The sequence below is a fragment of the Raphanus sativus genome, chromosome 7 (assembly GCF_000801105.2).
Source record: "Raphanus sativus cultivar WK10039 chromosome 7, ASM80110v3, whole genome shotgun sequence".
In the NCBI taxonomy this organism is placed as follows: Eukaryota; Viridiplantae; Streptophyta; class Magnoliopsida; order Brassicales; family Brassicaceae; genus Raphanus; species Raphanus sativus.
Window position 1 is genome coordinate 18,765,261 of NC_079517.1, and position 127,704 is coordinate 18,892,964.

The 127,704-nt window shown below is 34.2% G+C and overlaps 14 protein-coding genes, 2 long non-coding RNA genes and 1 other non-coding gene across 23 annotated transcripts; 11 read left to right on the top strand and 6 right to left on the bottom strand.

Moving 5' to 3' along the window:
• The first annotated feature begins 6,870 nt into the window (after positions 1 to 6,870).
• LOC108814353 (cation/H(+) antiporter 20-like) lies at positions 6,871 to 14,526 on the top strand. The gene is made up of 5 exons (XM_018586906.2): positions 6,871 to 7,094; positions 7,420 to 8,454; positions 10,139 to 10,375; positions 12,857 to 13,564; positions 13,793 to 14,526. The coding sequence occupies exons 1-5, from the start codon at positions 6,915 to 6,917 to the stop codon at positions 14,153 to 14,155; spliced, it is 2,523 nt and encodes an 840-aa protein (XP_018442408.1). The 5' UTR covers positions 6,871 to 6,914; the 3' UTR covers positions 14,156 to 14,526.
• Positions 14,527 to 15,247: 721 nt separating this feature from the next.
• LOC108814354 (uncharacterized) lies at positions 15,248 to 16,940 on the bottom strand. Its single transcript, XM_018586907.2, has 3 exons — positions 16,419 to 16,940; positions 16,043 to 16,328; positions 15,248 to 15,723 (listed from the first exon to the last, which is right to left on the bottom strand). Exons 2-3 carry the CDS (start codon positions 16,304 to 16,306, stop codon positions 15,391 to 15,393), a joined length of 597 nt encoding a protein of 198 aa, XP_018442409.1. The 5' UTR covers positions 16,307 to 16,328; positions 16,419 to 16,940; the 3' UTR covers positions 15,248 to 15,390.
• An 18,563-nt stretch (positions 16,941 to 35,503) lies between these two features.
• LOC108814937 (diaminopimelate epimerase, chloroplastic) lies at positions 35,504 to 38,113 on the bottom strand. The gene is made up of 9 exons (XM_018587593.2): positions 37,812 to 38,113; positions 37,566 to 37,733; positions 37,412 to 37,482; positions 37,057 to 37,114; positions 36,805 to 36,984; positions 36,617 to 36,701; positions 36,468 to 36,527; positions 36,314 to 36,387; positions 35,504 to 35,802 (listed from the first exon to the last, which is right to left on the bottom strand). Exons 1-9 carry the CDS (start codon positions 38,082 to 38,084, stop codon positions 35,686 to 35,688), a joined length of 1,086 nt encoding a protein of 361 aa, XP_018443095.1. The 5' UTR covers positions 38,085 to 38,113; the 3' UTR covers positions 35,504 to 35,685.
• A 181-nt stretch (positions 38,114 to 38,294) lies between these two features.
• On the top strand, positions 38,295 to 41,585 carry LOC108818218 (serine/threonine-protein kinase AFC1). Of its 3 annotated transcripts, XM_056990862.1 has the most exons (14): positions 38,295 to 38,489; positions 38,616 to 38,805; positions 38,928 to 39,105; positions 39,177 to 39,203; positions 39,294 to 39,447; positions 39,527 to 39,575; positions 39,677 to 39,791; positions 40,002 to 40,093; positions 40,223 to 40,379; positions 40,470 to 40,534; positions 40,603 to 40,700; positions 40,786 to 40,891; positions 40,983 to 41,124; positions 41,445 to 41,585. In XM_056990862.1, exons 2-14 carry the CDS (start codon positions 38,647 to 38,649, stop codon positions 41,450 to 41,452), a joined length of 1,350 nt encoding a protein of 449 aa, XP_056846842.1. In that variant the 5' UTR covers positions 38,295 to 38,489; positions 38,616 to 38,646; the 3' UTR covers positions 41,453 to 41,585. The 3 variants fall into 3 exon arrangements, with proteins under 3 accessions (XP_056846842.1, XP_018446620.1, XP_018446621.1); XM_018591118.2 differs by lacking the exon at positions 41,445 to 41,585 and having other exon boundaries at positions 40,983 to 41,427; XM_018591119.1 differs by lacking the exons at positions 38,295 to 38,489; positions 38,616 to 38,805; positions 38,928 to 39,105; ... (2 more) ...; positions 39,677 to 39,791; positions 41,445 to 41,585 and having other exon boundaries at positions 39,295 to 39,447; positions 40,983 to 41,427.
• A 32-nt stretch (positions 41,586 to 41,617) lies between these two features.
• LOC108818219 (protein SLOW GREEN 1, chloroplastic) lies at positions 41,618 to 42,829 on the top strand. The gene has a single exon (XM_018591120.2). The coding sequence runs from the start codon at positions 41,648 to 41,650 to the stop codon at positions 42,665 to 42,667; it is 1,020 nt and encodes a 339-aa protein (XP_018446622.1). The 5' UTR covers positions 41,618 to 41,647; the 3' UTR covers positions 42,668 to 42,829.
• Positions 42,830 to 60,451: 17,622 nt separating this feature from the next.
• LOC130498271 (small nucleolar RNA U3) lies at positions 60,452 to 60,556 on the top strand. The gene has a single exon (XR_008937187.1). It is a non-coding gene; the product is annotated as a small nucleolar RNA U3 (small nucleolar RNA).
• Positions 60,557 to 65,070: 4,514 nt separating this feature from the next.
• On the bottom strand, positions 65,071 to 65,667 carry LOC108818186 (uncharacterized). The gene is made up of 2 exons (XR_001944123.2): positions 65,530 to 65,667; positions 65,071 to 65,422 (listed from the first exon to the last, which is right to left on the bottom strand). It is a non-coding gene; the product is annotated as an uncharacterized LOC108818186 (long non-coding RNA).
• LOC108818184 (uncharacterized) lies at positions 65,416 to 69,338 on the top strand. Of its 2 annotated transcripts, none has more exons than XM_018591077.2 (5): positions 65,416 to 65,578; positions 66,248 to 66,330; positions 66,429 to 68,174; positions 68,291 to 68,468; positions 68,609 to 69,338. In XM_018591077.2, exons 3-5 carry the CDS (start codon positions 66,471 to 66,473, stop codon positions 69,199 to 69,201), a joined length of 2,475 nt encoding a protein of 824 aa, XP_018446579.2. In that variant the 5' UTR covers positions 65,416 to 65,578; positions 66,248 to 66,330; positions 66,429 to 66,470; the 3' UTR covers positions 69,202 to 69,338. The 2 variants fall into 2 exon arrangements, with proteins under 2 accessions (XP_018446579.2, XP_056846866.1); XM_056990886.1 differs by lacking the exon at positions 65,416 to 65,578 and adding an exon at positions 65,605 to 65,732.
• LOC108818185 (protein SODIUM POTASSIUM ROOT DEFECTIVE 3) lies at positions 69,320 to 70,870 on the bottom strand. 2 transcript variants are annotated; one of them, XM_018591079.2, is made up of 3 exons: positions 70,170 to 70,870; positions 69,992 to 70,073; positions 69,320 to 69,624 (listed from the first exon to the last, which is right to left on the bottom strand). In XM_018591079.2, the coding sequence occupies exons 1-3, from the start codon at positions 70,659 to 70,661 to the stop codon at positions 69,458 to 69,460; spliced, it is 741 nt and encodes a 246-aa protein (XP_018446581.2). In that variant the 5' UTR covers positions 70,662 to 70,870; the 3' UTR covers positions 69,320 to 69,457. The 2 variants fall into 2 exon arrangements, with proteins under 2 accessions (XP_018446581.2, XP_018446580.2); XM_018591078.2 differs by having other exon boundaries at positions 69,369 to 69,624; positions 70,161 to 70,870.
• A 5,953-nt stretch (positions 70,871 to 76,823) lies between these two features.
• On the top strand, positions 76,824 to 77,531 carry LOC130498065 (putative F-box protein At1g67623). The gene has a single exon (XM_056991409.1). It carries the CDS (start codon positions 76,824 to 76,826, stop codon positions 77,529 to 77,531), a length of 708 nt encoding a protein of 235 aa, XP_056847389.1.
• A 5,025-nt stretch (positions 77,532 to 82,556) lies between these two features.
• Positions 82,557 to 84,011, top strand: LOC108816072 (uncharacterized). The gene is made up of 2 exons (XM_018588641.2): positions 82,557 to 83,307; positions 83,704 to 84,011. The coding sequence occupies exons 1-2, from the start codon at positions 82,602 to 82,604 to the stop codon at positions 83,874 to 83,876; spliced, it is 879 nt and encodes a 292-aa protein (XP_018444143.2). The 5' UTR covers positions 82,557 to 82,601; the 3' UTR covers positions 83,877 to 84,011.
• Positions 84,012 to 88,342: 4,331 nt separating this feature from the next.
• On the top strand, positions 88,343 to 90,420 carry LOC108818072 (serine/arginine-rich splicing factor RS2Z32). 3 transcript variants are annotated; one of them, XM_018590930.2, is made up of 6 exons: positions 88,343 to 88,460; positions 88,622 to 88,736; positions 89,137 to 89,176; positions 89,279 to 89,374; positions 89,450 to 89,757; positions 89,845 to 90,420. In XM_018590930.2, the coding sequence occupies exons 2-6, from the start codon at positions 88,630 to 88,632 to the stop codon at positions 90,173 to 90,175; spliced, it is 882 nt and encodes a 293-aa protein (XP_018446432.1). In that variant the 5' UTR covers positions 88,343 to 88,460; positions 88,622 to 88,629; the 3' UTR covers positions 90,176 to 90,420. The 3 variants fall into 3 exon arrangements, with proteins under 3 accessions (XP_018446432.1, XP_056846928.1, XP_018446431.1); XM_056990948.1 differs by having other exon boundaries at positions 88,448 to 88,460; positions 89,040 to 89,176; XM_018590929.2 differs by lacking the exon at positions 88,343 to 88,460 and having other exon boundaries at positions 88,616 to 88,736; positions 88,930 to 89,176.
• A 42-nt stretch (positions 90,421 to 90,462) lies between these two features.
• On the bottom strand, positions 90,463 to 91,747 carry LOC108818073 (uncharacterized). The gene is made up of 4 exons (XM_018590931.2): positions 91,506 to 91,747; positions 91,245 to 91,420; positions 90,952 to 91,144; positions 90,463 to 90,859 (listed from the first exon to the last, which is right to left on the bottom strand). The coding sequence occupies exons 1-4, from the start codon at positions 91,588 to 91,590 to the stop codon at positions 90,630 to 90,632; spliced, it is 684 nt and encodes a 227-aa protein (XP_018446433.1). The 5' UTR covers positions 91,591 to 91,747; the 3' UTR covers positions 90,463 to 90,629.
• A 1,650-nt stretch (positions 91,748 to 93,397) lies between these two features.
• On the bottom strand, positions 93,398 to 99,823 carry LOC108818228 (ABC transporter G family member 37). Its single transcript, XM_018591128.2, has 23 exons — positions 99,432 to 99,823; positions 99,238 to 99,361; positions 99,061 to 99,146; positions 98,895 to 98,979; positions 98,647 to 98,806; positions 98,492 to 98,568; positions 98,364 to 98,417; positions 98,194 to 98,284; positions 97,816 to 98,117; positions 97,449 to 97,730; positions 97,060 to 97,373; positions 96,815 to 96,975; positions 96,629 to 96,732; positions 96,383 to 96,539; positions 96,176 to 96,298; positions 96,018 to 96,091; positions 95,605 to 95,937; positions 95,220 to 95,510; positions 95,035 to 95,118; positions 94,816 to 94,949; positions 94,498 to 94,725; positions 93,858 to 94,284; positions 93,398 to 93,770 (listed from the first exon to the last, which is right to left on the bottom strand). The coding sequence occupies exons 1-23, from the start codon at positions 99,821 to 99,823 to the stop codon at positions 93,504 to 93,506; spliced, it is 4,350 nt and encodes a 1,449-aa protein (XP_018446630.2). The 3' UTR covers positions 93,398 to 93,503.
• LOC108818229 (uncharacterized) lies at positions 98,112 to 100,011 on the top strand. Its single transcript, XR_001944125.2, has 5 exons — positions 98,112 to 98,497; positions 98,581 to 98,826; positions 98,957 to 99,040; positions 99,131 to 99,415; positions 99,512 to 100,011. It is a non-coding gene; the product is annotated as an uncharacterized LOC108818229 (long non-coding RNA).
• Positions 100,012 to 104,005: 3,994 nt separating this feature from the next.
• Positions 104,006 to 105,667, top strand: LOC108818106 (29 kDa ribonucleoprotein, chloroplastic). The gene is made up of 4 exons (XM_018590972.2): positions 104,006 to 104,463; positions 104,544 to 104,645; positions 104,932 to 105,318; positions 105,405 to 105,667. Exons 1-4 carry the CDS (start codon positions 104,095 to 104,097, stop codon positions 105,468 to 105,470), a joined length of 924 nt encoding a protein of 307 aa, XP_018446474.2. The 5' UTR covers positions 104,006 to 104,094; the 3' UTR covers positions 105,471 to 105,667.
• Positions 105,668 to 122,762: 17,095 nt separating this feature from the next.
• Positions 122,763 to 126,440, top strand: LOC130498066 (uncharacterized). The gene is made up of 8 exons (XM_056991410.1): positions 122,763 to 123,891; positions 124,086 to 124,255; positions 124,317 to 124,638; positions 125,042 to 125,078; positions 125,184 to 125,363; positions 125,449 to 125,548; positions 125,661 to 126,051; positions 126,127 to 126,440. The coding sequence occupies exons 1-8, from the start codon at positions 122,763 to 122,765 to the stop codon at positions 126,438 to 126,440; spliced, it is 2,643 nt and encodes an 880-aa protein (XP_056847390.1).
• Positions 126,441 to 127,704: the final 1,264 nt, after the last annotated feature.

A 127,704-nucleotide genomic window follows, 5' to 3' on the forward strand; every position in this document is an offset into this window, starting at 1 on the left:
TGGTGTGAGAGGTGAGCTATTGGTTGGCATGTGTTATTCTCGTGTAATAGTAAATTGACTATTTTAGAGGTATGATCAGTTTGTAAACTCGTGGGGATCGCTTTTGGATTGGGGGTGCGGCATCTTGCGTTTTGCATATACTAGAGTTATGCTTGTTCTGGTTGCCAGATTTTGGTGGTGTTGACCGTTTCAGATTGTGTTTAAGCTATTAAGATTCAGACAGTCGGAACACAGAGATTAGGGACCACTGGCGTTCATCGAGATGTATCAGTTCTACTTGGAGGGGTCGATTTCATCGGAGACTTAGGAGAGATGGAGCTGGATTTCTATGATGTTATAGTTTGGATGGATTGGCTGTCACGTCATCAAGTGGTACTAGATTGCCTCAGAGCAAGAGTTCATATCCCTAGAGGAGATCGGAAGATCACATTCCAGTGTATTCAGGCTTACAGAGAAATTTCATTCATTTCCATGTTGCACGCTGAGGATCTATTGGAGAGAGGAGCAGAGGGATTTATGGCGACTATTTCGATGGATAAGGATGATGGACATCATGAGTTACAGGATATTCCAGTGGTTGCAGAGTTTGAGGATGCATTCGAGGCCTTAAAGGGGCCACCACCAGCCAGAGTAGACGCTCTTATGATTGGGTTGGAACCAGGGACATAACCGGTTTCACAAGCACAGTACCGTTTAGTACCAGCAGATATAACTGAGTTAAAAAAAACAGCCGGATAAACTCTCGGATAAGGTTTTCATCAGGTCGAGTACTTAACCATTGGGAGCATGTACATAGGACGGTATTTTATATATGTTATGGACATTATGAGCTTGTGGTGATGCTGATTAGGTTTTCGAAATGCACCGGTAGCATCGAGAAACTTACGAACGATGTCTTTCGTCAGCACTTGGATAAGTGCACGATTGCATTCATCGACGATATCATGATTTATTCTTAGAGCAGAGAGGGGCATGCGGAGCATTTACATATTGTGTTGGTTAAGCTGGAGAGCATCAATTAGTTGCTAGCTTGGTAAGTTTTTCTTTTGGAAGGAGAAGGAAAAAAAATTGGATTTTGGGTTATGTGGTTCCGGAAGCAGGAGTTACTCAAGATTTGGAAAATATCACTACGATTTCAGCGTGGCCGACATCTAAGAGTTGTAGAGATAAGAAGTTATATTTTTATTGGCCTGGAATGAAGAATAATGTTGCTATATCTGTATCGCAGTGTTAGACATGTCAGATGGTTAAGGTTGAGAATCTGGTGCTTATCGGGTTATTGCATGATCTGTCATTACCATAGTGGAAATGGTACTTGGTGACTATGGATTTGTGATTGCGTTACACAAAAAAAAAAGATTCATGTGGAAAGAATGCTATTTGGGGTTATTGTGGATAGGCTCACCAAGGTTGCTCTTTTCATAGCGATTACAAAAAAAAATGGAGCTGATCAGTTGGGTTGGTGCAGATGTACATTAAAAAGATTGTGAGGTTGCATGAAGTTCCTGTTAGCATTGTATCAGATTGGGATACTAAGTTCACATATGCTTTTTGGGGAGTCTTTCAGAAGGCGTTTGGGACAAAGGTCCATATGAGTACAACCTACCACCCACAGACAGATGGGCAGTCAGGGAGGACTATTCAGACATTGGAGGATATGCTCAGAGATTGCGTATTATATCGGAAAGGAAACATGGGGAAGTATCTACATCTAGCAGAGTTTTCCTACAACAACACCTATCATTCGAGTATGAGATGACACCATATGAGGCACTTTATGGTAGGCCTTGTCGTACACCACTTTGTTGGACAGAAGTGGGGGAGAGACGGGACATAGAACCAGCAATGGTTCAGGAGACAGTAGAGCAAGTTGAGATGCTCAAGGTTCAGTTTAAGGAAGCCCATAACTGTCAAAAGAGTATGCAAATCAGCACCATAAGGATTTGGATTTTCAGGTGGGAGACTTAGTATATATGGAAGTGAGGACATCTCAGGAAGGATCTAAGATTCGAAAGCTAAAGAAGTTTAAACCAAGATATATGAGACCATACCCATTGGAGAACGGATTGGAGCAGTGAATTATAGTTTAAAGTTATCAGCAGAGTTGTCAGGGTTTCAAGACATAATCAATGTATCAGTTTTGAGGAAGGCCGGGAAAAAGCCAAAGCTCATTTTGTAGTAGCCGCCAAATGACCATGGTAAAAAAAAAAAAAAATTGTTTACACCTTACCAACCAGTAGATATTATAAAAAGATAAGAAAAAGAGGTTCAAGGAATGATGATCATGTTGGGCCAAAATTTGTTGAGAAAGACGAGATTCAAGAGGAGACATGGGAACTCAGATAAGGATTTGATTATCCATTTCACGAGCGCAATTCGGGGTCGAATTCTCTATTAGTGGGGGAGAATTGTAACGACCCGAATTCTTTAAACCGAAATTGATATTCGGTTTGATTTAAAATTTGGACCAAGACAATAAACCAATTGCTTATATATTAAATTGTTAAGTATAAGTCTCCTAAAAAACTAAAGCTATGTGCCGTCAGTGGAGATTCAACCTTCTCTAAGCCATCTTCTTCTCCATCTCCAGCCACCATGAAAGAGGAGCCATCACACCATTTGAGAAGAGAGATTAAAGCTCATCAGACACGTTTATGGAGAACTGAAGAATGATCGATCAAAACTAAGTATTTCGAGCCTTGGAAAATTAACGACCGTCGGATGGGATGGGGCCCACGGGCCGAGAGAGCGGGCGTGGGTGGCCCATTAGCCATGGGCGGGTCGGGGCGTTACACATCCAGTACCGAAAATAAGTTGTTATGAACAAAAGGTACAGAAGTCGGAGAAGTGAAAGTATTGTCAACCACATTATCAACTTCCTCTAGAGGAGAATCTGAAATCTGTGGCAGAGAGAGCGTTGAGGAGTCAACAGGTTTTGAGACATCAACCTGTTCAAAGATTTCTTCACTAGAAGAGGCAGCCATTACAGTATATGTTGGGATTTCTTTTTCATCAGATACATCAGTGTCAAGAGCAATAACAAGATCAGTCTCCTTTGGCGTACTAGCCACAGGAACATCTTCAGTGGGAGAGTTTTCTGGAGTGTTCACAGCCACAACTGAGACAGAGGAGACTGTTGTATATTTGTTTATATTTTAAATATTTGTTTGATACTTTGTAGTAAAGGTATCTGTTTCATCAGTTTGTTAGGGTTTTTACATTAACCTGTTTAATTCTGTTTAGCTCATTTTGGGTTAATCTTAATTGCGTCTAATTCTAAAGTAATGTAAGCTCTCGAGCAAGCCCATCTCAAACTTCGATTCACAGAAAGTTTAATAAAAAACGTATGGTGAGAGCAAACTTATGCTTTGAACAAACTGTTCCTCAATATTTGGAGGATCACTTGTTTGGCACTTTTGGCCTTTCCCCTCATGAAAAGTCCAAATCTATTTCATGGATAAACGATCGCCACGTGATTTGATTTTTTATTGTTTGTTTATTTTGTCATGAGTATTATCGTCAATAAGTTTTACATTTTCTTAGAAATATAATAATTTAAGTGTTTACTTTACACTTCCAAAGATATGGCCACTATGGCAGATAACAAGTAATATTAAATTGATTATCTTTGCTCGTATAACTTTTTGATAGTTTTTAGTTTATGCTATATCCATTTACTTTTTTCGAGTTTGAAGTTGTCACAGAAAGAAAACCTGGAGTCATATATATTCTGTCAGCAAATCACAGCCCTTCAATCCTCAGGAAACTGGCGACGACTGTCTTTCATCTCTAGAACCAGAGGAACAATGCATACCATAACAGTTGTGCACTTGTGCTGTGATCTCAAAGCTTATCTATAGGGATGTGAACAACACAATTTTGACGAGGAGGAATAGAAAGCAATTTCTTATCTCTTTTTTTGCTGAACCTTGTTTTTATTTGTTTTTGCCATGGTAATAGTATTTTTAGATTATATTTTATAAATCTGAACATCATTAACATGATATTAGCATTCTTAGCAAAAAAAAAGCAATAAATTTAACGTAAAAGTTTATTTTTATAGTAGCACTAATATAAAACTGATATTACAAAAAGGAATCTTCATTCAGCAGTTTCGTCATTTTGTTTGCCAATCATATTTATAATTTGAATGGATAATTGTCTAATAAAAACATTGCCGACTTATACAGTATATTATCTGAAATTGTTTGTGGTTTATGAGTGGGAAAAAAGGATCTACTCCACGACAAAACATAAACAAATTAAAAGATGAAAATGGGTTGAACTAAAGTGTGATTAGTTAGTTTATCGCATCTTTGAGACAGTCCACTACTTTTACATCATATTCTTTTCTAGTTGTGTGACAAAAAAAAAAATTCTTTTCTAGTTGTTCAAAACTGGTTTTGCCACCATTAGGTTCATGAAACTCTACATCCGGTTTCTACATACTACAGTCTAACACAACTGTGCTTATTTCAAACTTGACTATCAGTTGAAAACCATGACTTTATAAACTAATTAAAGTTAGGAAAGTCGTAAAAACGCAGCATAATAGAGATGCCAATTCTTGGACAGATCAACAGAGCTCTCTATTTAATGAAAATAATGCCAAACTGTATATAAAAGGATGGTAATTGACAAAAAAAGTATATAATAACCAAGCTCTGATACCATGTTAGATTCAGGTTTATTATGGGCTTCCAACTTAAAACCAATTGGCAATTATTGGATTGGTCATAACCCTTTATATAGTACGTAGTAGAATAATTCTTATATTTCCGATGTGGGATGTTTCTCATCAATACCCTCCATCACGCTCAGACATCTAGATCTGAAGCGTGGACAATTGTGGGAATAACATCCACAGAGGGCCCAACACCGGTGTAGTAGTAGTTGTAGTAAATTAGGTCAAAGGATCTTATCGCTCTGATACCATGTTAGAATCGGTTAATTATGGGCTTCCAACTTAAAATCAATTGGTAATGAGTGGATTGGCCCTAACCCTTTATATAGTAGTAGAATAATTCTTATATTTCCGATGTGGGATGTTTCTCATCAATAATGGTAAATCTGAGAAGTGTATATACGTGTTACCTGGTTGCACTAGCTACGACGTAGCATGTGTCAACGCCGATGTTTCGGGACGCACGTGCGACTCACATGAGATGAGCTTCGTTCGATGTTGTAACATGTTAACAATTACTTTTCAAAAAAAAAAACATGTTAACAATTCATTAATTAGGTATAAATAGAGTATAAGATACCTATATATTTGTAAATAATCAACAATTCGTTAATTAGGTATAAATAGAGTTTAAGATACCTATATATTTGTAAATAATAATATTAATGTCGTGGCAGGCAGCAAAAAAAAAACTAAACGTTTTTAGCGCAAGAAATAACATGTATCAGACAAAATATTATTTTCTTTGAGAAAAAAATATTTCACACTAATCAACGTTTTCAGTAAAATTTAACATGTATATGTTGTATAACGTTTTTGTATTCTGCATAGGGGTGTTCAATCCGAATATCGGTTCGGTTTCGGTTCAGTTTTTTCGGTTTTTCGGTATTTCGGTTAGTAAAATACAATTACCATTCTAAATCCATATTTACTTCGGTTCGGCTCGGTTTATATACTGTCGGTTTTCGGTTTATTCGGTTTTATACCAAAAAACATAATTCTTTATTTTGTGATCATATTATATGAATTTTAGAGTCATGTTGTCAACACAGTCATTTATTAAAAAATATTATATGTTTAAATAAAAGAACAAAAAAAATAAAAAACGCTTAAACCATCTAATAAAATAATCAAATTCATTAAAATCAAAGCTCAAAATTTTGAATAAAAGTTAAAAACTAAAAACAAAACCGAAGCACGAAGCACTAAAGAAAGTTTTTCTATTCTTCCATATTTATCGTTCATCAAATTCATGTTTCTTCGATTGAACACGAATCTCTGTTCATTTATAGATTAAAAAAAATTGTGAAGAATTTCTACTAATTGTTGTCTATCAAATTTATAATCTTTATTTCAATTTAGTCAATGCTAAAATAAAGCAAAAAGATCAAAAAAAACTAAAAAATAAGAAGCATCAGTTGCAATAATTGTTATTTAATTATAATTCAAATGTTTTACAAATCATGACTTTTTTATTACTGTAAAAAATATGGTAATAGTTATTAGCAAACAAATTTACTTATGATTTCCATACGTCGTTATAAAATATATACATATTTACATGTTTCTATTTTTGATCGCTTTTATTCGGTTTTATCGGTTATATACCAAACCATATCCAAATCCTACGATTTTTAGAAAATTACATCCATTCAGTTTGTATGGTATATACCAAATCCAAACCATATTGTCTATTTCGGTTCGGTTCGGTTCGGTTTTACCATATTGAAGAGCCCTAATTCTGCAGATAAAATGATGAAACAATCGTGATTATTATCATGCATTACTTTAATATTTTTTTTGTAAACTATGCATTACTTTAATATTGTATCATCAATACACAATACTTGTATATGTGTAAACAAATGACTAGATATCTAGTGCATACGTACATAGAGGTTAGTTTAGTTGAGCCATTACCAATTCTATTACTTGCCGACTTAAAAAGAGAAACTTGAAAGTCACTAAAAAGAAATAAGATGAACTTGAATTATATCAACCACAGTATGTTGGATGAGTACATATATATTGTTTATACGTTACTGTACACCTGAATAATTTAGTCACAAGTGAGGTGCAGATTGACGCACTTACAAGCAGCAAAAATCATTACCTTTTTGAATCTTCAAACCAAAAGAATTTATAATCGACTGCCTATAAATTTCGTCAGGAAACCTTCATGTCACTTAAACTATATCACATGTTCCAGAAATAGCCTTTCTGAATACATATGGCCTTTAACATAACCTCCGTGAAAACCTCCTCTAACGGGGCATGGCAAGGCGACAATCCCTTGAACTTTGCCTTTCCGTTACTCATCGTCCAAACGGCGTTAATAGTCGCCGTCAGTCGCTCCCTCGCTGTCCTCTTCAAACCTCTCCGCCAACCAAAAGTCATCGCCGAGATTGTCGTACGTAAAAACTATACTAACAAACACTATATACAATCTTGTCAATGTTTTAGAATCGAATTTAGACACAGACACAGTTTTTTTCAAAAAGAAAAAAAAAAGAATTTAGACACAGCCAGATAAAACATTAGTTTTGGCTCCCAAATTATACATATATTAATTATGCCTTCAAATTGTCGACTGAAAATTAACCTAAAAATGTTTATGGTCTTGTAAATCTCATATTCGGCAGTCCTGCATCTTTCTCTAGTTACGACTTTGTCATTTTACCGTTATCTACGAACTTAACACAACCTTCTTGCACTGTTTCTTTTTTTTTTGGAAGGGAGGGATCTTGTTAGGACCGTCTGCTCTAGGTAGAGACCCGGCGTATATGGACCGTATATTCCCGGAATGGAGCATGCCGATACTCGAGTCCGTGGCGAGCATAGGGCTCCTCTTCTTCCTCTTCCTCGTCGGTCTGGAGCTCGACTTATCATCCATACGTCGAAGTGGAAAACGTGCTTTCGGAATCGCAGCTGCAGGAATCACACTCCCGTTTCTCGCCGGCGTCGGAGTCTCCTTCGTGATCCGCAACACTCTCTACACCGCCGCCGATAGACCTGGATTCGTGGAGTTTATCGTTTTCATGGGAGTCGCTCTCTCCATCACAGCTTTCCCCGTGCTCGCGCGTATCTTAGCAGAGCTCAAGCTTTTGACTACGCAGATAGGAGAAACCGCGATGGCTGCAGCCGCTTTCAACGATGTTGCGGCTTGGATTTTGCTCGCTTTAGCGGTTGCGTTGGCGGGAAACGGCGGTGAGGGCGGTGGGGAGAAGAAGAGTCCGTTGGTGTCGCTGTGGGTTTTGTTGTCTGGTGTAGGGTTTGTGGCTTTTATGTTGGTTGTGATCCGACCCGTAATGAAATGGATCGCTAAACGCGGATCTCCTGAAAACGGCGCCGTAAGGGAGTCTTACGTGTGCTTGACCTTAGCTGGAGTTATGGTTTCCGGTTTAGCGACAGATTTAATCGGTATTCACTCGATTTTCGGAGCATTTGTGTTCGGTTTGACTATACCGAAAGATGGAGAGTTTGGTCAGCGATTGATTGAACGGATTGAGGATTTTGTCTCCGGTTTACTCTTACCGCTTTATTTCGCGACGAGTGGACTGAAAACTGACGTGGCAAAGATCAGAGGAGCTGTGTCGTGGGGGATGTTGGGTCTTGTCGTGGTTACGGCTTGCGTCGGGAAAATCGTCGGAACTTTTGCTGTGGCGGTGATGGTTAAAATTCCGGCAAGAGAGGCTTTGACATTAGGTTTCTTGATGAACACGAAAGGTTTGGTGGAGCTCATTGTACTCAATATAGGCAAGGAGAAAAAGGTTAGAACTACAAAACTATAACCTAGTAAGTTAGTAACATCATTTGGACATTTGGGTCCTCCTCGACTCATCGTTAACTATTGAAATGCGATCATGCTTTTTATGGGGGACAGGACAGCATAACTGCATATAAAACAAAACACGATTAGTATTTTCAGTTTTTCTTGTCTAGACATTTATATTAACTGTGTAGATATATTAATTTAGGCTATAGTTTTAGTTCATGTCTGAAACGGGTTCGGTCTTGATCCGACGTTTATCTTGTTGACTGATTTGTTGGGGATCGTTCGGGATACTAAATCAGAAATGGCTACTATTTTATTTTTGAAAAATACCCTAGAATATCTATAGAAAAAATTGTTGTCACAAATATACACTAAGGATTAAAATGACCAAAATGTTTTATTTAAGAGCTAAATATACACTTATATAATCTAGATCTTAGAGTTTAAAGTTAAAAGTTGGACATTTGGAACTGAGTTTTAAAATTTTATAAATTAAAAATAAATATTAAAATTTTGAAATGAAAATTTTAAAAATGGTTTTCAAAAAGTATTTTTGAATTTCGAAAACAAAAAAAATCGAGAAAAAAAGAAATTATAAAAAGTTTGAATTTGAAAAAGATTGAAACTATAAAATTTTATTTTATTTTATTTTATTTTTCTCATATTAAATAAAATATTTTTTTTCATTTTCTTCCGTATGGTTTCTTTTGTGACAAAAATTTTAAAATATCTATTTTAGAAAATTTTCCTTTACTTTTTCTTTTGTGTCGGCAGATTATTGGATTAATTAACCATTAATCCATTCGTGTAAACAAAAATTAGAATGTACCAACTGGTTTATATATCATTTTCAAGTGAACATATTGAGTGTCCATCATTTCCATTTGTAACTAAAGATAAAACTAGGGCCGGTCGGGAGCAAACGCAAAAGAACACCGCTTGGGACATCACAGTTTTAAGTAAACATTTTAGCTGTATATAGGGCATGCAAAAAGTTTACATGAATAACATGGACACAAAATTTTAAGTGAGCGTAGGACATCAAGAAAAAATTAAAATGTTGGACCGGCACTACACTAGTGTAGTTAATTAAATTATACAAGTAAACATATAATAAAAATAACACGTGTACGTGTTCAATTCCAAAAAAAAATTCCACGTACGTGTTAATACATATTTTATCTAGTCACTCTGACTACGTTTCAACATTTTCTTCTTGAATTCGAGTAGCTTTAGACTTTAGTAAATGATTTTATCTAGTCACTCTGACAACGTTTCAACATATTTTATCTAGTCACTCTGACTACGTTTCAACAAATCCACGGAACCACAGAACCACAGCCGAGTAATACCATTGGTTGTTTCGTTTCTCATTTTAGTGGGTGATTAATTAGAATGTGAAAACTGTAAAATTAAGAGCTGAGCTAATGCATGAAATTAGCTTTTCGATTGTGCCTATGATGCTACGTAATCAGTCAACTTTTCGATTGGGACAATGTTTACGTAATCAATCACCTCGTACAGTTCCACTTTTGGCACCACAAATTATATTATCTTCTTCAGATTTGAACCACAAAATAAATAAAAAAGCGACAGAATGGAACAATAATGATTACCCATTAATATGACTATTATGTGGTTAATGATTAACCGTACGTGCGTGGGGTTGGGTTTAACAGGTGCTAAACGACGAGACGTTTGCGATACTAGTGCTAATGGCACTCTTCACCACGTTCATTACGACGCCGAGTGCAATGGCTATTCACAGACCAGCGCGTGGAATCCACCGAAAACTAAAGGACTTGTCGGCGAGCGAACACTCCTCCAAGGAAGAGCTTCGCATCCTTGCCTGCCTCCATGGTCCAGCCAATGTCTCATCCCTAATCTCTCTCATCGTGTCCATCCGAACCACCAAGGTTATTTATCTTTCTTTATGTCTCTTCGTGTTTACAATCTACATACAAATCTATGGATGATCATCTAATGCATTTACAACTATAATGATATGTTCTACGTAAAATGTTTGCTTTAGAGTTGCACAAAATATCCGAGATATATTCTAGGTGACTTGCATGATACATGGACCCTAAGTTTTACTTAGGATTTGGATACCCTAAGAGATGTACGTATACGATGCATGACATATATAGGTTTCCTTTACTATACCAAGACAAAATGAGGCTTTATCCATATTTATCATTTATATTATGTGGTTTGAAACAATTATCTATTATATTAAAAGAGAAATTACAACCTTGATTCATGTGTGATTTTTTAGAAAATAGATCCTTAACTAGATATCACTTACTATTCATTAGTTATTAAACATATGATTCAATAATATATCATTCCTAATAAATTATTTCTAAAAATCAAGATTGGTTAACAAACACATATTTGAATACTTAATAAATAATTCATATTGATGTAATTCATATTCCTAATAAATTTTAATTATGTTTATGTTTACTATTATAATTTAAACTGATATAATAGTTCCTTAAATAAATGAAATATGAAAATTTAAAGTTTAAAAAGAAATATAAAACAAAAAATATACCCGTTCTTGAGAGGGCGGGTCATGCTCAATCTTTATATATATTGGTAAGTTAAATACGGAAATAATAATCCAAAAATATATATTATATAGAAGAAGATACAAATACATGTGAAAATTTGAAACAATTCAACAAAAAAAAATAAACGGCAAAATTATTATGTTTTAAAAAATGATAGACACACCTCATATATATTATAATATATACTAATTTAGAATTAAAAGTAAAATGTTTATATAAAAATAAATGAAAATAAATGAAAACAAACACCCGTACGGTTGTACGAGTCGAGATCTAGTTAAACATTATTTTTAAGAACAAGGCTTGGGTTCACCCCCTATGGTGAACTCTCAAATTCACCTCAAGTCTTAGCACCAATTAAAATGTCATGTAGGATTAGTTAAAAAAGGAAATAAAATTAAAAAGAAAAAAAGGGAAAGAGGTAAAAAAAATGTCAGACTAATTTTTTTTAACGCCATCCATGACTTTTTCTTCATCAACCACACATAAAATTGAAAACTTATTCATTACCCACACAGAATATTGAAAGTTTTATTTGTCAAATTGGTATCTACAATCTTCTGTCCTTATACCCTAAATCTAAACCCAAAACACTAAACCCTATACCCAACGCACTAAACCCTAAACCATTGGATAAACCCTAAACCCTTGGGTAAAGAGATATTACAAAGGTTTAGAGTTTACCCAAGGGTTTAGAGTTTATTCAAGGGTTTAGGGTTTAATGTTTAGTGTTTATGATCTATCCAATGATTTAAGGTTTAGTGTTTTGGGTTTACTAATTTGACAAACAAAGCTTTCAATATTCTGTGTGGTGATGAAGAAGAAGCCATGGATGGAGGTTAAAAAAACTAATCGACGTTTTTCCACCTCTACCTCTTTTTTTAAAAAAAATTATTTCATTTTTACATGTCACTTTGATTGACTTGAGGTGAATTTGAGAGTTCACAGCAGGGGTGAACCCAAGTTTTGTTCTATTTTTAATCGACTTATTCTTGGGTTCACCCCCTAGGGTGAACCCTTAGGTTCACCAACCAATAGGATTGTGTCATTTAAAATTTAATATCTTTTAAAAAAGGAAACAAAATATTATCGAATTATATTATACTTTCAAAATAAAAATTAAATAAAAAATTATACTAATCACAAAAACAAAACTTTTTAATCTAAAACAAATATTTTCAAAAAATATTTTTAACGCTTCCAACAAACATTAAATCTTATACTTTTGGATAAATCTTAAATTTTAAGATTTATCCAAGAATTTCGGATTTACCCAAGGGTTTAGGGTTTACCCAAAGGTTTAGGGTTTAGGATTAGGATTTAGGGTATAGTTTTTTGTTGATTGTGTTATAAATAGTTTTCTTTTAAATCAAAGTTTTATAATTTATCCAAAGGTTTACTAAAATATTTAGGGTTTAACATTTAGAGATTAGTGTTTTTTTTGTGGTATTAATTTTTTTTTGAAAATACTTATTTTTTTGCATTTAGTATTATTTTATTTATTTTTACTTTATTTTTTTATTTTTAAAACGTAATATAATTTGACAATATTTTGTTTTCTTTTTCAAAAGATGTCAAATTTGAAATAACTAAATCCTATTGGTTGGTGAACCTAGAGGTTCACCCTAGGGAGTGAACCCAAGAATTACTCTTTTTAATCATTCGAAGCCAAATGTTATATGCATATTAACTACTAATATCTTTAGTACTGTAGTCAAATGTTTCATCATATCGATATGTCCATGATTGGGCTCTACACATAGTATATAGTTTCCTATTGGGAGGGGTACTAATCTAATATGGTACTTGTTTTGGCAGATACTGAAGCTAAAACTGTTCGTCATGCACCTCATGGAACTAACGGAACGATCCTCGTCAATCATAATGGTGCGAAGAGTCCAGAAAAATGGTTTTCCTTTCGTCAACCGCTACCGTCACGACGAGTGCCACAGCAGCGTTATACGAGGCTTCCAAGCCTATCGTCAACTGGGTAGAGTCGCGGTCCGACCTATTACCGCAGTTTCTCCTTTACCTACAATGCACGAAGACATTTGCCTCATGGCAGAGACCAAGAGGGTCACAATGATCATTTTACCTTTCCACAGACGATGGAACGTTGATCATGGTCATGGACACCACCAAGACGGAGGAGATGGAAACGTGCCGGAAAACGTTGGTCATGGTTGGAGATTAGTTAACCAGAGGGTTTTGAAGAATGCACCGTGTTCGGTGGCGGTTCTTGTTGACCGCGGGCTTGGGTCTATTGAGTCCCAAAGTTCGAGTCTTGATGGGTCGAATGTTGTTGAAAGAGTTTGTGTGATTTTCTTTGGTGGACCTGATGATCGTGAGGCTTTAGAGCTCGGCGGAAGGATGGCGGAGCATCCGGCCGTTAAAGTTACCATTATGAGGTTTTTGGTCGGAGAACAGTTGAGGAGTAACACCATCACGTTACATCCGGCGCCGTCTAAATGCAAGGAAAAGAATTATGCCTTCTTGACAACCAACGTGGATCCAGAGAAAGAAAAGGTATAACTCTTGTTTTGCTTATAATGCAAATTTAGATATTTTTAAACCCACTTTTTTATTTTGGGGTATAGAATTTTTCTATTTTAGAGAAAATAAAAAAAAGGTGGGGAATGATCTTAGTATAATTAATCCGACTTGTCTGCAAAAAGAAAGAAACGAAACCGGTTTTATAGATCAATGAAGTCGACAATTTTTAATCGGTTTTATATTATTTTATTGTCAAATTAGGTATTAGACGAAGGAGCATTGGAAGACTTCATGAGCAAATGGAAAGATATGGTGATATACAAAGAAAAGGAACCAACCAACATAATTGAAGAGATACTGTCAATAGGACAAAGTCAAGACTTCGACCTTATAGTGGTTGGAAGAGGGAGGTTACCGTCCGTGGGGGTGGCTGCCTTAGCTGAGCGTCAGGCCGAACATCCAGAGTTAGGTCCTATTGGGGACGTGCTTGCCTCTTCGAACAACCACATCATCCCATCAGTTCTTGTGATTCAACAACACAACAAAGCTCATATAGAGGAGACTACAGTTACCAAAGTTGTTAATGAGTCTTCTCTAAGTACTGAAGGAGATGCAAATGTATGATGTAGCTACTTGAACTTTACCTTAATGTTTAAAGTGGTAAGCATTGTAGAAAGATCGTTCTACATATAAATAACAGTGATTATGCCCTTAAGAGAGCGTTTTCATGATTTCTTTGCATCTGCATATTAATTTACATATATGCAATTAAAAGACTCCTGAAAAGTCAAAACCACTAAGATTTATGGTTTGGCTTTACATGCAAGTGACAAGGAAAAAAATGATGCAAGTAACAATCTACTAGGACCCGGGTCAGCATATTCAACCTTTTCTCAAACTATATACAGTCATTTATCCATAAACTTAACAGAAACCGGTTCTCAAGGTTACATAGGAAAAATATCTGGTTCGCACCCGTTTGGGGTCATGGCTTGCACGATATCCGTAGCTTCTTTATGTCACTTGCTCTGCAGAGATGTTTTAGAAGTGAATTGGATATGAACTTGTCAGGTCTCTGTCCATGAGCTGAGCCGCGTCTTCTACTCGCCTGCTTTTACAAAGCCCATCGATGAGTGTGTTGTAATTCAATAGAGTTTCTTGAAATACCATGTACTTCCTTCTCTCGCCTGCTTTAACAAAGCCCATCGATGGGTGTGTTGTATGTCATAGAGTTTCATGAAATGCCATGTACTTCCATGTCCGCTTCTCTAACCTTGCTGGCTTTGCAAAACCCATCAACCAAAGTATTGTAAGTTATCACAATTGACTCCATTTGTTTAATCATGTTCAGAGCTTCATCTAGCTTCCCTCTAGAACATAAGGTATCAATCAACATGTTGTATATGATAACTTGTCACTTAGTTCAGTATTGACATCATATTTAATACATCATTTCTGAAAACTAAAACCAGATTTTATCAAACGGTTAAAACACTTGTAACATACTATTTGCTTTAGGTATATATAAAATCAAAACGAAACTAAAAGTCTAAAACCGGTGCATACATGACAATATCTATAAATAAACTTAAATATTATATTGCTAATGATTACGATAATTGTTCAACTTGAAATCCAACATCAAAAGGTTACACAAAAATAGTGGTAATTCTTGTAACAAGAGAATCAATTCCGCACGTTCTGTAACACAATAAAAGTTTTCACACCATAGCTTTTATTATATATCTAATTATAAACAAGAGAGAAAGAGAACAAGGAGTGTTGACCAAAAAGAAAGAAAAAAGGAGAGAACAAGGAGTAAGGAAGACGCACGTGCGTTGTTCATGCCACAAGACAATTCAAGAAGATGCGGCTACAATAGACGTTTGTGTGGCCCATCCGAACTTATTATCACGACTGTGTTTGCTGCGAGAAGAAGAAGATTTCTTGTCTTTGCTGCCACGGGATGATGAAGAATTGCTGCTTCCCTTGTGTCCTCTCTTTCCACTCTTTTGCATGCTATCTCTGCTCTTTGATTTATGAGGTTGCTGTTTCTTGCTCCTCGTGTGAGATACAAGGGAAGGTGGAGGATCATACACATCTTCAGCCCATGACACACTCAGCTTCTCCAAAGACTTGCCATGCTTCTCTCGGCTGCCTTTAATGGCTGGAATGACGGTAACAGAGGCCATCTGTTGTTGGTGTACCAGAAACACAAGTCAGAAGCAACCAACATAACAGAGAGAACATGACAACAATATTATATAAGTTAACTGATTATATCCAACCACCAGCCAACAGTCCAAGAAATGAAACGTCTGAAATATTGAATTTTCGTCGTTTATTGACGAATTAACTAACCATATTTGTTTTATGCATCAACGAATAACTATATTAGTCTCTATATGATTTCTTATAAACTTAGTTTTGTGAATTCTCCAATAGAACAGAACCAAAAGAATGTTAAAAATGGCAACCAGTTTCGTTAGTAGAATAAGGTGGTTAACTTACACTCTCAGCGGTGGCAAGGTTCTTGTCTTCACCATCATCATCAGCATCCGAAGACTTGGGAATGGGTTTGATGATGTCTTTGGACTCTTCATTCACATGTTGGTGTATATAACCACCACTATCATCCCCATCAGACTCTTGAGCATCCTCAGATCCAATACCAGAGATATGATTCGAGCCATTATTACAACATTTATTGGAACCTGAAGCAGTAAGGTGGGAATCTGCATCTTTGTAATCCAACCCACCATAGACAGAGCTCATATCCAATTGTAGCAAACAGTAACTGTGTGACCAACACAATCAAACTTACATCAGTGATTAACCTAATTTACATCACTGTATCCAATAAAGATTCATATACATAAATATATACCTGGTGCGTGCAAATCAAGAAACACCGAAAGAACGATCACTGCCTAACAAAGAGAGATCACAAGCTTCTTCTTCAAATTAGCTTTTAAACCGAGCTTAGGAAGACCGTTAGTACCAGAAGACGAAGGCGGAGATGGAACAAAGGGATCTAAGAGATCGAAGAGAGAAAGAAAAAACGAGAAGGGAGGGAAAGATCAACTAAGATTACCACGCCAATCACTCTTTTCGAGAGGTTTCAAACGATTAGAAGAATGATATAAAGTCAACGACGGAACCAAAGAGAGGAGTAGATCGGAGCTCAGCCGCATTATATCTTATTTATTTAGGCTCTTCGAAACCCTATCACCGAAGAGCTAACCGGATAAATAGAAATTCCAAAATCTAATCGTTAGAATCGCAGAGCTAATCAGTGGTACAATCGGAGGTACAACTACAGATACACTAAAGCCGGATCATCGAAACCACCATCAGATCCAAAAAGAAAGAGCTAATCTGCGAGACAAGGATGAGGATGTAACGACAATTTTTATAGCAAAAGAAAGGTCAACAAACAAATATCCAAGGCGAAAGACGTGGCCGCCTTTTTAGTGACGAATCATAACTATACACGTGTATTTTCATTGCTGCTCATTATAATTAGCCTAAAATAGCCCACTTGCATGATTGATATGTGTCCTTTTTACCAGCAACATCATCAACATCCTTTTGGATTAGCAAATTATTACTTCTTTTGTTTAAAATTTAAATCTATACTTTCTCTGTTTTTTTTTATTTGTAGGTAGTTTAACATAAAAACACGCATATTAAAACTTCTTTAACTTTTTAGAAATCAGCAAGCAACACACGTTGCTTTATATATAACACATTCATTTTTTTGGAACATTTAATTAGAGAGTGAGGTTATTACTATTTTTAAGAAGAACATTTAATTCGAAAGTAACACTCTTTAGATAAATGTTTTTTTAATTATATTAGTTCATTGCTTTGAAATCTGTAACATCTTATATTGTGAAACAAATCTATTTTGCCAAAACTATCTACAAATAAAAATCAGAGAGAGTATTATATTAGGAGAGTTTTTGTTCTGTCCTAAGTCTATCCACGTCAGCATGTTGTTATAGGATGCTTAATTCTTCTAAAAAAAATGGAATGGACTCGGTTTCTTTATCCGGATCTTTGGGTAAGGATAAAATTTTAGCGGAGAAAGATGAACCTTCTAAGGCAAGAAGAAGCTCTAATGCTGCTGTAGAGGAGAAAAAGAAGTTTTCTTCTGGTTTAGACCACCAGGCAAGCAAAGTAAAGTAGAGCTTGCCGTTTATCATATAATGAGTGGCATGAATGTTAAACAAAAGGCGATTTGAGGGTTGATTATGATGTATGTGTTTTTTTTTTGGAAAAACAGGTGGTTGTTCTTAAATTGTCTGTATACTATCACTGCAGAGGCTTCTGTAAAAGCAAAGTGAAGAAACATCTATCTAGAATTTAAGGTCAATCTCTTCTTATCAACAACTCTTTTTTTTTTTTGCTTTTTCTTATCAACATGTTGTCCCTAATATGCATATCACTGTGAATGAGTTTAAGGTAATTATAATTATATTTGGCAAACACTTACCTAGGATATCCTTAAAAATAGATTTTGCTTCAAAGGTGTCTTCTCAATGATATCAAAGACACCAAAACATTTTTTATATTGAAAGGGTCATTTTCATGTGCAGGAGCTGCATAACGGAATGGTGCAATTAGAAGCAAAAATGCCCACTTTGTCGAACACCCAACACCCACTCAAATTTAGTTTTTTGCACAACTCTGTTTTTTAGCTCAAATGGATCAACAAAGGCACAACAGTGCAAAAATGCATGGATCAACCCTGGTTTTCGACAGTGATAGACTCAAATAGTCCAAAATTCTTTAGTGACAACTTGGGACAATAACATATTCTAAAAAAATTAATATGTTTTGTCTTAAGACATTAAAGTAAGATCATCAAGTAATGAGAAGACACCAAAAGAGATCCGAGGGTTGATAATGCTATGAATCAAAACGTTGTTCACGACCCCGCACAAGCACGGAGGCTCTACCACTAGTATACTAGATATTTTAGAATTTTTTTTATTTCATAATATATGATATTTGTACAAATCTATATAACTTTAACTATATCAAAAAGTGCGTAATCAATTCAATTTTCATTATTTCTATTTATAACTAAATAAATTAATTTTAAACTCTAAATTAGTCATACTTTTGAGAAAAATAGTTTTCTTTAATATTTATGCATTTGAATAAAACACCAAAAAGAGTATTTGACTGTATGTTTTTATCTTTGAGTCTGATTGTTTAGTATCATCAGCGAGAAAGTATAGGCGAAAAAATGTTTTCACTCAGTTCAGCTTGTATTTTACCAATCAGGTAAAAACAGTTTTAATTTTATTTTATTTATATTGCGCTCATTACTGTGCAACTAAAGGTATGTTGTTTACTTTTTTCCTTCTCAGTTTTCGAAGATGTACATACTGTTTTTCTCTTTTTCCTATTTTTATTATATATTACTCATACTTTTTTCCCTCTTAATTACTCTGTACTTTTCCTCCTATTTACTCTATCAAAATTACTTTCAGTTAGGAAATCTCCAACCCCACTCTATTTTTCACTCTAAAATAGAGTTTAGAGTAAAAAATGCTCCAATGGTACTCTATTTCTCACTCTATAATAGAGTGAAAAATAGGTTTACTCCAAATATAGAGTAAGTTGTTTTTTTTTGTTCATCACTCTATTTTTTACTCTAAAATAGAGTACCATTGGAGCAAACTCCATCTCTATTATAGAGTCACTCTATTTTAGAGTAAAAAATAGAGTGAACCCTTGGAGATGCTCTTATTCTGAGCTAACCAATCACACTCTTTATGTATCAAAGGTGGTACCAATAAACAACATATACAAACTAATATCCTTTTATTTGTCAAAAAACTATTATCTTCTCATTTCTTTTTAGAGCAATGTCACTTGATAACTATGATTCAAACATTATTTAGCTAAATGGACAATGTACTGTTGACAAAATCATAATCCCGACTTTTACCCTATCTCTAGCACTACACTATTTCTAACAGTTTCATTTGCACGTCGTATTTTCTTTTAAAATTATTTAATTTTTCTCCTTTTTCTTTTTCTCCTGTGGATTAAAGAGAGAAAAAATCAAAAACAAAAATTTAAGAGAAAGTTAATAAAAGCTTTCGATGAAAAGAATTAAGATCTTGATATTTGTTATAGGATGCTAAATCTTCTAAAAAGCTTAAGGTAGAGAAAAGTGACATCCCAACATCTATAAAACAAGTATGATTCATCTTATTTAGTTTATTATACTTTGATCTTCTTTTATTTTCCTTCTATGCACTTCCATTTTATTCTCTCTGAGTTTTCTTTAGGATTATTCCCAAGATCTGTTTATTCGCAATTACAGAAAAATTTCTTGCTCCGCCACGCCGCATCTTCTCACGTCCTTTCTCCGCCATGTCGCACCTCCTTATTCTGCCACCGAGGCATCTCCTTGTCCCCCCCCTCAAACACCAACTTTCTCTGTCTCACTTTCGTCTACCTACTCACACGTCGACCACTGCAACTCCTTGCACCTCCACCGCCGCAATTCCTCACACCACTCTGACTTTGTCGTTCATTCATCTTTCAGCATCGAAGCACCATCACAGATCACCCCACACCTGCCCATTCAGCATCGAAACACCGTCACAGATCACCCTACACCTGCCCGAAATATTTTCTAATTCTTCTTAGCTTTTGTTTGCCATATCCATATGTTACATAAACTAGAAAGAGAAAATGTATTGAAATCAAATTCGAAAAAATTGTAAAAATTTTGTTTTCAATGTAGTTGTTAGTTGTACCAATTCGACGTGTGCTGTAGCAACTAGTGAAAAAGTCTTAGTGTGTAGAATTTTGGATTTAGGGTTTAAAATTCAGTTTTTAGTTTTTAAGGTTTAGGGTTAAGAGTTTAATATTTAAGGTTTAGGGTTTAGTGTTGAGGGTTACGGTTTTAGGGTTACAGTTTTAGGGTTTAGTTTTTAATGTTTAAGGTTTAGTATTTAGTATTTAGAGTTTAGTATTTATGATTTAAAGTTTAGGGTTTAGAATTTAGAATTTGGGTTTAATATTTAAAATTTGGGTTTAGTTTTTAGAGTTTAAGTTATTTATTTACTATCTGTTTATAATAATTATTTATAAATATTACTGCAGTTAATGTGATAAAAAATGACTCAATCGGAGATATCAGTGTAATTGTTCTTAATTGAGTTAATTAGTAATATCTTAATTATTCGTATAAAACCCATAAGTTAAACCTTAAAATCCTATACATATACTCTAATTTAGATGACAATAACATCATAACGTGTCTGTTTCTTTTTTTTTTCTTTTGATCAACCACACATATGTTCCTCAAGCGTCATTTTATGATGTCTTATTTAACTACAAGTGGAAATATTGTTAACCCCAAAACGTCTCTTTCGTCTGACACACCCTGACACATATCTACTATAATCTAAATCCATCTCTACAGACCTATTAACATCAATTACACATCAGTAGAGGACAACTCAGTAATTTCGATTATCTTGGCTTATCCATATAGCTAATTTATATATTTTTGCATGAATTCATAATTATCTTTCTATTAGTGTATTTCTACGTAAATAGCCCTTATTTTATGTTATTTTAATTAAAATGACTATTTTTCTTAATTACTCTTTTATTTTATATTTCTTAACTTTTTTTACTTTAATGATTATCCCACCTCGTAGGTCTTTTCCTCTTCTTATGTCTTTCATATTTCCAGAACATCTCCTCAAGTTCTTTCCATAGTCGTTTTAGAGTCATGTAAATCATCTCATCATTATCACCAATACTATCTTCATTTGGATCTTTCTCCTCCACATCCAAAGCTTTTGGCACCTGAATAATTATTATTACAACAGCGATAAGAACGATTAATATGTTGAGATGTTTATGGAGATGTAGTTGTTAGTTTGTTACCTCCAACATAATGGTGTGTATAATTAATTGATGTATCTTTTACTGAAAAGTCTGCCAATGATAAATCCATGATTTATGTCTCTTTAGTTGTCAATAAAATGTCATTATAACAAGTATGTATACGTAATGTACAACATACTTTTCTTTTCTGGTAGGAAGTTTAATTTATCATTGCATCACCACTATCTTTGGATTGTCTTCTTCCAAAAAAAATTAAAATTATTATTAAAGTCTAATACATAAGAATACTACAAAAGAACAAAATTAACATATTTATCTCCATCCAAAGTTACAGTTTCTACAATGATTACCGTCTCAATAGCATAACACAATTATATTTTTTCTCCATTACGTTTATTATTGATGATTAGAGATACAAATCTTACCTTTAGACTTTGGTAAATTAGTTGACATTTTTCAGAATCGTCCATGTTCGGACGATCAATTATATGAAAATCATAAAACATAATAGTGAATAAATAAAGCGTTGATTGTGATAAGGAGTGTAGGTGTTTAGAATATTTTCATATAAAAATTTCTGAAGATTTTATGGTACACTTAAATACTTTATTATTGTAAAAAATATAACATATAGAAACTAAACATTTACCATAAAAATTGTTGATTGGAAACAATCTACGAAACATTAATAGTTAAATTAAGGGTATAAGAAGAAATATATATATTTAATTTTAATTACCATTTGTTACAAATGAATTGAAACTTCAAACAATAAAAGAAATTAAGATAAGAAAACATAGTCATTATTAAGTCTTAGAAGTAAGAAATACCAAATGTTTTAAACAAGAAAGCCTTAAAATAAAAGTTACAGAATCATAAAATTCGACAACATCAAAAATAAAAAAAAACAAATTTTTGTTTCTCTCCCCACTTTGATCCGTTTTGAAACTGATTGTTGATCTTTAACATCAATCGACTTTGTTGTATGTGTGTCCACCAGAGATGATTCAGAACAATTTTGAGCATTTATAAGCTGTAAAGACTGCATAAATAATTTATCTAAATCAGAAATAATCAAACCATAATACGAATATTTAGATGTATAAAGAGATACACAAATAGTAATACTTGAGAGGCATTTCAAGCCACTCATCGATAATGTCTTCATCATCTAAATAACAGTCTACAACATAAGATGAATTTCCAAATTTATTATTGTTTCCTTTGAGTGGGACCTTAAAAAAAATTATCTTCCCAAAAATGGAATTAAGCAACTAAGGATAAACTGCTATGTGATCAAGCTAATAAAGATAAAAATATTGTTTAATATATTAGAATAAAAATGAAATTAATGTATAATTATAAACTCACCTCGTCGTACTCCAGCATCAATTGGTCGACATATATTTCAAGAAAATTTTCAGCAATTTGATCGAATATCAAAAACTTAGTCTCATCATTTTTTGGCATATGCACGCACAACCAAATAATACGTAAAATCATAAAATATGTTACTTTGCATATGTACACTAATTAATTATAGTGTTATAAAATTAAACAAACATATTTCTGATACCTTGGATAAACTAGATTAACATAGTCACAGGTCTTAAATTTGTACTTCGGCTGAGTCTGATCATCTTCTGAAAACTCACCATACTCATGAACTTCAAGATTACATGTTTTGCATGCCCAGTAATACCATTTTTTTGGAAATATCACTCCCTTTAATAAGAACACAGCAAACCATTTTTTTTCAAACTACAAGTAACATAACAATGGGTTAATAAGGTTATATACTAGATTATGACCTGCTCTTCAAAGGGCGGGTATATTTTTGTTTTATTTTTTTTGAAAATTTTAGGTTATATTTGAATTTTTTGTAATCATGTTTGTGTTTAATATTAATTATATTTAATATAATTTTTAATAACTGTTATATATGTCAAGTTGCATAACTATACACTTGTGCCATATGCATTTCATAAATTATTTTTAAACTTTGTTCCTAAAATTTTCAATATGTTATATTTTCTTTGTAGTTACCTAACATAATTAGTCAAATATATTTGTACCAAAAAAAAACTGACTCATAATTGACCCATAAATCAAAGTCTCATATTCTATTACATCTGACCTATATACCGAACGGTTGTTAAAGTGTTATATCCAAAAACCAATATCAAACCAACTTTTACCGTAAACCAAACAAATTTTTTGCAAAAAGTTTGATTTTAAAAAAAATATATTTTGGTATATATATATATTTAAATGGGTTAGGATTGTCTTCACTAACTTTAAGTAAAATCATATTTAATAAATATATTTTAATAGAATAACCTATTTAAAATTTATTAAATGATTTTTTACGAAAATTTATTTCTATTAAAAGTTCACTTAAACCCTGTTAAACCCTATTTTAACATTATGTAGTTTGTTAATTGATAAACTTAATGCTTGTGTAAAATATTTACAATTTGGATAAATTAACTAACCTAAGATGTAAGTTATGTTTTTGTAGTGTGATAATGACTTATGAAAAAAAAATTAAATATTTTATTGTAATAGTCGATGAAAATATTATATATTTTCTTTCGTAATATTAAAGATAAAACTAAAGAGTGAAACTACTATAAGTGTTTTGTTTTGTATTTCTTAACAAATATAAAGTGTTTTTAATACAATAATTATATTTTATACTTTTTAACCCATATTGTCAGAAATAATTAACACATCATCATGTGTTTCAAAAGAAAAGTGTTTCAAAAAAGTGTTTCAAAAAACAAAAAAGTTAACATATCATCATAGAAAAATATGTTGTTAATGTAATTTAATTTTAGATGTTGTAATATATATTTTAGTGGAACATTTCATGGTCGTATTTTTTCTTTGCTCATTTATAATAAGTATGTGAATTTTATTTAGTATAAATGAGAGTAATGGATCCCTAAAATATAGGAAGTGTGGAGAAGTTATAATAAACTGCAAATTACGTAATAGGTATATTTATATGTTTTAATGGCAGTTAATTAGTAAAACATGAGAAATATAATTGGACAACATATATTAACTGGTTATATTTGTGTTGTTTTAATAGAATACATTAGATTCTGATCCGCCCTTTGAAAGGACGGGTATATTTTATTTTTAAATTTTATTTTCTTTGAATTTACTTCTAAAATTATACCCTATAGATTTTGGTTGAACTGGTTTTTTTGTATTTTAACTGATTTTTCTAAATACTTAAATTTATGTATTTATAATATATTCACAAATGAAAATTGTATACCCAAAAGCAAATAGAAGTAATATACCTATCACAGAGGTTAACTAATTACTTTTAGTATAATATATATTAACCAACCACATTTGGTATATACACCAAAAGTAAATAATAATATTTAATTTTTGTAACTGTCGGCTTGAGCATAATGGATCCCGAAACATATGGAAAGTGGAGGCTACAACATAATTTTTATTAGTAAAAGATCAATTATGCTTATAAAAATTGGATTGTAAATAATTGGACCTAACTAATATCAGTTGGTCATGCTTCAACTTTAATAGTATTGACTAGATTCTGACCCGCCCTTACAGAGGGCGGGTATATTTTTTTCATAGTTCTTTTAAGAAATTTAATTTTTATATTTGTGTTATTTTGTAATCATATTTTCTAATATTAATTTAATTTAATATAATTTTTGGTAATTATATCAAATATATCAAGTTGCATAACTATACACTTGTACCATATGCATTTAAAAATTATTTTTAAGCTTTGTTTCTAAAGTTCGCAACATATTATATATTTTTATTAATTACCGAACATAATTAGTCAAAAATATTTGTACCCAGAAAACCAGATTTGAAATCGACCCGAAAATCAAAGTCTCATACTCTATTAGACATAGCCTATATACTCGAATGGTTCTTAAAATATTATATCTCAAAACCAATATCAAATTTAACCCGCACTGAAAACCGAACAAATTTTTTGAAAAATGTTTGAAAATTAATTTCTAATATATATATGTAAATGGGTTAACCTGATACTCTATAAAATTAAATATTATAAATATTAACTAACTTTCAATATTTTATTTTTATTAAATAAATATATAATAATTTTAGTTATGATGATATTATATCAACTGAATTTTTAAAAACATTACTTAAATCATATATATGGATCTCAATTTTAAATGGGATAATTTGTTCAATAACCAAAGAAAACATGGAAACTAACCATTTGCCAAAAATAGCGAAACAGAGAAGGTGATTGTGTAAGTGGGGGTGTTGATAAGTCGAGACTGCTTTTTCAATGAGATGATCTTCTAGAGTTGTAGGTTATAGGGAAAGTGCAATTATAAATCTTCTAATATCTAAACAAGTACAATAATATCTAAAGTAGATTTGTAAGGCTTATAGCTGACAAATGAGATTTTTTTTAGATTTTTCTCTCATTGTCATCTTCTTCTTTTTTCATCTTCTTTACAGATTTTTTTTTTCTCCAGAAATCTTTTAAAAATAAGAATATATTATATCCTAATTCTATATTTACATAATCACATCGAATAATTCATCACTATAATCTCAAACAAGATCATATGATTTTTTTCCAGAGTTCATCCTTTTTTGTTTAAAGATTTCTCAGATTATTCTCAAAATGATTAATTTCTAAAACCTAAACCATTACACTAAACCCTAAAACCTAATGCCTAACTCATAAACCCTATCCCTAATTCATATTGTGTAAACTCAAATCACATAAATCTATAACCTAAAACCAAATCACATAATCTATACCCTAAACCCAATAGGGAACTCGGAACCCAAGCAATAATAAATACTAAACTATAAAGACATAATTCTAAACCCTACACCCAATTGAAAACCCGGAACCCAAACACTAATTATAAAATCTTATTGACAGAATTCTATACCCTAAAGATAACAAGATCCCCGGAACCCTAACGGTAATGAATAAACCAAAATGACAGTGTAAACTAGATAGCCCCGTAACTAACTCGTTATACAGTTATATATCTTCGGAACCGGCTAACAATGGCTGTTAACCTTCACAAAATTGTCTATAATTTTGTTTTAGCCGGTTAATGTTTTAGGTGACCAGCCACTATTATAATTAGACGGCTAATTGGGTTCTCTCCTTCACCCGATATCGATGGTTAATGTTTGAAATTTTGTTTTAGCCGGTTATTGATATAGGTTACCAGACATTATTGTAATTAGACGGCCAATTGGGTTCTCTCCTTCACCCGATATCGATGGTTAATGTTTGAAATTTTTTTTAACCGGTTATTGATATAGGTGATATAGGTTTTGGATGGCTAACAAAATTAATGAATAGTCATTAATAAGATTATCTATAATTTATCATACCCTTATACTCTATAATTTTCACCATAAATTAAAACTCTTTAACCTCTATAGTCCATGATGTAATATTATTTGTTAAGTTTGTATTTGGCTGTGTAACTTATTTGATAGCTTGTTAACGCAATGAGAAACCAAATTTTTAGTTATCCATAATTCACTATTATGATACAACAAATTTTCTGACTATTTATTGAATAAAATTTATGGTTAACAATTATGCGGGCTGGTAATAAATTTAATTATCCAAACACTGCATAAACAATAAATATTGCCTCTTACTAAAACAAGAGAACCCACTTTATGTGTGTTGTTTTGATCAAGAATAACTTTTGAACTGGGTTTAATTGCAACTGGAAATATGATGAGGGCGTTGAGAATTTGTGATTAAAAATCTGGATGCTACCAAATGTATCGTCCGCTTCTGCACCCATCAATTGAAGACACATCAGGAACAAAGCACATGAAGAAAATTCACACTCCCAATTAAATCCAAAGATAGAGAGTTGACAAGAGTACCTCAAAGAGCAATCTAATTGAAAGACAAATACTGTAGACTAGTAAAACACAAATTTTTAGACAAATTTACTTAAACAAATCAACTAAAATAGAAAGTCTCACCTCCAGATTTATGTAATTTGATAACAATAATGAAGAAACTTACTCCGATCCATGAAACAAATTAAGAAATTTTGATTTCTGAGTTTCTTTAGTTTTTTTCTTCTTTCAGCAGAAAGAAGATCTAGCACAATATCACAATAAAAAATCCTCCTTGAGATGAAGGAGAATAGTGGCTGCGCATTGTTGTTCTCCATGTTTTGGATGGATCAACGAGGAAAGAAAAATACAGAGGATAGTAAAGAAAAGAGAAAATGAAAGATGAAGATTTTAGATTATCTATACTATTAAAACATAAACATATTGCTATTTTTACTCTTTTTACCCTTACTAAGGAGTCTTTCCTTTGTATTCATTAAGGGTATTGTGGACATTCTGCACCGGTTTCCTAATTCAATTTCGGTCTGTGATTATTTCCATGTTTGATACTGCATCATTTTAGTATTTTTCCAACCGGTCATGTTTGAAACTGCGTTGTTTTTAAACTATTTAATGCTTTGGTTTTAAACTGCTTTTTCCTAAATCTAATCTCATCTACTATTGATTATTTTCTGATTTGAATATTGCCGAACAGAACTAAAGTTTTCGGTGAAGTCGTTTGGTTCCGTTATGAGTTTGGTTAGACTGGTAAGTTATTTAAATTCAATAATATCATGCCAATTATTTTTTAAGATTTTAGTTAATTCTAAAATTATTAATTTTGAAAACAATCATTATCATTTAAAACAATTTTGAAAAATATAAATATATTTAAAAAAAATGTCCAACTTATGATCACCGAATTTGTCTTATCATTTAAAGAAATCACAATATTAAAAAAATAGGATTACCAACCGGTAACCCGTTCAACGACAGGTCCGAGTCGTGTTTCAAAACACCGATCAAAACTATAAAACTGTTATATTGATTTATATTTAAAATATCTAATTCAAAATTAAAAACCTAAAAATACATTTACAATATAGTTTTAACGAAAAATAAACTCGGATATAAAATACATATATGAAACTGGTTTAATAAATGCATATACAAGACAGATTATATAAATGTGATTATATAAAGTTTTCACTAAAAATAAATCCGCGCTTTGAAAGCGCGGATCAAAATCTAGTAAAATATTATGGCAGAAAAAAATCTTCACGTATCTACTTCAAGATTCTGTCTACACTTTAGGAAAAAATAAATTGTTGTATTATAGGGGTAGCAGTGTAATATAGAATTGTGCACGGTGAAAAAATAGTGAGTTTTGCTATACTGCTAAATACGCTAAAGTCCATTTGTATGAGTCCTAATTCCTCATTTTAAATTTGGTAGTTTCTTGTAAAAAATAAAAAACATGAAAGCTAACGTTAAATTATATATATGATAGGTTAACTATAAAACCAAATATATGAATCAAAGAACTAAATATTATATATAAGTAGAAGAATTTGTTGTAGTGTTCTGGTATGATAAATAACTAAATACCATGAATTTCTAAAACTTAACAGTGGCCTTTTATGATGACTGTCGTATAACTTACCTTACTTGTAACCATCAACTATTATATATTTAGTCAAGCACATATTAGTTATTTATTTTCACTTTTTCAAATAAATCGTGTAACTGTTCCTATGTGTAGGAGAGAAGTTCCGAAAAAATTGGAACTAAAAGAGAAATTACAAAATATTTATATTATTAATTGGTAGTTACAGATGAAAAATAGTTTATATATTTAAAAGTATGTATATCATTAGTTAGACAAGACTTTTACCAATTGATCATGATCCTAATTTAATAGTATTGATATTAAAAAATCAGGAAATGGGTTCTAACGAAAATGCATTCAGTTAATGCTTACAGATGTTGACTCTGAAATACCAGATAAAGTTTTTCGAAGATATCTCAAAAAATGCATTGCAGATATCCAAAGAGTTACCATATGATACATGGCTGAAAGCACCCTGTGTAAATCATTTGATGATTACTAGGTAACCTATTTGGACAAAATAATAGTATGATTTAAAAATAGTTAATTATGCATATATAAAAAAGTGTTAAAAACTATTCAAAATGATCATAAGTTTTGATAAATATACTTATTTCTAAGATTATCAACATGTTCATTAGTATGATCAAACAATATCTTCGTGGCACTGAAAACAATATCTGGCCTATAAAACACCGAAAAGACTTTAGACATGTTTTAATTGCCTGAGACCTGCTGTCCAAAACTATTAACATATTGGCTTTGATTGGTAGCACTTGTGTAATCGTGTAATGGTGGAAAAACGTGATTTTGCAAAAAAGTTACCAATAAAAAAAAACATGGAATGCAAAGTAAAATGCCATTCCGCAGATGTTTACTTAAATTTTTTCAAGTAAGCTTGCAATAAGTGAATAAGTGTGTTTTATCTCATTTATTTGCTGAAACTATTTAAAATTAATTATCTCTCTACCTCAGTTAGGTAACAACATTTGTATACAACCACCAACAATTACCTTTGCATGAAAAATTAATTCAACTACCATCTTCTATCACGTATGAAAGTCAATATATGCAAATTATTAGAAATGAGATTGCAAGTTTGATTTGGACTTCGCAACATCAATATTTTTCTTTATCTATTATGAATGTATCCAAATTTAGAAAAACAATAATGGTATGCAATAATAACTAGGTTAAAACCAATGCTTTGCGCGGGATGAGATTAATACTAAAATTTAACAAAAAAGAAAGTGTTATCTTTGTTGTTGAATAATTGTTCTTTCACATAGTTTTTATAAAACCATTATAAGCTTGGGTAAAATTATGAAAACAACTTGAATAAGGTTATTATTTCGTTTATGAGTTATATAGTTTAACAGTCCATAATCTGATTAAAGTTTTTGTCTTGAAGCAGTGGAGTCCAACTTTATCATATTTTTAGACTCATCAAAATCTTACGGAAATTTAAGACCTCATTCTAATTTGGCTAGCCCACATGTGGTAGAAAACATTCTCGTATACATATAACACGTTTGGAGTAAAAAATATTACATCAAGATAAACGATGAACAAAACTATGAAAGGGATTAGGTTTCTACCCAAAGATTTACACTCTTATAATCGATGAAGCTATAAATCACAAACGCAAGTTAGATTTCTCCTTCTATCTTTTTATCTTTGATCATCAGATTCTTCATGAGCTGTGATGATTTCCGTTTAATGTTGTTCTCTCTTTCGACTGTCTTGAATAAAAAAAAGTTAACCGCAATTGACAATATTTTTGTTAGATCAAATTGCTATAATGATTGTAAGAAGTATTATAGAGCATATCAACACCATTTTAAAATAAACTGAAAATACAGTTTAAACATCTAACAGTTTGTGATGGCTTTGAAGAGAAAGTTGGGTTAATAACATCTTTTATGGCTATTTTTGCACGATTGTTGACATTCCAATCGACAGATAGATATACACAACTGATACATGTTTGGAGACAACTTTTTAAAAGAACAGTATTGGATCCAAAACTATGTATACGCTCAACAGAAATGGTAAAAAAATACTGACGTTTATCACATGTAGCATCGACTTAATTAACAATCAAACCTAAATGTCATGTCAATTTTATTAAATTGAAAGCAAAAAAAAAAAGATAAGCAAATGCCTCAAAAACTACTAATATTAGAACCATCAATGACGAAGTAATACTTTCAATATGCATTGCTTAGAATCTAATAAGAAATAATGAAAATGAATAAGTAATTAAATATATATAGTTAGTTTCAAAAGTCATAAAATAATGGGATTACTTCATTTTAAAGGTCTGGATTTCTAAAATCTCATTAGGGTCAAACAATATTTTGGGAAATCTTTCAATGATACTACGTGGTTGAATCGACCTAATCGTGAATCAAACAAATAAATTTATCAACGAAGTGGGCCATAAAAATGTTGTGCAAATCATCACTGATAATGCATCAAATTGTAAGGCTGCTGGAGAGATTATTGAGAGTACGTTTCCTCATATTTATTGGACAGCATGTGTGTTTTACACCCTTAATCTTGCTTTGAAGAACATTTGCGCAGCAAGGAATGTGGAGAAGAATGAAGCAACATATGAAGAATATAACTGGATAAATGATGTTCGTAGAGATGCACTTGCAATAAAACATCTCATCATGAACCACAACATGAGACTAACCATCTTTTGTAAGTTTCTCCTCTCAAATTGCTTGCAGTTGCCGATACACGTTTTGCTTATATCATTGTAATGCTTATAAGAGACTGAAGCTTATCAAAAGTGTCCTTCAAGCTATGGTCATAAGTCATGAATGGTCTACTTACAGAGAATATGATGTGGGGAAAGCAACTTTCGTGAAGGGTATGATTCTTGATGATGAATGGTGGGAGAAAGTGTCATACATTATTGATTTCACAAGACCTATATTGAGACGATAAGGTTTTGTGACACTGACAAACCATGTCTTCATTTGGTATATGAGATGTGGGATTATATGATTGAGAAGGTGAAGTATGAGATCTATAAAAAAAGAAAAACGTTCAGTGATTGAAGTTAGTCATTTCTACAAGATTGTTTATAAGATTTTAGTGGATCGTTGGACCAAAAACAACACTCCTTTGCATTGTCTAGCTCACTCTTTAAATCCAAGGTATATGATTTTAAACTATATGTTTTCTTCTTTCTTTTTGTTTTGTTGCCTCAGATAAAATATATTTTTGTATTGTAGATTTTTTGTGATGAATGGCTAAGTGAAGATTCAACAAGACTCGGTCCACATAGAGATCAAGACATCTCCGGTGAGAGAATGAAGTGTTTTCGAAGATTGTTTCAAAATACTGATGATCATCTTAAGGTTATGGATGAGTATGCTATGTTCTCCATGAGAGCTGGTCTTTTTGAGGATTTGATATGTATTTCAGTGATGTTTACTATGGAACCCAAGAAATGATGGGCTAACTTTGGTGCCCAAACTCCTCTCCTACAGACTTTGGCTTTTAAATTGCTTGGACAGCCTAATTCGTCTTCATGTGCTGAGCGTAATTGGAATACTTGCTCATTCATTCATTCACTTAGAAGGAATAAGTTGAATCCAAGTTGTGCTCAAGATCTAGTTTTTATCCACAACAATTTACGTTTCAAGGAATTTCGAGCAATACGATGAAGAAAGACAAAGATGTGGGATGTTAGTGGAGATGATTTTGATTCTATGGAATATATGGGATATTTGGAGTTTGCAAGTCTTTCACTAGATGTGCTAGATTTGGAGAACATATTGATCAATGATTATTTTATTTTTTATTTTACTTAAAGATATATTATAGTGATGTTTTATTTTACTTAAAATGTTATAGTAGTTTTTTATTTTATATGAGAATTATGTTTTGGTTTTAATATTTATTGATATATATATATATAGACGTATCCATGCCGTACTCGTATCCATAAATTTTGAGTTAAGCTGTTTCCCGTCTCCGTTCCGTTATCCATTTCTTCATGTATCTGTCCCGGTGCATCATAGCACATTAGACCATCATTATCGGTAACAAAAACGCCGGTTCTTAGTATTTAAAGTGATAAAATTAAATTAAAAAAGGGAATAAAGGAAGGACGTTGTGGAAGCCCCCTTGGTCCAATGGTTTGACTAAAGGTTCATGTAATGCTTCTACACCCGGAGGTCTGGGGTTCAAACCCCAGAAAATACCAAATTATGCAGCTTATGGAGAAACGGATTACATGAGATCTTCAGCTTGGTGCAGGGCGTACCATCGAACATGGATCTCATAGGACGGCTCGGAGAGGTGCAGTCAGACGTGTATTCTCACAAGATGGTAGAATTGTCGGCTGTATAATCGTCTTTGTAATATTCTCATCATTGTAATAGCATAATTAATCGATAATAATCGATCCAGACGTTCAAAAAAAAGGAAGGACGTTAACTAAATAAGAAACGTCCTTGACTGGTCCCTCCTTGCCACGTGTTGGCTTTTGAGAGAACAGAGGAAGGGTGTCTTCGTTCTTCGTCGTTCTCCTCCATCTAGCTTACTTTGCTCGATTTCAACAGCCAACTAACCACTCTCATCCGTTCCGGCTCCAACTCAAACGCTCTCAAACTCTTTGCCGCACAACTCCAAAACCAGATCAGTACTTCCTCTCCTCCGCCATCACCGCCGCTTCCCACCTCTGCGACCCCACCGTCTCCGGCGGTCAACTCCACTCCTACGCCATCCGCTCGGGTCTACTCCGTCACTCCCACGTCTCCAACATGCTTCTCTCCCGATTCAAGTTCGGCGAAATCTAGTATGCCTTCCAAGTGTTCGACGAAATGCCAGAGAGAGACGACGTCGCAATTTGGAACGCGGTGATCACTGGTTGTAAGGAGAACGGGTACTATGGAACGCGATGATCACTGGTTGTAATATCATCTTGAAAAAATCTCAATTCAGGTGCGTGATTTCTCTTTGTTTTTATGACAGTTTCAACTTATTTCAGCCTGGAGATTAACTCTCTCCCATTCCGTAATTTCAGGCTCAGAGGGAACTGTATCTCTTGCTCTCACCCTTCATTTTCTTTTACAATTCAGGTAGCAAGCACACTGTTTTCTGAGAAGTCATTATTGGTGTTAACGGGATTCTCAAACGTCGAGCTATGGATGGTGTTTGTTCATCGTCAGACACCTCTTCCAAGATCTTTGGAGTGACCTTCCTCTTCTGATAATACCCAAGCAAATCAGAATCATCATCCTGCATAAAAATCCCACAACCTGGACAGACAAGCTTCCCATACTCCTCATCTTCATCTCTACCTTCGCTCATCATTTCTCCTTTCTTGGGAAAGATTGAAATCAAAACCACCATTTTTCTAATAAAACAACAAAAACATCAAAATAGTAAAAAAATTATCTAAGGACTTAAACAAAGTCCCACCAATAAACCAAACATTCACAATTGTCCTTCCATTTGTCCTTAACATCACTAATACTAATTTAATAATCTCAGGAACTCAAATTTTGTCCCACTGATAATCATGCTCTTAGTAATCTTGTGTATTTGAGAGTTCTAATGGAATCTTAAGAAAAATCTACAAAAGCACACTTTTTCTCTTCCTTCCAGCTGTATCTCTTTATTCTCTCGAATCTCAGCATTTATTATCAAACCTACTTTTTCAAACATATCAGCCCCACATCTTTAGATCGTTATTTTTATCCAACGACTATTTTTTTTTTGAATTATACAGAGGTATCTTGGCCCTACATAAATGGTCCCGACTAGTCACGTGTTGTCACATGTCGGTCCTTTGTCCCTGACGATGCCGAAATGTTAATTCCCCAGTGGCATATGTATCCATGTTTCCTATACACCAACCTTAATAACTCCTCTAATGAAATATGATTGGTTCCCATAAAGTAGACATCATATTAAAATAATAAAATTCTAACAATTGTCTTGTTTCCTTTAATTTAGCGGAAAAAGTACAGAAGTCCTACTACACAAGCTGGATAAGAGGAAGGTGTGCTTGGAGCTGTAACTGCCTTATGATGTTAAAGAAAAAAGAAAAAAATGTCTCAAAAAGTAACTAACTCTAGTTTATGCTGCAGAGTCATTCTTGCAAGAGTTATAATGCGCCAATAATTATGCATTATCGTACCCACACCTCCTGTCGTTTACATATCCTGATATCGCCAAATGATTAGACTGAATTTTATCCGGAAAGGTGGCTAGTCAAGTTGGCCAGCTACCGTATCTCAAATTCTGTAAAATACAAAGTTAACTGTTTGTGAATAGTTGTTCCAAAAACAAAAAAACGTAAGTGTTTGTGGACGTATTCCTTTGGAGATACGAATAATCCCAAATAATTAATTTAGTTAATTAATACATTCTTTTTTTTTACATCAAACGGCTGATCTATTACTCAAGTTTGAAATGGTTTGAAAAATCAGATCGGAATAGAACTCAAACAGTGTAGTTAATTAATACATTCTTTAAAGTTGTAAATCTTTTTTTTTTCATGAAACCACGACTTTTGATAATATTCTGCATATGCAAAACAAGTTTAACCTTATCTGTAAGCAGAGTGAGTGGCATATAATGAGAAAAGTGTTTTAAAATCAATCTATGAACATAAAACGCATATATTCAGAAGGTTTGGAATTTTACTGGAAACCCCGAAAAACACACACAAGTACATAAACAATATTCATGAATCAGTTCCCACGAATACAATCTTAACAAAGGTGAGAGACAAGTCAATGACCGTGAAGGATCCTTAGAGAAGGGCTGATCCGTAGAAGACAGCTTCCGCAGGACCCGTCATGTAAATATGGTTGTCCTCCTGACTCCACTCTATCTCCAGTGGTCCGCCCGGCAGATCCACCGTGCATTTCTATTTCACCACCATGACCAATACAAAGTTAGAGGTCAGTGTGCATATATATATAAATATCACATGCAGCAAATTTCAGCTCATGAACCCAAAAAGATTAAGAACTCAATAACTCTTTACTAATATATCGAAGAAAAGGAATACAAGGTTCTCTCCCACAACAAGGGATCAACTCTTGCCCAACGATCCCGAAAGGATCTCGACAAGTTGTAGAAACCTTATCTCCTCGGCTAAAACGATGTTGAAGAAAACAAACTCCCTCCCCGTTACTTCACATGTGTGAACTGTGAAGCTTATTTAAACTCATATGTGCATACAAAAAAGGAAAACCAATCAGTTTATCTAGCACACAACATCTGTTTCTCTAAACTATCATGATTCATGTATATATTATATGGAAGACTAGGAGCTGCATACTAGTATATAAATATATAATAAAGATAATTATATAAGTCCGCAAACTAATTTTCAGGTTTTTTTTTCAGTTCTGATTCTGAAACTCCAAACTTACCCTGTCGGCTCGACCTTCAAGGACTGCTGCAACAACCAGAGCGCAGGCTCCAGTTCCACATGCCAAAGTTGCTCCTGCAGTATGTTTAAGCTTTTAAGGAAACATAAGAGTGCTGATTATTTGACTGAGATGTTAGTTTGAACAATTAGCTGACCTGCTCCGCGCTCCCAGACACGCATTTTCAAATGAGAACGTGATAAGACTTCCACAAACTCTGCAGATAAAACGCAAAGACAACTTGAGAGATATAAATCCAAGATATACAGAGAAATTTGGATAGATATTATAATGATCTCCACTAACCTGTGTTAGTTCGAGCTGGAAACATTTCATGATGCTCAAACTTTGGACCAATCTCAGGCAAGTTCAATTCATCAACTTTCAGATTCTGGTTTGACACAAAGGAAAAAATCACAAACAGTGAGAAAGAGAATCTCTATTTGTTGAAGAAGAGTAGAAAATGAAGTCAAGCAATTTGCAAAGCAACGCACCGGTCCACCCTTTGTACCAAATGTGATACAGTGAGGATTGCCCATACTAACACAAGTCACAATCCAGCCGACTCCATCAACAACTAGTTCTGCCTGAACAACAGCTTCACCTTTGGTCCCAGGCAACTTGGTGGGGACATCTTGTGCTTTTAGAATCGGTTCGCCCATGTCAACCTTAACCTGTTCAATCACAATCCAGTAAACAACTTGCAAACAAGGAGATAAAAGAACCCATCATCCAAAATGATTAACCTGTCCATCATCTTGAATCTCTGGAACAATCAGGCCAGCTCCGGTATGCATTGTAAAACTACCCAAAACAACAACACATCAGCGACTATAGCAAGCAAGCATGACAAATATGTTTTTTTTTTTTAATAATCAGGAGGTGATCCGGCGGCCGTGGCCAACCGACTAATCCCCCTGAACCCGGAACCAGCCTGCGTCTGTACCCTTAAAGGGCCTAAGTCATTCCGTGGCCAGCGCGTATCGAACCCGGGTCCGTATTGGAGCCTTTGGCTTCCTCAAGACCACTAGGCCAACTTGCGCTGGTTCATGACAAATATGTTAAGAACAATGTTTCTGAGAATACAGATAAAAAGATAACCTATGTTTCCCTTGCAAGTTCTCAAGCTCAGCAATGAACCTTGCAAAGCATCGAACTCCATTACCACACATCTACAAGAACAAAACCAAAAAGCCGTTGACTTGCAAAGAAATCACTCAAAAAACATAACAAAAAAATCGCAAAAAGGGCCCACCTCTGGTTCACTTCCATCTGAATTGAATATCCTCATAGTGTAATCCGTGCCATTGACTCCAGGCATTGCAAAGATCACTCCATCAGCACCAACACCGAAGTTTCTATCGCAGAGCTTAGCCGCCTGCTCTTGACTGATCTTCGGTTCCGATGAGTCTCTGTTATCCACCTTAAAATAAAAGTCTTCATCTTTTTAAACTATCATCATGTATTATTTGGATACGTTTTGATGAAAAATCAAAGTTACCAGAATGAAGTCATTGCCGAGGCCGTGATACTTCACGAAATGAACAACTTTTTTCGATTCGAGAAAACTCGCCGGCGATGTTTTCTCGGCAGTGACGGCGTCCACTGAGGAGGAGGCAGCAGACACGCGAAGCTTAGCGCTCTCAACGCGATATTCTCTCTCGAAGGAACGGAACGAAAGAGAAGAGATGGAACCTAGCTTCCTGGAGAAGGCATTTGACGGTTGAAGGGATTGCGGCGCGACGGAGACGGTGCTGATGGCGGCTATCTCCATGCTTCTGACTTTTTGTTGGCTCTCTGTTTCCAACTCTACTCTTTATTTGGGAGTCTTTGAAGAGAACATCGTGTTGTTATTAAGTTTGATAACTAAACTCTACGTTGTTCTCTTTCTTTCCCTGGACATAATAAACTTCATGTCGTTTTGGAGTCGTCAGATATTTAATTGAAAAAGCCGTTAATAGAAGCCCGTTGAAAACTTCGTAAAGCCCATCTCTATCTCTCTCTCCTTCCTCTTCTCTCTCTCTCTCTCTCGCTCACGTTATTTCGTTTCAGTCTCTGTAGCTATCAAATATTTTCTTCTGAGATTTTTGTTTCTCCAGCCGCAATTGAGTGAAGATCATTCCGTATCTCCCCGATCTGAATTTACGCAGATTCAAACTTTGAGAGAGAGAGATTTAGGGTTAGTTTATTTGCTGCATTACGTTATGCCTTTTTAAGATTATTTAGGGTTTTCGAATTTCAGAATCTTATCTCCTTAATTCAATTCGACTTCATCCACGATCATCTTTTTTTTTTTAAATTTCAGTTCAGGATTTGCAATTATAAAAAACCCACTAATGCAAAGTAGTGTGCATCGTGAGAAAGGTAACTCGATCACCATGATCTTGGAAACTCGGAGGAATGTTGAATTCCAACATAGGAATGTCGATAACCGTCCCAGGAAACGGCCTCGATTGACTTGGGATGCTGCTCCTCTTCCTCCGCCTCCGCAGACGGTAACAAAATTGGATCTTTTTTCAATATAATTTTCCGATCACGGCCGTTGTGTTTACTTAAAAAAGTTTCATTTGTGTTTGTGTGTAGTTTACATCTGGGTGTGTCTTTGTTTTGGATTTAGGTATTTCATCCTCCGGTTTACTATGGTCCGGAGTTTACCAGTGGAGTAGTTCCTACTTTTGTTTACCCAAACATGTTTTATAACTCCCTTCCTCCTCGTCAGGGCTCTCCTCCCTGGAGACCAGATGATAAAGACGGCCACTTTTCCTTTCTTGTTGGAGATACTTTAACTCCACGATGTGAGTCTTTCAACATCATTATCTCTTTCATCAATAGAGCTTAACTTCCCTCTCTTCTGTTGTGAATGCAGATCAAATTCTCAGCAAAATGGGTGAAGGTTTGCTTACTTCTTTGCTTAGCTTGTTCTTTTCTCTTCAATTTGGAGAAGATTAGTGATTTCATCATCCAATGGATTGTGTTCTTGCAGGTACATTTGGACAAGTACTGGAATGTTTTGATAATAAAAACAATGAAGCTGTGGCCATCAAAGTTATACGGTCCGTACCCAAGTATCGTGAAGCTGCCATGATTGAAATTGGCGTGCTGCAAAGGCTCTCAAGGCATGATGTTGGTGGTTCTCGGTAAGCAATGTCTCTTTCTAATTCTTGGTTAGTGTTAAGTTTAATGCATTTTTGGTATAAGCTCTTCCGTTCATTGCAGTTGTGTGCAAATACGGAATTGGTTTGACTATCGTAATCATATTTGTATTGTAAGTACTGTTACCTTTATTTGTTGTTAAGTTTGAGATCATGCCCTAGTATCGTGTGGGTTAAAAGAACTTGCGGATGGCGTTTCAAATGGTTTCAACAGGTATTTGAGAAGCTTGGACCCAGCTTATATGACTTTCTCCGCAAAAATAGTTACCGTTCATTTCCTATTGACCTTGTTCGGGAGCTTGGCAGACAACTTTTGGAGTCTGTAGCATGTGTGTGCACTATTTTTTTCACCCATTCTTCCATATAGTAGTAGTTCATTAGTGCCATGAATCATTTTGCTTTTTGAAACACAAGACGTAGGCACTAAAATTAAGCTTTAATAATGTTTCTCTTTAGGCACTGCGATAATCCAAATTGCTATTTCTTTTTACCTTTGTTTACTAGTGTACTCAAAGGCTTTTCTCATTTGATTCTGACAGATATGCACGACTTGCGGCTTATTCACACAGATTTGAAGCCAGAGAACATTCTTCTGGTCTCGTCTGAATATATCAAAATACCTGATTATAAGGTGAGTGATCAATTATTGCCAAGCTGAACGCATCTATAGGTTCATGGCTTGTGTGATATGTATCCATGAAGGAACTTGTATAATTCAAGTTGGTTAACTTTATTTCCTTTATGGTCATGAAAATTCTAGTTTCTGTCACGACCCACGAGAGACGGTTCATACTTCAAGAATCTGCCAAAGTCAAGTGCCATCAAGCTCATTGATTTTGGAAGTACAACTCTTGAACATCAAGACCATAACCATATTGTATCCACAAGGCATTACCGCGCACCAGAAGTTATCCTAGGTAAACTTGTATGACTTAAACACATCTGTGTAGATAATAAAATATTATGTGCGTTGCTATCGGTATATATTATATTGAAACATTGTGCAGGGGTTGGATGGAACTATCCGTGTGACCTGTGGAGTATTGGTTGCATACTTGTTGAACTTTGTTCGGTGAGTAGCTTTCTCTTTTCATTTTATTCTGTACACCAGGATTCATATCTCAATAAATGTTCTTGCAGGGAGAGGCTCTTTTCCAAACGCATGAAAACTTGGAGCACTTAGCCATGATGGAAAGGGTCCTAGGACCATTACCGCCTCATATGGTGCTCAGAGCCGAGTAAGAACATCAACAAGTTCATCCAGCAGAGTTTACAACTGAAAACTTTTAGTTTCTTATATCAAAATCAAAACGGTTATTGCAGCCGGCGTTCCGACAGATACTTCAGGCGAGGTGCAAAATTAGACTGGCCTGAAGGTGCGACATCAAGAGACAGCTTAAAAGCAGTATGGAAACTTCCCCGGTTACCGGTAAATATCTCTCAGTAACTTTGGACTTGAAATTGGCTGATCTACAGTATTGAAGTTAGCGACACCATTGTTTTCCTTTTTTTTTTTGCAGAATCTGATAATGCAGCATGTGGATCACTCGGCAGGCGATCTGATAGATCTGTTGCTAGGGCTATTACGATATGATCCAACTGAGAGGCTCAAGGCAAGGGAAGCACTGAACCATCCTTTCTTCACAAGAAGCCGGGAACAGAGTATTCCCTTTAACCAAAGCCCTCATCCATTTTTATATAACCACAAGAACTAAAAAAAGGAAGAAACTGCAGATTAATGTTTGCATAAAAATCTGCAGTTTCTGGTTTACTTGCATATTTTCATGTATAGAAAATGAAAAGAAAAAGAGAAAGGCATGTCCCTTGCTTGTTTTCTTCAGTCTGTTGTTGTGTTTGTTTCTTGTGTTCATCTTCCGACCACGACCAAGGTTGTCGTTCCGTGGCGGTTTGAAAAGAGTTATTACAGTTTACACCTCAAAGTCAATGTGATAGTCAGTGTGTTCATCTTGCAAATTATGCAGGTTCGTGATATCTGAGAGAATACGGCGAATTAAGAACTCTCTGTACAAGCTGGGCCGGTATGAATCGGATAAGCGTGTAACTGAAGCCCACGAAAAATAAAACGGCGACGTATTGTTGATGAAAACTTCATCTTCTTTCTTCCTCAGCTATCTCCTTACTAATAGGGTTTTGAAGGGACAAGGTTTATCTCTTAACCACAATCATGGAGTCTCTGGGAAGATTACAGCTCCATCACCAGCCATTTCACCTTTCCTTCACTCACACCTCTTCACCGTTCCCGAAACACCCAACATCTTCCCCCTTCAGACCACTAATCCGACCAAACTCCTCTTTCAAACAAGTTTCAATCAAAGCTTCCTCCTCCAAACTCCAAAACCCTATCACCCCTCTCCAAAAGTCAATACCTTTCAGTCTCCTCAAATCCACATGCATCACTCTAACAACCGCAGCCGCCCTCCTCCTCGTCAACCTCCAGCTCAAACCTCCAGCGATTGCAGCTCCCGTCGCGCCTCCTCCGTCAACGGAAAGACAAGAACACGTCACCTTGGAAGAAGAAGAGAGAGCGCTCGAAGAGCATCTAGCAACACACCCTCCTGACGTCGACTCTCTTCGTTCCTTGATGGAGGTAAAGATCAGATCTCGTAAGCTCGAAGAAGCCATAGAAGTAGTCGACCGTTTGATCAAACTAGAACCCGAGGAGCCAGAATGGCCTGTCCTTAAAGCTAACATCTTTACATACAGTGGAGAGATAGACTCAGCTAAAACTTCGTTCGAAGAGATTCTTGCTAAAGACCCTCTTCGTGTCGAAGCCTATCACGGCTTGGTCATGGCTTATTCAGATGCAGGTCTTGACTTGAAAGAGGTGGAGAGTAGAATCGAAGAAGCGATGCTTAGATGCAAGAAGGAGAATAATCACAACGATTTTCGAGATTTTAAGCTTCTTTTGGCGCAGATTCGTGTGATTGAAGGGAAGCATGTTGAAGCGTTGAAGCTTTATGGAGAGCTTGTCAAAGAAGAGCCAGGAGATTTCAGACCGTATCTCTGTCAAGGAGTTATATACACGTTACTGAAGAAGAAAGACAAAGCAGAGGAACAGTTTGATAAGTTTAGAGAACTTGTGCCTGAGAATCATCCTTATAGAGAGTATTTTATGGATAATATGATTGCTACCAAGCTTTTTTCGGAGAAGACTCAGCGTGAGATGGCTGGATCAGAGAGTTGATTTATGTGTGTAATGTTTTGGTGAATCACATTGAGATGAATAATGTTTAGTTGATTTTGATGTTTTATGTCTGTTTAGTTGGTTTATATATAAGGACACCATTAGTTGACATTTGGATTTGATTTATTTTCCGATTTGAATCACAATCTCCTGTTCACTTGATGCTTAGGTACACCATTGTTCCTGTGATGATGTTGTGTGTGAATCCTAGACACAGTTTCTAACTCTTTCATCGTCTTATTTTCTTTATGGTTGCATACATTTACTTTGGGAATCATTAGAATGTTTGTTCTAACAGTATCGGAATCTCTTGTTCTATCAGTATCCAACATGCAGAATTACACGCCTGAAATGTGTTATTCTGGAACGCTCACAGGTTTGCGTCTTCGCAGATCGGTTACCATTCTTGAATTTATGCATGGCACTGAGATGATGCAAGTAAAACAGTAGAAATATATAGGGACTTGTCGACATAAGGTTGGAAGTTTGGGTTCAAAGAAATGAAATGGATGCAAAACAGGAATCACCTAAGGAGTGGCAATAGTAAGTATAGAGACTCGTTACATTCTCGCTAGAACTGGGATTTCGGATATTTTGGATCGGTTCTATGATAAAATAGTATAGAGAAATTGTATCCATATAGGACTGGTAGACTTTCGGTTCCGATAAGGCTTCCTTCCTTTGCTTCTTTAAATTCAACTTTATCTCTCTGATAGAATCTAAGGATTCAAACACATCTTTAAGTGGTTTGTATACTGGTTAATGTGTCTTGGGTAAGCCCACGGTAACTGTTTCGGCCTTATGTTTGATGGTGTACAACACGTTGGAAAGATCAAGGGGAATAATATACTTCAAATATAGAATAACACATATATATATATATATATATATATATATATATTATATATATATATATAAGGCATCGGCATTCGGGCACATATTCAGATTCAGGTTGGATATTTAAGATTTTGGGTACTTCTGAACTAAAGAAATTTCTACCATTTGATTACTTTTAAATTCGGATCAGATACAGATATCCAAAATTTTATTAGGATATTTTTCGGTTCTATGTATATCAACAAAAGTTTAATCTAAAAATTTCCAATCTATCTGAAATATCTGACTCTAAAGTATAACTTATTCAAATCAGAATGGACAACTCTTAATAATTTTTAAAAACACCAAATCAAACGAAATCAAATTATCTTTAACACAATAACAGCCAAAGTGGGTAATAATCAAGGGGAATTGGAAATGGGAAAATAGCATTTAGGGTTAGATAGTTACTTTACTGATCAATATGTCAGATCTATTTGGATACTTATTTAGATCCTAGATATAATCTGAACTGCTATGGTACCCGATACATTTTGCAACGTCTATCCAATCGAGTATTTATATATATCTAAATCAGATTTAAAACCCGATTTTTTGGATTGACACGAGTTTGGATTCTCGGATCCGGGAAATATGCCTATGCCTAAGTACATACTTAAACTCACCTACTTTTCTAATATGTGTTATGTTTTTTATAACTTCTATCATCACATATGCAACTATCAAAATCATAATCTACAATGTTTCAAAATCAATGTTTTTACTATCAGACCGAAACTCTAATGCTTTTATTGCTTGAATCTATTGGTTGTGGATAATAATCACAAAATATACCTCGAATGGCCAAGTTGTGATTTATAAATGAGTCATAAGTATGATAGAGATCTACTTCCTCTATGAAGTTGTCGTTAACTGGACCACATTTTTGACAATCACAAACGTTGATCTTCTTCATCTTCTTATGTAGTTGAATTTTATAAATGCTGTGTTCAATAGCCCATGTTCTAGCTTGATTTTTGCCTAGGTTAGGTCCCCACAATCCCATCAACCGATAGAGAAACTTTTCAAATGACTGCTTCATCTGATTATCTGAACACTGAATGAAATGTTTCTGTTAACCAAAAACTAGATATAACCAGTAATTTTTAGGTGTACGGTTTTTCGTAGTCTTCAACCATAGGATTCTTTGAACAAAGTGATGTCCTCAAATTTGTCAATGTGTTATCATAATATTTTATTCTCACAATTTACACACACATATATATATATATATATATATATATATATATATATATATATATATATATATATATATATCTATCTTATTAAAACAGAAACATTATAACTTCTTCTAAGTGGATTTTAAAGTTGGACCTTATGTAATTAATGCTATATTAATCTACTTATTATTAGACATACCTTTTTATAAATAATTAATATCAACAATTACCATAATTTTTCACTTCTTACCTTATTATTATATCCACTACGCATGTTTCCTTATATTGCATATATTTTACTATAGCTAGATACATCCACTAGCATATTATATTATAAGATAGATTATTAATAATACATCTAATAACATATAATATTATACGACAGATTACTAATAATACAATATATTATTTGTATTCATTAACTTGCATCTATCAATATTAGCAATACTAGGAAGATGACTAACTCTATACTTTGAACCTATAAACCATGATATACTAATTTATAACAAAAATGATATTACTGTTACAAATTAGTTTTTATAAAAGTTATTTATAGCAGCAATTTGTTATATAAGATAAATTTAATCAAGATCTAAATCTTTTTTTTTCCTGTTCGGAAAAAAAGAAACCTACGAATATATACCATTAAGTTAGTCAAAAATCTTCCGAATAAATAGTAAATCTCACCAACCCAAAAAATGAATTAAAAATATAACAAAAGATATTATGTTTGAAATTTAGCTCACTGGGTCGGGTATAAATCTGTTGATTTCAGGTATGAGTTCTTCGAATTCTCAACATTTGGATCTAAATAGGTATTTGATTTTTTTTCTCCAGGTCGATTTTTTTTGGTTCCGGATCATTCTAACTTTTTTTATATTATAAATCTTAAATAATATACAACATGTATATAAAATATGTGAATTAAAAGATAAACCCGCGCAGGCGCGCGGGTCATGATCTAGTATATTCTTAAAATTGCAATATCCTTATTTTCTCTCTCTCTCTCTCTCTCTCTCTCTCTCTCTCTCTCTCTCTCTCTCTCTCTCTCTCTCTCTCTCTCTCTCTCTCTCTCTCTATATATATATATATATTTTCTTTGCTCAAAAAAAAAAAAAATATATATATTTTCTTAAAATTGCAATATCCTTATTTTTCCCTCTCACTCTTTTTCTATATAATGTAACATATTATTTGTTGTTACAAAAACAAATATAACATTTTGTTTGGTTCCGCTTCGCATAGTGATAAAAATAAAAAAGATGAGTACAATTTTGTAACAATGAACTGTTACGAGGGTTGATTAAAGATTAGAGAGGTGGGTGTAAAAGAGTATTCAAGCTGAACAAGTAAGTAATCACATTGTCGTCTTCCTCTCCGCTTTTCTTCGGCTTTTCACAAAGGTTTGGTCAGTTCCACTCTCAAAACTAGTTTAATAGCTTGAAAATTAGTAAAACGACATATGTTTATACTTATTTTTTTCTTTATATTAGACTAGTGGTATTCCGGCGCTACGCGCCGGGTTCATATATTTTATTTTGACATGAAATTATAAGTCATTTTATTTTTTAGTAAAGAAAATATGTTTTAAAATATGAAAATAAAAATATATTGAAAGAAAATGATACTTTTTTCTTATCTATTTGATATTAGGTAACGACTATAGTTTATTACTTTGTTTTGAAGTTGTTAAGTTCAAAGTAGAATAGCATAAGTGTTTGTTACTAATCGATTCAATAAGAAGAAAATAAAAACTGATAGTCGTAACAAAGTTAATTTAGTGTAAATTCAAGCATAAAGTAAAATTGATATTTTATTTAGAAAACATTTATACTGTTAAATACCATGTAGACTGTATACAGAAGAAACATCATTTGAATTTAAACGTGCGTAAATGTAAGAAATGAGATAATATGGTGCCCACCCTACCCCGACCAAGGAAGTTGTTACAGAACAAACTTATAGCTCAGTTTTTCAAAATACTCAAATGTGGTTAAATTCTTTAGTTTACATGTTGAGCAGCACAGAGGATTGATTTTTCTTTTTGTATTATCATCAGATGGCATTAGCTAAAGAATCGAACATTTATTGTTCCTAGTGATACGTTTATAACGCTAAGATTAGGTTATTTGTTTACTGGAAATTTTGCTGATAATAAAAAGAACAAAAGATTCTGAATAGTTGTAACCAAAAAAAAAATGAAAGAAACGTTTTTAATCTATCCAAAATGTAGTCACTCTTGGTGTCTAGGAGTGTGCTCTTTGAGCCTTTGTTACATCAAATTTGTCCTGTAAATATTTCCTTTAGTTAAACTCACGACAAAGTTTGATGATATGAAAGTTGGCTTTCTATTCAGATTGAGTTTGCTTCTTGTGGTTTCAGTACCCTACCAGTTTATGGTTTGGGTCGAGAGCTTCAATGGCCTGTAGAGAAATGATTACATTGGGTAAAGAGTAAAGCTCCTTCAACAGGTTATATAGAAGAAGACTTGGTCCTAAACGTTTACCTGATGCAGACTTCACACGCAGTGTATAATGGCTCTTGCGGAACCTGTATGGAGATAGTGAACCTTCTGTCTCCAGCTTTAGCGCATATCTCAAGCTTCTGTCTCCAGCTCAACCGAGGGTTATCCGAGTCATACAGATGGCCCTTAAGCGTTCCTTTTTCCATATACTCATACAAAACGATCATCTTGCTGTCCTCATTGCAATACATGATCAAAGAAACCAAATGCATGCGTCCGAACTGAGACAACATTTTGATCTATGTCCTGAATTTTTTCGATGTAAAGCTATATAGATTTGATTACTATTTCGGTGTTTGGAATTTTTCTTAAAAAAGACATTACATTCTGTGTTTGGAGATCCTTACCGTCCAAATAAATTGATTGATTCTGGTAAGATACCATATAGTAAGAAAGCTTTCTTTCCTCATTTGCACTTTATCTCAAGGACGCTGCACTCAAAACAAAAGAGAAGAGTTCGATCCAATTAATATTTTTAACATATTCAGTCTTTCATCAGTGCAAGAGCAGAGAAGTTGGTTTCAAACCTTTGGATATGGCACCAGCGGAAGTGAAAGTAATAGTCGGTCAAGAAACGCACCAACAGATGGGTTACGTGAAAGTGGTCACCTGTAGGGCAATATAAGCATTTTGCTCAGACAGTTTTAACATTTGAATCTTTTTAACGCCACCATATTTTGTAGACGTTGAGGATGAACTCATGAATCTTTGTACGGAGACTAACCTTGTGGTGATTAAACTCCGTACATGATTTCTAACATGAAGAAAAATATAAATTATTTGTACGGTACCAAAGGTTATAACTCCTTAATTTGTGAGATAACATTGTCTGGAAACACTCTCATGGTCAAAAAGAAATGTGTTCATGGGGTAGCATTTAGGAGAAATAAACAGAATTTAGGATATCACATCAAGCAATGAGGTTAAAAAGGAGACCTTGACTTTGCCTATTTGTTGTTTGAAAACTTAGGAGTGGAAGTATCAAACCTTGGGTGGGAGAAGGTGCTGGAGCTACGGAGATGCCGTGCATAGAGGAAAAGATTGGACCGTGGTGAGGGAGCATGGTGTGATTACGGAGGAAGAGTCATTGAACCTATAGCAACAAAAACATACCAAAATGAGAGAATCAATATCACTGAGAAGGAGCATGGCCAATCTAAGTATCTCAGAGGCTATGGTAAAGTGGAGACCTTTACGGTTTAACTTCTTTGGTGTTGGTGGTGGTGAAGGAGCTGCACTACATGTGATCCTCTTTCGATCTTGATGATGTCTATGATACAAAGTAGGAGGAGATGATGAAGAATGATGGTGTACATCACTCGGAGTAGAATCTGGCGGAGGAGTAGTAGATGGAGATGTATGATGAGAGTGTCCATTGAACTTTGGGGCTGAGGGTGCAATCAAAGGAGGAGAATCTGTAATGTAATAACAACATGAATTAGTCTTCTCTTGAGAGAAGTAAATAAGAGTTAACTTAAATGATTGATGCCTCAAAAATATCAAACCTATATGTGGTAAGACAGGTAAGCGTTTAGCAGTTTCATTTGATGGTGCAGCAACCGAACTTTTGGTGGCTACAACAACCTCGGGTTCCACACCTGACAATACTAATTTCTCATCGAGGAGCTCCACAAGGTCGCCAAATACACTCAGGCATGCGGGTCTGTCCCGGTAAAGTCGAGCATTTGGACAGTCGGACGTCAACAATTAAATGTCATTTTGGCAACCTCTATAGCCTCCGCCTTTCCACAGATGAAAATAGCAATTTCCTCTGCTCACATAATAAAAATGAATAAAAATTAAATAGCACTACACAAAGTTATAGACTTTTATCATGACCTTCATCACATAATAAAAGTTTGTAAAGTTTCATACAGAGACAACTAAGGGTTAAGAGAAAGTGTTTTCCTATTCCAAGCTTTTTCCTCTGCTCTCTATCGAAGACAAATAACGTTATATTTATTAAACTGGATTCACAGTTCCTAAGATTAGATATCTCAGAATAGCAGGAAGTAGTCAACAACAGAGAGAATGAAAATTTTCCCTAACCACACACAAACTTAGTACTTCAGCGAAGCCAGTTAATAAACCTGAAGATGTAAGCTAGATGTATGTAAACAGACGTAAGGTCAGACGACGACAACCAAACTGCTATGGGGATCTACGTGAAGCAAGTAATGAGTTCAGAATTCAGTCATGAGGCGTTGACTGGTTCTGGTTTTCTCGGTGTAAGTGGTCGGTAAACATGAACTTACCCCTCTTTTCTGCAATGACCTCACTTCAATTCTGAGGAAAAAATCTGGGAATTGACCACTTTTAAGTATTTTCTGGAGAAATCTTGGAAAAAAACGTTAGCAAACAGATTGATTCAACTCAACGTTAGTGACTTCTCGAGTGAAATTGATCGGAGGAAAGACTTGAAAGAGACATTTAAGAAGAGGTAATGGGCTTTAACAAAAAAAAAGAGGTAATGGCTTTAATTGATTCAACTCAGACGTTACCTCGCCGAACCGAGGCGAAGAGGAAAAGGTACGGCGGTGGTTTCAAAGCCCCTCTGTGTTCGAGGAAGCCGAAGTGATTGAGGAATGTGCTAATGGGTCTCATTATATGACTAATCTGAAAAATCATAAATCGTAGGTCAAGCTCAACCCCATTCAAAACAGCTTTCGATGGTTTTAAAAAAAACTGCCAGCTGGCACAAAATGCCCCATGCTCTTTTGCTGATGTGGCTTAAGGAGATGATAGAAAAGCCTACTTTATATATATAGATATTATTTGGGATGCATCATGCATCCGAATCCTTAAGCTATTATTATAACGACATCAAACCAAGTTAACTTTTTTCTGTCAGCGATTACATTGTCACTCAAAATAGTCTTATAAACATCTTACAAACTACGACTTTATTGTAGACAATCTAGTCACGACAAATATGTCATCTAAGCTAAAAATATATGAGATTTTAACGAATGACTAAACTTATGGTATATGATGTAAAACCCTTGTAATCTCAGTGACCATTGGAGTAAAGGCAACTTACCACCAATGCACCAACTTATTTATGCTCGTTTAATTATTTTGAATTTTTGATGTAAAAAATACTAAAATCCCCTTAAAATTCGAAGTTTAATTAGTCTCTTCAGTAAGTAGCTAGCTAATTGATTTGTAGATTAGAAATACTGTGATTAACCTAAGTATTGGCATTCTCACTGAAAACATGGACAATACATAAATAAATGATCAAAGTTAAAAATAGCAATTTTAAAAAGAATAATTAAATTTAAAAACCATTTCACAGAATTTTTCGATATGATATTTTACTGCTGTTTACTAAAAAAGAAAACCACACTGATGTTTTTTTTTTCTTTTAACATCAACTTCATTTCTTGATATGAATTCAGATGCAAAAAGTTGGTACAACGAGTTTATAGTAACGTTAGGTAAAGATCATCAACACAAAAACATATACATATATAAATAAATACAACAACCAAATATAAAGAAGTGAATTTAGTTACACTCTGCTTTCGATACGAAAGCCTTATTATTTTATTTTTTTGGTAAAAAAAAAAGAAAACCTTATTTCTTGACGTATTTTATTTTACTTCTTGCTCCAAAAAATAACAAACATGTTTTTTTTTTAAAAAACAAATTATATTGTTTTGTTCTTCAATATCATCAACCATAATCTGGTGAATATTGTTTTTTACATGGTAAAGTTATTGTTTTAGCTACTTAATTTTTGTTTTTTTTACAACAAAAGCTACTCTATTAGGAGTCTGCCGGATCAGAAAACCAAACCGAAAATATAGAATCTAGATATAATATAGATGAAGGAGAACTCCTCACATCACGTGCAAACTTGTCTGTCGTTGTATTTAATTTGTTTTAACTACTTAATTCACTGGAAAAGATCCACAAATCATTAATTATATTTTTTCTTTTTTTTTTAAATCAGAAGATGTCTAGATTTTTGGTCCAAATAATTTTCCAGGTCCGTGATCATACCAATGACATAGCGTAAAGCATATTTTCCAACGGAAAATCATTAATATTTACAAACAAGTATTCCTTTTCTAAACCAAGAGGTATATGAATCTTTGGTAAACACAAATTATTCTCTTCTTTTTTTAGAGAACTCTTCAATTGTTATTTACTACTCCATAAGAATCGTGTTATAAAAGAAGAATTTGGTTGTGTCTATAATGGTTAACTAGAATTTGATCCGTATAACCCCAAAGATGTTTGTATCACTCTCTTCTTTGTAAGCTTGATACTCTTGAATCTTAGATAACTTGGAAAAATATGCCACTAGAAACTGGAGGAATATAATCGTTGAAAGAAACACATCACTATAAACCCATAACTGCCATTAGGGTTTATGAATAAAGCGATTAGAAATTTCAAAGTATATAATGTAATAGATTTCATTTACTCGGATTTCAAATATTTTGCTAATTCAGTCCCATGCCATGAACTTGATTTGTGTAAAGATTTTTGCATAATAGTTACATACAACAAAATCTAACAAGATTCTGAGTGGTCGAAAAGAACAGATTATGTTTGTCACATTTAGCAGATTATGTTTGTCCTTTTCGTTTCATGGAGGATGGACGTTTGACATTAATAAGCAAAGACAAATTCCGTGACAAGACAGAAATATATTTTTTTATCTATATACAGTAAACTTAATCGAAAATTACTAAATATTATTTTTTTGTGAATCTCATTCAAAACTTTATTATTATGTATTTTCTTTTTGTTTATGTAAAAGATCTTATATCTTTTTTTTTATCAACAATTTTTCTTTGGAGTATATGGTTCTTTAGTTTATTTTTTACTAGGTGATTTCATGCACCATGTGCAGTGGTAAATTTTTTAAAGTTATATGGAAAATGATATTTATTAATATTATATGTTATTATTTTGACCAATATATAATATAAGTTTTATTTAATTAAGCATAAAATCAAGAGAATTGTTTTTACTTTAAATTATATTTAAGAATATATATATATATATATGTATATATTCAAAATTATAATCTTAGATAAAAAATTATCTATTTGTTTTTTAAATGTATTAAATTAACTTGTATAAAAATAAACAATATTTTTAAAAATGGTATAGTTATCAAAGATTAAAAATAAACAATATTTTAAAAATTAGATATCTAAAAGAAACTAATGACATTACTACTAAAATTTATATTTTCTTAAGAAACAAATTATAGAAAATTTAGTAATAAAAATGGTTTAATTATAAAAATAAAATAAAATTAATAATTCGAAATTTATAGTGTCACATTTGAATATATTTATTTTAACGAAAGATTATGATTTATTACCATATTCTAAAAAGTTTACAAAAATATAAATAAACACTAAATGCATTGTATGAGTTATTTACATATTCTATAAAGTTTACTAAAAGTATATATCAACATTAAATGTAATTGTTCATGTCATATTTAATCATAAACCATATCATCAATTTTAGTAGTTATGTTACTTTTTTTAAAAGTGATTATAGAAAAAAACATATGGCAAACCACTTTAAACATAATGTTTAGGAGATACCTTACAATATTTTCTAGCTGATCATAACTACAATCGAAAGCATAACCGCTATAAGATCAACTCTTTATTGGTGAGAAACTCTTTTAGTTTCTAAAAAAATAAAAATAGAATACTTTATTGTTACTATTAATTTTAATTTATTTTTAAATAGATAGGCTAATAGATAAAAAAAAGTAAATGTGATTTTTTTTATAACAAAAAACTATTTTATTATTCAAATTTGAAGGGGTATGAGTAATCAGACCAGAATAAAATAGCCAATAAAATAAAGCTTTCTATGAAAGACCTTGCCGTCCTAACTAAAGAGTTCGCAACCTGACTATGCGCTCGTGGAATACGGAGCTTCTTAATCATGGCGATCAAATCCTTGCAGTCTGTTCTGGAGCTCTGACATGTCGATGGCGATCACCCATTTCAATTCTTCCACTTCTGAATACAAAACAGACTCTCGCCGAATATAGTTCTATGTCCCCATAAGTTGAACTTTCTCAAACTGTCTATCCAAACTCATCTACATCCGCTAAACTGTGTTGTAAATATTTATGACTCGTCTACCATGTAGATATTACCCAAACTTAAACTTTAGGTTCATTAATACTATGATCTTGTGGAGTTGATGGCACCATCTCGTTTGCATTGAATCAAGCATATGCTGCCACTCACTCTCTCCATAGCGAACTACCTCCAAAGGATCGCTGTTTATTCTTCTAATTTTTTTTTATCATTTTTGGTCTTCCAAATGTAATAAATTATCCCGGAATAATAGATCCTATCTAAATCTGTCTCGACAATGATGCTCTTTTTCCAGAATATTTGCACAGATACTTGGGGCATGAAAAATATTTAAACTCATCGGTGTTGTTGATAAAGCTCAAACTTGTAAAACTGATGGACACTTTAAAAATGGCATGAATAACAAATATTTCTGCCTCTCCACATCGTGGACAATAATTATCAAATAAACGTGATTTATCAAATAAACGTGATTTTAAATATACGAAACAGTGGTAAAAATATTTATGTCACAAAATTAGGTGTCTTCTCCTTCCTAGGTTTTTATTTTTTCTCTTTCTAGTGTCTTACATATTCTTTGGCTTTGGCTTTGACTGAAAGGTATTGTTAACGAGAAAAAAATGAAGTAAATTTTCTTTTGCTGAGTTACTCTACATTCAGCCAATCAAGTGGAAATCTTTTTTTCCTATTTCCTCGAATCTATACTATTAAAGTATAAGCACATTTGGATTTTTACTCTGTCTACCCCTATTAAAGAGGTTTTCTTTTGTATTCATTAATGACATTTTGGACATTTTGCATTGGTTTTTTTTTTAATTGTTTTTGGTTTGTCATTAACCACCGGTTTCCTAATTCAATTTTGGTATGTGATTATTTCGTGTTTGATACTGCATCATTTTAATATTTTTCCAACCGGATATGTTTGAAACTACATCGTTTTTTCTCAAACTATTTAATGGTTTGGTTTTAAACCGCTTTTCCTAAATATAATCCCAACTATCTAAAAAAAAATATTTATAAAAAATAAAAATTGTTTATTGGTTCAACCAGTGGTTCAACCGGTAACTGGATTTCGATTTTAGTAGTTTTTATTGGATTTTTAAATTTTGTTTTTTTTTTCAAACCCGAACTGAATTTATCTTTGATCAACCGGTAATCCCTTCAACCGCAGGTCTCAATCGAATTTCAAAACACCGATCAAAACTATAAAACTGTTATATTGATTTATATTTAAAATATCTAATTCAAAATTAAAAACCTAAAAATACATGTATAATATAGTTTTACCGAACATAAATCTGGATATAAAATACATATATGAGACGGATTATATAAATACATATACAAAACGGATTATATAAATGTGATTATATAAAATTTTCACCAAACATAAATCCGCGTTTTGAAAGCGCGGATCAAAATCTAGTTACTGTTAAAATCGAGTAAAATATACATACAATTTTACTCCAACTTAAATACTTTATTCTCTCTTCCACTTTTACTTTTCCTTCCATTTTCACTTTTATATTTTTCTCTTGTTTACTCCAATTTTTCCCAGTCATACACTTTAAGAATCCGTGGATGGAGGTGCTATAATAATTTCTACGATCAGCGATTATATATCACATAGGTCAAGGAATCTGCTTTACTTCTTTTTTTTCTTGTCTTTTGTTACCGTTTTATTTCTTTTTTTTGTTACCGTTTTATTTTAATTGCTTTTTCTACGGCTGAAAACTCTTTCATAATTGGATATTACGACTTGCTAACATATTTAAGATGAGCTTGCTGAGGTAATAAAGAATGGATCGTTAAAAGTAGGAGATGCGCGCAAGGTTCTGTGTCAAACTTTAAGTAATCACTGCAGCAAATCAAGTGAAACAGATTCAGAAGATGAGGACGCCGATGACGATGCAGATGAATTATAGCTCATTCCGGGGAAATGTCATCACTTTTTTTACCAACAAGGTCCCACTACAAAGACATTTTTTTACGACTCATTTGTAGCTTATACACCTTTTTCAGCCTTTATGTTCCATCGATAATCCGTTCTAGAAAACTTATTCAGACTGTGACAGCGTTCTGTTTTAGAGATTTTTTTTCTCAAAGACATTTAGAGCATCTCCATTAGTGAGATTAAGAGGACACGATTTCCAATGCAAATAATTAATTTAAAAAAAAAAAAATCAGTTCAAAAAAAGAAAAACATATTTAAGATGGATTATTTACTGGGATACTTTATTGACTTCCGAGTACTTGTTGGCGAACAAGAATCTTAGGTTTTCCATGCAACTGACATGTTCTTAGGTTATACTCTTGAACTTTGATTTTTGTCAACAACGTTTCCTCAAAACAGTCCGATATTCATTTTATTTAATCAAATGTTAGCTGTTAATTGAAGTAAAATATATATATAGACGTATTTTAAACTTTTTTATTTTTAACTTGTAGTACAAATATTTTGACGAACATATAAAGTTAGAAAACGTTTTCTTTATTTAACAAAATAAATACCAATTCTTCGAATTTTAGGAACACATTGATCGACAGTAGAATCATTTCTTGTATATTTGGAGACGTTCCAAATTTAGTGCAGTGGTACTTTACACAAAAGTTAGAAAAAGTTTTGTCCCCAAACACTTATAAAAAAAGGAAAATTACCATAACGGAACAAAAATTTGGCATAGTAGTTCCTTTGGTATAAAACCATCATTAAGGCTTTCACTGATAACCACAAAAGGAATAAAAGGAATATGAAAAATGGAATGAAAAGAAATAAAATAAAAGGAAAATTCATTCCTCTTCTAATTTCATAAAGAATAATTGTAATCTTTTATTCCATAAATCTTAAGAAATGTTACGGAATCATAGGTAACAAATATTTCTTGTAAACGGTATAAATTGTAAGGAATATTAATGAATTAGTTATTCCCACACATTCCCTTGGTCACCATTTGGAATTGTTTCTATAGTATAATATTTTTCATAACCTCAAAAGTCCAAAACTAATTCTTCATTAACCAAATTAAACATATTAAACATAATAAGAAAATTTAATAGTTGAATTAAAATTAAAGTGTTTAGTAAAAAGGAAAAAAATATTAAAAAATTAAAACATAAAGAAAAGGTATCCCTAATTCTCTTGTTTCCCATTTGGTTTCTCTCTCTCTCTCTCTCTCTCTCTCTCTCTCTCTCTCTCTCTCTCTCTCTCTCTCTCTCTCTCTCTCTCTCTCTCTCTCTCTCTCTCTCTCCAAATAACATGGCAATTATATGTACAACTTGATTCCAATAACAGTAGTCTACCCCTTTTGTTATCAGCCGAGAAAACCCATCCCTTGGTTGCACATAATTCTCAAACACCACATGATGTATAGATATGCTTCATTAAACAAGAATTTATGAAAATCAGAAGACAAACTATGGAGAAATCATAGATTGATGAAGAAGAAAATGGAAAATCGTTTTTTTATTATATATATTTTGACAAAACAAATTAATCAAAACACGTTTTAGGAAGTTACAATATTTTCTTAACGTTTTAATCTAGGGGTTCAGAATTATTTTTTTGTCTATCCTCGCTCTTTTCTCTCATTGGTTAATATTTCTTTTACAAGGATCACAATTGATTGTTATTGATTAAATGAAATCCAAAAACCAAAAATCTTTCTCTCATTTTCTTACAATTGACGAGACTTATCCACTTCATCTCTCTTTCTTTAACTCTTTCTTCTTCTGAAAAACGACGAATCCGATGAGAGAGGGAGCAGTAGGATGTCGGATCACCATACATGACACTGGAGGAGAGAAATTTTCTTTTTTAACCGACCACGATCGAAGACGACAACCACATCAATAAATCTGTCTCAGATTTTTTTTATTTTTTAAATCTATGTTGTTTATGAAACAGATGTGTCTCTTGATTCCTAATCTATATACTCGTCTTTTTAGTTTCTCTTTTGGTTTCTATATTCAATTTAAGTTTGGATGATGAATCTTGAATCTGCTAAATATTTTTTGGTCAAATTAGTTATAACAAAGCTGTATTGCAACCATAACTCAATATTTTATTATAACAAAGTAGTATTGTAACCATAACTCAGGCATAACATATGCATAAGTCAACCATAATTTGATTATAACTCAGCCGTAACGTATGCATAACTCAGCCATAAAATATAAAAATTATAAACTCAGTCGTAACGTATGCATAACTCAGCCGTAATTTGATTATAACTCAGGCGTAACAGTATGCACAACTCAGTTGTAACGTTCCTTTAACACGGCCTGTTTTGGAGGAAATGTTTCAGTCATTACACCTATTTTTAGCAATGTATCAGATTAATTATCTGGAAAGCGAAGGCTGCAAAAACTCTTTTCGTCATTTTCTACTCATATCTAGTGAGGAGCTCGAGAATACAACTAATTCCTTAATTTCACAGATTATAGATTTTTAAAATTTCCTGTAAGTACATGCTAGTATTTAAGAAGATAAAGGAACACGCAAAATAGATTCCAACTATGTCTAACCTAATCTTTTGAGGAAGACTTCTAGGTACATGACTTGGATTAGAAATAACATAAACATCAATACTATAAAATATCGGGAGATTTATCAAAATGATTCAAAACTTAATTTTGAATACAAAAGTATATCTCAAGTTCAATCAAATGCAAAAGTAATCTACAAATATAATGAAATTACAATAATCCCGTATGACCAAACAAAAGACATATATTGAGTTTTACAATTATAACTCTCCGCCTAAGAAGACATACGAAGAAGTTTTCTCTCAGAAGACTTGAGAAGACATTCTTTGCAAGTCTTCTCGTTCAGTATATCCTTAAAATAATTTTATAAAAAATATTTTGATGGAAAAAATTGAAATTATGTATTAATAAACATTTAGAAATGATGTAAATTTATTTTTACTAAAATTTAATTATTTTCAACATAGATAAGTGAATGTAGATTGAGTCATGATAGTCTTTCGTTTAGGGTTTGACAACATATGTTAATAGTATTGTTAGTATTTTCAGAGTTAAATTTTGAAACTTTATCTATTTTTTTAATTTGACATATATGTGTTTAGTGACTATCTCATAACTTGATTTAAACATTTTCTAAATATCTTTTAAGTTTAAAAATGTATTTTTTCTTAGTTATTTCATTATAGGGTCTCGAAGATTCACAGTTCTGACATATTATCTCTAAATTTTAGTAAAATTTAGAATTCCCGCCTAAATTTTTTAGAAAAAAATTTAGGTTTCCCGCCTAAATCGAAGTTTTTCAGAAGAAGTATTCTTCGATGTATTAGATCTTAAAAGTAATTAATAAATTTTATAAAAAATATTTGATGGAGAAAAATTTGAAATCATGTAATAATTAAACATTTTTAAATGATGTAAATTTAGTTCTACTAAAATTGAATTATTTTCGACATAGATGAATAAATGTAGATTGAATCATAATAGTCTGTTTAGTAACTATCTAATAACTTGATTTAAACTTTTTCTAAGTATCTTTTAAGTTTAAAGATATGTTTTTTTTTAGTTATTTGATTATAGGGTCTGGAAGACTCACAGTAAAATTGACATGTCATGTCTAAATTTTAGTAAAATTTAAGGTTCTCGCCTAAATTTTTAAAAGAATTTAGGTTTCTCGACTAAATCGAAGTCTTCTAGAAGTCTTCCATAAGTCTTCAATAAGAATAATGCACTAGAAGACATATGAGAAAGTATTCTCGGAAAATAGTATATTTAGGGTTTGGAGAACTTCCCTTGAAATTTTCTGAGTCAAAAATATTTAACCCAATTGGAATTTTTTGTCTCCCTATATATAATAAATTTTCACATTTTCTCTCTTCTTTTCAAATGACTATAACAAAAATGTAATGTTTTCTCACTCTAAAACTCTATAACCTCTCTCTAATCTCTTTAAACTTGAAAACACAAAACTTGACATCAATTTTTCATTTTTTTATTATGTCTTTCTCACTAATTTATTTTTTCGAGGTTTTTTATTACATGGTTCTCATCTTCACTACTTTAAAGGTAGATTAATAAATTTTGAAAATTATTAATTTTCTTATATGTTTTTCAATAATTTATCTTGTTTTGCAGTTTTTCATTACATAGTTCTCATCTTTAACTGTTTTAAGGGATATCTATAAATTTTAAACATGTATTTTTGAGTGTTTTATATGTTAGATCATCAAAGTTGTAGATTCAACATAACATGATTGTTTATTTATTATTTAAACATATAAGAAATTATTTTTGAAAGTTTTCTCTGTTTTGATGTCATTTGAACTTTTTTGAATTTGAATGTCTTCTTGACCTCTTAAGAAGTCTTTTCCGCAAATTAAGCTGGAAACTAAAATATAAGCGGGAAACTTAAATTTTAAATGAAATTTTAAATTTCATGAAAGTTAAAAAGTGTATCTTATGATCTAAGAAAACACATTAAACCACACGACTTGATATTCTTGATGTTACTTAACCGTTTTGAAAATTAAAAAAACATATATTGAAATTACTTAACTCTCTCTGAAAATACAAATTATACAATAAGAGACGCAGAAGACTCTCCTACAAGTCTTCTGAGAAGTCTTCTCTGTCAATCTTTATTAAACTTCAATTTTCTCTAATTTAAAATGAATTTTGAATATTTTCTTGTTAATTCATGTTTATTAGTCAATATTTGGGACTTCTGAGTGAAATTCGTAACTTAATTTGTGAGAATTATGAAGTTACAAACATTCGTGTTTATTGATGTTATTCTTAAGAAGTTTTTCATTTAGGTCATTTTTGCAATTGCAAATTTACAAAGGAAGACTTCATAAGAAGTCTACTCTACAAAAGACATTTTGAGAAGTCTTCCTTTATAAATAGTGTCTTACTTTTGAATTTGAAAAATTCTCAAAATGTCATAGAAAACTTCTCGGATAAACAAATTAGTTTTGCAATTGACCAAATTTTGTGAGAAATTTGACTTTTTATAGAAGACTTCTCAGGGAATTTCTCAAGAAGTCTTCTCATTAATATTAAATATTTTCCTATTATTTTTCATCTGCAAAAGTAGTCCACACAGACTTCTTTTGACAGTGAAAAGACTTCGGGAAGACTTCTATATAAGTTTTTTCCGAGAAGACTTTTATAAAACGTAAAATTTCTGACAAACTTCGATGAATTGCAAAACTAACTTGTTTATCTGAGAAGTCTTCTCCGGGATTTTTCATTTTTTTGTTAACAAAGGAAAGTTAGAAGAATATAGGGAAGTCTTCTCGATGAAGAACACATCTAGTGAAGTCTTCGTGAACAGATCTGAAAGAAAAAACGATTTCATACCTTGAATTAGTGAGATGACTTTCTTAATTTTTTCAAGCACTCTCAGAACTTCGCTGCAAAAGCTACAAACTTGTTAATGACCAAGAATCATGAGCTTCATGATAGAACCGTATATTTTATAAACTACGGAGAACTGAATATTGTAAATAAAAATTGATAAGATTATACCAAAGATTTAAGAAAAAGAGAATGATGCAACTACAGAGGCGAGATATTATCTCTTTCCTTAACTCAAAATACGTCCCGTAGTGCGACGGTTCGATAACGTAATGAGTCCCATGATACAACTGCAAATAATCTTCTGATTTGCGTCATTCTATCAAAAGCCTGATGAAACTAATTTTGTGTATATTCTCAGACTCAATAAAAAATATCAAAAGAGAGAAAAATATAATGTGAGGAATTGTATTCTTTTTCTTAGCATATCTCTATAATATTATTTGAGAAATCAGTTTTTTATGTGTCGCGCTCACGTTAATTCTCACGATGGTTGATTACACGAATACCCATAATGAATTAATCTTAGCTATACCAAATTATCATTACTCAAAATTGTTTAGTTTCCTTTTTATTAATAAAGCTTTAATTATCCTTTTTATTATAGTTTATTTATTTTATCAACCCATATATAATAAAAGGAAATATCTATAAAATATATAGATATTTTATATACAAAAACGAATTTATTTTTTCTTAATTTATATTTTCCCTAAAAACATAAATAAAAAAGTGAATATCTAATAATTTTCAAAATATATAGGTGTATATATATAATTTACAAAATAAAATAGTTAAGATAATTTTTAAGAAAACATATTTTATAATGATTTATAAATTAAAATTAAAATTTTACCTAATTTTCATTGATAAAATTATAAAATGTATTCGCAATTCTAAACAAGTTATGATTTACCAATTATTAGGAATTAGTTGTCTTATAAATATTCATATATATATATATATATGAATTTTCAAATATTATAAAATATGTTCATGAATGCAACTACAACATTTTCTGTGTGTTTCTATCTTTAAGAAAATAAACTTACCAAATTTTATAAGATTTATAAAATGTATTTAGAAATATAAAAGGATGAACGGATCTAAATTAAGCTAAAAATAGTAATCCAATTATAATCTTATTAAAGTTAAAAAAAACAGTTGTTCAATTTGAAATAATAGATGCGAAAACATACCCACCATGAAAACTTGAACTGTCCAAATATTAAGTTTGAAATAAGATATCTAATTAAAATGAAAACATATGTATTAACAATTATTATGATTTGATTATCTTATAAGTATTTATTCCCGTGCATGAGCACAGAAGAATCACCTAGTGAACAAGTTAACACAAGTGCTCCTTTTATAACATTAAAAAAAAAGATGAGACACGTTATGTTATTTATTATGGAGCCACTAACGTACATAACCTTCAATAGGAGTAAAGGAAATTTGATTCCCTTGAATTCGATTCATGTACGTTAGAGATTATAGTCATAATGTGGCTTTGACTAAATCAAACCAACAATATACTATAATTGGATATATATTTTATATTTAATCAAATATCAAAATATTTTATGAATTAGATTAAAAATAAATTAATTAACATAAAGTCTAATTAACTTATTAAATCAAAATTCAAATACACATATCCAAAGTGAAATATTTGTTAAATTTTATATTTAACCAAATATATAGTTTTATAAGCTTTTTCATGTCACTCACTTTAGACCTCCATTTCTCATTCAACATAACTTCGATTTTGACCAACAAATACACTAACTCATAGTGTTCACGGTGCTGATTACATCGAACCCAAATTCCGGTCTTTTCGACAGACTTCTCCGTCGAAAAAACCCATCGGAAAAATGGTCCACACTACTTTGTCAAAAACGAGTTCCAACACTTCAATGTCTCTATGAACCTTACAGAGCCTTAAATTAAAATCTTTGGTTTTTTGATGAATTTAAAGAGAAAATAAAAGAGATGTGATTTGTATGCATAAATAATGAGATATGAAGAGTAAAAGTCGAAACTTTTGTGCATTAAGAACTTTAAATTGGTTGTTCATGGTGGTAGGAATGTTGATGACAATGACAATATTGTAAATACTTTGTGAAGATGAGGATGATAAAGTAAAAATTTATTTTCGGAAAAAAAAAATAATGAAATTTTCGCGAATAACTCGAAATTTTTAAGGTGAATAAAAAATATTTTTTAAAAAAATATATGTTATTTTGTGTTTAACTTAAAATATTAGATCATATTTAAAAAAACCCCTCAAATATCATTGCTTAAAATAGGAATCTAATTTTCAGTTGAGCTTTTAACAAACTACATACAATGGACAAGCTTTCTACACTATTATTAGGGCATAAATACAATTATGCTATATATAATTGACATGTTATGAATTGAAGTGAAAACATTTTAAACTGTTTTTCAAACTTAAGAAGAAAAAAATTGTCTATATTTTTGGAAAGTTAAAATAGATAAACTTCGATTCAATTCAACCTATAATCCCAATAAATTGTATAGATTGGATCCAATCCATGACTCTAATTAACAGGCTGTGTTAGATTCTGGTTAATTATGGGCTTCCAACTTAAAACCAACTGATGATTAGTGGATTGGTCATAACCCTTTATATAATGTCCCTTAGAATTTCCGACGTGGGATATAATATCCCTAATACCCCTCCTCGAGATGATGGCTCTTATCGGCCTGAAATCTCGGAACTTTAAGACAGTTATACTCGGTCGAGCGAGTCAATTACGACCTTTATACCTGGTCGGTAGGGTTAAACACGACCTATTCAAACCCGGTTGGAAGGGTTCATTAATTAGGGGTTTATGGTATTTAAAACCTGACTCTGATACCATGTTAGATTCATGTTAATTATGGGCTTCAAACTTATAACTAATTGGTGATTAGTAGATTGGCCATAACCCTTTATATATTACTTAATGTCCTTTATAATTTCCGATATGGAATATAATATTCCTAATAGACCGACAAGTTTCTAAGATGATGATATGTGATCAGGCTAAATTAAAAGTCTAAGCAAAAGCGATGCCTGTAAAATGAATACTCTGACTCAACATGCAAGAATGTCTCGCTAATAAAGATTTACCTAGGCATGAGCATTCGAGGTTCCAATCGGATTTCGGTTTTATCCATTCGGATTTCGGTTTTTTGGGTTTATCAAAATCAGCCACATTCGGATTATTTGAAAGTTCGGTTCAGGACCGGTTCGGGTTTTATCGGGTTCGAGCCGGGGTTAATAAATTTTCAAAGAACCGGTACAATCCAGTGTACTTTCGGGGTTCGGGTCCCGATCGGTTATTCAGTTTAAAAATATCTGATATGCACCAATTTTTTAATCAAAACATAAGTATAATCAATTTTTGGGTTTCATATACCTAATTTGAACCTTTTTGTAACCCAAAAAATAAATAAAACCGATTTAAAAATAAGAAATGAACATTAACCATGATCATTTAAAATCAAATAAAAAAAATATTTATTGATAAAAAGAAAAGAAATAAATAAAAACACAAAATGAAAACCATATTCTCATGAAATGAAAAACATTGTTTAATGAAAATAGAATCTAAATCTCAATATTTCAAAATTCAACAGCCACATTTAACAATCAACATTCATGTAATAGAACCACCAACCTTCATGTAATAGATAAGTATTTTATATGTTCAGTATATCTTAATGTATTTTGAATACATATTAGGAATTGAGATCATGTTTGATACAAGATATTTCTAAGGTTTTGAATGTTTCGGGTTCTATCGGATATCTATTTAGATTCGGGTTCGGTTCGGATAATACCCATAACACGAAATACCATGAAACAAGATTCATTCGGTATTTATGTCGGGTTCGGATCGGTTTAATTCATTTTTATCGGATCGGGTTCGGTTCGAATTTTCGGGTTCGACTTATTTGCCCAGCCCTAGATTTACCCATTTATCCAGATTAGCCTTCTTCTTTCATATCCCTTTTAGTAGGTTTACTTTTCCTTTTTTTCGCAAAGTCGACAACTAACTTATAATGTACATATGCAATCAAAGTGTGGGAATCAACCTTTTAAAATTTTGAAAACTAGCTCGCCTAAAGAGGCTATTCATATTTCAGAAAAGATTGTTTCCTTTTGACCAAAGCAAAATATCAAGATTCGGGATATATACACAAACACCAAACTTGAGTTTAGTACTACCATGTTTTGTTAAATTATTCACCAAATGGGTTGATTGTTGTATTAAAAAAACAAAATAAAAGAGAATGCGACAAAAGAGAGAGAGAGAGAGAGAGAAAAAAAAACCAAAAAGGAAGAGGAAGAGACAAGAGGCAGCAATTTACGGATGCACAGAACTCAGTTAGTAGAATGATACAAAACACGCACCATTCACACCTTCCCTTTTATTTCTTTTACAAAACTGATGATAAAAAAAAAAAAAATTCTTCTTTTTATTTCTTACAAAAAAAATATTATTATTAACCTGTTTTATTTTGTCCTCATTCTAACTTGTAACATTTTTGAACTTTCAAATAAATCGGACGGGAAGCCTCGTCTTTTCCCCGTCGTCGTCCTCTTCTCTCTCACAGTTTCGTACTGCAGACATTTGATTTCTTGTAGGATTCATTCGATCCTTGAGACTCGGTTGCATTCCCCTCGGAATCTTACTCTCTGATTTTCCAAACCGCAGAAAAAGATCTGTAAATTATAATCATCTCTCTTCGGTGTTTCAAACCAACCCAAGCTCCGCGATATGATTTCGAGTAACTGAAAGATGAACATATATCGACACTCTCACCAGTCACCACAGTTCCCGAGATCGATTAGCTTTGCCACTGCCCACTTCTCCTCAAGGTCACTCTCTCTTTCTCTCTTCCCACTTGGCATTTTCTTTGTTGATGACAAAACGCAAAAAAAAACGCCGATTTGAATTTTGTTTTTTTGAAACCAAACATTGCATCTGGTGGTTCCTCCTTCTTGGGGCTGTTCGAGAATCTCAGCAGTGAAGGTTATCACTGCCCTATTAGCAGAAAAGTTAGTATCTGTGTAGATGAAAACAAAAGCATGCTAATTTGTAATCTTGTGGACAAACTACTGTTAAAGCAGTGTGGTTAGAGAAGAAGATGAGACATCTGTCTGTTGAACAAAACAAAAAAAGAAAATGAGATGAGATGAGATATCTATCTTCTTTTATGATTAAGTAAAGAAAAAGAGAGAGAAAAAAAAAACTAATGGAAAAGTTTGTTGGGTATGATTTGATATGTTTTGTTAAAAATTCAATACTTCAACAGTGGTGGTTATGATTTTAATTTTACGTGTAAATGACTAATGAGTGCACTTAACCTCCTGCTTTATTATGCTTTTATGTTCTTCACCACCCCCACATTTGGTGCTAGTAATTTACTCTTTTTGTCTCCCAATTTTTTTTCATTTCTTTTTAGTTTCTTCTCTTGTAAAGTTAATTTCTTTATCATTTATCAACACTTAAAAGTCATCTCATTAGTGGGATTCATTTTCTTTCAGGAAAGAAACAGTCTCACAAACTCAAGTCTCCAAGATCATCATCTCCTTCTTGCCACTTTGAGAAAGCTCAAAGTAAAAACAAGGTATGAGAATACTCTTTTATGATTATATGTTGAGAGAGGGAGATGTTTTGGTTCCACTTCTTGTTTAAAATTTGACTTACTTCCTCCTCATATTGTAGCTACATCAAGACTCTGCTCATCAAACCCAAACTGGATTTCCAATGAAAAGTTTGTTAGCTCAAGAAATGTCAAATCAGACAGAACCTAAAAGGAGATCACCAAGCATTATAGCAAGACTGATGGGACTTGATGTCTTGCCCCCTCAGAGTTCTTCCCACAGGCAACAAAACTCTGTGGAGAATCAGCAAGGCAGTTCTTATGACGGTAATAAGTCTCTGACAAGGAGCTCAAAGGAGGATCAAAAGTTTAAAGATGTCTTCGAGGTTTTGGATGCAAAGAAGGCAGAGAGCAATGGGAACTTATATCACCAGGGGAGGGTGAAAGCTGCTAATCTCACCCAGGCAGAGATGGCTTTTATAAGGCAGAAGTTCATGGAGGCTAAGCGGTTATCAACGGATGAGAAGCTTCGTCATTCTAAAGAGTTTAATGATGCACTTGAGGCTCTGGACTCTAACAAGGACCTCCTGCTGAAGTTTCTCCAGAAACCAGATTCTTTATTCACTAAACATCTGCATGATCTTCAAAGCAAATCTTACAAGCCACATTACGGTCAAGTGCAGTCTCTCAAGTGTCCAAACAGCCAGAGGCATGAGGATAGTCTGAAAACTCAGAAAGTTGATAGGTTGCCTCATCGGCATGGTGGTGGTTCTCAGACTAGGCATCCTTCTTATGACACACTAGAGTTGCCTAATATGGAGCTGGGAAAGAGAAGTGAGTTGCAGCCAATCAATATCGTTGTTCTGAAACCTAACCTCGGTGAGCCACGTTATGCTGGTAGAGCTTTTGCATCGCCAAGCTCTTCTTCCAATGAGTTCAGAGCAGATCGTAGGCTTCCATGCACCAGTAATCATGTCAGGCAGAAAAGTAATGAAGATATCAGCCTTTCAAGACGGAGTTCTAGAGATTCTGGAGAATTATCCAAAATAATGTCTAGGCAAAGGAAGGCGAGGTGTAGTAATGCCATGAGCTCTGAGACTTCAGGATTCAAAGGATATGCAGGTGATGAAAGCTCGTCAGGGAGTGATTCTGCAAGTGAATTGGAGCTAGTGCCAGTAACTTCGAGAACAAGAACCGCCTTAAACCGTAAGAACTATCATCGATCTTTGCCTTCCAAGTCATCAACAACAACATCTGTGAGCAGGGAAGCCAAGAGGAGACTCTCAGAGAGATGGAAGCTGACACACAAGTACGAGCAAGAGATAGAAATTAGTAGAAGCGGCACATTAGCTGAGATGCTTGCAACTTCAGATAGGGAGGCAAGTTTTAGTGGACTCATTTTCGAAGAAGGGACTAGTAAAAGAGTTGACAGCAATGTTCAGTTGTCTGAATTGCCAGAACCGGTTGGAATCAGCAGTAAAGATGGTTGGAAAGGATCATCTTCCAGAAGTTTTTCAAAATCCAAAACTATCATGAACCAGGAAAGCACTTATGGTTACACAATAGTGCTTCCTAAGGAGTTGATCAGTAGAGATGGATTAGTGAACGGGAGGGGCGAGTCCCAGTCTTTCTTGTCAAGCAAATCTTCTCGACGTGGTAGTCATAAATCTCATTCATCATACAATAGTTCACCAGAGGTCAACAGGAGCCCAACTTTAACCAAATTTCTTTATATGAACCACGAGATCCATCAAAAAGAGAAGCTCTCTCCTTCTAAAGCAGATTGCAGTTTCTCAGTAGACACTGAGGGTAGTTCAGCTTCTTCTGAAGCTCCAGATTTTTCAACTGTCACTTCGTTAACTGACCCTGTAAGTGAATGTTATGTTTCAAGATCATATGGATATGTGCTCTAAGGCATCAGTTTAATAAGAACATAAATGTTTTCTTTATTACACACAAATCTTATTGTTCACTGATGTTCTAGGATATCTCAAGGATGCCAACTGAGGATGCAAATCATTCTTCGGTTCCTGAACCACAGTCTCGTGAAAGCTCAAAGGAAGGAGATCAACCAAGTCCCGTTTCAGTTCTAGAAGCTTCTTTCAATGACGATGTTTCATCAAGTTCAGAATGCTTTGGGAGTGTCAGCGCTGATCTTCAAGGTAGTCAATCGATTATTGTAACTTTATTGATTGATATGGTGCAACTGCAAGCAGCGCTAGTCTAATTTATTACTTCTGGTAAATCAAAGTGTCTGTTAGGTAAATTATAAATGTTTTGACGAGTTATCTCTATGCTCCAGGACTCAGGATGCAACTTCAACTCCTCAAATTAGAGTCAGCAGCTTACAATGAAGGTGGCATGCTTATTTCGAGTGACGAAGACACAGAACAGGAGGAGTCGTCAACAGTAACTAATGATATTGTGATCAGCCGAGAGGAAGGCTGGAAGTCACTATACTTAGTTGATCTCCTGGCTAACTCCAAGTTGAGTGACTCAGACCACAACACTGTCATGGAAACACCTATAGATCCATCCTTGTTTCAGGATCTTGAGAAGAAGTACTCAAGCGTTAAAACCTCAACCCGGTTAGAGAGAAAGTTCCTATTTGATCAGATCAGCAGAGAGCTAATGCATATGATAAAGCAGTTTTGGGATCCACACCCTTGGGTCAAACCCACTAGGGTTTTCCAGAAATGTGATGTGAACAAGATACAAGAGACTCTGCGAGATTTGGTCACAAGAAAAGAGGAGAAACCAAGGAGAGATGATGTGGAGGAGAGGGAGTTGCCGTGGCTGAGTTTGGAAGATGAGATTGCAATCATAGGTAGAGATATTGAGGAAATGCTGACAGATGAACTCATAGCAGAGCTTGTTGTAGATGCAATCTTCTAGAATGTTAAATATTATCTCTATTTTACATAAAGCTAAATAAACTGGAAAATTAAATATGTGATATGTAATGTGACAGTTCCCATCATATGTGGTGATGAATAAACACAGCATCAATGATCATCTGAAAGTTTTGGCCTTCTTTAATGAACAATGAAAAATAAATGGAGTAGGTTATAAGTCTTAAGTTTTACCATTTATTTGACTACAACAAATGGGAGAAAAGAGAATTAGAAATACGCAAATACTGTTTGTGGTTTTAGTTTTCCGGATTTGCGCTTGTGAGTGATGATGAAGGTGGAGGAGGTGGTGTCCAGAATTGGGCATTTTTGACCTTTGAGAGGCAACCTAGTACTTCCAAGGGAGTGACATCTCCAGTCACAGTTACCTTCTTTGATGCAAAATCTATGCTGAAAGATGTTACACCTACATATTGCCAAAAACCATAATAATTTAGCTAAAAGACATGAACTGTCCTGAGATTTATGGAGTTTTACGGACTGGCGATTAAATTATCAAAACTATATACTTATATAGTAACCACATAAATTTTGGGGTCAAGACGAATGTTTCATCTTGATACGTAGACAGGTTCCAAGAGATGTGCATTTCCCGTGTGGGTTACAAGTGTACAAGTCAAGTATCCAATCTAAAACCAAAACTACCTTGCTTATAGTCTGGTGGCTCCATTAATACTAAAAGACAAAACTTCTCTAAGTAAATTATGTATATGTGTTGTTACCAAAAAGCAAGAAAAAAAAAAGGTTAGATGTGGTAAGAAGAGGTTGACGACCTTGCATTCTAGATAGATGTTTCTTCACTTTGCCTTGACAGCCTCTGCAGTGACAGTGAAGAGACACTCTAAGAACAACCACCTGCATCCAAATAGATACAACCAACCCTCACGTCTCTCTTTATCTTACATTCATACCACTCATTGTATGGCAAACGACAAACTTTACTTTACTTGCCTGGTCTAAACCAGAAAAAGTCTTCTTCTTCTCTTCCACTGCAGCAGCAGAGCCTCCTTTTGGCAAAGAAGGTTCACCCTCCTCCGTTACAACCGCATCCTTACTCGAAGAAACCGGTTCGGATCCCAGAAGATACCTAGTAGAACCAGGAGGTGTACTCTCAGTAACGGCACACGCGGGTCCCGCAACACAGCCAAAACTCTTCCTAGCTAAGCTAATATTATCACTGAGTTTCAGCAACGACCCTGAACTGCTCTTTCTTCCTTTCTCCACCACCGGAATCATCTTCCCTTCACCGGAGGAGGAGGGTATTCTCGTAATTTTCGAAATCTGACGGTACGGTGCAATGTAGTCGTCGCCGGAAGAGCAAGGTGCCGTGAAAGATCTTCGACCATCTTTGATAATGGGGTTATGACGGTCGATGGCACGTGCCGCAGCGCTCCGTTCGTCGTGGCTAGCTGTGGCCGTCGATGCTTGCGATGCACAGAACATATTGGATACAAACTTTGCAGAAACAAAAGCTCGTTAATATATAGAAACAGACATATGTTACGTGATAAATGTATGTATATGTAATTGATAATGCGTCAGTGTGTCACATGAGTGCAAGGTCAGAGTAACAGAGAGTTGAGTAGAAAGGCTCTTGTATTGTCCACATAAAAACACACATTAGAAGTTGAAATGTCACTATTAACTATTTATGTACTACATTACATTTATTTTCTCTTGGATATATTCAAATGTTTTTTTCTTTGCGTATTTAATTCGACCGATCAGTCTTTGTTCAGAAGAAGTAAAACGAAGATAAAGAAAGGAGTATTAAATGAAAGACTTTGGGGTGTTTAATCTGGTAAAATAATTTTTCTCTTTAACAAAACACGGAAAAAAAAAGAAAAACAAGAAAGCTGTTAAAAATAGGAAAAAAGTTTTATAGCTACACGAAGTTTACACTAATATGGTGGAAACCATTCAAAGTATCAAAATGTATCAATAACCACACGAAGTTTATGTTAATATATACCACATATACGAAGTAAATGATAATATGTTGGCAACATCACAACCGGGTTTAATTGATCTTAAACTAAGTTAATGGGGACAATTCGTAATTTATGAAACTTAATAAATTTAATTTATTTTATTAACAAACTTTATAATTATTAAACTTTATAAAATTACTAATTTATTAAACTTAATAAACTTAACAAAAAAAGTTTTTTTTAACTTAATAAAATTATTAAACTTCATAAAATTACAAATTATTAAACTTAATAAAATTACAAATTATTAAACTTAATAAACATAATAATTTTTAACTTAATAAAATTATTAAACTTATTAAATTTATTAACCTTAATAAGTTTATTAAACTTAATAAATTTAATAACCTTGATTGATTTTATTAATAAACTCAATAATTATTTAAACTTAATAAAATTATAATTTATAAAACTTAAGGAATTTTTAAACAGATTTATTCAATTTATTAAATTTATTAAACTTTTCCTGAAGTTTAATAAATAATAATTTTATAAGTTTAAATAATTATTAAGTTTATTAATAAAATCAATAAAATTTATTAAATTTAAGTATAATAATTTATTGAACTTAAGAAAAAAGTTTAATAGATTTATTAAATTTATTAAAAATATTTCCTGAAGTTTAATAAATTATAATTTTATTAAGTTTAAATAATTACTAAGTTTATTAATAAAATCAATCAAGTTTATTAAATTTATTAAGTTTAAAAAATTAATAAGTTTAAAAATGGTAATTTTATTAAGTTAAAATTATTATTATTTTTATTAAGTTTATTAAGTTTAATAAATTTGTAATTTTATTAAGTTTAATAATTTTATTATGTTAAAAAGTTATTATGTTTGTTAAGTTTGTTAAGTTAATAAATTAGTAATTTTATTAAGTTTAATAATTATTAAATTTATTAATAAAATCAATTAAATTTATTAAGTTTCATAAATTACAGATTTCCCCCATTAACTTAGTTTAAGATCAATTAAACATGGTTGTGATGTTGCCAACATATTAATTTACTTCGTACATGTGGCATGTATTAACATAAACTTCGTGTAGTTATTGATACATTTTGATACTTTGGATGGTTTCCACGATATTAGTGTAAACTTCGTGTAGTCAGAAAACTTTTTTCCTTAAAAATAACCTTTTTCTTTAACAAAACATAATAAAAAAAAAGAAAAACGCAAACAAACAATGGAGTCACAATTTATAGGAGGGTGAACAAGGACATTATTCTCTGATGACTCACTTAGAGACCGAGTGAAGTGCTCAGGTACTCTTAATGAGGCAAAAAGTGATCTACCATACTCTCATGTGATCTGCTATACTCTTATCTGTTTTCATACTCTCGAAGAATGTGGTTAATATCTAAAATACCCCCGACCAATTTAATGAATAAATTAAGAATCTCATAAATTAATCGAAATCGATCCACTCTCATCTCTCTCTCCTCTCCTCCACTCGCCCCTCCCGAGTCGATTCAGAATCGACTCGATAGAATACTCGATACTTCCTTTACTTCGTCATTCCCTCCCTCTTTGTTCTTCCTCGCAATCGAACTCGATCTCGTCGCTTGGATCCTGGATCATCGAGCTATTAATTCCGTTATACAGGGTATGTATCTCACCATAGACGAACTCATAATTGAATGTCGGGAATCAAAGCTGATAACAATTTGGTTTTGAATTGAAGACTCGACTCCAAATTTATTGTTTTAATTAAAAAATTCTTATTCATTTGGGTTTCATGAACTAATGAGGATCGGAAATTGAAAAATTCTTATTCATTTGGGTTTCATGAACTAATCGAGGATCGGAAATGAATGATTGAATGTCGGGTATTATGATGATTCAATCGAAGATTAGACGTTCTTGCTTGCTTATCAGTAATTGGTTACTGACACAACTCTGTGACATGGTATAACCAAGTATAACGAAGTATAACTTTGATGGTGTAACTGTGTAACCAAGTATAACGTGAATGGTATAACTGAAAAAACAAGTATAACTTTAAGTGGTTAAATGTTTTTATTGCAGACAATGTGTCCATTTTCAACGAACATACACTTTGATTATGATGGACATTATTCTAAGGATGGAAATGATTATGAATGGATTCCAACCGATGCTCGTTTGTATGCTATATCCTTTAATACATCATCGTTGGAGGAGATCACTTATTCGTTGTTGAAAGAGAGGACATGCAGGAAGATCGGAATAGATCCGTTTACGAAGAGGCTCAATTTGGGTTACATTCCATTGGTAGTGGAACCTAAGAGGCAATCGTATATTTTGGATGATGAAGATGTGTTTGTTTATCTAACATCAGTGGATAGAGAGGAAAGGAGAAGTATTTTGCATGTGGAGGACATCGAAGAATTACAAATAGTTCAAATAACCGAGCAACTGTCGAGAGTTGGAGAGAGCTCTTGTAGTAGGAACTATTGTGAGCGTGAGAGTGGATATGGAGAAGAAGAAAATGTGGGAACATGTTTGGAGGACGATGAACATCCCCACAAGAAACAGAAGAAGAGTATGTTGTAAACCTTTCGGTTTCAGTTTTGATGTAAATTAGGTTCTAAATTAAGTTCTAAGCCTTTCACTTTCTGTTTTGATGTTTGCCTTTCACTTTCGGTTTTGGTGTTTTTATCATATGGGAACATTGTGAGGTGAAATAAATTTTATTTGTGTGTTGTATAACTAAGTGAAACTGGTATAACTACGTTATGTAAATTGAATAACATGATTGTAAATTCTAAAGTTTTTAATTTAATTTTATAAGTCATGGAAGTAGTACGCTTTTAATTTATTAGCAGTGTTATGTTAATTATGATTTAATAAGAATTATTAAAATTATTAAAATTCCATCTCATTGCTCGTAGCAATCGTATAGAAAATACAATGTGTTGTCATAGCTTTATCGCTGAAACTGACTGAGTTAGATTTGATAACTCTATGGCACGAAATCAAGTTTATATGTACGTGATCGTATGGGAAATGAACTTAGGAAACATAATTGCATTGGTATAACCACAAAATCATTAATTTAAGTAGAGTATAACTAAGATAAATAGAAATAATTAAAAAGTACAACTTTGACGCTTTCTGTAAAACTGAGTATTTGGTAAAACTTACAACCGAAAAAACCCTGGGATTAATTTTCCCGCTGAGCTTTTCGAATTTCTAATTTCCCTCTTCCCAATTTACTAAAACCCCAGAATTGTTCAATCGAAGTATTAAACACCCTTTTTTAGGTTTTCCCCATTTGCTATCTTCATTTTCTCTCTCTTCCCTAAATCTCTCTCCTCTCTCTCCTCGACCTCACTCCCTCCCCTCCCAAAAACCTAGATGTCCGCCGCTTCATCATCCACGACCGGTGGTCGGAGACGGGTACGAACTCCGGGGATACCTAGTAGGTGTTGGTGCGGGGTGGGCGTCACCGAGCTCATCTCCAGAAGCTCGGCAAACCCATATCACCGGTATTATCGGTGTCTCTCTGCGGCTTCACAGAGGGTACATCCGTTTGTTGTTTACATATGGAACGCTTATGAATCACGCTTACTCGTTTTGAAAAAAAATCATGTAGCTCGAGAACGACAATCATGTCTTCAAATGGGTTGACAAAGCCTTCACTGATAAGATACAGCAGCTGGACTACCAAGTTTGAATACTCGAAGAAGAAGTTCAGAGTCTCAAAGCAACAATAAGGAACGAATGAGATATCCGCGAAGGTCCCAAAAAGATGTCCATGATAAAGATATCAGGAGGTTGTGTTCTTCTTACCATCGTTTTAGTTCTAGGAATTATGATGTACAAAAAGTAATTGAAATTCCTAAGAGAATTCCAATTCCTAGAACTAACTGTTATTGCTAAGCTATGTTTTTTTAAGTTATGCGAAGTTGAACAATCGTTGTTTGATCTATCGAAAAAGTAACTGTTATTGCTAAGCTATGTTTTTCTAAGTTATGCAAAGTTGAACAACCATGGGGTTTGATCTATCGAAAAAGTGTATATTATTTTTAGTATGTTAGACAATTGAGAAAGTGAAACTAACACAATATCTGACCTATTTATACGAAAAAGTCGAACAGAGGATTAAGTTAAGCCAGAAGTTGGAACAAGGGATTAAGTGAAACCAAAAGTTGAAACAAGTGAGATTGAGTGAAACCAAAAGTTCAAACGATTAAGTGAAACAAGTTGAAACAACGAGATTTTCACAAGACCATAACAGTGAGAACAACACGATTTACACAAGACCTTCAATCCCATATTTTTGAACATAAGGGTCGCTGTTTAGTAGGGACTGCCTGAAATCCTCAACCTCGGTCAAACGCGGATTGAACCTGAAGTCTAAAAGTCCACCTTCGGTCTCAAGCCATAGATCAGGAGGATCAAATAAATCTGTATTAATGTAAATGATTTTAGTAAACGTTTTAGTCCACTATCACATTCAAAACTAGCCACAGAAACTACACTTACTCCAACACTTGCAGGCCTTCCACATCTTAAGGGCCACAATCACCTGTCCACCTTCCACATTTTCAAGACCATCCCGGAAGGCATAGGTCTGCTTGCCAGTTGCCACACATTTAATCTGGCTGTCACTATTCAGAATAAAGAAAACGTGTGTCAATTACAATATAAATAAATTTTGCTTGGATCATATGTTACTTTCTACTTACATGTTGTCCCTTATGTAAAAAATCATCGTTGGTCTTGCAGGGTCATCGAAACGGGCTTCCGTATTGAAGACCACTCCAATTGTATCTACCATATAAGTGTAATGATTATTATTAGAGACTTTTTCAATCGATTAATTACTTCATTAATTACTCTCTCCTCTGTCCATCAATACCATTAATTACTAGATTTTTCTCAACCATTTTTATGATCTCTTTTATTGCTTGCTCAGTAAATAATTCATAATCCTACCAAAAAAAGTAAATAATCCATAATATTATATTTATTTTTAAAATATAAAACAATATAATACCTAATTTTTTTAATTTTTACATAGTTTCATATATTTACACTATAAATTCAATATAATTTTACTTAGTTTCATAAATTTAGACAATTAATATCAGTTAGTTTCACTTAAACTGTCAGAAGCGTGCGTGAGAAGTCGTGTAGCATTGCAAATATCAAGGGTCACGACGCTATGGTCATAAATCAGTTCATAAATCATGAAATGGCAGATTTTTCTCAAACTAAATATTTCAATTATTATTTCTTATACTGTTTGTTATCATTAAATAATCCACTCCGTATAATTAATTTTTCGATTCTGCTTCTATTTAGAGTTTTGCAAAATATAAAACAATAGAATATCTAAATTTGTTAATTCTTACATAGTTCTATATAATTACACTAAATTTTTCTTAGTTTCATAAATTTAGACAATCATAAATCACTTAGTTTCACTAAATTTTTTCTTGACATACGACTGTTCTTATTCCCTGTACTTGCAGTGAGAAGTCGTGTCTTAAGCCGTCTATCAAATCACACTCTTAAGTGGGATAGTAAATGCAATCTTATCTCTATTATAAATAACACGTAAATCTTTCCATTTACTCAATTAAACGAATATCTCTCAAGTTTTTCATCATCCTTGTACTCTATGTCGAACTTCAACTTGGAATCTGTCCCTCCTTCCATCCTCCATAAGATTCTCTCAAAGGTAGCAACAAACCACATCCGGGACTTCGGTAGTGCTAGAATTGCTTTCTCCGGGTTCAATCAAATAGGCAGAGACGACTACTTCTACCAATCTGCTAATCTCATTGGCTTTAATGATTGGATTGATGAGGTTAATGCTGTAAGAACATTCCGACTTAGGTGCTACCAAGCCGGTAATCCAGAGGCCATCTACCTACGAGGTATGCATGAGTTCTTTCAACTTCATTTACTTGATGAAGGAAGAGAGAAAATCCATATTGCTGCTGAGAGAGGATTGGAGTTGGCCAAGTTTGTAGATGGAATGCTGAACTTAGCGTTTAGTGTAGATGATGGAGGGTTGTTTCACAAATATCCTAACTTTAGTCGTGAGTTTGTTCATCGGATGAATTTCATGATCCAGACTGATCTACCCTCAGGCCATTGGGGTTACGACAAACCTCAAGAGTTTATGTCACTACTTGAAAGAATAAAGAATCCCACCTTCTCAAATGATTGCTGGTGCTCCGCAATAGAAGAACCGGTGTTTGTAGTCTCCTATAATGGATCAATAACACAGTGGAAGTGCGATCGTTGTTTCTGGCAATGTGAAGTTTGGGACTTCTGCAATGAAATTCACTTGACAGCTGCCAACTGGCCAATTGAAGATTAGTTGTGGTGTTTATTTCTCGAGTTTATGGCATGTAGTTTTATCTACTTTCACTATGTTTGACTTAATGTAATGTCTCTAGTTTCAATCATCTAGTTTCTCTCTATAAACTAATCTTTGTATATTTTAACTTCAATATATCATTAACAAATTAACTACATTTCTACTTTTATTTTAACAAATAAACTTCACTAGCCATTTGGAGATTAGTTTTATCAACTTTTACAACATTTCTACTTTTTACAACATTTCTACTTTTATTAAATATGTACAACATTTTTAAGTTTGGCCAAAATCTATTTATATCATATAAACTATTTTTTAAATTCAAAATTCAATAAATATATCAATAACAACAACTCTGTCCAAAAAATAACATAATAAAACATTTGAAATCTAAAAGTGCGATTTAGTTAAATTTAGTTCAACTTAGTATTATATACAGAATATTGTTGATGATTTATTACGATGTACAGTTTCACCAATATTTACAATCACACTAATTCTTACAAAGATTTCGAAAGTTATAGAGAAAGATATCTGAATTTCATAGATCGGGTCTGGATGGTCCGCGAAATGGTCCTGGTTGGGTTGTAATTATGCAAGTTTCTGTTGGCCATGTGGTCTTTTAATAAATTTTCGTATTTAAATAAAGAATTATTTAGTTCTAAATCTGGGCAGTTTCGGGCAGGAGTATCTCAGCTCTTTTTTTTCGGGCAGGAATACCTGAGCGTTTGATTCTTAGAGACCTTTGCATTCGTTCCTAGTTCAGAAGTTCCTTTGATTTACTTAGAGCATTATTATCGCTCAAACCCACCAAGGGTTTCTTTAACTTTTTATTTTACCTTCTGTCTAAAAGAAATATATTAAAAAACACCAATTGTGGTTCATCACGTATCGATAGGGTCCGCGAATAATGCAAACCACCACTAACAAACATTTTTTCACTGACGACATTTCCTTCTTTTTTTCTTCTTTTTGGTGAGATCCACACCAACTTTTCCCCTACATATTCTCCTAAGATACTTAGATAATAATGCTCTTTAGAGGATGAACATTTATGAACTCTCCCTTTTGTATTATTTTAATTTATTTTTTTGAAAAAAAAAAATTAATTAGTCGGACCAATCGCGTGCCGCCACATGTCGTGGGGCCCGCGCTATAGTGCATGAACCGTTTTACTGGAAGAAGCAAGTTCATAAGTTTGGCGGGACCCACAATTATAATAATATTCTTTTTATTTGGGAATGTGTGTGAACCTATTGAGTGATCCCTCAATGGAGATGCTCTTAGACCATCATTATCAGTGGCCTTAGGGCCAGCCGTTAGTTTATTTTGGGTTTAAAATAAATCAGAAATGAGTAAGGCCAGGCCAAACGGGCCTAAATTAAGGTCTGATTTTCGTGGCCCTTAAGGGAACGTGTCATCACGAGATTGGGAGAAGAAACCGAAGTCGAGAAGAGATTGAAGTGTTTTGTCGGTCTGGTCTTCTCACTTTTCGAAAACGAGATCGAGAAGAATCCATCGTCTTCTCCGTTTCTTCGATCTCGAAATCATCGTTCTCCGTTTCTTCTCTCCGTTTCCAGTAACAGATCGGCGTTCTCCGTTTCTTCTCTCTTTCATCTCCGTTTCAACTTCGTCTATCTCGATCTCTTCGATTGGAACCCTATGTCGATCAATTCCATCTCAGTCAGTTCCATATAGTTAGCTTCCATCTCGATCTACGGCGGTTTCAGCGGCGGTTCTCTCTCACTTCAGCGGCGTTTGGCTTCGGGTATCAGCGGTGGATCTCCATCTCGATCTGTTCCGGTTTCAGCGGCGGTTCGGTTCGGGATTAGCGGCGGTTGCGTTCGGGTTCAGCGGCGGTTGCGTTCGGGTTCAGCGGGGGGTCGGTTCGGCTTCTGCGGCGGTTTGGTTCAGGTTCTTCGGTGGTTCTGTTCGGGTTCTGCGACGGTTCGATTCGGTTTCTCCGGCGGTTCACTCCGGTTCTGCGGCGGTTCTCTATAGTCGGCTATATCAACAAGGTATGTGAAACACTCTCCTTAGATTTCATTGAATGACTGATTTTGTTTTCAAAATAATATAAGTCTCTGTTCTGAAACTGCATATATGATTGAATCACATTGTTGATATTAGATATAAATATGCATTAAAACGTTGAAACATAGATTGGCCATATATTTGTTGATATAGATTGGAAGTTGAGAAAATTATATACGGTTTGTATGTCTTTGCTTAATATGTTACAATTTTAAAACGTTGAAACATATGATGGTATCGTTGATGTATGTCTATGCTTAATATGATGGTAGTGTTAGTGATAACTCTTTACTTGTATATATGACTGTGAAGGATATGATATGAATGGTTTCTTTGTGATAACTCTTGACTGATAGATATATTGTTGATGTAGCCGAGTATAGATATGACTGTGAAGGAGAATAATGGTTTGTTTGTGATAACTCTTTACTCGTTATAGTTACATTGGTTAGGTTTAGTCTAGATGCTTCTTATAGTTACATTCGTTAGGGTTATATTTCAATCGTAATTGGTTATATCTACTCGTTATAGTTACATTGTCATTGGTTAGGCTTTTTAGGTGTGTAATAATAACTTTAGATTAGACATTTCTTGTTGATGGTTAGTCATTATGTGGGTTAGTTATTACTCTTCAATTGCTTATATCTACTCGTTATAGTTATTACTCTTCAATTGCTTATAATTAAACCCCATCTCATCCCCCATAAATATACACACGCACTACTCTTCTATCATCTCACTCTCTTCCTTCTTCCATACTCATATGGATCCAAAGTATCCTCAATCTCAGCCCTCTAGTTACGTAGGACTGCTTCACAGTCAACAAGGTAGTGTATTCCATGAAAACTTTCCTTATGAAAGTTTTCATTCGAGTGTTAACTTTGGAGAATCAGATATCCCGGCGTTTAGCTCACAACAATCTCAAGAAACACCAGTGGACCGTGCTGTTCGTCGCAAATGGACACCAGCTGATGACGCGGTCCTTATAAGTGCGTGGCTTAACACTTCCAAGGATCCGATAATTGGAAACGACCAGAAGTCGGGGACGTTTTGGCAGAGGGTTGTGGACTATTACGCAGCAAGTCCTCATGGAGTAGAGGAAGGTGAAAAGAGAGAGCCTCAACAATGCAGGAAGGATGGGGCAGAATCAATGAACACGTCAACAAATTCTGTGGGGCATATTCTGCAGCAGAGAGACAACACGCAAGTGGTGAGAATGACTGTGATGTTCTCAAGAAGGCTCATGACATCTTCTACTCTGATCATGACCACAAGTTTACCCTTGAGCATGTGTGGTGTGTGCTTAGGCATGAACAGAAGTGGCGTTGCCTTAACCCTCCTAGAGCTACTGGCGGTTCAAAGAGGAAAAATGTTGCAGAAACTTCAAGCACCAATGCTCCAGACACCAATGCTCCAGAAACCAATGTTGCAGAAGCTGAGACCCGGCCTGAAGGTATCAAGGCTGCTAAGGCAAGAAGGAATGGTGGGAAAGGGAAGTCCGTGGCTGAGTATGCGAGTATTTGGGCAATGAGAAAGGAGGATTTGGAGAAGAAGGAGACACTGTCCAAGCTGGCTATACTGGACACTCTCTGTGCCAAGAAAGAACCATTAACTGAAGCGGAGGAAGTGGTGAAGAATAAGCTTCTTGCCAAGTATTTCTGAAAACAAGGGTTCGAGATCTAATGTGTTGCTTTAACTATGCTGTTCTAAAAATTTATCTTATGAATGCTCTGCTTTGTAGTATCTTAAGTATGCTTTGTATGCTTTTTATTTTCTGTTCTGTATGTGTACTGGTTATCTTTCAATCAATGAAATATGTTATCATTGAAGTTTAAAATTATGTGTTAGTAATGTCTGTTCTTATGTGAAAATTATGTGATATTAATCTATGTTGTTTTCTGCAGGTAAAGATACAAATGGGGCTTCACAGCTATAGCCAGCCATCGGAGTCAGAGGATATCTTTGGAAATGATTCCCACAGTGGCTACAGCGAGACGGAGGATCTCATTAGACGTGACCAAGCTGAGTTAAGCTTATTTCGTGAACCGGTGGTGTACCCTCCACAACCTGAGGTGGAGTTCGGCTTCCCGCAGAGTTGCTACTGTGGAGGTCAGCCACACCTTGCAACCTCTACCAGCAGCAACGATCCAGGTTATATTGATAGTGTTAGAGATGTGTTTGTGTTCTGCAGAGAGTGGTCTCATTGTTTTGTGTTAATGCGTGTGTGATAAAGGGCGAAGATATTACACTTGCGCGAATGTAGACGACGGGGACTGTCATGTTTTTAAATGGTGGGATGTGGCCGTAATGGAAGAGATGAGAGCAAGAGATCTCCACGTGCATCAGCTGACCGAAAAGGTTCAAAACCTTACCTTTTTTAGTGACTATGAGACTGAGCAGAAGCTCCTGAGCCTAGAGAAGCTTGTGGGTGATTTAGCTAAGGAGAAATCAAGGTTCACTTTTGAGTACTTTGTGGGTTTACTGGTTCTGGTGGCAATTTTACTAGACATACTGGTTATGTTTTACTAGGCATGATATTTTAACTTTGTGGCTTGTAATGTTTTAACTTAATTGGAGATGTGAAAAATGTTTATGTTTATGTAATGTTTGATGTAATCGGATTGTGAAAACTGGTTATGGTTATGTAATGTTTTATATTTATGAAAAATGTTTATGTTTAATTGTCTATTGACACTACTTGGTCTTTTTTTTTGTCGTACACTACTTGGTCACAAGATGTGAAAAATTATGTGACACTGCTTGGTCACAAGGTGTACTTGGTCACAAGATAACATAAAATGTATCACAAGATGTACTTTCAAATACTCATAAAAATTTGTCAGCATATATCATGTGAATTGTTTCTTTATCACATGAAAAAGTCACAAGATTAAATCAATTGCAACTATAGTATCACGGGAGAAGAAATGCACTACTTTAACTATATAAGTAGCCTTCTTCTCTCAATTGCAAAATACACTTGCTCACTCTTTTCCTATTTCCAATAAATTTTATCTCTTTCAAAAATTGTCGATGGCTTCTTCTTCTCATTATCATTACCACAGAGAAGATAATGATCAATTAGATTCCATGTTTGATGATTTATCTGAAGAAGACGGTGATATTTTTCCAGAACCTAAAGAGCGCAAGAAACGAATTTTTATCGAGAGAAACCGGGAAGAAGGCGCCACCAAACTCTGGAATGATTATTTTAGTGAAACTCCAACATACGGGCATCGTTTATTTTGGCGACGGTTTCGAATGAACAAACCCTTGTTCATGCGTATTGTCAATCGTCTCTCTACCGAAGTACCATATTTTCGCTCAACACAAGATACAACCGGGCGATCTGGTCTAACTCCGCTCCAAAAATGTACTGCAGCAATTCGTCAATTGGCATACGGTGGTGGGGCTGATACAGTTGACGAGTATGTGCGACTAGGTGAAACAACTGCTGCAAAATGTTTGCACCGCTTTGCTGCCGGAATAATCCACTTGTTTGGAGATCAATATCTAAGACGCTCTATACCGGAGGATCTTCAAAGACTATTCTTTGAAGGAGAAGAACGTGGCTTTCCGGGGATGATTGGAAGCATCGATTGTATGCATTGGGAGTGGAAGAATTGTCCTTCCGCTTGGAAAGGAATATATTCACGAGGAACCGGAAAACCAACACTTGTATTGGAGGCGGTAGCTTCATATGACCTCTGGATATGGCACGCGTTTTTTGGAGCTCCAGGTACAATGAACGACCTTAATATTCTTGATCGCTCACCTATTTTTGATGACATTATTAACGGAATAGCTCCGCAAGTCAACTTCAACGTCAACGGAAGAGAGTATCACTTGGCTTACTATCTCACAGATGGTATTTATCCAAAATGGGCGACTTTTATTTAATCTATCCGACTTCCACAGGGTGAGAAAAATAAGCTATTTGCTAAAAAGCAAGAATCAGTCCGAAAGGATGTTGAGCGTGCCTTTGGAGTCCTGCAAGCTAGATTCGCCGTTATTAAAAATCCATCTAAATTATGGGAAAAAGAAAAAATAAAAAATATAATGAAAGCTTGCATCATACTCCACAATATGATTGTCGAAAATGAACGAGGTTCATATAGTCTGCATAACATTTCAGAATTTATTGACGGAGAAGGAGAAGATGCATATTCCGTCGGTCTAGATGATACACTCCGCAATACAATTGATGCTCGAAGAAGGATTCAGGATACACCAACCAATCAACGATTAAAAGCTGATTTGATTGAAAATATATGGGCTAAATTTGGACATTTTCCAAATAACATATAAATAATAAAGTTTCTATAAATTGAATAAAATGTTTGTTTCCTTTATTTTATAATGTTTGTGATGTTTTTTTTCTTTGTAATTTGTTGTAATATATATTTTTTTCGGCAACTGTTGTAATTTGTTTTTTATGTTAAATTTGGGTTTTATATGTTTTATATATAACTTCTCTTTCATTTATCATTATTTACTAAAATAAACACTTATATTATTAAAGGCCAAAATATATTTCCTATCAATAATCACCATTTTAATAAGTGCCCTTAACTAATTCCCTTAACACAACATTTATAATTAAATATGTCTAAGGGCCCAAATTTTTGGGACACCAATATTGATGCTCTTATGTCTTACTTCCTCTTGTGAGCATGTCTATGGTGGCGCTAGGGTTAATGACCTCCTTAACCACATGACGACATACATGTTCCCATTTCATACACACACATTGAGTGTTTCTTGTTAACTATGATGAGTTCAAAAATACATTTTTTCAAAATTTTTGATGCAAAAACAAAACCAAAAAATCTCAGAAGCTAATAATAAGAAACAAGTAAAAAAGACGCACAACTCAGTTAACTAGACCGAAATGAGCTTTTGAGAGCCAAACAAAATCTATGAGCTCTCCACCTTTGCAAAGCAGCTCGAGACAAGCAGAAGCATCACAATGCAATGAAGCAAAGCAAAGTAACTCAACCCACAATTTACTCAATATCTTCTATTTCTTGCCACTTTCTTCAAGCTGCTTTAGTTTCCTCACAACTGAACTCTGCCATCGCCTTTTTCTCTCGATGACACTGGAGATAAATCAAAGCAAATCTACAACTGTTGACAGTCTTAGCGGTCTAAAATCGAACTAAGACATGTAAGTCTTAGTCATTTCCGATGCAAATTAAAATTAGGGTTCTTAATTGAAAATTGGGTGTTTGGTAAATGAATGTTTAATGTTAGCATGTTTACTTTGATTTTTCAAACAGATAAACACTTATCTTGAGATTAGTAACTAAGCAACTCTCGTCTCCCTCACATATTTTCCTTTCGTCTCTCTGCAAAGTCTAAGCTTCCATTTCTTTCCAACGTACTTGCTTTCTTCCTAGTTTCTCAAAAGATTGACCCCTTTTGTGTGTTTATGTATTGTATTTGATATTGTCTCTAATGTTTTTGTAGTTTTATGCTAAACTTGTTTGTGGGATATGTCTACGCATTTGATACGATTTGATGTTAACTTTTGGTATTTGAAAATTACAGTCTAGTTGTAGTAGCTGCAACTCTGTGGTGAAAGGCCTATCTAACTTAGACAAGATCTTTAGTTACTAATCTTTTTGAGATAAGTGTTTATTCATTTCTTTGAGAAGTTTGTTTTTTATTTTAATTGTTTGATTTTATTAAGGATCTACAAGAAAATATCGAAGGATAAACCATTTGCAAATCTCGTGACTATCTACAAGGCGCTCACTTTTGTTCCAGTCTCTCAAATGATTATGTTTTTGTGAGTTTATGTATTGTATTTGATCTTGTTCATAATGGATATGCTAAACTTGTTTGTGGAATATGTCTCTGATAAGCCAGTTTAATACCAGTCATAGCAGTTCATGTGCAAGTTTTTAATCCTGTTTGGTCTCATGTCTAAGCATTAATACAATTTGATGTTAATTTTTGGTTTCAGGAAGGATTTTTATAGTTTTAGAAAATGTTCTAGAAACTCTGATATTAACAAATTTGAAAAAAAATTGCTTATTTACGCAGGATAGTAACACGGTGGAAAATTCATTATCTCTCAGGGTAGCATTGCTTGAGCTCAAGTATCCTATTAGTTTAAAGCCAAGACAAAACAATTGGAGATTTATATTGTTTATTGAAAATTTTCAGATTTCAAAATGTAACAAAATAGTATTTTACATGTTCTGGACGACTTTACAAAACAAAAAAAAATAGAAAAATGATATAGACATTTAGTAATTTTTGGACGGATTTCCAAAAATAATATATTAATGTATTTCTTTCTAGCAGTATTTAAACTAACAAATAAAATGAAATCAAAAATTAAGAATTTAATATCTGGATATTTGGTAAATTTCAAATAGTGATGTGATTTTTTGAAAAAAAGAATTAGGAAAACAATCGAACCCAAAAATGTTTAATTAGGTTGTTTATTAGATTTTGACCCGCGCTTTCAAAGCGCGGGTTTATTTTTTTATTTTTTAAAATTTACAAATATTTAGTAAATGTCATATTTTCATATATTTATTTTTTTATAAAAGACTTAAACTTTTTATCTTTCTTTATCGTGTTTCATTTTAAATGAGTATAGGCCTGAGCACAATATCCGGATCCGAAGAATCAACCCAAAACCGACCCGAAAATGAGGGTCCCAAACCGATCAGACCCAGGGTAAATATCCGAATGACTTCTAAATTAATATATCCAATGAACCGGTCCCAAACCCGACCCGAACCGAGAACTGAATGAGTACCCAAAGATATCCAAAATGTGAATATATCTAAAAATATATGTTATTAATTATATTTATAATTATTGTAATATTTTAAATTAATATTATAAGTTAACTATAGTAGTTATTTTTGGTGCTTTTGAGTATTTTTGGATAAAATATGATAATTTGGATAAAAGTTTACCCAAAAAACTGTATAGAATGAATATTTTGGTTACTTTCGGTTACTTTTGAGTAATTTGGATACAAAAATTTGAACTAAATCGGATACTTTGGTTACTTTGAGTACAAATAACCGAACCTATTTTAGATACTTTGGTTATTTGGTTATTTTTCAGGTTCTTATGCATGAGAACCGAATCCACCCGGATCCGGAAATACTCAACTCGAACCCGATCCGAAATTTTATAATACCCGAATGGAGTTTAAGTTCAAAACTCTAAAAACCCGATACCCGAAAAAATCGATCCGTACCCGAATGAGTCCCGAACGTCTAGGTCTAATGAGTATTTATGTTTAGAAAATTGAACTTTATTTTTAATGAATTAAGTTGGTATAACTCTGATAAAATTAATTTCATTATGTGGCTAATTTTTTAAATAAAAAAGTTATATACTTTTAGTAAAGATTTATACTTTTCAACGAAAAAATTCAAATTTTTTTTATGAATGCTTAAATTATATTAAAAAGAAAAAACATAATAATTATGTGATTATTTTTTTTTCACAACACAAAATATTAAAAATGATTGAAAATAAACTATTTGAACTTGAAGAAAAAAAATAAAAATTGGATCTGATTTTTTAATCGGCCCAAAAAGATCTAATGTGAGAAGTGAGCTGGATCCAAAAAAATGACCCAATATAAATGTGTTATTAATATTACTTGATTGCCTTTAATGAAATATGCAATGTTAGTAAATGAAAAGGTATTTTTAGTAAAAAAATCAATAAGATCCTGCTTTAATAGTATAAATGTCCAAATAGACTTGTTTAGGACATCTTGTTTATCGGATATATACAGTAGAGAACAATACCTAGGTTCACTTTTCGGGTGAACTTTTTAAATTCACCTCACCTCTATAGCCAATCAAATTGCCACGTAGGATTAATGACAAAAAATATTAAAAACACTTTTAAAACGCCAAAAAATCTTTTAAATGTCAATTCTAACAAAATTAATATCGAAAACTAAACCCTAAATCCAAACCGTAATCCTAAACCCAAACTGTAACCCTAAACTCAAACCCTATACCCTAAACCTAACCCTAAGCCTTAAATCCAAACTCTATACCCTAAAATCAAACGCTAAATTCTAAACCTAAACTGTAAATTCTAAACCCCAGGGTTTGGGTTTAGGGTTTATAACTTGGTTCTAGAGTATAGAATTTGATTTTAGGGTTTAGGGTTTGGGTTTAGTGATTGGATTTAGGATATATAATTTTATTTTAAGGTATAGAGTCTAGAGTTTAGGGTATAGGGTTTGGGTTAAAGGTTTAGGATTTGGGTTTAGGGTATATAGTTTGGATTTAGGGTTACGGTTTAGATTTAGAGTTTAGTTTGCGATATTAATTTTGTTAAATATGATATTTAAAAGATTTTTTGGCTTTTAAAAAATGTATTTAATATTTTTTGTCATTAATTCTACGTGGCGACTTGATTGGTTAATAGAGGTAAGGTGAATTTAAAAAGTTCACCCTAGAGTGAAAGTATTGTTCTACAGTAGAGACCCAAATAAACACCGTTCAAATAAGACCAGTCCCAAATAGGACCATAACCAAATGGATTAATTATTAGTTTTGGTCAGCGATTAATTAATTCTCATATTGGCTTATTAATGTGTTTGGGACCCTATGTTCTTGGTCAGCGAGTAATCTTATCTTGCCTTATATGATGAAGGAAAAAAATGAAATTATCCATTTAATGGGCTTAAAAATGTGAATATTAAGCCCAAAAATATATGAGTGTAAATCCGAACCGTTGATTGAAACGACCACATCGAATCCTTACCGTTGCATCTTGTCGGGTTTCAAACATTTATAAGATAGGGGAAGTGTCGTCCGCGGTTCACTTCCTTCTTTCCCAAACTATTAGGGTTACGGCGACATCGTACGCTCCTCCTCTGTTATTCATCTCCAGGTATGAAGATTCGTTTTTATTGATTGGTTCATCTTGGCTTCGATTTTATTGATCTTTTGTTCTCTTAATTATTATTTTCAATCGGTTGCTCTTAATAGATTTTTCAATGGTATCGTATGTATTCGCGCCTGATCAGATTATTATGATAACGAATGATTCAGATTGAAAAATGCCTCGCTTTGATGATCGATATGGAAACACTCGCCTTTACGTTGGGCGCTTGTCATCTAGAACTCGTACCAGAGACCTTGAGCGTCTTTTCAGCAGATACGGAAGGTAAATTTTTTTATCCAATTTAATTGGCCTTGATTGAAGTAATTTTCATTTTCTATGTCTTTGGTATGAATCCTAGAATGATATTTCCTGGGTAGATGTGTACACAATGTTAACACTAGAATCTAATGGGCTAATTATGGATCTAGGTTCAGTGTCTGTTTTTTTTTTCTCAACTTGATTGATGTTGTTGAAGGTTTCTGGGGGTGTTTGCCTAACCTGGAGATGTTTGATTGAGTATGTGGTGGATATTCTGGCCTGGTGTGATGTATAGAGGGTGCTTGCTTTGGCGTTTCCTGTTTGTAGATTTGTTGCATGTATTACTTGGCCACACAATTCTCAAAATGGTGTTTGGTGTATGTAATGATGGGGCCTTTGATTTTCTGGCTACACTTTTCCGCAGAGTACGAGATGTTGATATGAAGCGCGATTACGCCTTTGTTGTAAGTTCTATAATAATACTTTAATTTAGGGTTTTCTTTTTCAAATTAGTCATGCTCGGTACATATTTTATCATATCTTTGGCATTGACATTTTGAGAACAGGAATTTAGTGATCCTCGTGACGCTGATGACGCTAGACATTACCTAGATGGGCGAGACTTTGATGGAAGTCGCATCACTGTGGAGGCTTCTAGAGGGGTTAGTTGTTTTGTTTCTCTTTATCATTTGTTCGATGTAAATGACCAACGATGTCCTGCAATTAATTTATGTTAGGCACCTCGTGGGTCTCGAGACTCTCGGGATAATGGTAGTAGAGGTCCACCTCCTGGTTCTGGTCGCTGTTTTAACTGTGGTGTTGATGGTCACTGGGCTCGGGACTGCACAGCAGGAGACTGGAAGAACAAATGTTACCGCTGTGGTGAAAGAGGACACATTGAGAGAAACTGCAAGAACAGTCCTAGTAGTCCTAAGAAGGCCAGGGGTGGTGGAAGCTACTCCAGGTCACCAGTTAAATCACGCTCTCCTCGCCGCAGAAGAAGCCCAAGCCGTAGCCGTAGTTACAGCCGTGGTCGTAGCTACAGGTTAGTTGTAAATTTGAGCCTTCAAAGCATGCACTAGATAATTATATAGGTATTTTCTTATTAATTGATGCACTTTTGTTTGACCAGCCGATCACGGTCGCCAGTGAGAAGAGAGAGAAGCGTGGAAGATAGATCACTCAGTCCTAAGGCAATGGAGCGATCCGTATCTCCCAGAGGCAAAGACCAAAGCATGAGTCCAGACAGAAGGGTCGCAGATGCAAGTCCAAAACGTGAAAAGCAAGAAGGATCAGACTATGAAGGCAGCAGCCCAAAAGAGAATGGTAATGGGAAGAACTCTGTGAGTCCAATTGTAGGAGGTGAAGAAAGTCCTGCTGGACTTGATGGTCAAGACAGGAGTCCCATTGATGATGAGGCTGAACTTAACCCTTCTTCCCCTAAAGGCAGCGAGTCACCTTGATGTCTCATTGCCCCAAAAGGTTAAAAAGCTCACTGCATGTCGTTGTGTGGTGTCAATGCATGATGCTGTTCCTTCCTTAGACTTACTTTCTTTGTTGGCTCGTTGGCGTGTCATGAGACAGCTTTCAAACTATGTTATCTTTCATACATTTCTTTTTAGCAACACATATTTATTTCTCGTTTGACTCCTGTAAGAGTAAAGCTTCGAGTGTTATTCTCTTTTTGATTATATTCACCACTTTTATCTATCAAAATGGGTCATGAAAAAGAAAATTTATTTTCTAAAAGCTTTAGAACAAATATTGACTCTATTAGTAAGCAAATGATTGCAACTGTGTATTTTGAGCACTGTGATTTCCTTTTTTGTGAGATCAAGGAGCTGTGTATGTACACATAGAGGCGAGATATGAGTAACAGTAACTCAGTTTACTAGGCCACGCTGACCTTTAGTAGCTTCACAAGGTATTTTCAAGGCCAAGCTCGTCCTCGTTTTCGTCACCATCTTCGAAGAGCTTGAGAAACCGGGCTTGTTCTTGTTGCCGCTTCTTCTTCCGCCAATACTTGTAACCTACAACAAGACCCACCGTGACTACACCTAAAACAAGTAGTACAATCAGAACAACGATTGCAGGATGCATTCCGCGCCTTCCTTCTTCCTTGGCAGAGCCATCTTCTTTCTTCGAACCTGCCAAAACAAAACTATGATGTTCCTAATCACAATCATCCCGGGAGGGTTTTGTTCTAGGTGGATGATCCATGTGCTTGGGGTTAACTCACCGGCTCCAACCTGTGAACATCCACGGCAGAGAAAAGTAGCATTGAATTCTTTGTCCTTGATGTGTGTATATCTACCCTCAGCAGTGAAATCAGAAGGACAAAGCTCCCATTCGTCAAACGTATCATACTTAAAAGTGTCATCCTCAAAGATCCCACATCTCTTGCATTTTGTTCCGTTAAGTTCGGTTAGTGGCTGAAACATATCAAAAAAAAAACAAAATCACAAGATATGTCTCCAAGACAGTGATAAAAAAAAACCTCAATCCTAAGAACATTATTTCTCAAAGACGAACCTGCCAAGATTCTTGGCCTTTGAAAGAGTAAGAGACATTGGTTATCTTCACATCAGGAAGCAACGTCTTGTTCTCTCCTTTGCATTGGAAATAGACTATAGGCTTAGCGGAGAACCACTCGTGCGTCGTGAAAATCTCAATCGAGTCTAGTGTAACCTCTTGTGTTCGTATTGTTCCTGTCAACAGTGAAATTCATAAGCTATAAAGGAGGAAGAGGAGATCAGATCATGAACTTTTCGAACGATGATTCTTTTGTTATACCTGGGAACGATCCGAGGAAGATGATGATACATAATACGAAACCTCTAAAATCCCAAGAGCCCCACGGGATTCCGATTGACATCATAGATCCCTATCGGATCAATGTAGAGAAGGAGGAGGTGTAGTTAGGGTTTCGATTTTGTGCTTAGCTTAGATTGCACCCTTCTCCCCTCTGTTGGATCTCAGCGACCTCTTTCTTTGGCTGTTGCGTTGCAGCAAAAGACCGAGCCTCTTGCGTTGACCGGTTCGGTTTCCTGGTTTATAATAATACTTTAACTTAACGTGGGCTAGGGGGACATATTATTATTAGACATGTCAAACTGTATTTCAAAAATCATATTATTAATTGATCACACATTTAAATAAAAACATTATAATTTTATTGGTTGAAACAGATTGGCCCAAAATTTTTTTTATCTAACTAAAAATAATTTAGGTTGAACCATTACATTTAACTAACTTTTTTTATTAGTTTTACTAAAATCTAACTAAATTATTATTAAATATATATCATAGCCTAAAATTAAGATACTAAATAACTAATCTATTTTTTTCTAAAAATCATGAATTCAATTATATTAACACTAAACTTAAGTAACTAATCAATCATATTTTATTTATTAATATAAAAATAATTATATATACTAATTAATTGGTATATATATATGTACTTCAATCCAAATTAAAAAGTAATTTCTTTTAAAACCCTCACCAAATACATAATAACATATCTTATAGATAGAATATTAAAATTATATAAATAATATATATATATATATAAAATAAAAATTAATAAGTTAGCTATTATTAATATTTAATGATATGATGAAAATTGTTATTATTGATATTTTTATGAATATAGTTTTATAGGTTATAAATATGTCTAGTGTAAGAATTTCTATAGCACCATATTTACTATATATTAATTGAAAACATTGTAACTTGTGAGTTATGACATATATTAATTGAGAAATATTTTATGGTTAGCCTAATGAAAAAAAAATAATATATATTTAGATGAATCAACTTATTTCCAAGAATTTTAAGAACCATTCTAATAATGATTACAAAATAAATTAGTATTATACAAAATTAATATTCATTTTTTCTTAAATAAAAGTTATGGAGTTATCTAATATGACTAAAATATATATAGTAATGATATTGAATAATAAAGATTTGAAAATAATTTATCTATTCTTTATCAATTTTTTATTATATTATTAAAAATAAAAATTATATTAACCATATAATAAAATTTCAGATTTTTTGTACATGTTATATTTTAAAATTTTCAAAACAACTATAAGCTAAAACTATTAAAGATTTGTATATTAAAAGTTTGGTGATTAGTGATTTAAAAATTTTGTTATAACAAGATAAAATTGATTATAAAACCACACGTTAATCGTCGGATAATAGCATGACGTCCTATGGATTATATCTGATCTGAGCTCGTATCCGTCTACATTCAGTACAACCGAATGTATGTAGCCACTGGGATATTCACATGGGTCCTCTACTCGCAAGGAATTAAATCATGGATTATAAAAAAATTGATTATAAAACCATATAAGTACAAAATCTCATTTAATAGACATATTTTTTTGTCATCTCATTTAATAGATATTTATATTAAAACATATATTTTAGTAATATTTAAATTAAAACTATATAGTTTCTAAGTACATAATGTTAAATTTTAAAAATTTAAATCTTAAAAATTTGTATCATATTTGAACCGATAAAATTACAATATTTTGTTCAAATCATGAAAATATATTAACATATCTTTTTTATTATTAAAACAAATTGAAAAGTTATTTATTTAACAAAATATTTTATAATATATTGGGCAGACGCGGATTATTATCTAGCTTATTATTAAAAGATTGTTTTCTTACGCTTTCACAAAATCATATACAACAAAATCATACAACAACAAAAACAAGTTATATGCTTATTTTCACAACAGAAAAAACAGCAATTGCCAAGACATCATCTTCGTTGAAAATTGAGCTTCCCCACAAAGAAAGCAAACATAGAAGCCAGCACAATAGGAAAAGCGATTTGAACAACCGCAGTAACCGCCAAACGGTCATGATGAAATCCAAAATAGTCTTCTAAAAATTTAGAAGTTGTAGTGGATTCTCCAAATACATTGATTTCTTCATGAATATCTCCATATTGAGATGCGAAAAACCCGTTGAGTGTCCAAGATGTTGGTGTAATATAATACAACCAAATCCACCACTTTGGAACTTGCTGCACAAGTTTCAAAACACCAAAGAAAAATGTTAAAACATTTTCCTCCTATGAGATACTCAACATGTTTAAAATAAAAAATCATACCGTTGCAGGGATCAAGAACCCGGAAAAGAGGTTAAAATTAACATAAAAGAGGGACTGAAGAATCGAGGCAACCATAAAGTTTGGTGTGATGGAGATGAGAAACATTGCAAGATAGTTGTAAGTGAGAAGACAAGTGAACATGGAGTAGACTGCCCAAAAGACTTTGTAGGCCGAGGGGTAGAAACCGATCATTGGATATGTAATGATCACAAACTCCACGGCTTGTATGAACAAATAAGGTATCTCAGTGACTACTTGACCTAATGCATAAGCAGTAGCTGAGTACATCCCTGCAAATCTTTCACGGTACATAACATTTCGCTCTGTTTCTAAATATTGTAGAGCTGTTGCACAATTGTTGATTCCTAAGAATAGCCCAAGTCCATAGATCGCTCCAACCACCGTGAATAAACTCTGTTGAGTATCTCTGCAACAAAACAAACCACAAATAACTTAACAAGTATTACTAAACGACTAGAAATTTCTAGGTTTGAACATCTTGTATTGTGAGAATATCATATCATATTAAACTATCTATCATTCGGATTCGGAGAGTAGATCCTTTCCAGCAATACTTGAATCTTACATGACATATCCAAATAGTTTAAGATACATAAATCCATATCTCATAGCTACTTACATTTTCTGGCCTTGTTTCCAAAAGAGTGCGCCAAAGATCAAAGAAGAGATCATTGTGTGAATCAGACGCATTAGATTATAAGAAGGGCTTCTCCAGTAAGACAAACTCATCTTCCATATAATAGATTTGAATTGTCCATACCAACTTTGTGCAAAAGTCCTTTTAAAGTGTAAATCAGTTGATCCTGAATCTGGCTGACTCAATTGTTTCACTAGCTCAGAGTTACTCCTATACACAATCACAAATATCTATTCAATAAAACCAAATTTATAGAACAAAAAAAAGTTTGTTATGCATAATTTCAAAAGGTTTACTCACTTGAAAAGAGCGGATTCATTATAAATTTTCGAAAAGTCGAGGCCGAGTTCAACTTCTGCAGATTGTGAACTAACATCAAGCATCCATGTTGCTGGATTGTGGTTGTCTCTTATTTTAGGAACTCCATGAACACTCTGTTGTTATAACCCAACAATACCAATAAATGAGTTATAAATATATTAGGAAAAGTATTATGATATAATAAAAGTAAAGACATACCTCAAAATACTCGATGACGTGACATGAATTTTGGCCTAATGGTCCTGTGTAAATCATGCGACCACCTCTTTTAAGAAGAACCAACTGAAAATTCAAATTTGGTGTAAATGTTGGACCTATATAAAAGTTTTGGGGCTAAAGAGAAATTATTAATAAATATATGGACCATATTGCAATATACTGACCTCGTCGAAAGCTTCAAAAATATCGATGCTAGGCTGATGAATAGTGCAGACGATGGTTCGTCCAGTGTCAGCGACGTTCTTCACAGCTCTCATAACAATGGCGGCTGCTCTCGCGTCCAACCCCGTCGTAGGCTCGTCCATGAAGATGACCGACGGATTCGCCACCAACTCCACCGCGATCGTAAGTCGTTTTCTCTGCTCCGTCGATAAACCGCTAACTCCGGCGACTCCCACCAACGAATCCTTGATCTCATCTAACTCGATCGTCTCCAGCACTTGCTTCACGAATTCCTGTGATGATCTCAACGATTTGAGAAAGAGGCTTAACGATTTTGATTTTGATTTTGATTTTGATTTTGAGTGTGGGAGAGGAAGAGAGCATTACGATTTTGGTTGAGGATTCGATGTCAGGAGCAAGACGGAGCCAAGCGGAGTAGATCACTGATTCTTCGACGGTGATGTTTGGGGAGTGGATATCTGTTTGCTCGCAGTAGCCTGAGACTCTTGCGAACGTTTCTTGAACTTTAGGGTAACCGCTGATTCTGATGTCTCCTTCGATGTATCCGCTCGTTTTTCTTCCGGCTAGAACGTCGAGGAGTGTGGTCTTTCCGGCTCCGCTCACTCCCATCAACGCCGTTAGGATTCCCGGACGGAAAGCTCCGGTGATGTCTGTCAGTAGTTGCAGCTTCTTGTTAGTATATCCTTGCTCTCTCATTTCCTGAGAATGATCACATGAGCAAGAATCAAGAATCATGTGATTTGGTTTGTAGTTTGTGTTATCATGATTGATGGCTTTACCACTGGAGTGTCTACGGAATAGTTCAATTCTTGAAATGTTACAGTGAGAGGCTTGAAAGGTAAGACCATCTTGCCTGTGTTCAGGAGAAGAGTAATTATTTACCAGGAACATATGGAGGAGAGTACGACAAGTGGGAAGAAAGATAACAAATCTTCACCTGAGTTATGTGCTGGGGAATCTGTGGCCTTCTTCTTGATTGAAGAGTGAGCTGTTGTACCTTCCGTTCCTTGCAGTTCAGAGAGTTTTTCTTGAGAGATCATGGCTCTAGATGATGTGGGTGCTGTCATTTTGTTGAATGATGTTAAATATGTGACTGTTGTGTTTCAAAGAACATAACATTTATGTAGTGAAAAGAGGAACTTACATTTCAGGAAAGTTAGTGCCAGAGTGAAAATGGTGTTGAAGAGCACAGTGAAACCCACCAAGGCACATAAAGATACCCAATACATATGACCATCATAGTTCAGTCCACGGCTTTTAAGTATGGTTCGCCCTAAGGTGAGATTAGTTGTGGGTTGTATCTACAAATGGGGATATAACAAGAACAAGCTGATTTGTATGAAGAGCTTATTCAGGAAAGAAGAAGCTTGTGTGATTAAGAGACACTTACCTGGTTCCACCTTGGAGCAAGAAACTCATTTACCGATAGCCCAATCTCACCGTAACTCAAAGGATTTGCCCAGAAACCCCACTTGAGCCACGCCGGCATAGAAGCTGCAGCAAACACAAAACGTTAAGAGTCGTCCTTGAATGGTACAACGTTTGTGGCAAAGATTGGGATGGGGCAAAGTCTTACGTGGTGGAATGACAAAACCGGCAAAGACAAATGTGATTAATATACCAAAACTGCCAGCTGTGATTGAAGCAACTGCTGTCTGGAAGATTGCAGCTAAACACCGGAACATGGATATCGAGGTAAAGTGAACAAGAAATAGTAGAATGAACTGCCGGAAGAACCTGGAAGAGTAAACTTCATCATGTTACAGTTGTATGAACATTTTTCCTATGGTTAAGGCCTTTGCAATAGAGTAGAAAGCTCACCTGGAGGCTTCAGGGGTGTATCCAATGACATAGTATGTCAGGCCGGTCCAAACGAAAGATTCAAATAACGAGAGAGGGACCTTTAAGACTGTTGCAGGGATTGCATAAGCCCACGCTGGGTAGAAACACAACTGCTTCTGTTTGTAGAACACGGCTAAGCGTTGAACCGTCATAGACAACTCAGGGAATCCGTCAACAAGAAGTATAATCACGCCAAAAAAGAGGGCACTCATGTAAGAGTTTCCATGAAGGATATCAGTACCCATCCGTGTTCGGATAAACACAGTCATAGTGATGAATGCTGCCATAACAAGCTGCGCACATAAAGCTAGTAAGATCAGGGATACTATTAACATTGAATGAAGGGAAATGAGAACTTCATTATATACCTGACCAGTCTTGAAAATATAGACGAAATAGTTTCTCTTCATGAGAAGAAACTCTCTTGATATGCATGCTATGAACATCTCCCAGTTCGGAAGAGAGTACACGCTGAAGGAAAGAGCATCCTTATGACTTTTTGATCTATCATATGGCTTAGACAGAGCTTCGTCAATTTTTTTCCCGATGCTGAAGTCCTTGAATTTCTTTGCCAACATGTCTACAGAGACAAAGCTATAAGGTAAATCCTCATGCCGCCAGTATTGAGCTTGGTCTTTTCTTGATATAACCTTCGAAGCAGAACAAGAGATGATCAGCAACTTATGACACTTATGAAACAAAAGGTCATTAAGGGAACGAAGTTCTGGCTATTACCTCCTGGAGATAGTCTGCAACACCTTTCCTTTCAGGGCACTGGAATCCACACTCCTCAAAGAAGTTCAGGACCTCACCGCGCGGACCATGATACACTATTTTTCCCTTGGCCATCAGCATAACGTCATCAAAGAGGTCAAAGGATTCTGGGGCAGGTTGAAGAAGCGAAACAACAACAGTAGCGTTTGATATGTGAGCCAGCTGCTGAAGAGATTTAACAATCTGAAAAGCTGTGGAACTGTCTAAGCCGTTTGTTATTTCATCCATAAACAGTGCCTTTGTTGGACCAACTATCATCTCGGCTGCCAAATGTTAAAAGAGGTTCAAGTACATGAGAGCAAAAGTTGACAGTATTGCAAGTTCAAGCTATGTACTAACCTGTGGTAAGACGTTTCTTTTGGCCCCCTGATATGCCTCTCCTCATCACATCTCCTATCAATATTTCTGCACAAATGTCGAGTCCAAGAATCTGCATATGCGACAGAAGGTATAAGAACCAAACAAGAAGGGGCAAATTTCCAGTCAGGCTATTAAAGAGACTATAATACCTTCAAGATGTAATCTGTTTGCAGACTTCTTTCAAGTCCTTCCACAGATATTGCCTAGAGGAAATAAAAAAGTTATAGTCAAGTCAACCACAGAGCTTAAAGGATAAGAGAGCGTTGGTGGAATGTACTTTCATGTAAGCATCCACTTCTGTGTCAGGAATGATTCCTGCTTCCTTTTCTCTTTTACTAACTTCCATCATAATCTCTGTTTCCACAGGAAAAGAAAATAATTCCATGATACATATTTCTCAACGTGAGACATTGATTGGTTTATGAAACCTACCTGTTCGGCTTCCAACACCTTGACAACGAGCTGAGAAGTCAACTGTCTCCCTCACTGTCATCTCAGCAATGTGCAGATCATATTGACTTATGTACGCAGATGTTTTCTGAGGAACAAACTCGTCTAGTCTGTGCCCATTGTAGGATATTTCACCTGAACACTGTGGAAACAGAAAAAAAGGTACACACTTCATACACCTGCAGCAAAGGAAATGATTGAAAAAAACTCTCTGCTTTCATCATTTGAACCTTTAGATTGTTTTCTAAGTTTCCTGACAAGGCCTTTAACAGAGTCGTTTTTCCACATCCAGGAGGACCAAGCAACAGTGTTAACCTGCAAGAGAAAGAAGATTTACTATACACACTTGGATGGTATAAAGCTTTGTCCTAAACTTGTGAGGAGACAACCCCTAACCTTCCTGGTTTTATAATGCCATTAACATCATTAAGAATGCTTATCTTGGCTTCTCGTGTTTTTGCACCAGTGAGCTTCACCAGCTCCTGGAGAAAAGGCAATACAACAGAATTTCAAACTCAAACGCTTTGAAGCAATCACAGAATCAAGGTAACAACAGCTGGAGAATATACTTACAGACAAAACACGCTTAGCAGTGTTCCACAGTGTTGGAAGTGCCTTCCCTTCAACAATCTCGCACTCTGCCTCCACTTTTAAACCCTCATACCTCACTTCTATGGTCGGTAACTCCATTCCAACTCTGCGCAACACAGTTTTAACCTTCAAAGTTTCAAACCTTTTTGAATCCGAAAGGGTAAAGCTGATCTTACCTGTCTATTCTTCTCCTCATTTTTTTGAGCAACTTGAGATTATCATTCTCAATGTGTTTGATGAGTTTCTCAATCATCAGATGACGTTCCATAGCTCCAAGCTTCGTGACATCAACGACTCTTTTCCCTTTCTCGACCATGGACTCATCACCATCATCAAGTAGAGTCGATCTCATGCGTTTCACGGTTGGCAATCTCTCGATCTCAGCCCACTGCAGAGCATACTCTGCATTAGTATCATTGCCCTCGCCATCATGATCAGGTTCATATCTTGAAGAGCCGCTTCTGAAACTCGAGGTGTGTCTATGGAACGATGATCTGATGCTTCTTCCAATCTCCGCAAGCTCCACTCTCAACGACTCAATCTCGTCTGCTCCAGCCATATTAGCCATGGCTGTGGCTTAATGAGTTTGAGCTCTCTGAATATCAGAAATTTCAAAAGTCTTATTGAGAGATAAGCCTAATGCTTTGACTTGGAGATATATATAGTTATACTTTTATGCATTGTTCAAACTGACACGTTTCAATGATGTAAGTGAATACATCATCTTTTCGAATACATCAGCTTTTCTTATGAGTTCTTGAAATTATCTGCGACTTCCAAGGTCATTATATGTGTAATATACTAATAATAAAAACACATGCTGTGATACTTCAAAAGTTATTGTCAACAGCTGTGATAATGGAGGGTTGAGTATCAGTTTTTATATTTATGATATATTGAGAGATGGTTCTGGGCCATGTCTTCATGCGTTTCTCGTTCTCCATCAGGGTGTTATAAGTTATAAAATGGAGAAGGAAGGTAGAGAAGAAAAGTGAAAATGAAGATGAGCTGAATAAAGAAATAATATCTCTGCAGTGAACTTTTATACTTCTTCCAAGTTGAAAGAAATTTTACTCTACTTTATTCTTATTTTTAGAGTAAATTGGCAGAAATGATGTCCATTTTATTATCTTGATTGGTTAAAATTAGTGTGAATCAGCTGAAAACCTTTTTTCATTTTATTCTAATTGTTCAATATAGTTAGACTCTTAAGGTGTATATAATTTAGATGCCACTTTAAGAATGTCTTATGTATATTACACATCCTTTATATATCAATTTTGGAGCATTGAAACATTTTTTTTGTAGACACGTGTAATTACCAGGATGATTTTTAAAATCATTAAAAAAATAGATTGGTATATCTTAATATATATATATTATAATTTTTATTAAACTAATTAGTAAATTGATTATTAGTGTATAAAAGAATATTCTTAATTTTTGTCTTAAATAAAAGCTACGGAATTACCTAATATGGTTAATATATATATAAAAATTAATGATTATAAATAATAAAAATTTGATAACAATTTTTGATAACTATTGAAATCACCTACCGAGAACATTGATTGCACAATAAATTTGATTTCCTAACCCTAACCATCTCTTCGTCATAACACTAACAAAGAATATTTTGGAATCTGGAATTTGACAATCTGAAATAGTAAAGTTTTTTTCAGTCCAGTCCATCGTTTTCCTTAAATGAGTCTGAATAATTTTAATGATTAACTAAATTGATCATGTACATAACAGAATATGGTTTTTGTCTAAAAATTATTGTGTACCCAAAATAAATATGAACCATCATCACTTTCGTTTAAAATTTTGTTACATAAAATATATAGGGTTAGGCAAAATCTGAATCCAAAAAATCGAACCAAATCCAATCTGAAAATAGTACTGAACTTTAACCAAATTTGGTTAGATATCTGAACGGGTTCAAAATTTTGGTATGTAAAGAACCAAAACCGATCCGATCCAAACCAAAATATTTCGGGTGTCCAAGTATATTCGAACCAGATTTATATAAGTAAATATATTATTATTTTTAAATTTAATATATAAAGAATATATATACAAAATATATAAGATGTGTTAGGTTGTTCAAAATACTTGAAAATATATAAAAGTAAAATACATTTTAAAATAGCTAAACGATACTCAAAATATCAAATATATGTAAAATTTCTATTGATTTTATATCTAAATATTTAAGCTAAACCAATTTTTAATGTTAATTTTAAGTATTTTGACATACATTATTAAAATTTATATCTTATACATTATTTTTAGTTTTAGATTTTTAAAAGTTAAAAGTGTATGAATTTTAATTTTTTTAAAAATTAAATGGGTTATCAAAAACCAAACCGAATCCGCAAAGTTTCGAACCCGCAAAGTTCCAAACCGAACCGAATCCGCAAAAATTTGAATTGAACATAAATAAACCAAACTAAATGATATCCGAGTACCCATTTCTAATCAAATGTAAAGATATTATGATAACAAAATAAGTATTGTTTATAATATTTAAATACATCACAGTTAAAGGATTTATTGCAGACGCGGAATATTATCTAACTTGTTATTTTATGTAGAATAATAGAATGTAATACGTATTTTTATACGGCGACATTTCCAACCAAGAGATGCAGCATGAATCCCGCTAATTTTACTACAAGAATAATAAGAAACCACTTGGAAACTATCAAGATCTGTCACGTATTGTACCGTTTGGATTCAAATTTGTGGTTGAAAACAAAGATTCTTGGAATTGATTTTTGAAACTAAATCACATTCTCTTATCATGTTGGTACTTTTTTTTTGAATTTTGGTGCTAAACTATGTAAGCTCAAACTTGATATATATATACCTATCATGTCAATTTTTGCTACTACATAAGTACAAATATTTGATGATTCCTTCAAATTACAATCAGCTTATTCTTTTTGTACAAACAATTTTACAGAAAATCCAAAAATCCCACAATAAATTCCATAAACACTAGCTTCACTGAATAAGAATAAATTATTACTTTATTTTCAAAATATTTATCAGCAACGAATGCAGAAAGAAATCATATGATTTAATTGAACGCACTAAGATGAGCAAATGATTTCTCTCTTTATAAAAAAATCATATGATAAATATGCATCTTGTTACAAATAAACAAACAAAAGGGACAAAGAAGATGAAAGCAATGACATAACAAGATGTTGAAAGAAAAGTTGGTGACAAAATCAAAGTAATAATCTATGAAGCATGACAACACCTCTTTCAGCTAATCCTCGGTTTTGTTTATTGAATTCGTTTATTCATTCGTATATTTATTGTATATATTCAAATGTTTATCTCTCGGTAATAACTCTTTATAAGATTAAACTTAGGGTCGGAGTAAATCATACGCATTTCATTAACTAGGAAAGATCGTGAGCATTTTTATAATTATATTTCACGTTGATCGAAGTCGGCTAACTATGCTGGTTAACTTCTAGGAAAGGCAAATTTGTTTATAAGGTTTCATCAGGTCGCGGCGGGCCAAGTATTGACGAAATATTTGTCTCAAAAACATCTTAGATCTTAATTATCGTCTGGCTAGTTGTTGTAAGAATACTGCATGAGATTTTATAATCTGGATCATGTAACTTCGTGCATGGTCTATTCCTTAATCCGTCTAACGACTACTTCAAATCATTTCCTTTTATAACCAAGACATAGTGGTTGAGTCCCACGACTAGGTGAGGTGTCTACTAAAATATAGCTTTCAGTTAATATCTTTTTTTTTTTTTTTTTGACAACCAGTTAATATCTTATTATTATCATTAAGATCGCCTTTTAACAACTGTCTACCATCTTTAGCAAAAAGAAAAAAAAAACAACTGTCTACCAACTGTTAAAAACACACTTGTGAAGATAACTTTACAATATTTTATACTTGACCAAAAAAAGAAGAAGATTAAGCCATAGATCACTTGCTCTATGTCGGGATCTCTAAGAGCATATTTATCTTAAACAAACAACGGCCAAAAACACTTTAAGCTGTACAATCAATTTGTTTTTAGCATTTTGTCGAGTTCTCTAGACGATGTACATATTTATTGTTGTTTAAAGCACACATTTTAAATTAATATAAATTTAAAATTTCAAAAACTAACAATTAATGTCTATACACCAGAATCAAATATTTTTCTTGTACTAGAATAAATATATCTTTAAATAAAAAATCTAAATAAAAAACTTTTATAAATTAATATTTTCATAAACTAATAATATTTCAAAATCCCAACATTATTAATTTATAAAAGTTATATTGTATATTTTCATTTGTAAACACTTTATATATAAACACTTCATATGTTATTGTGGACAGCGCCGGTCTTGAGATATGTGGTCGAATACGAAATAAAAAGTCGAGGCCCTAAATTGTCCATAATTTTTATTTTAAAATCCAGTATTTAACTTAAAACATTAATATTGTCTATTGTTGTTTTTCTTACTTTTCTTATGAAAATAAAAAACAAATTTAATAGTTATGTGTTTCTAGTCATAATATTTCTGGGCCAATATGGCTGAGACTTGAGAGTAAACAATGGACATGGGCCAATTTTTAAACAACATAAACATTAATGTAAAGCCCATCGTTAAACACAATTTTTATCAAAATGATTTTTAAAAGAGAGAGAGAGAGAGAGAGAGAGAGAGAGAGAGAGAGAGGGGGGTTCATTTTTGGGATAAATATCAAAAACTCGTCTCTTTCATTAACTCGGACCATCCCATTAACTCCGCTCTCAAATCTCTAGCAGAACCCTTAAACCTTATCCCATCCCGAGAGAGAGAGCCATGTCTGCCTCCGCTTCTTCCGTTTCCCTCTCTTCCTTCAATCCCAAATCCCTTCTTCCTCTCTGCGTTTCCCGCTCCGCCTCCGTCTTACCTCCTTCGCTCTCCTTCAAACTCCACTCCCTCTCTCTCTTCGCTTCCTCCTCCTCACCCGCCCAGTACCCATCTCTCTTCGTCAGACACGTCGCCGTATCCTCTGATTTCGAGGTGGAGGAAGACGACATGTTCGCTGACGACGATTCTCCGCCGCCGCAGGAGCGCAGCTCCTTCTCTGCTGACCTCAAACTCTTCGTCGGTAACCTTTCCTTCGATGTCGATAGCGCCCAGCTCGCTCAATTGTTTGAGAGCGCCGGTAACGTTGAGATGGTTGAGGTATATATAAGATTGATTCGCTATATCTCTTCCTCAAAGTTCGATGCTTGATTGTGATGAAATGGGGTTGGGCTTTGTAGGTTATCTATGACAAAGTGACTGGCCGAAGCAGAGGTTTTGGGTTTGTGACTATGTCCTCTGCAGCTGAAGCTGAGGCTGCAGCTCAACAGTTTAATGGCTATGTAAGGAGATTACTCCTCTTCTTTACTGCATTTTTACTTGTTCATATACTGTTATCTTTGTCTGTTTAATGTTATGTTCTTGGCTGTGTAAATAATGTTATTTATGGAATGCTGTTTCTCATGTGTCGTTCTTGTTTCTCATTTGGGGATATGAGTTACTGAGATGGTTGTTGAACCTTTGTTTCTTTGAAGTACAGTCTTGTTCTTTATATCTTGCAGGGTGATCTCTTAGATTTTGTTAATTGTGACTGTTTTTTTGTTAACCATGTTGGCATGAACACCGCAGGAATTTGAAGGTAGACCCTTGAGGGTTAACGCTGGCCCTCCTCCACCTAAGAGGGAGGAATCATTCTCCAGAGGACCGAGGAGTGGTGGTTACGGTTCTGAACGTTCCGGTTACGGGTCTCAACGTTCAGGACGTTCTGGTTACGGTTCTGAGCGTTCTAGCTACGGTTCTGGGTCGGGCTCGGGATCATCAGACCGTGTTTATGTGGGTAACCTTTCGTGGGGTGTGGATGACATGGCTCTTGAGAGCTTGTTTAGTGAGCAAGGAAAGGTTGTCGAGGCCAGGGTCATTTACGACAGGGATACTGGTCGATCCAAGGGTTTTGGGTTTGTCACACTCGGCTCTCCTCAAGAGGTCACAAGAGCCATCAGTTCTTTGAATGGAGCTGTAAGTATCATCATTTTGTTTTGATCAGTAGTACTTGCGATCAAACACTCTCTGATACACATTTTTTTTGTTGGGCTTCTATAAAGGATTTGGATGGAAGACAGATTAGAGTTTCGGAGGCGGAGGCTAGACCACCCAGGCGCCAATTTTGAGTGACCACGCAACTTCATGTTCAGGAATCTAGAGGTTTAGCTCATCTTGACTGGCGACAAGCTATTTATGTTTTGGGCTTTTGTTTCTTTATTTTACTTTAATTCGTTTTGCGCTTTGAATGTTTTGCGTTTATCTTTGTAGACTAGGAGTTTGGACTTTGTTTTCTTTTTATATACTAGTACTCCCTTTCTTTCTTCGTTATGGTGTGGACAAAGCCCAAGCCCAAGTACCTGTGCAAATTCACTGTTAGCATGACCCTAGAACTTTACCCGTCTGTAGCAGTCTGTTCATTGTTTAATTTTCTTCCTTTTTCTCTAGAAAGGAAAAAAGAACAGTTTTCCTAAAACCGTACAATTTTTCGTTTGTAATCAGTTGGTCCGTACAGTGTTGTATGTGGTTCGGTTTTATACCTACCTACACATTCGATCCCAGAAAATGGGACTAAGCAACAGTTTATAGATTGATTAAGGCATTGGGCCACGGACAACTTTTTCAACCAGTCAAATATCATAGGCCTCACAAACTCACAAGCGGACGTTTCGGCAACAAGAACACCATCGACTCTAATCATGTTCGACATTGCGCAGCAAGTAGCACAAAATCAGAGATTAATCTCCGATTAGTTTTTATTATTTAAAAAAAAAAATATATATATATATATATATATTAGTTTTATAGCAAAATTTATGTTATAGTGACGTAGTCCGTTGGTTTCAATCTGCATATAACATATGGCGGGTCTTGTATTCGATTCCAGTAGATTGTAGTTGGAGTTCTTTTCTTGTCATTAATGATGGAAATTGACAAAAAATACTCTTTCTTCCCTTCGAAATTTATCAAAAATCCTAAATTCGCCGTGAACAATTTTTCTTCGCATTTTTCATTGTCTTTCTTGTTAAATATACCGATTATTATCAAAGTATAACTGATGTATAAAGAAAAGGGTAATTCTCTCAAATAACACTTTTTAAGTTTTTGTTACAAAAATATCACTCAAAAAATAAAATAATTAAAATAGCACTTTTATTTTGAAAACTTTAATTTTAAATTTTTTATTTTTAAATATTTGAACACATTACTAAAACCTCACTTTAACTCTAAACCCAAAGTATTAAATTAATTAACCCAAGGGTTATAAATGCATATTTACCTTTCAATAAAACTTCTTTTTGGTCATTTTATTCCTTGTGATGCTATTTTGTGACAAAAACTTGGTTTGGTGCTATCTTGGTCTTTTTCTCTAAAGAAAACGATGATTTATAACACAAGTATTTTTTCTTAACTTCTTTTTGTAGAAGCGAGTTTTGCCGAATAACAACAAATCGATGCATTTGCTTGCCGCCGAGCATATATTCACCGTGAATTCGGTTGAATTGCCGAGTTTTTTAACATGGACGTCAACAATACCAGAAAATAAATAGATTAGGAAAAAAAATTAATACCAGATATTATGTGTAGATACAAAATTAGCGAGCTAAGTACGTTTGCTTTTCTATCAGGCTATGTTAATTGACTTGTGTAATTTTTCCTATATTTATTTGATTAGTATATATATAAGAGAAGAGTCCAGTTTAGATGAAATAGATTTAAATTGTATGACACGTGCATAGTTGTTTATGCCAATTGAGGAATAAATGTAAACTGACCAAGATAATATTGGTTACTCCTCACTTATCCTCTCAACAAAAAAGATTATGAGTATAGGGATCATCTTCTTCATTGAGACAGAAACCTCTAGGTATCACTTGTACTGAGCTCGGATCTAAAGCTGATTTGAGTGCATTGTGATTAAGTCAATCCCAATAAGATATAAGCTTCTTCTCATATCAAGAAAAATGGTGAATTCTGGGTAACCATTGTTCTTGTGTGCTCTTCTTAACGTTTTTTGTGAACAAATAAATGACGAGAGAGTTGAATAGATCAAAGCCATTTCGTGCAAAGGTGGTATCAGAGGTACGTTACTAACTAAAGCAAGTTTGAATCAAAGATGGATCTGAACAATCGACGAATGATGGCTGGATCCAAAACCGAAATTGAGAAGTTCAATGGACAAGGTGACTTCTCTCTAGAAGAGAAGGATGTATGCGTTCTTGAGCATATCTGGTTTGGAATATGTGATGATACCAAAGAAGGGTAAATATTCAAAAGAAATTGAGGATCAAGAAGAGAAGAAGAAAATAGTGGATGATGAAGAAGTAATGATGAAGCAGTGTGACAAGGCCATGAATATGATATTTCGAAATGTATGGATCATGTTCTGAGAAAGATCAAAACATGTACAACAACTATGGAGACTTGGACTTTACTGGAGAAGCTTTATATGCCTAAATCACCTCTGAATCGAGTACACGCACAATTGAAGTTTTATAGTTTGAAGATGCAAGATCATTGGTTTATTGATGATAACATAGATGACTTTCCGAAGTCAATTGGAGGGTTAAGTTATCTAAGTATAAAGGTATCGAAAGAGGTTCAAAAAATCTTGATTATCAATGCCCTTCCAATAAGGTATGAACAGTTGAAAGAAGCATTGAAATATAGCAGAAAATCTAAAAAGGTTGATGATATTGCGAATTTGGCTAGATCCAAGGAGGAATAGGTAAAATAAAGCTAAAATTCCAGGGCAAACTTATGAAGGTCACTATGTGAGAGGAAGATCTGAGGACATGAACAATCACAGTGGTAAATACAACCAGTTCAACATGTCAAGGTCAAAATCAGTTGATAAGAAGAAGACTGTTTGGATTTCTGGTAAGGAGGGACACTTAAAGGAGCAATGTTATAAGTGGTTGGAAAGGAACAAGTAAAGATTTCAGTCACATGAAAGAGGAGAGTCCTCAATGGTGAAGGATGATGAGCAAGATCTAGTTGGATTGATTGCGTGAATATTTTCTAAGGATAAACAAGTTAACAAACCTTAAAAGTATAAGGTAAATCATGTAAACTTACGGAGTTGTGTAATTATTTTCAAAAAAAATGCCAAAACTTCAAAATAAATTAAGAGAAACTTTCTGAGTACATACCAATTAGGATATTGGATTTTTTCTCATATGGAATACCAAATTGGTTTTGTCAATTTCTAAAATGTCAAAGTTGTACCAGTAACATTCGTCTAATATATAATAAAAAATATATCAATTGTGTATATGTATAGTTTTATGGATTGTACCAATATTTTACATCATAGGTTTGTAAAAATATGTTTGATGTTTATTTATCATAATAATATGACTAATATAGTTAACAAACCTTAAAAGTATAAATTATATAATGTAAAATTAAGAGTATAATGTAGTAATTTAACAACAATCTGAAAATCTTAAATAAAATAGATAAAATTTTGTCATCATATACCAATTAGGGTATTTTCTTGTCTATTTTATAAGTAAAACATGATGTATTATTCATGTCTATTAACTACATATTATACATAAATTATAATGTTTATATACGAGTTATACCAGTTATACAATTTTTAACATGTTTAGTTGTACGAGTTATATTGGTATACTCAGTCGAATGAGAAAATGAGATAAGGAAGATTTTGTGGTTCTGAATTATTCACGTGGTTGAGAATAAAGAAAGAAAAGGAGAGAGAGAATGAGAGATAATTGTGAATTCGATGGCCAAGATTAAAACACAAAGATAATATTTAATGGCTAAGGATGAGCTATCATTAATGGTAAAATCATCATTTACACAGCCCTTTGTTCATGTAGAATAATTTAGGAAGTCCTAGATTTTTTTCAAGGCATTTGGTCTAAATCAAATGTTTGTGGACATTATTTTCATATGACACACAACCTTATCTCATTATTCTCTTACAACAAAGTTTATTCTACATAACCCAAAGGAAAGTAAATTACCATAAGACCATTAATGAATGATTGATCTACACCATTGGATCAAAACAATGAGAGCGCACCACAAAATTTTCTTCCCCTTTTCTTCTCTCATTCTCGGCTAGGACCCACTCTTCTTCTTTCTCTTCAATTAACGTAGCAACCAAACTTCCTCCCTTCAATTCTTCTTTTTAATTCTTCACCAACTAATTTCTCATTTATCAGTTCTCTTTGTCTTTAGAGATTGGACGACGAGAAGCATAACCATCTACCACAACTTGTGTATCTTCTTCCATAGATGAATTTAGGTAATGATCTCTCTCTCTCTCTCTCTCTCTCTCTCTCTCTCTCTCTCTCTCTCTCTCTCTCTCTCTCTCTCTCTCTCTCTCTCTCTCTCTCTCTCTCTCTCTCTCTCTCTCTCTCTCTCTCTGTGTGTGTGTCTGTGTACGGAATGCACAATTATTTAAACTGGTACAACTATTAGTAGCATATATAACAAGTAGTGGTTAGGTCATAACAGTGACAAAAATGGCAGCGACAACCATGAAAATGACTACGAAGAAAGCAGCCGCGATGGAAGCAGAAACGAGGGAAGTGATGAATGAGTCTTACTTATGTGTAATGGAACTTGTTTATGTGTTGTAGAACTTATTTATGTGTTTTTTTTTAACTTTGTAATGAACAAAATTCGTAATATGTTGTTTCTGTCAGTACTATTGGTAGAACTTCATATATTATACCAGTTATGTTTCTGCGTTGTAATACTGGTACAACTAGTATAAGCATATATTGTAATACTAGTCCAACTAGTACAACTACTTTATATATACCCGGTAGGAAATACTAGTACAACTGGTACAACTTCTTTAATTAAGAAATTTTAAAACTCTATTTGGCTTTCCATATGAAAATAACCACAAACTAGACAAGTTAGAAGGTCCGTAGAATGGTTCATCCTAATTAGTTGAAGTTTTACCAAATTTTTTCTACAATTATTACACAATCACATAAGTTTTCATTATCTACCTTATACTTTAAAAGTTTGTTTATTTGTTTGTTTACTATATTTTTAAAAACATAAACTAACTATATTTTAACCAAATTAGTGATTCCATAGTATGTGAGTTTAGGTATGTAAACGCATACTAGTAGTACAACTAAGCTATAATTATTTACTATTAGGTACAACTATATATGTCAAATTCTAGACCAAAATATAACTATGTACAAACTTGTACAACCCAAAACTCGGTACAACTATAAATACAACTGTACAACTAATATACTGGTACAACTACATGTTAATAAGTTTATCAAATTTTAGTTTTTACCACATTTTAAATGTGCAGATAAAACCCTTTGTATTAAATCAAAAACATACAAGTTATCTTTTTGCGCTTTTGGTCCTTGAACTTTTGGTTGTTCTTAATTGACCCATAAACTCATAAATTCGCAGCTAAAACTTTTTGAATTAATCCTAAAAACTTTTAAATGTGCACTCTAACTCATATGCTATGCAAATATATTTATATGCATATGCAATATAAACATTTAGATGCACTTTAAATAATTTAAATGACTAAAAACAAATGTTAAAATGTACAAAATTTATGAGATATCAATATTTAGATTAGTTTGATAATCCAATTTTCAAAAATTATTAGTTTAGGTTAATGTTAGTGTAAAGAGTCCATTTTGAAAGTTTAATATGATATTATTATAAGTTAAATCTTGAAATTGGAGTAGGAATGGGTTATAGAAGATAATATAACTAGTACATCTTTTTAAATTTTGCAGTCAAATACAACTACTTCTAATATGGTATAACTCAAAAATTGGTATAATTACGAGTAAATAAACATATAAATAACTGGTATTACTAGTACAACTTTGTACATGCATGTCAAACTTGTGCAACTAGTTCAATTTCTTCACTAAAGAAATTTTTAAAAAAATTATTTGGTTTTTTATATGAAAAAACAATTAACTGACCAAACTAATATGTGTATTCTTTCATTTTTTACATCATTTTTGCAGTATACTCTTCTAAATGTCCTTGTACTGCAACTTTTCCGGTTCCGCAGTTCTTCGGGCTTGGGAGCAAAAAGATAAAGATGGTTTTTTGGTAAAATGGTACAATTAGAATAACTAGTAAACAAATTATTATTCAAATTAAATATTATTGAAAAACTATTTATATATTTTAACAAATCACACATGCAAGCGAACAAATATTTGACAACCATATCTCATTGGTTCTACATAATTTTATTTTTAGCATCATTCATACGCTGAAAACAAAAACCAAAATATCACCATATTAATTTCAAAGTTTTACTAGTTGTACTAGTTAGAGTTGTTATGGTTGCATTAGTTAGAGTTGTAGTAGTTGTACAAGTAGTACTCTGAATTCTTCTTTATCATGAACTCGTACACAAAATATGAAATTTGATTTTGAACAAGACAGAATTGATTAAATATGATTATGGATTGATCAATTTGGGATAAGAAAAAGAAAATCAATTAAAATCTGAAGAAATTTTTTGATTTTGTTTTAAAGTGAAGTAATGAAAGAAACATCAATGGAGAAAAAAAAGAAGAAGAAAGAGATTATGGTTGAAAGTCTGATCGGGTTATGGGTCAGATTGTGGACGGATTCTGAGTAGGATGAGAATGGCATAGATACGTAAATATCTTTAAAAATTAAGGTTTTTAGTTATTTTACATAATTTTTTATTTAAATTTAAATAAAAATAAAAGAAAATAGACATGGGGTCATAAAGGAATAGTTGAACAAGACTAAGATTGCAACCAAGATATAATGGACAAGGTGGAGAATTTGTGGAATGCGTCCTACATATATTTCATTGGAGAGTTCAGTTTAGATGAAACAAAATTAAACAGGATGACACGTGTAGGGTTGTGTATCCGAGCCAAAGTGTAAGTGTAAACCAACCAAGATAAGGCTGGTGACTCCTCACTTATCCTCTCAACATAAAAGATTTCGAGTATGTGGATCATCTTCTTCGTTAAAATAGAAACATTTAAGTGTTTATTGTTATTGAGCTCAAGTCTAGAGTTAATCTTAGTGTATTGTTGGCTGAGTCAGCCCCGGTGAGATATAGCTCATTCTCACATCGAGAAAGGAGGTGAACTCCAAATAACAATTGTTCTTGCATGCTCCTCTTAACGTTCTTTCTTTGTGTGGACAAACAAGTGACAACAGAGCGAGAATTGAATAGATCGAACCAATTCATACATGACTCAGTTTTAATAAACCAAAATTATCTTAAATAATTCTTTCATTTACATTATTCTCTCTTAATTACTTGTTTTTTTCTTTGTTAATCCAAAAAGAGTTAGGATTTTATACTTAATCACTCATTCGGTCCAAAATCAATCTTTAGCCGTAAAGTGAAACATGTTTAATGTTTTTTTTAATCAAAACGTGAATTAGGAATCAGGAATGCAACAAGACTTATGTGTGCACTTTACCACTAGCCCATGCATATTGTTGATTTATTGATTACTTCTTCTCCGGGCGACTACTCTAGTTGTATTGATGTTGCTTAGTATATGATTTTGTATGTATAAAAGTAACTAGTTTTAAGCAATTTCTATTTTATAGACGGTTGAGATTTAAAAAAAACTTTAAAGAGCATTAGGTTCTGAATATAATAGGACAATGCCAAACTAATGCCAAACGTTGTATAAAACTATATAATGTGCGGACGTCACGTGATGAAGAGTAACTTCAACGTCATTGGTCTTGAGAAGGAAACAAAAAATGAACGAAAAGTAAAAAACAAATGGGACACAGCAATAACCGAAAGCAGAGAAGGAACACTGAAGTGAATTAATGGAAGATCATGTCTCAAAAATGAAGAACACAAAAATAATAAATGTCAGTTTGCTCTTTCTCCATCATACTTCCACCACTCTTCTTGCCTACAAGTTAGGCCTTTTCTTCCTTTTTTAACTCATTTCCCTTTTGTCGTCATTTTTTATATCAATTCCATAACAAATTCAATCTACACATACTTAACTTTTTTTTCTTTTTTTTTTTTAGAAATAAAATATTTTATTCATCCCGTTAACCGGGGATTCAGATTCGACTACAAGCCCGATTTGAACAAAATTTCCCAATTCTAAGTATTACAACTCTAGCTTCGCCCACCCACTAAACCCGGCACATTCCGCTAGGATGTTTTTGTTATCATTAGGAATCGGTCTCCGTTCTCAACCTTCGACGATAACCAATAGGAAAGTGAGGTTCTCCTCATTGCTTCGGATACCGGGAATTCCCATGACGTCTATGGTGTAGCTAATTACCAATGAACGCCTCAAAGCTTATAATCATCACTGTCCATGAAGTGCTAGGCGAACAAGAGAGGAGGGTAACCCTTACCGAGAAGTCCGAGAAACCAGCTATACAACCTCCAATGCTGCCACGAGCCAAGCAAAAAGCGAGATGGCCTAACCGCCACGCTCTGCCCAGACCACTCCTAAACCTGCAAGGAAAAGTCCCAGAACACCACCGCATCAGATCAAGTGAACTTCTACGGGTTCGAGAGGCGAACTAAGACCAAATGTTGACACAGAGACGGTCAATGACTCTCCCGAGAACCATCTCCACATTTGTAATCTCCGAGAACCGAAGACCAAAATCCAAGCTGTGAAACCCATGTACCGGTGTCAACGGACAAGGAAAAGCCGATGAAATAAGGAGAACAAGCCGAGTATACTAAGAGGCCTCTTAGCACCCGGAAGGACTGGGACGAGCGCCTTGACAGAAGATCCGAGATGACGAAGCGAAACCCGAAGCCTCCAAAAACCATAGACGACCTTTGAAATCCACCAGTGAAGGAGGATATATACATCAACGAGCCACACCTACACAAGTCTTTAGGAGAGCCAGCACCAAAACCACTTACGTACAAAGCTTCCCAAGACTCGTCTCTGTGTTCAAACACACGAGACCACCTATCTAACGAGAAACAGAGCCGGACCTCTCCGACACCGAAGGGGCACAAACTCTAAACCCGAGAAGAAAACTGAAACCACGACCCTAGCAGCGGAAACCACCACAAGAACAGGAACAAAGCTTCAGCCCTTCACTTCAAGCCAACGGCGAAAAGGAAAGATAGATCTGAGAATTGAAAACCGATCTGCTCCCATCTCAAAAGCCGACTCCTCCTTGAAACCACTTCTTCGCGAACCTCACCGTGGCTCCAGACGCAGCTGAGACGTCACCGGTGCTGAGCCCCTCGCGAGCAGAACCTCCACCAGTTAGAATCTCTACACCAGAACCAGCGATATGTCGGAAGGGAAGCGAGTGGCCATGGACAAGCAAAAAGGAAGACAAAGGGAAGAAGAAAGGTCGCCTCCGGCGTTGGTCGTAGCGCTCACACGCCCACCGTAGCCGGAGCTGTAACAGATCTGTGAGTGGTCTTCGAGAGGATAAGGAGAGAGAGAAACTTTGTTTTTTTTTTTGTTTTTATCTTCTTTCTTTCTTGAAGTTTTCTTCCCACATACTTAACTTAATCATATGCAGTTACGTAAGTTTGTGTTATTGTGTGAGAGACTGAGAGCGCTATTTCTGGCTGACTATATATCTCTATATATTTTACAAATGTTTTTTGGAAATGATACTCCGATCACTCACCAGTCTTATTCTCACCACAACTTACTTATACCCATGCTACATTGTTAACAAAACTATTTTACTTCGGTTTAACTCCGTGTGGAGTAGATAACCCGACCGAGCGACATAATTCTCTTTTGCCCATAGAGAAATTTTGTTGTAAATTCAAAACTGAAAGCAAATGTTTTTTTTTCATTATCCACAACCATTTGAGATTTAAAAACACCCTAAAATAGCATTAAACACTTTTAATTCCAAAATAGAATTAATTAAAAACTATGTTCTATTTATTTTATATTTGTATGCTATTTTGTCATAATTTTTTGACTAAAAACTTTCGGTTTTTATTTTTTTGTCATAAATTTTTATGGTATCTAAATCATTTCCTTTTGAAATATAACAAATATATATTGAATACATCGAGAATGAGCTAATAGGGGCGGACGGAGATGTTTCCGTACGGGTCAACATTTTAAATAGTTCAATTTAGTTTATCAAATATTTTTAATTTAGTGAAGAAATTTGTAAAAGTGCCCCCATCAAAATTTTTTTGTTGTTGTTTATAATATGGTTGTTGGGAAAACTCACCACACAAACTCACTGAAGCACTCTCTGATGCACTTGTCGTAGTACGTTAGAAAGTATGAGTTTGTAGATCTATGGAGAACAGAAGAAGAACACGGAATTATAGAAGATAGACACAAGAATTTGATATCCCAGGGTTCACCTAAACGTGGTTACGTCCCTGGGGCCTGGCAATGAGGCAATTCACTATAATCTCAAGTACAAAGATATAGCACCTCTCTCTCTCTCTCACACAAGCCACAAGCCGGCTTGCTTGGTCACTTTTGGACCTTTCGGACCTTGCCAAGGTTAGAGAGAAGAGTGCACACGAGCTCCTCTTATATAGTAGGAGTTTATTACATTAACCTAGTTGGATTAAGGCATTCGCCTCTTTCCATAAACCTATTAGGAAATATTCCAAAATACTTGCAACTTCCATAACTCCATGAGAAGTAATATTTCCAGGAACCTATCACCTTCAATAAAGTGATATTTCCTTTTCCTAATATGACATCCTTATCTTGGTTTAAGCTATGCGATCTTGTTTGATTTCCATCACCAAATCTTGACTGACGAAGTCCCTGAAGTATTCGCTGACGTAGTCTCTGAGGTAGTCTCTGACGTAGTCTCGAATCCCAACAAACTCCACCTTGATGACATCAAACATGATCCACTACTTAGGTTAAGTAAACTCGTGCTTTGCCAGATGAAGTCGATGCTCTCGACCATCCCAAGAAATTTAACAGCTTCCTCAAACTCAGGAACCACCTTGGTTACAATATCAGCAGGATCCCTTGAAGTATTTAACTTCTACACACTTGCATCACCTTGAGCGATATCCTTGATGAAGTACACCTTTCTGCTGACGTGCTTAGCCTTCTCACGATCCACATTGTTCTTTACTGGAAACAATGAACATTGAGAGTCACACGATATCACCACCGTGTCTTGCTTGAATCCAAGCTCTTACACTAAACCACTTTTAACCACATTCCTTCTATGACACCTCCTACCAGCGCCACTTCTATGACACCTCCAACCAGCGCCATACACTCTGCTTTAGTCGTTGACAGAGTCACTACAGTTTGTAGTCTTGATCTCCAGCTGATTGTATCACCACCAGCCATGTAAACATAATCCGAGATCAACAATCTTTTGTCCAAAACAGGAAGCAAAGATCCGAATCACAAAATCCTTCAACCATAAACACTTCATTCTTCTCTGAAGCATAGTCTGATCTTGTGTTCCCGTGAGATATCTCAACTCCCACGCAGTCCAATGAACCATCACAGGCTTACTCATAAACCTGCTAACCAACCCATATAACAGATCACTCCTTGTACATGGAATATCATCCATACATGTCTCTGCTTCATCATCTACTACAGCAGACGCTCTGAAGTGTACACCAACAGGTGTTACAACACTCCTCTCATAAAGTAGACACACGTGATCTTCTCTTCCATCAAGCTGAAATCCTTGTGGTTGCTTCATGTAAATCCATTCTTCAAATACTCCATGAAGAAAGGCCGATTTACACCAAGTTGCTCAAAGTCAAAGTTCTCTGTAGCAGAAAACCTCACAGATACATGTTTCACGATGGGTGAGAACACATCTTGATAATCAATTCCCTTTCTCTGAGAATATCCCTTTGCAACTTAACCAAGCCTCGAATCCAGGCTTCTCAACACCAGTTGTACCAGATTCCTAACACATCCACTTGCAGCCAATCGCTTCACGCTTCTCAGGCCTTCTCACAAGTTTCCAGATTTGGCTCTTATCCAGTGAAGTTATCTCTTCACCCCATGATTCATCCCATTGACCAATTTATTTTGCTGCTCATCGCTCCATGATTGTCTCGAGGTTCTTCAGCACATACCTCATCAGCTACATATAGCATAAAACCTGCTACATCCTTGGACACAGAGTACCGTGCAGATGGCACTATTCTTCTTCATACTCTGTCCATTCCTAACTGACATCTTTCAAGACTTTCACCTTGCTCAACATCTGCATCAACAGCTATGTCAGCTGTTTCGTCAACAGCTCCACCTGAAGTCTCAACTTCCGGTCTGATGCAGTGTCACCTTGTTCAACATCTACGTCAGCAACTATATAAGCCGTTTCGTCAATAGCTCCACCTGAAGTCTCAACTTCTGGTATGACGTAGTGTCCTCATCAATAATATAAAAACCGTGGATTACAGTATTATAACCACCCTCCTAAAACAAGGACCACCTAAACCAGTGATTCTTCAACCTTCCAGCAAAAATACTCAATACCCATCTTGCACCGCCGTCTGTACCAACGGAACACGCCGCTTAACTCCCTTGGTTAAGAAGACTTTCGACAACAAGATCACGTGGTACCATTCGCAAGGTCACCTTGAGGATAACATCCACACCAGACTTGAAGTTACATTTGGAGATCCACACACAAAACCGCATGTACATACCTGAGAGCTTTACATGTATCATGTTTCCCAAAACTCTCACAGAACTCCAAAACTCCAATCGTCCTCCTTATCGATCACCCCCTTCTGGGGCAAGAATCTGTAGATTCTTCATACTCATGTGCTCAAGACGTCTATGCCACAAGACTGTCTCATCCATAAATGGTTTCTTTCTGCCACTGCTATATATTTCACTTGATGCAGTTTCTCCATCTAACAGGTACAATGACTGAGACACAGTTCCTTGAAGAGCTAGCTTACCATGCTTGTAAAACTTAGTCTTCCCACGTCTGTCACTATGCTCCAAGCTTAATAAACCAAGATTCCAGTGTCTTAACTGAGCCTCCATAAGCTTTATTGATTGTACCAATCCATTGCACTCCTACCGCGCAATCATTACCAAGAAGTACTTTCCCTGAAGTCAGCTTTTGAACCATGTGAAAAACAATCCTTCCTACACGACCTGTAGTAAGAACATCCATAACAAATCACCCACTTATCATGACGCTGCATATCTGTTACCGATAGTGCATCACCTTCTGGACCAGGATCTATCACACCCACTACTTCAGCTTCTTTGTCATACTTCTTCTTTGTAACATAACAGTTATTCCTGGTGTCCCTCTGCTTCCCGCAGAACCAGCAGGTAATTCTAGACCCTGAGCTTGATCTAGAACCGACCCTATCAATCCTCACAAGATCTTTTTCTCAAACTCGCCTCTAGCATAATATCCTTCACCATCATCATGTGAAACCCTAGAGGTTTAAAGATCTTGATCTTTAGACCTTGCAGAACCGTCACCTCTTACAACGACAAAACATCCTTGCCGTACTTAAGGGTTTCCTTGAGAGAGCCGAACTGTGAAGGTAGCAGATTCAAACAACAGAATCGTCCTTGCACCTCCTCTGACACAGTTACATTCACGCTTGACATGTAAGACACCATCTTCCAGAAGCCATTGATCTTCTCATACTCCGAGTATCAACCATCTTGAAGATATAGAATATGTGATGCAAGTGAATTATATCCAGTAGAGTCTTGGAAAGAAATAACATCTCCATCATAGACCATGAAGAAGCTGCTGAAGTACACAACTTGATCTTCCTTAACACATGATCTCCCACACTGAGACTGATCAGATTCATCACCGTCTCTGATCTTCCAAGCCTTTCAGCTTCCTCTTTCACCAACCGCTCCCTGTAAACATCCTCATCTTCATCCTTCTTCATCGCTGAGACAGAAGGTGACCCGGACTCTTCTAATACATCCTTTAGACCAAGGACAGACAGATGCACAAGCATCCTCTTCTTCCACAACGAGAAGTCTCCCTTCCCATCGAACCGCTCCACCTCAATCCTTACTTTAGGTATTGAGATTAACACCACCTAAGGCTCTGATACCACTTTGTTGGGAAAACTCACCACACAAACTCGCTGAAGCACTCTCTGATGCACTTGTCGTAGTACGTTAGAAAGTATGAGTTTGTAGATCTATGGAGAACAGAAGAAGAACACGGAATTATAGAAGATAGACACAAGAATTTGATATCCCAGGGTTCACCTAAACGTGGTTACGTCCCTGGGGCCTGGCAATGAGGCAATTCACTATAATCTCAAGTACAAAGATATAGCACATCTCTCTCTCTCTCACACAAGCCACAAGCCGGCTTGCTTGGTCACTTTTGGACCTTTCGGACCTTGCCAAGGTTAGAGAGAAGAGTGCACACGAGCTCCTCTTATATAGTAGGAGTTTATTACATTAACCTAGTTGGATTAGGGCATTCGCCTCTTTCCATAAACCTATTAGGAAATATTCCAAAATACTTGCAACTTCCATAACTCCATGAGAAGTAATATTTCCAGGAACCTATCACCTTCAATAAAGTGATATTTCTTTTTCCTAATATGACATCCTTGTCTTGGTTTAAGTTATGCGATCTTGTTTGATTTCCATCACCAAATCTTAACTGACGAAGTCCCTGAAGTATTCGCTGACGTAGTCTCTGAGGTAGTCTCTGACATAGTCTCGAATCCCAACAATGGTGCCCCCAATTAAAAACATTTCTAGATCAGCCACTGGAACTAATTATGTTAGTTTTACAATTTCATCTTGGTCGATTATTATAAGTGAAGTTGGAAAGTGATAAACCCAAGAGGAATGTGGGGGTGCAATAAGAAAACAAAACAAAAGAGTTAAATGCGCATGCAAGCATGCAAATACAAAATACACACTAATGGTTTCAAGAAGTAACTATTTTTTTCTGGATCAAATTATTTAATTATAATCTCTAACCCACAACAGCTTACACTGAGTTCTTGGGATTGCAATTCCTTTTAGTTATCACACGCATTTATATATAACTTCTAGTAAGGTTAATTGTCCACGGAAGCAACAATTTAGTAAGCACACTTGGATCAAACAGCTATATAGTACTCCCTCTGTTTTTTAAAGATGTATGTTTTGGTGTTTTCACACATATTAAGAAAACACATTAATTATACATCATTTTTAGAAATTATCAAATTCCAATGCATTTTAACCAATAGTCTTTCAATAAATTCAATCAATTTTATTGAAATTTGCAATTTTTGTATAAGAAACATAAAAAATACATCTTTGTGAAACAATTTATTTTTCTAAAACATCTATCTTTAAAAAATAGAGGGAGTATATTTTTTTGCTTAAGTATGGAGCATACCATTTCATAATCAAAATCTTCGCGGTATATTATATTGTCTTATCTATGTAATCTATCATTGTATTGGATTAGTATTATTTATATATTATACAATGCGTGCTCTTTTTGTAGCTAAATGTGGAATAGAGATACATGGCCGGCCGTGAATTAAAACATCTCCAATATAAAATTCAACTTTTCTTCCAAAATGAAATAAAAAGAAAATAAAGTAAATTTATTTCAATCTAATTTTATATCTCATTCTATAATGAATAAATAAAATATTAATAATTTTATTTATAGAATAAACTCTATTATATAATAAACTCTATTATAGAATGAGATATGAAATTGGATTGAATCATTTCTTACTTCATTCTCCATTTTATTCCATTTAAAAAAAAATAGAGCAGTATTAGAAATACCTTTACAAGGATATGGGTAAATAAAAAAAAAGGTAGGAAAAAGTGTGATAAATACTTTATGTGCGTCTGTTCGATGCTTGAAACAAGCGATAGAATAAGGAGTTTGACTACATAGGGAGGGTAAATGCGACCACCACTGAGAACACAAACTCGATTACTTTGTGTTTCGTGTTTCAATCATCAATGGCACAGTGCTCCATAACCGTAACCAGACATTATCATCTCTCAGACTAACAATACACATATTATATATATTTGTGCGCATATGATACATATCCGTCCATTACTTGATCACACTTTCATTTAAATATTAGAGAGTTGAAATAAATTACATTTGGACCCATCTTACTGTCCTGAATCCAGATATATGTTTTGGTTTTAATTTTTAATTTCATCGTCGAAATGAAATTTTTTTTTTGTTTCTTATAAAAGGGAATCAAAAAGTGAGGTCGCTTTATATCTAATCAGTTTATTTAATCTAAAGATGTTTTCTTTGTCACTTACCATTATTTTTAGCACACCAAATTTAGATATCATTATGAAGAATATAAAAATGAAATTAAGCAAGGAATTTTCCTTTTCAAGTATGATGTCTCGTGCCGGTTCTGGTAGCAACACAACCGAACACTTATAAGAAGATGAGTCTGGAACCGTTTCAACAGAGCTCTGGACACAATGCCAGGAAGAAGAGAGGACAGAAGGGAGGGAGATGGCTTGAGATGAACCGGAAGGGTCATAGACGACAGAACCAAGTCACATCTCATCTTATCTATACGCGTGAACGAAACCAGCACCCACACAGGCAAAAGCCAGTGACTATAGACACGCCGACGAGGTTAAGGAAATCCTCTGACCACTACAAGAAAACAGGTTTTTCCCTACCAAAATTTGTGACTACAGCCGCGGTCACTAAATATACCAACCGATTACTGACTACTTAGCTACTGATTTGCCACTAATATTTAGTCGTTAGATAGTAGCTAATTTACGACCACAGCAGTTAGTCGTCCATGCAGTCGCTCTTTTACGACTACTTAGCTACTCAACCGAAGGTCCTTAAACGGGCGTAGCTATTCAGTCGCAAATTAGCTACCGTTTGGTGACTGAAACATGTGATCGTTTAATAGTCACATATCGGTCGCATAATGCAGTTACAAAACACATGGAAATCGTATTTAGTTCAGTACACCTGTTTTCTATGACTGATTGCAGTAGTAGCTATTCAGTCGCAAAATCAGTAGCAAAACGGTAGCTATACAGTCACAAATTATTTTATATATAGAAGCAAAACCCACAGTTTTTGTAACTCGTCACCCGTAGAAAAAATACTCTTAAACGTTTTACAAGATTTTGAAAAAAAAACGTTTTTCAAGATTAACAAAAAAATCTTGACTAACAAAAAAAAAGATTAACCAAAAAAAAGGAAAGAAAATCGTGAAGTACAATGATGGGCAATTACAACAAATATACTAATTTTCGTGATTGGATGTACAAGAGGATCGATGAAGAAACGGGAAATTTCTCGAGAGAGTTTGTCGCGGGGGTAGAGGAATTCATGACGTTTGCAAATAGTCAGAAATTAACGCAGACAATGGCGGTAAGTTCTTTTGTCCTTGCAGTATTTGCAAAAACGAAAAATTTCTCCCGGGGCAAAAAATCTTGAGACATATATATAGTAGAGGATTTATGGATGATTATTATGTTTGGTACAACTACGGAGAAGAAATAGATATGAGATTAGGAACGAGTTATGTTGATCCTACGCATTTAAGTGGTAGCGAAGAAGGTGGTAATTTAGTACAAGATAGATATGTGAAAATAGTGAATGATGCATTTTGTGATAATGTGACTTATGATAATTATCAACATGATGATAACTATCAAAATGTCGTAGATCCGGTTTCCAACCATTCACAAAAATTCTATGACTTGTTAGAAGGAGCCAAAAATCCTTTGTATGATGGTTGTCACGAAGGTCACTCGCAGTTATCCTTAGCTGCTCGAGTTCTGCAAAATAAGACAGATTATAATATGAGTGAAAAGTGTGTGGATTCGGTATGCCAAATGTTAACAGAATATTTACCACCCGGAAACCAATCATCTGCTTCACATTACGAGACAGAAAGGTTGATGCACAATTTGGGCCTCCCATACTATACAATTGATGTTTGTGTTAACAATTGTATGATCTTCTGGAAAGAGGATGAAAAATGGGATGAATGTCAATTTTGTGATGCACCAAGATGGAAGCCTAGAAATGAATGGCGTAGAACGAAAGTACCATATAGTTGTATGTGGTATCTACCTATTGCTGACAGATTGGAGAGAATGTACCAGAGTAAGAAGACTGCATCAGCAATGAGATGGCATGCAGAGCACCAAGCAAAGGAGGATGAAATGTGTCATCCGTCAGATGCGGCAGAGTGGAAACACTTTCAAGATCTACATCCATGTTTTGAAGAAGAACCTCGTAATGTTTATCTTGGCTTATGTACAGATGGCTTCAATCCATTCGGAATGTCTAATAATCATTCGTTGTGGGCAGTGATCTTGACTCCATATAATCTACCCCCTGGTATGTGCATGAATACAGAATACCTGTTTTTGACAATTTTGAATTCTAGACCGAATCATCCGCGAGCTAGTCTAGATATCTTCCTTAAACCTCTGATTGCGGAGTTGAAAGATCTGTGGTCTACTGGAGTTGAAGCATATGATGTCTCCTTGAATCAAAATTTCAATCTTAAAGATGTGCTTCTGTGGACGATAAGCGACTTTCCGGCATACGGCATGCTATCAGGATGGACGACCCATGGTAAGTTGTCTTGTCCAATTTGCATGGAAGATGGTAAGGCTTTTTATCTACCTAATGAAAGAAAGACTTGTTGGTTTGATTGTCATCGAAGATTTCTTCCTCATGACCATCCACTGAGGAAAAATAAAAGGGATTTCGTGAGGGAAAACACGATGTTAATGATTTTCCACCTGAATCTTTGACTGGTGAGCAAGTTTATTCGGAGCGGTTAAGTGGTGTCAGTCCACCAAAAACATCCAAGTGTGGTGGAAATGGTCACGACAAGAAGAAATCTGGATATGGAAAAACCCATAATTGGCACAAGGAAAGCATATTCTGGGAACTGCCGTACTGGAGGGACCTTACTCTTCGACATAATCTTGATGTGATGCATATTGAGAAGAATTTTTTTTGACAACATCATCAATACTCTTATGAATGTGAAGGGTAAGTCGAAAGACACCATCAAGTCAAGATTGGATATAACACTTTTCTGTGATAGGGAACATTTACATGTTGATAGCAATGGGCAAGCTCCTTTCCCTCCCTACACATTGGACAAGACCGCAAGAACAAGTTTATTAGAATGTGTGAAACATTCGATTAAATTCCCAGACGGTTATGCTTCGGACCTAGCTAAGTGTGTTGATCATGAGAATGGAAAGTTTTCAGGCATGAAGAGTCATGACTTTCATGTTTTTATGGAGAAGCTACTTCCATTTATCTTTGCAAATCTCCTCGACCAAAACGTCCATCTTGCGTTATCAGGTAGTATTTTTTTTTGTTTATGAAATCTTCAAAAATATGTGTTGATAATATGTGTTGTACTCACAATCTGCAATTTGTATTTATATTGTAGGGGTTGGTTTATTTTTCCGTGACCTTTGCTCCAGAACTTTGCAAAAAAGTCGGCTTAAAAAACTTAAAGAGAACATAGTTTTGATAATCTGCAATTTAGAAAAGATCTTTCCACCATCATTTTTCGACGTGATGCAACACTTGCCTATACATCTCCCATATGAAGCTGAACTAGGGGGCCCGTGCAATATAGGTGGATGTATTATTTTGAACGGAATTTCAAAAAGTTGAAAGCAACTGCAAAGAACAAAAGATATGCGGCAGGATCGATAGTTGAAGCATATATCAATCAGGAGATAACTTTTTTTCTCAGAGTACTACTTTGCTGACAATATACAAACGAAATCAAGGTAAATACACATATATATATATATATATATATATATATATATATATGATTCACATGTTAACTTTTTTTTTATTTCTAACATGTTATATTTTCATCATTTGGGCAGGTTCACAAGATTTGATGAAGGTCAAGTTCCTGTATATCATGTCGAAGGAGTTCCTGATATATTTACTCATATAGGTCGTCCAAGTGGGGAAATGCAAGAACTATGGCTATCTGAAAAAGATTATCGATGCGCACATTCAGATGTTTTGCGAAATTGTAATTATTTTCAGCCATTTGAGAGGTATATAATTTGACAATTCTTAACCTTATGTTTTTTTTATATATCCTACTTTGATATTTAATATTTATTTGTTCGTCTAATATAGGATGTTCGAAGATTACATCAGTGCAAAATATCCAGACATCTCAGAAAATGAACTCTCTGCGAGAAGAGCCGATGAATATCATATATGGGTGAAAGATTATGTATGTCTAGTAATTATAGATGAACGGTAGTGTTTTTTTGTTCTTTATATTGATATATATGTATATATATATATATTTATTTATTTATTTATATGTAAATTTATTTATATAGGTTAGCTATTGGAGCAACACACATCCTTTTCCTCTTTGGGTTAAAGATATGGCGAATGGACCAGTGAATAAAGCTAAAACATGGCCTATATATTTCACAAGAGGTTTTGTGTTTCACACGCAGAAGCATGGTGAGGGAAGAAAGACTTGTAACTATGGAGTATGTGTTAAAGGGGAGAGTTATACAAATGTAGCTGATGAAGCCCATTACTACGGAATCTTAACTGATTTCATACAAATCGAGTATGAGGGGGCAGTCGATTTGAGAACCACACTTTTTAAGTGTAAGTGGTATGACCCTGTTTTTGGTAGAGGCATCCGGCGGAGCAATGGCGGTATCATTGATGTGCTTTCATCAAGAAAATACGACAAATATGACCCCTTTATTCTAGGTACATATTTTTATATATATATAGATTGATATCATTAATATGTATATATGTTTATTGATATATGATATTACACAGCATCACAAGCAGAACAAGTTTGTTATATCCCGTATCCGTATGTAAAGAAACCAAAGAAGCTATGGCTCAATGTTCTAAAAGTGAATCCGAGAAGATTAATCATTCCTGGAGAATATGAAGACGTAGCCTCGTTGACGTTACAACAAGAAAACGAAGATGCTGTTTCTTTGACTACAATTGGAAACCTAGAATTTGAGCATTTGGCACATGATCGAGAAGAACCAATAAATCTCGATTTCGAGGTGGCAGATGGAGAACCAAATGACGAATTCCGATGTAATTTATCGTCATCCGATGATGATGAAGAGGAATAAGAAATCTCTTAATCTTATGAATATGTGTTTTTTATATATTATTTGAGGCAATATGTAATGATATATATTTTGTTTGGTATGATGATATATTATTGAAACTTTGATCTTATGGAAGTGTAATTTTATTTTTTAATTGTAATTATCTACTAATTAAAATCTACCTAGTTTTAGCAAATAAATAAAGCATAAACCCAAATGTATTTTCTTTTGATCAAAAAAAACCCAAATGTATTTTCAATCTTATGTAACATATATATATATATATATATTTACTAAAAAAGGGTATGTGTTTTTTTTTAAATTGTATTTTTCTACTAATTAAAACATAAATCTCATGGGTGTGTAATTATTTTTTAAAAATTAATTAACTAACCCCGCCTAAACCCAAAATATTTGCTAACCCCGCCTAATCCCAATACCCAAAATATTTTAGAACCGCCAAACCCAAATTTTAAGCCCATTACTCCCCTTAAACGCCTGCATTTGACAACTTAACCATAATCTAATCATCATCTCGTTTATCTCTAATCTATCTCTCTCAATATCAACCTCTCACACCGGCGATTCTTCCAAAGCAACCACCGATCAATCACCGGCGATGCTTGGAAAGAGGAAGCGCATCGTCGTGGCACCTAAATCATCGATTAATGAAACCCCAAGACCATTACCGGCTCAGTATGACTTCGTCCCTAGGGCTTCTCCGTCGAATCTTCTATCGGCGGTTCTCCCCAACCACAATCCGGCGGCGACGTCGACTCTTCCACCTGTGGTTCTCCCTAACAACAATCCGGCGCCGTCGGTTAGGGATTATCCACCTCCGAGGCAACTCTTTCCAAATTCCTCGTTTCCACCTTCTCGATCTACTCCGGTTCCTCAAACTCGAGTTCCTCAATCTTCTGGCGGTGAAGCTCATTCAAATCCTCAACCTGAGCAGACACAATCTCCATCTCCTCCACTTAAACAATCTCCATCGTCTCCACTTCATGGAGCTCCATCGCCTCACAGTTCAGAAGCACAATCTCCACCGTCTCCACTTCATGAAGATTTTTCTGAGTTCGAAGCTTTAGTTGAACCCGATCTCTCGGAGGATGTGACGAGTTTAATAAACTCGATGCTAGCCCAACCAGGCCGAGAGGAGTACACAACGGTCCTGTCTCGCAACCTAGAGCCTGGTACAACATGGTATGGTTTCTCTACATTGACTTTAGTTTAAGATTGTTAATGTCTGTGTGTGATTTTAGTTTAAGATTGTTAATGTCTGTGT

Coding starts and splice junctions, on each gene's coding strand:
- LOC108814354 (XM_018586907.2), bottom strand. CDS start 16,306: ATGAGCTCTGTCTATGGTGGGTTGGATTACAAAGATGCAGATTCCCAC. Junction 15,724..16,042: donor ACCTTGCCACCGCTGAGAGT/GTAAGTTAACCA, acceptor CACCAACAACAG/ATGGCCTCTGTTACCGTCAT.
- LOC130498066 (XM_056991410.1), top strand. CDS start 122,763: ATGGATGATTATTATGTTTGGTACAACTACGGAGAAGAAATAGATATG. Junction 124,256..124,316: donor CTCTTCGACATAATCTTGAT/GTGATGCATATT, acceptor ATGAATGTGAAG/GGTAAGTCGAAAGACACCAT. Junction 125,549..125,660: donor ATATATGGGTGAAAGATTAT/GTATGTCTAGTA, acceptor TTATTTATATAG/GTTAGCTATTGGAGCAACAC.
- LOC108818228 (XM_018591128.2), bottom strand. CDS start 99,823: ATGGCTAATATGGCTGGAGCAGACGAGATTGAGTCGTTGAGAGTGGAG. Junction 97,374..97,448: donor ATATTTTCAAGACTGGTCAG/GTATATAATGAA, acceptor TTATGTGCGCAG/CTTGTTATGGCAGCATTCAT. Junction 94,950..95,034: donor ACGTCATCGAGTATTTTGAG/GTATGTCTTTAC, acceptor TTATAACAACAG/AGTGTTCATGGAGTTCCTAA.
- LOC130498065 (XM_056991409.1), top strand. CDS start 76,824: ATGTCGAACTTCAACTTGGAATCTGTCCCTCCTTCCATCCTCCATAAG.
- LOC108814937 (XM_018587593.2), bottom strand. CDS start 38,084: ATGGAGATAGCCGCCATCAGCACCGTCTCCGTCGCGCCGCAATCCCTT. Junction 36,985..37,056: donor AGATTCAAGATGATGGACAG/GTTAATCATTTT, acceptor GTGATTGAACAG/GTTAAGGTTGACATGGGCGA. Junction 36,528..36,616: donor TCCAGCTCGAACTAACACAG/GTTAGTGGAGAT, acceptor TTTTATCTGCAG/AGTTTGTGGAAGTCTTATCA.
- LOC108818072 (XM_056990948.1), top strand. CDS start 88,643: ATGATCGATATGGAAACACTCGCCTTTACGTTGGGCGCTTGTCATCTA. Junction 89,375..89,449: donor CTGTGGAGGCTTCTAGAGGG/GTTAGTTGTTTT, acceptor AATTTATGTTAG/GCACCTCGTGGGTCTCGAGA. Junction 89,758..89,844: donor AGCCGTGGTCGTAGCTACAG/GTTAGTTGTAAA, acceptor TTGTTTGACCAG/CCGATCACGGTCGCCAGTGA.
- LOC108818184 (XM_018591077.2), top strand. CDS start 66,471: ATGAAAAGTTTGTTAGCTCAAGAAATGTCAAATCAGACAGAACCTAAA. Junction 68,175..68,290: donor TCACTTCGTTAACTGACCCT/GTAAGTGAATGT, acceptor CTGATGTTCTAG/GATATCTCAAGGATGCCAAC. Junction 68,469..68,608: donor TGTCAGCGCTGATCTTCAAG/GTAGTCAATCGA, acceptor TCTATGCTCCAG/GACTCAGGATGCAACTTCAA.
- LOC108818218 (XM_018591118.2), top strand. CDS start 38,647: ATGCAAAGTAGTGTGCATCGTGAGAAAGGTAACTCGATCACCATGATC. Junction 38,806..38,927: donor TTCCTCCGCCTCCGCAGACG/GTAACAAAATTG, acceptor TTTTGGATTTAG/GTATTTCATCCTCCGGTTTA. Junction 39,448..39,526: donor CATGATGTTGGTGGTTCTCG/GTAAGCAATGTC, acceptor CGTTCATTGCAG/TTGTGTGCAAATACGGAATT.
- LOC108818219 (XM_018591120.2), top strand. CDS start 41,648: ATGGAGTCTCTGGGAAGATTACAGCTCCATCACCAGCCATTTCACCTT.
- LOC108818185 (XM_018591078.2), bottom strand. CDS start 70,661: ATGTTCTGTGCATCGCAAGCATCGACGGCCACAGCTAGCCACGACGAA. Junction 70,074..70,160: donor GTTTAGACCAGGCAAGTAAA/GTAAAGTTTGTC, acceptor ATTTGGATGCAG/GTGGTTGTTCTTAGAGTGTC. Junction 69,625..69,991: donor ACATCTATCTAGAATGCAAG/GTCGTCAACCTC, acceptor GGCAATATGTAG/GTGTAACATCTTTCAGCATA.
- LOC108816072 (XM_018588641.2), top strand. CDS start 82,602: ATGGCTTCTTCTTCTCATTATCATTACCACAGAGAAGATAATGATCAA. Junction 83,308..83,703: donor CGCGTTTTTTGGAGCTCCAG/GTACAATGAACG, acceptor ATAACATTTCAG/AATTTATTGACGGAGAAGGA.
- LOC108814353 (XM_018586906.2), top strand. CDS start 6,915: ATGGCCTTTAACATAACCTCCGTGAAAACCTCCTCTAACGGGGCATGG. Junction 8,455..10,138: donor ATATAGGCAAGGAGAAAAAG/GTTAGAACTACA, acceptor TGGGTTTAACAG/GTGCTAAACGACGAGACGTT. Junction 13,565..13,792: donor TGGATCCAGAGAAAGAAAAG/GTATAACTCTTG, acceptor TTGTCAAATTAG/GTATTAGACGAAGGAGCATT.
- LOC108818073 (XM_018590931.2), bottom strand. CDS start 91,590: ATGATGTCAATCGGAATCCCGTGGGGCTCTTGGGATTTTAGAGGTTTC. Junction 91,421..91,505: donor CTTCCTCGGATCGTTCCCAG/GTATAACAAAAG, acceptor CACTGTTGACAG/GAACAATACGAACACAAGAG. Junction 90,860..90,951: donor ATGTTCACAGGTTGGAGCCG/GTGAGTTAACCC, acceptor TTGTTTTGGCAG/GTTCGAAGAAAGAAGATGGC.
- LOC108818106 (XM_018590972.2), top strand. CDS start 104,095: ATGTCTGCCTCCGCTTCTTCCGTTTCCCTCTCTTCCTTCAATCCCAAA. Junction 104,464..104,543: donor GTAACGTTGAGATGGTTGAG/GTATATATAAGA, acceptor TGGGCTTTGTAG/GTTATCTATGACAAAGTGAC. Junction 105,319..105,404: donor TCAGTTCTTTGAATGGAGCT/GTAAGTATCATC, acceptor GCTTCTATAAAG/GATTTGGATGGAAGACAGAT.